Genomic DNA, 124,184 nt, shown 5'->3' with positions numbered 1-124,184 from the left:
AGGGGATCACTTCCAATTTCTGCAAGAGGAAGTTACGGCCCTCTTGGCCAAGGGGGCCATTGAGCGCGTTCCTGGGCCAGACGTAGGGTGTGGTTCTTACTCCCACTACTTTCTGGTGCCCAAGAAAGGCAAAGGGGGCCTACGCCCTATCTTGGACCTGCGGAACGTCAACGGCTTCCTCCGGAAGAAGATCAAGATGCTGACTTTGGCTCAGGTCTTAGCTGCCCTAGACCCCGGAGACTGGATGGTAGCGTCGGACTTGAAGGACGCCCCTTTCCACATTCCCGTCCTGCCGGTTCACGGTAGGCCACAAGCACTTTCAGTTTACCGTGCTCCCCTTCGGCCTTACCAGCACCCCTCAGGTGTTCACGAAACTGATGGCAGTGGTCGCAGCTCATCTGCGCAGGTTAGGGGTGTCAGTCTTCCCCCATCTCGACGACTGGTTGTTGAAGGCGGGCTCGCCCCAGACAGTCGTCAGCCACCTCCAGACTACGGCCGACCTGCACCTGCTGGGGTTCTCCATCCATGTGCCGGAGTCACACCTGTGTCACTCTCAAAAGCTCCTCTTCATCGGAGCGGTTCTAGATTCGGTACAGTTTCGGGTTTATCCTCCTGAACAGCAGGTTCAGGATATTCAGGCTCGGATTACGATCTTTCAGCCTTTATCCAGAGTCTCGGGTCAGGTTGATGCTGCGGCTTCATCTTGTGTGTTTTGCGGCTCCTGGGGCTGATGGCCTCCTGCATCCTTCTGGTGCATCCTACCAGATGGCGGATGCGGGCTCTGCAGTGGGACCCGAAGTTTCAGTGGGCCCAGCATCAGGGCAACCTGTCCGACCACGTCCTGATCTCGGAGGGCACTGCGAGACAGTTGCAGTGGTGCTGGTGGTTCACGGACCGCGATTAGGTCAGCGGCAGATCCCTCGCCCTACCCCAACCGGAGCATGTAGTAGTGACGGATGCGTCCCTCCTGGGCTGGGGAGGGATGGGGGGGTACATGGGAGAGGTGGAGATCAGAGGCCTATGGTCTCCGGCAGAGTCCTGGCTCCGTATCAACCTTCTGGAGCTGCGGGCGATCAGACTTGCACTGAAGGCATTCCTACCTTCCGTCCGGGGGAGTGTAGTGCAAGTGTTCACGGACAACACCACCGTCATGTGGTACTGCAACAAATAGGGCGGGTGGGGTCGTGGACCCTTAGCCAGGAGGCTCTGCGCCTGTGGCAGTGGCTGGAACACCACGGCGTCACCCTGGTGGCTCAACACCTAGCAGGTTCCCTGAACGCCAGGGCAGACGAACTCAGCCGCCAGTGCATGATGGATCACGAATGGCATCTGAACTCTGACGTGGCGCAAGGTCTGTTTCAGCAGTGGGGAGAGCCTTGGTTAGATCTATTCGCCACAGAAGAGAACGCCCAATGTCATCAGTTCTGCGCGTTGGAATTTCCAAGGCGGCACTCGCTCGGAGACACTTTTTGTCACGGGTGGAGCTGCGGTCTATTGTACACCTTTCCGCCTATACCACTTCCGCCCAGAGTGCTGAAGAAGATCAGGTGCGACCGGGCCCAAGTCATTCTTGTGGCTCCGGACTGGGCACAAAGATACTGGTATCCAGAGCTACTCAGCATGTGAGTTGATCCCCTGATTAGTCTGCCTCTTTAGGAGGACCTTCTGTAGGAGCAGCAGGGGACAGTCCTCTACCCGAACCTGTCCAGTCTCCACCTCCATGCGTAGAGATTGAGTGGCACAAAGAGCAAAGCAAGTTTCCCTCAATGGCCACACAACTTTTATCAGCAAATCAAAAGGGAGAGAGAGGACTAGGTAAGCTAGTCCGGGTCCCCTGATTATATGTAGAAATATCAATATAGGACTAGCTAGGTTGTGTTAGTGAGACTCAGGAGGTACATCTGTTGGCAAACCCTTAGGTTTGGTCATGAAGCCCTCACACACCAACCTAGTTGGTGTCATGCTTCATCATCGGGCCCACCACAGTGACACCCAATGTGTCCCGGGTGTGCTGCGACTCCAGATTACTGAGGAGCTGGTATGCTTGCTGAGTGTGCAGTGATAGTGAGAATGAACGTGAAAGGTTAAAAGCTATACAGGTGGTCCCAGTTCCCGAGGGTGAAAGGTAAATTTTAATATCTGGGCCCCTGTTAGCAAGATAAAAAGGCTGTGGACGATGTGGAGTGTATTAAGAGCTCCTACGTCCTTGTGGTCTACATGTTTCAGCCAGGCCTTTTGATTAAAACTGGCTTTCCTCAGGACCAATGAGTATGTGTGGGTGACAAACTATATTAAGTGACAATGTGTGGTAAAAAGTGTCGCACTCGCTAAGGTGCTGTACGTGTAAGAGGGGGATTCCCTCTACTTTACTGTACATAGAACATAGAGACAATACAGACATACATGGGAGAACCAGTGAGAATGGTATTTACCAAAACACAACATTTGGCCGACTTCTAGTGTGCGTGAGCGACCTAGAGCGGCAGATAACGTGGCCATGAGCGTTTTCCATGGCTGAAGTGAAATATGGCGGTAAAGTTTTAAACGCAGTGGCGGTGGTGGGCTACACAGCGAAACAAGCATAGCGTGAGGTACAGGTAAGTATGGTACATAATTCCTCACACTTGCTACTTGCTGTTAAAGCCTCATGGGTCACTTGGCAGGGAGGGGAAGAAGACCCTAAACGTTGTAAAAGGTCAGAGTTAGGATGGTACCTGTGGGGAGAAAATGCTGCTTACCCAGAGCGTCGTGTAGAGATCACTCGTTTACTCACGGTATTTCCGATCAGCGTGCTCCTGCGACCTATCGTCCTGCTCCAGTGTCCCGAGTGAACTTTGCATGGCTCAGGCATGGGCTTAAATAGCTGGTTCAATTGGTTGCACCTGGAAAAGGGGAAGAGGGTGCGGTCGCGCTGGCTCTAAGTGCGCGTGTGCAAGGAGACAGTGGCACTCGCGTTGCGCATGCGCGGTGATCGGTTCCAGCGCATGCGTGTACTGCAGATCTCTACATATTTGCGCATGCGCATTGGAGATGTGTAGAAGAATAGTGGCAGGTGTCATGGGACCAATGTGTAATGGCCCATTGGGGGTAAGGAGACGATAGACAACAATAGTAGCGACATCTGCACACTAGTGCATGCGCAATGGGGAAGTTGTAACCGAAGGGTAATGGCCCATTTGGGACAAGGGATGATTAAAAAGCAACAGTTAGCTAGCTCACGCACACTAGAAGTCGGCCAAATGTTGTGTTTTGGTAAATACCATTCTCACTGGTTCTCCCATGTATGTCTGTATTGTCTCTATGTTCTATGTACAGTAAAGTAGAGGGAATCCCCCTCTTACAAGCACCTTAGCGAGTGCGACACTTTTTACCACACATTGTCACTTAATATAGTTTATTGTCACCCACACATACTCATTGGTCCTGAGGAAAGCCAGTTTTAATCAAAAGGCCTGGCTGAAACATGTAGACCACAAGGACGTAGGAGCTCTTAATACACTCCACATCGTCCACAGCCTTTTTATCTTGCTAACAGGGGCCCAGATATTAAAATTTACCTTTCACCCTCGGGAACTGGGACCACCTGTATAGCTTTTAACCTTTCACGTTCATTCTCACTATCACTGCACACTCAGCAAGCATACCAGCTCCTCAGTAATCTGGAGTCGCAGCACACCCGGGACACATTCGGTGTCACTGTGGTGGGCCCGATGATGAAGCATGACACCAACTAGGTTGGTGTGTGAGGGCTTCATGACCAAACCTAAGGGTTTGCCCGCAGATGTACCTCCTGAGTCTCACTAACACACACAACTTTTATCACATTTGTATTGCTAATTAATCACATGATATTGGTGACAGAAATACTAATATTCTTTTTTATTTCATTCAAAAAATATCCTTTTTATTTCATTTTTTCTAAGTTATCATTACTCACCTGTGGTGACACGTCTTAAGGCAGTATCCACTGCATCAAGGACGCGGTGAATGCTAGCAGTAGAGATTACTTCGCTCTCCCCTACAATAACCTCTGCTCTTCTAGCAAGCAGCTCTGGGAAGCAGTTCCATCCCTCCCAAAGGCAATAGTCATACCATGCCAACACAGCCAATGAATTTGCAATGCACCACTATGGATGTGTCTAAGGCAACTCACTACCCAAGCACTGTTTTCTCGCTCTCCTGACCAGGGGGTGGTGTATTCCCCTGGACATTGCTTAAGTGTTTTCTTCCTTACTATGTGCACAACTAGGGTGTCTGTGTGCACACGTCCCAGGAAGACCAGCGGGTCTTGGGCCAGACTGGACTTCTCAACGCTTGCTGAAGCAACCCTGGTTTTCTCCGGATCTTCACAGTTCTGGGAACTTTAACGTTGCTGAAAAATTAACTGCTCGGTTTTCTTATCCTCTTGCATTGGCACATTGAGGGTATCCGCGGTCACTATTAAGTACACCATAAGAAGTTGCAGTGCCATCGGGGAAAGAAGCCTTAATAGGGTACGTTCTTGAAGAGCTTCACCCTGTTGGTCTGCCCTATAGTCGTACCTGGCATCAATCGGGGTTCTTATAGAGCGCAACTAATCGCCCATCTCAAGGTGCGGGGGTCTGCAGTGGCCTCCTCCTGCGGTCTTTGGTTCCTGCTCCAGAGGCAATGCCTGTGTGTAGAGGTCTTGGCCAGAGTCGGAACGCAGATAAACTGCAACAGTAGTGGTGGAATGGCGTCAAACCTTTTAACACAACTAGAAAAATTCTATTCTCTTCTGAAATATCTTCCTGAAAAGCGAGGCTTACTTTTGTTATGAAGAACCTGTACATTGCTTTGGGCTGTGGAACTACATGACCTTTAACTGGGTTTATGTTTATAGTAAACCATAGAATTTTAAAAAGGTGTACTTCATCACATCGGTAGTGCCATTTCAAGGCATAAAGCCACAACCTTTAAGCTCAGTTTAAAGGATTCAAAACACTTTATATAATCAGTAAACAGAAACACCATTTCACTCCAGAGCTTTCAATAGAATCAGTCAACAATTAAAAGAAGGATTAAAAGAAACATTAGAGACACAGGGAGGGTGATATATAACTTATGTAATTTCACTCTTTATTATACATCTGTTACAAAGTTCAATGACTGCAGCCAAACTGCATGTCCAATAAGACAATGTTTCTTCAGTCAATCTCGCCTTCCTTCGCAAAAGATCGGGCCTGTTCCAGACAGCGGTGAACTGCTGAACAGCTCCCACCTGGCGAGTGCACATAAATACGCAATGTCCCTGTAAAGGGAAGGTTACTTGCAATAAAATAAGAAAACAACTTTATTTCTTTATTAAGTGTAAACAAGGAAAAAGCATTTCTCTTCATTTACAAACGAAGTGATTAGTGTTAAAGAAAAAACAGAACTGGCTTCTTTCTTACCCCCTCCTCGCAACAATCCGGATTCATGTTGAGCTTGGATATGGCAACACTGAGGCCAAAGGACGCCACCGGTCCAGAATGAAAGCCGTACATACACACACGGAGGTCAGACTCTACCTAACAGAGGAGCACCTTCTTTATGTTCAATGGCCCCCTGTGAATGTGTGAAAAGTGAACAGGAGATATTTCTGCTACAAACAGAAAGACAACAAGCAGAAGGTGAGCGCAAGACTGCACAATCATTTCCATGGCAGAAGTCCTCTGCAGAGGACCAATTTCTGATCCAAGGGCTTATAAGGGCAGCAGTCCCTTATACTTTTAATTTGCCAGCTCCATGTATTTGACAACAAAAAGTACTCCATACCAGCAGAGTCTGGCAATAATCAGTGCAAGTTTCTGCAGATGGTACAACTATGTAGTTCACTGCCTTGTGTCCATATCCCTCAAATGGGCCACACATCAGACACCGTACTGCAACAAAACAGTCACAGTTGGTTTAGAGCTAAGCACTGGAGTGTGCATGATAAAATAAGTGGAGATTGTGAAAGCTCTTAGGCACAAATTAGAAAACGGCAGATGAATTAGCAATCACCACAGGCCTTCGTCCGCACTGGCAGCGCTAAGGAAGTCTTCACTCGTAAAACACATCAGCAGTGTGGTGGGGAAGTGGTGGGAGAGGTTACAAGCGTGCGTCACCTGTCAAAGTAGGTCTACACCCAACTGCTCTAAACCTAAACAGTTTTTTGGGATGCTGAAAAAAATGGTCAATTGGCACAGCTCCATAAACAGAAAAACACACAAAAAAAGGGAACAGTTTTTCTTGACCACTTCTTCAAGTCTCAACAGTCCAATGCTTCCACAACCATTTGTGGTCCCATTCCATGTACAAACCACATAATTCAAGAAACACCAGCAAAGCTTTCTCCCGTGAGGCACAAGCTTCGAACACAGCCACAGATTCAGCAAGACGCCTACGTTACACAGGCCACTCAATCACAGGCTAGATGGACAAAGGTTATGCGTCCTATTATGCCAAAGAAGTGGAGACAACTAATACATTAAAGTACCAACCCTTTGGAATACGCAGAGACATCTGTAGGCCCTCACCATCTGCTGTAGTAGGAAATTTTGAACACAAAAAAAGGGAGGGGGTGAGAATGTAGTAATGTGACTTTGTAAACCAAGTTGTAAGGAGTGCAGAGGTACCTACAGGTTCCATCAACTGATGGGCCCTGGATTCTTTGGTAGGCTTCGTGTTTACGATGCTACTATTGTTCTCTACGGACGAGGTAGGTGTGCACACCTGCATGGCTGGAGTTGGTGATCGATCTCCAGTGAACTTCAACATGTCCACTGCCTCCCTAACCTACTTTTCACAGGGCAGCTCGCACCATGTTCCAACATGAAAAACAATTATGGCAAATCTTTACACCGGATATGACCAATTGCAAAAATGCCACTTCAACGAGTCCAATAAAAGCATTACTTCTAGACATTTTACTATTAAGAGTAGTTAAGGGCTCGGACCAGCAATAAAAACTACTTCAATATTTTTAAAAGGCCGAAAAAGCACCCATGAAGTAGGCAGCGATGAAGGAGATCACGGAATCTAGTTGCACCACATGATTTATAACCATGCCCCTCAAGAGGGGTGCTAACTAATGGGCATGCCGTATTTTACATTTTGACAAATGATTAAAGGCTGCGCAATATTTTCGGCTGATGCAGTTTAACAAGCTGTTAGCAAAGATTTGAGGTATGAAGCGCCCTCAAATTCTATGCTAAGTGCTTTTAAATAAATCTAATACAATCTGAAACAAAGTGCAAAAATTCTTAACCAACTACATTTTTTTTCTAGTTCACAAGAAGACTCCAGAGCCCTGACAGCTACCAGACACTGGAACAAAATCCAGAGCACAAACCTTGTACTCAACACCGAGCTAAGAAAAGTGGGTAGAGTGCCAAAGTGGTGGTGCCAGGCATCAAAAGCCTTTAAAAGGTAGTCGAGACCCAGTGCCTTCCAAACTTTATCCAACCTTCAATAAGTCACTGCACATCAACCTCTCCACCACTGTGCCGTGTTTTCAATATCATACGTGGTTACCGTTGTAAAATCCGCGGAGCCTCCATCTTACCCCTCCACCACCTAAAGCTCCCTCCAAGTGAGGGCGGTTGCAGGACTGAGGGGTGCCACACGCTGAACAGTAACGCAGCTGCTACGTGCAGCTTCCCAAGAGTTCAAACTCAAACAAAGCCTAAGCTAGAGCTGCTCAACAAGAGGGAGACCATGACATTGGCAGCAACCCCTACCACTGCAGGAGGCCGCATGCAACAATAAAGCATCGAAGGACAAGTGCGGTCAATAAAACATAACCGTCGTCCAGAAGTATTCTGCAAACCATCTGAAAGGCATTTCAGCCAATAGGTCAACTGAAAAATCAGGAAGTTGAGGACTTTGTAAAAGTTTGATGGTCTATATGCCGCCCCAGTCTGGCCATCTTTTGTGCTCATTTAAAGACTGGGTGTGAAACCCAACGAAAAACACTAGCGTGCAGCATAATACTTTTCCAGTTAGCAGGGAACATGGAAGTAAGAGGAGTACTACTAAAAAGGGAGAGCGGGGCGAACATACTGCACCACCAAAGGTTCCCCAATATTCTCACCAGACTTCCACGTCTAATCAGACAGACTGCCTCGTGCCCATCAAGCACCAGTGCTACCATTACCATACATCCAACACTCAACACGAGACCCCTCTTCCACAAGATGCTGGGAGAAGATGCACCCTGGAGGACAAGGCTGGACTGTACCTTTAAGAAAACACCCAGCACTTCTCATCAAAAACATATAGCATTACCATGAGTCTCCGTACAGAATGAGACGCAGCTAAAGTGACAAACTCAGCATGACGACAGGAGGAGCATCTCACGATTCACCTACCGAAAATGCATATGGACATTGCCACACCAGCGGCACCTTCAATTCAAAACTCAAATATATCTCTTGAAGATTTGAAATTTGAGAGAAGAGGGCCAAAGCCAAATCTCGAAATCAAAACGTCTCTCGGTGGACAATCTGAACCACCTTGAGCTGCAACCACTCCGATATTTCAAGTCAGTAACACGCCCTTCCAGCCAATTTACAGTGAAATCTGATGAATACGGACCGAGACCTTCTCATGCCATTGCCTGGCTTGAAGTACAAGAGCACGCCCCCAAACAAAGCGCCTACAAGAGGTAAAATGCCAAGCCAAATGTTCAACTGCAAGGGGAGAGGAATATTTAAAGAAAAACAAATGTAAACATGGTATAGGAAGTGCTTCAAGAGATGCAGGAGTGCAATGGAGTGCATAATGCAGAGACAGCCTCGCACAAAGTGGGATGTAAACTTCATAAAAACCAAAAGGTGCCAGATTGCAGAACATTCTTCAAGGTCAAGGGCTTACTGGAGTGGGCAGAGCAAGCAGCATGCACCCTGGTCTGCAGCGCCTAGTGATGGGCGAGACGCTTTTGCTTCGATTCAATTCTTGGCCCCAGACTCCTAGCAAGATCAACAACTGCAGCAAACTGCACTGGACAGAAATTAACGGGTCACCATCTTGGAGCAGAGAGCAAGGTACCAGCCCAAGCCCATCTAGTCAAAACCAATCTGATGCCCCATAGAGAGCGGCGGAGCAGAGGGGAGAGTGTGGAGCGGGCAGGGGAGGTTTGTAGCGCCTCTAACCACAGAAACTAAATCCCAGATGAAAGGAAACGTGGATTTTACTTATGTGATTGAAGGGTCTACAACAAAGCACCACAGTATGAAAGGCCATGCAGCTTTAAGCACCGCCACTCCAAATGCAAAGCAATCAGTGATAACCAAGTTACCAGAATGACCTCTGCAGTCCGGCGCCCAAGTCTCTGCCACCTGCCCTCACGCATACGAAATTTAAGAAATCAGAAACATCACTTCAGAAAGACCGCTTGTTTGACTGAAGCTTTGGAGTGAATGTGACAGATCCGTACAACAAACATCATAGTGTCTAGTACAGAGAATCTACTAACGTCATATACTGATCAGCCTTCGGCAGAAAGGCTGGTGACCGGTGTCATTAAAAACCGCGCAAGTGACATCTGCAGAAGTGCAGCAGAGACGTGCATGTGCAATACAGACAGCTACGAACAACTGGTCCAGCAGAACACCACAGCACAAGTCGAGCAGTGGCTCTACCTCCGAATAAACACGACAGGGAGTTATAAGTACAAGATGACACAGAGTCCCCCCTAAGACATCGATGGACCCCCTCACTGTCAATGCACGCAGTCCAAGAGTTCACCAGGTGGCCTGATCGCAGGCAACCAGCTCGGTCGCATTTAGTGTGATGGCACAGGGAAGCCATGGCATAAGCCATGTGAAATGCTCATGTTCCAAGGGTCTCGCCTTTACTCTTTTGCGACTTGCTGGAACTCGCTGAGATGGTGGTAGCTGAAAAAGGTTAACGTTTGCCTGGTTCTTCACTCTGAAGAGGAGCAGTGTTCCACCACAGCCGAGTAAGCACGGTTTCAGAACTCCACTTTACATGCAGGGAAAACCTCATCTAACATAACCACCGTATTGTTGCTGGCCAATAGATGAATGTCAAGCTCTTTCTGCAGTTTAAGCGTTTCCAGGTACCAGGTTTGCAAAACGTCCGATTCATAGGTGGGAATCAGGTTGACCTAAAAAAATAAAAACACTGTATAAGTTCTTCATCAAAGTCAAAGCTCAGCTGTCAAACTTTCTTTATACTTCTTCCAACAGCACCTCTGCCAAGTGCATAAAATATATAACAAAAAGAAGGGCACAAGCAACCCCCCCCACCCACCTCTAAAGGCCAGTCCCTGCACCAACACACAACAAGGATTTGTCCAGACATGGACTATTAGCAGGTTGTCTGGTGATGCATAGTCAGAGGGCGGGAGAATTACTGCTCTACACTAACATACACGCCTTGGCTTAGAGCGGCAACGCTGTTCTGTGGATACACATTACATTCATGCAGCATTAACATAAGCAGAGGGAGTCTCAACACAGCAAACAACGTGCACATGCAGGCATTGAACACTAACCGGCTCTAAGGAGGCCTTGGTACAGGTAGCAGTAACAAGCTCTACGTAGATAGACCTGCATGCAGTAAAGAAGAGCTGGTGGAGTAACTTTCTTACTAGTGTCCCTGCTCTTGCATCTCCACTCACTGGAGGATTTCAGACCATGGGAGGCAGAAAGTAAGCCCCTGTGGTGCCAAGAATCAGTTGGTTACAAAGTTTACATGCCACGGATTTACCAAAACTTGGGAGAGGGGGCTTTGGTGCAGTTTGTGAAACACACATTTAGTCTTTGCTGTGAGAAGTAAAGTATTTTTTTTTTAAGTCTTCTGCCTGTTCTCCAAACACCACAAAGGTTGTGCTGGTTAGAACTCCAGAGGGACAGCACTACAGAGGATAGGAAACGATTAGGCGAAAACCCATCCAGACCCTGCAATGCTATGGCAATTGTTGGCGTTACACCATTCTTGCAAGAACACAAGAAAAGACATGGTGTAATCAGAGGTCGTATGTGCCCTCTCTGAATACACCTTATCAATGTGAGAAGTATGGGGCTGGGAGCCTTCTAGGTTGGTACGGGAGAAGCCAGCCCATTTAGTTCTCAAAGAAGAAAGTGGGGGCGGCAGCGAGGCTTTGAGCTACTGGCCTATAAAGTGGCCAAGTTGGCATTTGCGTTGCCAACCATGGCCAGGGTTTTAGAAGGGGGTTAAGCAGGGATCGGTCTGCATTTGCAAAGATGGGAGGACATGGCAGAAAATACAAATAATTGCAATTAAAGTTGGCTTCTTTCGGCTAGCGTGGAGCAACAGACCAGGATAGCCATTCTAGATTTGCATGTGCACTGCCACATTATAGCTGTAAGTAAAGACTTTGGTGCAGCCGAAACACAGCATACCGCACTATACTAAACTCCACAAAAAGTTAAGCGCTGTTAAAAATAAAATAAATAAAAATGCAGAGGGTCGCCTCAGTCTGAAACATCCCCTCAGTTAGACCCTACAATTCTTCAACCTTTAGATTGTTCGGATGCAAACTTCAATTGTTCCATTTAGATGTACAGCCCAAGTCAACCCTCAACCTCTAGGGGCAGCAGACAGTATGGTTTCAGCCCCCAAAGAACCCGAAGGGTTAAAACTGGGGTTGTCACGTCTGAAACTAGTTGAGAAGCAATGCCTGTACCATCCGTGCACCATGGCTATCACTTGCAACAGTGCATCAAAACACTGCAAAGAACACAATGTTGCAGCTCTACAAATGCTTTCCGATGGCCTTTGGAGAAGGAAAGCTTCCTTTTGAAGCACGCCTACAGCAGTCATGTAGAATTCTACGTTGGGTCTGGTTACGGCTAAAAGAATGGAGTAGCCAGCTCTACCAGTCTGCTTACTCGAAGTTACCCACTCTTAGAAGTGGTTAACCGATTGCTCTTTTGGAAGGTCCAGGACGAGTTTACCTGGTCACTAAAATTGGTCTTCAAAATCTGCCTTCGATCTAACTAAGCCCAAACCTTTTACCTGCTCATTCGCGAGAGATCGACACGGCCAGGTCTCTGCACGGTCACACAGGGTTAGTGTACGGCTAAGGAAAACTCACGTGCATCTCCAGACCCCAGAGTCCCTTGGCCGTCAGGAGCGCATCTAGGAGAGGTCGCGTAGCGCTTTCCTTCAGCTCGTCGTCTCCACTGATCACGTAGGACGAGGCCCGAACTCGCCTGAAGAACTCCTCCTGCACAGTCTGGACGCTGAATCCACTGGGGATGTAGGCCAGATCCACATACACCGGGGGTCCTGGCGGTGGGCTGGGAGGCACCACTGACTTGCTGCCAGAGGAAGCTGAAAGGAGTTACAAGCAGTTTAACAACTGAATAAAATGGCACAAGCACACAAGCACTGGAGACACCACAAGGCTTCAAGCAATTATCCGACCTTCTGGGAGAAATTTTAATGACCACTCAATCCATCACAAACTACCCACTTTCTACCTAATAAACATTCTGCTAACCCATCCCATGTGCATCTATGCTGTGCAGCACGCATGATATGGCCATATTTCTACAACTGCCAACTCCTTGGCACATCTTATTTGCTCCACAGTCTAACATTAACACTGCAACGCGTACACTCAAACTAGCATTACTAATCAGGAAACATGCGGCTACGCACTGTGGGCGGGGACAGATAACTAAACTTGCCAATTGGCTTAAAGACCTTATATCACAAAGCATACACGCAATTGCTGCCAGCCTCTTCGCGCCCCGGTAACATTTGAGGCCATTAAAAAGATCCCTACTTCAATAGATCATTAGCTCGGGGTATCCAGAGACAGGTTGTCCACTGTACTGTAGGCATGCACAGCTCATACCACCGTATGTATGTATGTAACGCAATACTTGTAGAGCGCAGAGTGTCACCCAGAGGGTATCCTGGCGCTTTGACCCTGTATATACCTGCACGAAGCGCCATTACACAGCCCTAGGGAAAAGATGGCATTTAAGTCCTTTTTTAAAGGAGGGCAGATCCTTCAAGCTCCTCAAAGAGAGTGGCAGAGAATTCCAAAGCTTGGCAGCGGTGAAGCCGAAAGAGCGGCCACCCATCCTCACCCTTTGAATTCTGGGAACGGTTACCAGAAATGCTGAAGAGGACCTCAAAGTTCTAGCTGCTGAATACCAAGAGAAGAGGTCCTGCAATAGCACAGGCCCCAATCCATGGAGGACCCTGAAAACTATGCAGGAGGCTTTAAAACCGATCCGCTGCTGAACCGGCAGCCAATGGAGGTCCTTTAGTGCCAAAGAGGAGGAGGCTGAGAGAGTTCGAGAAAGTGCCAGCTTAGCTGCCATATTCTGGACGCGTTGCAGCTTTTTAATCAGGATGTTTGGAGCACCCAGAAGCAGCGCATTACAGTAGTCAAGCCTACTGAGGATGATACTGCGCACTACTTCAGGTCTGGCAGAAAGAGGGAGCAAAGGAAGAACTTTCCGCAAAGATCGAAGCAGCATCATACATGTTGCGGTAGTCTTATTAACAAAAGCGTCAGGCTGTAGATTTGGACAAAACATAACGCCCAGATTACGGGCAGAACTGCTGCGGCAACCATGCCCGGAGTGGACGTAGGCCAGAACTCCTCAGGCAGAGGACGAGGCGTACGGTCCAGTGAGCAATTAAGCACCTCTGTTTTTGACCCATTAAATTGGAGAGAGTTTCGGCGTAGCCAGTCCGCCGTGGCTGTCATGCAGTGATGAAGTCTCCTTGGAGACCACATCACTACCTTCAAAGGAAAAAATAAGCTGTGTGTCATCGGCATAATTGATGACCGTAATGCCGAAAGACTCGATCAACCGGATCAGCGGGCGGAGGTACAAATTGAATAAAATAGGGCTGATCGCCGAGCCCTGAGGGACCCTTTGTCCCACCCTTCTAGTGCTAGATCGGAAGGGCGGCAGAGCCACCGCCTGTTGCCTATTTTGAAGGTAAGAGGCCAACCAATCTATGGCCAGGCCGGCTACCCCGATCTTCTGAAGTCTGCTAATTAACATGGCATGGTTGACCGTGTCGAACGCGGCCGACATGCCGAGCAGCACTAGAAACGCCGCTCGTCCCATGTCGACCCGCGAACGCAGATCGTCAAGAACAACCACCAGCGCAGACTCCGTGCCATGAGCCGGCCTGAAGCCAAACTGAGCCACATCCAGACAGGCATTAGTTTCAAGAAAACTAGAGAGAGATTTAGTGACCAATTTCTCCAATATCTTTACAGGGAAAGGCAGCAGCGAAAATGGCCGATAATTTGCCGGGCATATAGGGTCCAGAGTAGCTTTCTTTAGCAAAGGTACGACCACTGCAAGCTTCCAGCTATCCGGGACCGTGGCCGTACTAAGGGACCATCTGTAACCATGTACCTGTTGGAACCTGGTTCTTTGTCTTTTTGCAGGCCAGCTACTGTGCCAATCTCTTGTCACCAACATGCATGAGCAAGAGGCCGAATAATGCAATATTGGGATCATGTGCAAATGCACCATCACGTAAACTGATGCTCAGCCTACTTGTAAACGGGAAACGGCCATTACAACGAAGCCTTTACAACGAAATCGTTAACCACGCATGCAGTACAACGCATGCGTGGTTAACACGAAAGCCTTTACCACGCATACCTTTACTACGAGTTTTGTAGTAAAGGTATATGTGGTAAAGGTAAAAAGTAATAAAAAGGTGGGCTTGGGGGGGGTCTCCCCCCCCAAAAAAGAAACTCACCTGAAGTCACGTCGGGTATCAGCGTCGTTTAACCCTTTCAGTGCTGCCGTCGGCCAACGGTCGTCATGGGCACTACCTCCCCAGTGCTGCGTGCGACCGTTGGACGTCCATTGAGCACTGGATAATGGACAGCGCAGCACTGGGGAGGTATATTTACGAAGCTCCTAAGGTGTTAAGAGAAAACGGAAAATAAACTTCTGCTTTCTCTTGACGACGTATGACGTCACCACGCTAGTAATTGTGGTAAATGTTATGCGTGGTAAACGAATTCCGTTGTAACGCATGCGTGGTAAAGGCATGCGTTGCAACGGAATTCGTTGTAACGTCATATATTCCTTGTAAACACTCCTGTTCCGCTGTGTTGTATAAGACAGAAAATAAAATACATGAATATGAGAATCAATAAAGGGTGACAGCAATGGAAACACTAATGCTTCTCCGGAGGTTAGAAGGTTTATCCCCAAACTGGCCATCAGGTGGCGCTAGAGGATTACACGAGCGCTCAGGAGAGCTCTCCTCACCCAGCCTTTCGAAAAACATATACATCATACTTCACGTGTAATCATCCGAGTGAACATGCAGAGAGGTGGATCCGTGCTCGGTGTGCTCCTGCCATCTACTGGCAGCGGCAGGCGTTCGCAAACTGTTCCTCTTTAAAGAAACCTTTCGAGTCAGGAAAGGACCCCGGACTCCTCTGTTCCACAACATTCATGGGCACGGGTTGTGCTCTTGTATAGTAGGCGCCAGCGTGTGTGGAGCGCGGAGCAAGTTTAGCGCGGTGCACCACGTGTATTATGAAGTGTAAACCGCAATAAACAAGAGAAATGCGGTCATTCCAGGCTTCTGGGGAGACGGGCGAGCGCACCTGAATCCACAGCACTGCAGGCCACAAGCGGGGGCTTCTAGGGTATGCAGCAAGTTTGGAAGCTTTTGCTCTACCATACCTTGCTCCCCATGCTTTGAGACTGGATGACCCGTGTGAGGTTTCACAAAGTCAATAGCTGGTCAGACTACAAAAGGGCTTGGGCCCTGCACTGTAATACAAAGTAGCTCTTAACAGCTACACGAGTGGATCTCTTTCCGCAACAACCTGGTTGTGAAAGAAGGCGGGAGCTCCATAGTCTGATTGGGGTGAAAAGGGGAGACCATCATGGGGAGGCACTTAGGACTGGTCCTGAGAACAACCTTACCGTGGTGAAACTGAATGAATAGTTCTTGTAAGGGGAGCGCTTGCAGTTTGCTCATGCGTTTCACCCAAGTTAAGGCCCATCCTAAAGCAACCCTGTACTAAGAGGAGAAGTGTAAAGGATACGAGTGTAAAAGTTCAAAGGGTGACCCCATGAGAATCGCAAGATCTACATTCAAGTCCCACAAAGGGGCAGGTGTTCAAGAAGGCCTGACACTCTTCAGACTGCCCATGAAACCCTGGACGGCTAGGACCCTAAAGAGGTATGAATCTTCCATGTGTCACACGTAACTTGCTACAGTGGTTAGGTGTAGGAGAGGCGTGACTTCTGCAGGTGTAACATAGCAGACGAAGTCCCACCCATTAGCCTTTAGGGGGCCTTGGTTTTTGGAAATGCCGTAGAGGACAGCCTTCCCTAGTGTCCCACATTACAGGCTCGTATGAGAGACCTATGTACTTCCCACAAAAGGGTCATGAACTGCTTTGCTAGGTCGAGCGGGCCGCAGCCGGGGTGTTTCATCTGGCCTTGTCTGAGAAAGTGCTGCTTAAGTGGCAGCAATTTGTGAGAACTGATGGGATATTTTCAGGATGAATTTGAAGTACCACGGCTGCCTGGCCGAAGAGGGAGCCACCAGACTGAGCATCAGACGTCAGTCTCCTTTCCATCCCCACATACGAGAGAAGTGGATGAGGAGGCAAAATATACCGGACCAGTTCATCCACAGTGTACTGCCCACTGTCTGTAGACACGAGAGGTGAAATTTAAGCATTGTGCATTTTCAGGGTGGCCAACAGGTCAATTTGTGGAGTACCCCAATGCTAGAAGGCCTTTTGTAGGACGTGCAGGTGGAGTTCCCACTCGCGGACTGGTTGATGCATCCTTCCGAGCTTGTCTGCAAAGACGTTGACCAGGAAGCATGCGTGCTGCCCGGTTTCTGTAAATAGTGCATGGCCGTCAGGTTGTCCATCTTGCAGAGGCCTACATTCCCTCGAATGATCTCAAAGGGCGAAGCGTATAGCAAGCAAGTGAAAGTAACTGATGGGGAGGCCCTTGTGCTGCGCAGTCCACACCCCAGGCACGGTTATGGAGTTAAGATGTGCGCCCCAGCCGGTGAGAGGGGCGTCCATGGTCATTGTTGCACGTGGAATAGGGTCTGAGAAAGGACTGCTCCGCAGCAAGTTGTTGCTGTTCCACCAATGCAGATCAGCGAGTGCTGGCCTTTACTGTACACTGAACATGGCCTCATGAGACATTCTTATAAATGGGGTGAATGTGAAGCTTGGTGTGGGGTACGCCAGACCCACAAGGCCATCAGCCCTGGTGGAACAGCAGATTCTGTACGGGAGTGGACTGGGCTGGCTGAGAGGCTACTGGAACACCAATACTCATTGTTGGCTGGGTCTGGCTTTCCCTGTAGCTGGAAAGACACAGAATCCGGATAAACTTGGATCTATCCAAGTTGTAGAAGGGACTTGGGGGCATTTATGATGAATACCAAACTCTGGAGCATGAAAGCCACTGCTCCAGGGTGGGCTAGGCATGGATGCCTCCTGCCACTCGTGATCAGCCAATTGTAGGTGGGAAGTAACCGATGCTGGGTACTTGGCGAACAAACTTGAGTCGTGCTACCACGAAAGGAAGTACTTTGCATTGGTAGTGATGTCAACTTACCACAAAGCGCAGGTTCTGGTGATGGGCAGGGAGGATAGATATGTGGAAGGTGGTGTTTTTGAGGTTGAGCACGGTCAAGAAATAACTGTCGGAGCACAGGAAAGTCGTCATACAAATGTTCCAACAGCACGTATTCGTTTACGGGCTGGAGGTCCCGGATAGGCCCGCAGGGCGCAGTCCTTTTTGGAAATTATAAAGTCAATAATAATAGATGCCCTTTCCCTTGGTGTGGAGGCGCTGTTTGTCCCCTTTGCAAAATAGTGCTTCTACCGCTTCCTCAAGGCGGCGAAGGGTCCTGCTGCGGACGGGTCTGCAGAGTCCAATGATGGAATATGTTGTGAGACATTCTAGACAGTAGCCCCGGGGAACAGCTGAAACCCACAGGTTTTATGTGATGTATTTCCAGGGAGAGAGCAAATCTTGTATTCTCCCCAGGTGACGTGGTTTTGTGGGAAAGAATGTGGGACGAATCACTGCTTAGCGGTGAAAGCTTTTTTTTTTTTTCAAGTGCTACTTACCCTTCCTTTGTGATTTTCTGTGTATGGACCACAGGGAAAACCCCCTGCCAGCATGCAGGTGAAAAGTGTGCTGCGGTCTTTGGGAAGACTGTCTAATCTGGTGTGTAGCCTTGACTCCATGGGCTGTTTTTACAAAAGGGACCTCGTGTAGTTGAAGTTTGCAGAGCACCCAGACTTGGCAATCTCTGTTCCTTTTCATCTTTGACAACCTGGGGGCCAAAGAGTGGCAACTAATTGAGGAGATGCAGGTGGACTTCAGATTTGAGGCCAAAGATGCTAAATCAAGCATGTTGTCTGGGGTGGTTTCATCGGTGGGCCAGCGTCTATGGGCTGGTAGCCTATCAATGCCGTCATATTGACTGCTTGCATCAGAAACAGGTGTGCGATCATCCCTTAGTGGACTCTGCGCTGCCTGCACGCTGGATAGGCATGCATCATCACCTGCTTTGGTGCCAAAGTGGAATTCTTCAAAGATGTCCAGTGTCTCAGAGAATGACTGAAGGTACACTCAGAGGAGTCCAGTTAATTTTGGAGAGGAAGGTGAGCCAGAACGGATTGCAGGAGTCACCGGATTGAAGGAGTCACTAATAGGTGACAGGCACAGACTTCAGACATGGTGATCCAACCCCAGACACTTTAAATTGCACTGGGGCAATACTGGAGGAGTGTCCATTCCATCACTCCTTTACAACCTACATTTGCCGGCGTCTATGGTCTGATGGGCATTGGAAGGCTCCCAGTGTCCAAGGCGTTGAGCTGTATTTGCAAGTCCTCTGAAGCAGTACAGTGAAGCGGAGCAACAAAGTCATCATATGTGGACTTCCAAAAGCAGTGCTATCAAAGTTGAATCATGTTGGGTAAAAAAAAATAATAAAAAAAAATGCAAGAAGCAACTACGGAGCTCTCGCTTTGTATGTGTGAACCAGATGGTGGGGTGGAGGGGGCACAGTCTGAGATTCAGTCCGTGCCCATTCGCATTGTGGGCCGAAAGTGGGGTCACAGTGCATCTCATGACTCGAAAGACTTCCTCTGAAAAATAACTTGCAAAAGACCAAGCTCAACAATTATTGGCAGGCTTATCTATAACCTCACGTACTACACAGCGGTCTACCTGCTTTTAAAATGTGAAGTATTTGGAGTTACCAGCCCTGCAGTGGTTTCACAGAGTGTTTTTCCATTACAGTGTGCATCAGCTAAGTGATCACCACCCCACCCCTCAAATTCGGTCCATGGCACACACCTTTCAGCAATATTATACAATCAACAGTTGGTACTTTAAGAAAGAAGTCTCAATCCAGAAGTAGCAAGAACGTGGTTAAAGCGAGTACTAAAAACAGATGGTACCACCTTTAGATCTGTTTAATCACAGAATGGGTCTATCAGGAACAGTGCTCAAGTGGTTTACCTCCTTTCTTCATAACCGGACACTAAAATTCAAGATTAACAATACCCTGTCAACATCCGTTCCACAAGGATCCTCCCTATCCCCGACATTGTTCAATTTAGTATTGGAACCACTCACCGCACTGCTGCAAGCATCTAACGGGCAATTTCATGTGTACGCAGACGATACCCAACTCTACCTTAAAATACACACCCCGGAAGACATCAAACTACTCAACACAATGCTTAGGAACACACAGACATGGCTGGCAGAGAATCATCTCAATCTGAACGCTCTAAAAACCGAATTCCTCCTAATAGCACCATCCGCCAAAGTCCCCATCATACAGGATTGGCTCAAACATCTTACTGCATTCAACGTTCAACCAACCATTGTGGACTCAGTGAAATCATTAGGCATAACCCTCGACTGCAATCTCAATATGCAGAATCATATTAATAATGCAACTAAGGGAGCAAATTTCCAGATCAATACATTGAGGAAGCTGAAACCCTTCCTGCCCGCCAATGACTTCAGGACCGCAGTCCAAGCTCTAGTTATCCCTCGAGTAGATTATGGAAGTGTCGCTCTCTGTGGCCTCCCCAAATCGACAACCGCACTCCTAAGAGCCTCTATTAATGCTGCGGCGAGACCCATCACTGGCTCTAAAAGAAACTCCCACATCTCTCCAGACTTTAAATCCTTGAACTGGCTGCCATACGAAGCTAGAATACACCTGAAAATTGCGTGCATGACGCATAAGGCCATACATCACAACTCGCCCAGTTACCTCGCTCAGGAATTGACAATCTCGGGTGGCTCTAGATCCACAAGAAGCGCAGCAAATCTCCTACTAAAACCACAAACATTCAACAAGAAAAAAAACATTAACAGTCCTTCTCAGGGATGGCGCCCAGGATCTGGAAAGCACTCCATCCAGAAACCAGACTTCTCTCATCCACGGCATCCTTCAAAAAAGAAGTAAAATCGATTCTTTAGGCAAAATTCACATGAATATAGGCTAAGGAAATCTTGAGAATCACCAGTATTCCATTTATGACAATGGTCAGCTAGACCACCTGGGCACCTCTGTTGCCTTTGCCTTGACTATGGGTACACATTGTCTTACACCGTTTTGCTCATCTTTGCACAAAATGTTATGTTAAATGATTTAGGTTGTCTGTATAACCTGTGTGTAAAGCGCTCTGATATCCGCGAGGATCTGGTTCACGCTCTATAAAACATTCAAAATAAATGGCATTTACCTGCAGAAAGTGGACGTCCAGGAGTAGGGGACGATTTAGCGCCACCAGCCTTGCTTGCATTCCTAGCAATAGGCTGGGTCTTGGGATCGGCATTCAGTCGAGGAGTCTTCTCTGGGTGCTCAGCTTTACCACCAAGGGACAGCCTAGAGGACCGGTCACCCGCTTCTCGGAGTGGAGTTTGTAGAGGTTTACTTTTGTTGCCAGCTGATTGTTTGGAGTGATCAGTTTTGGGCAGAGTGGCGGATGAAGGTTTGGATGCTGGTTTTTTCCCTGCATCCGTCTTCACATTTTTTGCCTGCTCGGTTTGTAGTGCGTCAGGATCCACCATGCAGATTCCAGGCTGTGGAGGCAGCGGGAGAGGATCCTTCATGGGTGCTGGCGGTGGGTCTTGAGACCTGCCGGAGGAGGACTTGAGCAGGTTATCAGACTCCTCATCAGAGTCCAATCCTGCATCAGCTGTGATCGATGGGCAATCCTCCGTTCCAGGAGGAATATCTGAATCCGATATGGTGGGCAGAGACTCGCTCACCGAAGTTGGAGGGGTTTCATCGCCTTGCTGCCTTTTACTCACAGAAGTCTTTTGCCCCTTACTTTCTTCCAAAGGCTTGGCCAACTCCTGAGAGAGGTCACTGTCATTAGACTGATCCCGGGGACTCAAGTTCACAGAAGGAGAGATTTCAGACTTTGGGTGTTCAAACTCACAAGGCGATACTAGGCACAGGTCAACTTCATGGGGAGAGTTGGAGCGAGGCCGCACTCTGTGCAAAAGAGGCACATCCAAGCCATCGCCATCACCAGCGGCACCGTGAGAGGATCGTATTGGCAACGTCATCCCGCTCTTACTGGCCATGGCCTCCTGCTCTGGTGTGACACCATCTGAGTGAGGCCCACTTCCATCTTCTAGGGAGGATTCACTCACAGGTGGAAGGACCTGCTCAAAGGATACAGACAAAGACTCGTCCACTTCAGTAGAGTGCGGCGAGCCAACTTCTGCAGGAAGTGAAGGAGTTGTAATGGTCGGAGATATATCGGGCATGTCATCTCTGAACGGACTCAATAAGAGACATCCCGCTTGCTTACCTTGAGAAGAGACCGAGCTGTCCCGAGAAGACTTGGGGCCACCAAAGACACCACCATTCTCTGAAGTTTTACAGAGGTCCTGAGTGAGGTCATCCTTATACAATGAGCAATGTTTTTTTTCCTGTGCAAAATGGTCTGTGGGAGACTGATGAAAGGGTGTGTGTCCGGCACTCACCAAGCAAGAGCCTGTTGAGGAAACCATTTCCACAGTCTTCTCCTCTGAGCTCCCATACAAGTCATCAGCAACGTCTTGGAAAGTATTCAGCATTCCAACTTTCATGCTTTCCAGGGATCCGAGAGTGGGTGGGGTCAGATCCAAGCTCACAGCTCGATCTCTTCTAGGCGTCTTTGCTAAGGGGGAAGGGGGACAGAGGGCTTTAGGAGGACTGAGTTCCAAATGTCTAAACCGGTCTGGGCTTTCCATTTCTTCATTGCCATTCTGGACACAGATGTCACCATCAAGGGCACCATGACTACCCGAAGCCTCTTCTTTCGTATGTTCAGATTGACCATTGTCTTGGGGCGAATGCTCGGCCTCGCTTTCTGTAGTGGCGATCCCTTCATCCGGGGATTCCTCACTTGTTTTCTTTACATCAGGCGCTGCAGTTAGTGCTCCCTCCTCCTCCTCTTTCAGCATCTCCCAAGCACCAGTCATGTCCTCCGGGGATGATGTGGCAGAAGTGGCACCCTCCCCTCCCTGCTCTTTGGCATTTAAGGGTGGCAGAGGAGGATCCCCTCTCTTTTGTGGCTTGGATTTTGTTGTTCCGGCCGCCTTTGCTGCTGGTGTAACTTCTTTTTTAAGCGAGGGATAGTTTTTTAGGGCTCCAGTTTTTGCAGGTGTCAATTTTGAGTCACTTGGAGCAGCAGAGAAAGGCTTTTTCGAGTCCCTAGCAGAGGGTTTACCAACTTTCTTGGAGTCGTCTTTGGTTTTTTCCATAGTAGTATCCTTTGCCTGTGGCTTGATGTCTTTCTTTAGGTCCATCTTGGACTCCTTCTTAGTTTCTCGTTTGGCATCTAGACTGCTTTCTTTCTTTACGGGCTTCTCCTCCTTTTTCACTTCCTTCTTCTCTTCCTTCTTAGCCACTAGCTTCTCTTTGGAGAGTTTTGGGCGGACGTCCAGCCTAGACTTTTCTAGTGTAGTGTCTGGATTAAGCTTGGCATCTTTCGCCTTCTCGCTCGCCCCTGTATGAACAACATTTTCCTTCATAGTACCGTTTGTCATTCCTTTGGCCCTCTCTTTGGCTGGAGTTTTCACATCTTTCCTCTCCACTTTGGCCGGCTTCTCTTTAGACGCTGCAGTGCGGTTCTCTACGAGACTTAGTTTCGAGGCAGACTTGAGGCTCTCCTTACTGTCGGTCCTCTTCGGTTTCAGGTGCCTCTCTCCGGCCACAGATTCCAGAGCATCTAGGTCTCTTCGAGCCACCACGGGATACTTCAAGAATTCTAAATGCTTCAATTTCTCAAGGCCTTCAAGGATCTTGTTTTGGGGGGTGCACCCTGGGAACAAAACTCTGATAATTTGCTGAGTTGGGCTCGCTGGGTGCCAGACTAGGAGCACACAGGCGGAAGTCAAGCACTGTAAAGGGAGTTCCTGCCCTTCAGACACACCATTACCACTCCACTGCTGCATGAACCTTTCCAGCTCCTTGCTGCCTTGCACTGGGTTCAATACATACATTTCCAGTCTTCCAACCCCCATCTTTTGTAACAAGATCACTGGCTCCGCCACTGCACTGTGAGCCCGTATGATCGGCTCAGCCTTCATGCCCAGTTTATCAAGGTACTGTAACGTTAGGCGAACTTCATCACAACTTTTCAAAACATCTGAACTTTCTTCCACATTTTTCAAATTCTCAGGGACATTAAGGAACATGACACCAAGTTCGGGGGAGATCAAATTCTTCATCCAGTCCTCATTGCTCTGAGAGCCCCGAGAGGGATCTTCCTCGAGCTCAGCGATCTTCCTCTGGAGCAAACTGTTAACACCTCGTAAGCTGTCTGTTCCAACGTGGGTGACTAAGATCGAATCGAGCCGCTCCAAGTGTCGCACAAACTTCCAAAAGGCAGGCTTGGGACTGGACCCGCCATTGATTAAAACATTGAATCCATTTACAGCAAAGAAGGTGGAATCCCCTCGCCCACCGGGAAGGATGTAGCAGCACGGTTTGGTCATCTTCAAAAATCCCACGTTGGGAGGGGGCTCCAGCATCTCAAAGAGGGACTGGGGCTCCAGAGATTCAGACAGGTACTCCGAGAACTCCTGGAGCCCCTCCATCTCAGGCAGAACAGGAGGAGGGTTAAACTTCAGCTCAATGAAGTCCTGGAGGTTGTGCTGGTTTCGATCATAGTCCTTCCAGTCTCCAAACTCCGGGCAGGCGACGGTCAGGCTCACTTTGGCACAGGGATCCGCAGAACTCAGCAAGTCTCCAATCTTGGACCAAAAAATACAAAAGTAAAATATTAAAAACATTGCACAACATAAATACATTCCATATAACACGGTGCAGAAAGTCGATGAAGCGTATGTGGAACAAATACTTGTCCACTTTGCAAAGCAATAAAAATACATCTTCAGGGGTAACAATCTCATCTACTCGCTCGCCACTGCCAAGAAACATTCTCAATATAAAGAATAAAAACATCAAAAGTCAAACGCGTGTTTACCTGAATTAAGATTGCAAAGACTTTCAGTTCAGCATCTCACATGTGGGCTTCACAACAGGCTTACTACAAATAAACACAAACATTGTGCTATAGTTCCATTTACACAGAGCTTTAGCTGAAGCGCAGCGTGGGAGACGGCTGGATTGGAAGAGTGCGGATTTGTAGCACAGCCTCTACGGGGAGTAGTCGGGTGTTGTGCACCAGTGACCCGGTGGATTGGTACTTTTATGGGGACTTGTGATACAGATTGTGCGTATGTAGCGAAAGGAAGCATTACAAAAGATATAACGTACACTTCCCATTAATTTATAGCAGTGTCCGAGTCAAAGGTACAGCGGCCTAGGTGGGACCTGTCCTGGCATCAGGTGCGATAGGTGGTGGACTGCAGCCTTGTGTGGCTGCTGTCGCTTAACTAGGTTTCAGTGGAAAGAAGAAGAGTAGGACGCCTGCGGTCGCGGCAACCCTCCGATACTAGTCGATGGTTCTTGACTGGGACTGAGCGACAGGCTCACAAACGCAGTGGATTACCGGTAGGGCACATGACTGGAAAAGTTCCACAATTGACGGTAATCTGAGGGGTTCAATGCCCAGTGTGTAATTATAACTCCCAAATTGTTAGCACAGGTGACTGCAAAGTGCACCACAGAGCTTGAAAGCTACTAATTAGTTGCCAAATATTTTTGCATTCTGACTGAAAGATTTTTTTATTTGTAATTTAAATTGAGTCGTTGTCAAGTTATATTATACACGGATTGTTAGAAAACAGGCAAATGTTCTTTAGACTTTCACAGATTGTAAACAGCAAAGAGACAAGTGTTTAGCAAAACGTTATAATGTTCCACTTCGTCACAGCTCAATTACTTAGTGGTTTCAATTTTTCAAAGCGGTGCCTACTTCTCTAATTAAGAGATCGATATCTTGGATGGACTAGAAGACCTGTGGAGAAGTGTGGCTCACTGGTTAGAAGCGGCAGACCCTGAAGCAGAGGTCGGCCCGGGACCAGGGCTCAATTCCCGTCGCGGCAGGGTCTTGGGTCAATGTCCGTGGACTCGATAATTCCTGCCTAGGTGCCTAAGCTAACCATGGGTCCCACTCTGCAACTCTGGGCAATAGCTTGCTTAATCTCCACAACGGCCCTATCAGCGCCGGGGATGCCTGGCTTCACCTTGGGGGTGCCCAGGAGGGACCATCTCACAGGGAAAGCCAGGACGGGTTCGCCAGCGGTATACAGCGCCAGGACACTGCGTGATGGAGTAACAGTGCGCTTTACAAGTATACATTTACATTTTTTACCTCCCAATTCAAAGTCACTCAAATATCAAACGTGACACTTTACATCCATTGGATCAAAAGAGTCCCCCAAGAAATGACATAGGAGGGACACGTAGGTATTCCCTAGAAGGTGACAGCCAAGGCAGCTAACCGGCCTGGTTCATGCAAGCACAAGTGGAGTAAGCCAGAGATACACACCGGACACACACGGGCGTAGAAAGAACATTGAACTGTTTGTCTAGTTGCTAGAGAGGGTTTTTATAGTTTCTTCTGCTTTTCCTTTGACTTCCCGAGGACGACGAGGAAAGACATCATATGGTTTTTGAACAGTTATTAGTAGTGCCAAATACTGGTTTGTCCTCACAATCCTAGTGGGAATTTTTAATCCAAAGTAACTCAGACCAGCTTGCTAATAATAGCCTGTTGGAGGATGCCACACTGTACGACAGCATGACATGAAGGTGGTTCGGCTCTTACTCGGAGTCTCCAATCTCTCCTAGCGGAAAGAGTCCTGCTGGTGGTAAAGCAGCCTCCTCTCCAGCCTGGAAAGTCTGTTTCCCCTATTCTAGAATCAGTCTGCTGTGTCCTAGGATTGGCGACAGTGGCGTAACCCTTCTATCGCTCAATGACGATGGACACACCAGCAGGCTGGGTGGCAAGAGGCGGTGGGCATGGTATGAAATGGCAATGGATTACCAGACACAAGTTAACTCGTCTTCAGAACTGGAAATGAGCATCATGTGCTGAAGTTCCTCGCCCTACACCCAACAAATGAGATTTTTTTTTTTTTTTTAAACAATGCTTTTTGATAATTTCAGTGCAACGGCCTTCAGCAGGGCACTCCGGTGCCGAGCGAACATAAGGAGTCCAATGCTAACACTTACGAAACGATATGGTTTTCTGGCAGCTAATGAATGGCAAGACTGAAACTTTAGAACTCTCTTGATTCCAAAGCAAAGAGGTTGCAAACCAACTCAAAGTCCCTTCAGGAATAGTTTGTTACAAACATGGTATCCTGCATTAGCGTGCGGACCCAAACCCGCCTACACAACCTAAATATGCGCTTGCGTCGCCTCAAAAAGCTAATGAAGACCTTCCACATTCACTGTGCACCGAGGGGCCTGTTTCTTCAGCCTAGTCTTTGCCAACTATATATGCTTAAAATGTTACCAGAACAGAAGTTTCCACTTCCAGACTCCGTGGAAATACAAATCTGAGGCAAGGGAGAGGACTTGGTCTAACGGCTAGGGCGCTCTACCTCGGACTTTGGGAACCTGGTTCGAGTTTCGGTAATGTCGCTAAACCTCCTGTGATTCTGGGCAAATCACTTAATCTCCCCGTACCTAACAAAATGAATGTGTCCTTGTGTAACGTAACTGGTGCTATGTAAAGTGCTCTGATAGCCGGTTCAGTTCGGGTCTAGTTTGCGCTATATAAAACTCTGCAAAAAAAAAAAAAAAAACTGTGACCAAATGCACTCCAAGCTTCTGGGACACGCACATACACACAAGCCACGCAAGTCATGTGCAAAGTTGTAAAAAAAAATTAAAAAAAAAAAAGTATCATCCCAGGCCCAACACTACATAGTGTGCGTGGCATGTGAATTTGCAATGAGCAAGTGCTATAAACCAGCTCCACAAGCGGTGTATTCGACGAAATGTTACGCCCCCAACCCCTCAGGAGGCTGCTACAGTACAATGATACAATGCAGAAAGCCAACACACCAAGTGATTCTACAGAAAGAAAGTGCACACTAGCGGCAGCCCTAACTGAAGGTCCCCTTTGGTAACCAAATGTTGCTTGAATCAGCCACTTGCACATGTCTTCACAAAGAGGCCCACGTAGACCTCAACACGGCCAACATAGCAAGGTCTAGAGCGGGCTAGCTACAAGCATCACGCGTGCACTCCCGAGCCCCTTCACACTCCCCTCAAAGAGTACTCCAAGGCTGCTGGGCCAGCACCATTACCTCTTTCTCTGTGAAGACCTGGAAGAAGTCCCCCAGGGAGAAGTGTCCATCCTGCAGCACCAGGTCCCCGGTCCCCTCCGCGCAGGGCCCGGCCAGCAGCAGCAGCTTCTGTCTGGAGGCGCTGGTGATGAGGTTACACAGCTGCAAGAAGGTGGAGGGGCAAAGCATTAACACAAACACTTACACCATGCAACAGGTAGAAAAGCGGGGCGGTCTGGGGAACGCAAGCACGGTAAAGCAGGGGCAGGCAATGAGCAGAGCAAGAACACATCTAGCGAGGATGAGCCCTTCATGGTCTGCGGGGGGGTGGGGGGGGGGGCAGGAAGAGGCCTCAGGAGGCAGAAGTGAAGATTCCAACCAGGCCCACACACTGCTACACTGCGCGTCCCAACATAGGCATGTGCCTAATGCACATTTAAGAAAAGAAACAAAAGGCAGCTCGGAGAGCCATCTTGTAGGATCCTCAACCAGGTTGTTCGAGCGGTAGCGGACCCCCCTCCCCCAGCGCCTTGAGACCCTACGGGTGAAGTAGCGCGCTATACAAATGCTTTGATTGACAACCACATTTCAGATCCTAATAATGTCCTGAGAAAATACGGAGCCCAGAAAACACGGCGGCTTCCCTCAGCTCCTGAGCTCCAGGTCTGAGCCCCTCAGCCCCACTGCGCCCCACGAACTGAAACCAGAGGTTCAAAGGCAGCCCTGGCAAGAAGCACCACAAAGACCCCTCCCTTGAAGGCCCGGGCGTGGTCACACTCACCTCCGCGCGGACAGACTTGAGCGAAGGGTTCAGCAGCACCAGCGACTCCAGGCTGTCTCCCTGGTGATGGAGGTTCCTCTGCCCTGGAGGTGGAGGGAAGAAGACGAGGGTGAGAAGAGACGACTGGGACTTTAAACACCTCCCTGCCCCGAGAACACGCGGAGGAGACTCCGCCACTGGGTGAGACACATCTGAAACAGACTCAAGGGGGTTTGGCGGCTCCAATCCCACCCGCAAAGCTACAAAATGAGTCCATTCAGAGCACAGAACAGCCCTGGTTACTGGAACAGAAGGGACACAAGTATCGAGCAGAGCTGCAGCGTGGAGCAGCGCAAGGCCAGAGTATTGTTGCGATTCACTGCGACCTCAGCAGTTCGCTCGCAGGGCCTCGTCTCCCGGACACAGGGCGGAAGCTGCGGCCATAACCCCTGCACAGGGCCCACTCCGGAAACAGACATGTTACCAAAATCACAGCCAACACGAGTTGTAGTTTGTTGTGGTCGTTGTTGGCCGCAGTTTATTACCATTATATACAAACTCATTTCTGTCCCCTGGGCATCACTTTTTTGGCCAGGGGCATAAATTATTATTATTATGGCATATCATAACTTAAGCATCATACATCATCCGCATGTCATAAATCAATTGGTGTCATGATAAATTGGACGTCATACATGATTAGCGTCGCTGGTCATAAATCATTCTGTTGGTCATAAATCATGTGTCTATCATCACTTATTTGCACATCAAAGGGTCACACATCATGTGGCATAAATCATTTGTGTACCATAAATCATTTGTGTCCTGGACCGCCATAGCTTGAACGCTTTTGTGGTCCATCTGGTTCTGTTGGTTTCCACGCCCCTTTGCGTGTGGGGGGTAGGCCCCAACTCGCTACCTTGCTAGTCTCTTTTTGTGCCCTGCCGTCCGGCTGGGTCTGGGCTGCGAGCGCCGTCTCTGTCTGCTACCCCCTTATGTCAGGCCTACTCACCCTGCCGTTCGGCATCTCAGTGTGAGTGGCCCTCCTTCTACACACCGGCCTGTCGGTGTGCCTCCATAACCATCTGCTGTACCTCTTATCCGCCAGCACTGCGACACTGCTAGTACCTAGGTGTGGGTGGGTGGGACTCGAACATTCTTCTGCGCCGCTCCCCAGCTCCACGATGTAGTGATGGGCTGCAGTATGGGGAGCGGCGTCTTCTACTCCGCCACCATTTTCCCGCCAAGACCGGGCAGTTCTACCCTTTGGGGGAGGGAGGGTCAACATCCTTTGGCCCCCTTATTGGCCAGTTGCCCAGGCGCCATCCTGGCGCAAGTTGTTGCCGCGCTGAAGTGCCCCCTCTGGTTCAGGGCCCTTCCCGGCGGCTGGATCCGGATCCTTCCCGGGCTCTAGCGTCCGTTATGGCGCCAGCCCTCGAGCCCCCTTCAGGGGCGGCCTCTGCAATTTCCAGCCATGAATCTCTACTTTAAACCAAAAACAATTCCCTTACAGAAGCCATGTGAAGAGCCACATGCGTTCCCCGGGATAACCGTGATCAAATGCAGAAGTGTTTGAGGTAGCATAGACATAGTATCGGTTTCAAGCTTAACCTCTTCTGTGCTGCGCGAATTTCGCTGCAGTGCTGAAGGGTAATAAATCATATTGGCTCATGACGGAAATGTTCCGTCATCAGCACCGGAGCACCGACGCTGATGACGGAACCGTTCCGTCATGAGCATGGAAGGGGTTAATACTAAATGTACTGTTGTCATTCACTTAGCAACCTCAGAGCCAAACCTTTAGGGCAGCACACACTTCATGGACGGATTCTGGCACCATGAAAGCAGAACACACTTCATGGACGGATTCTGGCCGCATGAAAGCAGCACACACTTCATGGACAGATTCTGGCCGCATGAAAGCAGCACACACTTCATGGACAGATTCTGGCCGCATGAAAGCAGCACACACTTCATGGACTGATTCTGGCTGCATGAAAGCAACACACTTCATGGACCGATTCTGGCTGCATGAAAGCAACACACTTCATGGACCGATTCTGGCTGCATGAAAGCAGCACACACTTCATGGACTGATTCTGGCTGCATGAAAGCAACACACTTCATGGACCGATTCTGGCTGCATGAAAGCAACACACACTTCATGGACCGATTCTGGGGCCATGAAAGCAGCACACACTTCATGGACAGATTCTGGCACCATGAAAGCAGCACACACTTCATGGACCGATTCTGGCAGCATGAAAGCAGCACACACTTCATGGACCGATTCTGGCACCATGATAGCAGCACACACTTCATGGACAGATTCTGGCACCATGATAGCAGCACACACTTCATGGACAGATTCTGGCACCATGAAAGCAGCACACACTTCATGGACAGATTCTGGTAGCATGAAAGCAGCACACACTTCATGGACCGATTCTGGCGCCATGAAAGCAGCACACACTTCATGGACCGATTCTGGCAGCATGAAAGCAGCACACACTTCATGGACCGATTCTGGCAGCATGAAAGCAGCACACACTTCATGGACAGATTCTGGCAGCATGAAAGCAACACACACTTCATGGACAGATTCTGGCGCCATGAAAGCAGCACACACTCCATGGACCGATTCTGGCAGCATGAAAGCAGCACACACTTCATGGACCTGTTATGGCAGCATGAAAGCAGCACAAACTTCATGGACAGATTCTGGCACCATGAAAGCAGCACACACTTCATGGACAGATTCTGGCACCATGATAGCAGCACACGCCCAGTGTACGATTATCTCCAACCTGCCCAAGAAGGGGAAGCCATACTGCGCAGCGTAGGATTGCCTGCAACCTGCCCAAGAAGGGGAAGCCATACTGCGCAGCGTAGGATTGCCTGCAACCTGCCCAAGAAGGGGAAGCCATACAGCGTAGGATTGCCTGCAACCTGCCCAAGAAGGGGAAGCCATACTGCGCAGCGTAGGATTGCATGCAACCTGCCCAAGAAGGGAAAGCCATACCGCCCAGCGTAGGGTTGCCTGCAACCTGCCCAAGAAGGGAAAGCCATACCGCCCAGCGTAGGGTTGCCTGCAACCTGCCCAAGAAGGGGAAGCCATACCGCCCAGCGTAGGGTTGCCTGCAACCTGCCCAAGAAGGGGAAGCCATACCGCCCAGCGTAGGGTTGCCTGCAACCTGCCCAAGAAGGGGAAGCCATACCGCCCAGCGTAGGATTGCCTGCAACCTGCCCAAGAAGGGGAAGCCAAACTGCCCAGTGTAGGACTGCCTGCAACCTGCCCAAGAAGGGGCAGCCATACTGCGGAGCGTATGGAGGTACAGGCTAATGACTAGAAAGACAAGTAAGGCCCAGACAACAGAAGCTAGCCTGCAGCCTGCCCAGGAGCTCTGGACTATCCAGTCGTGCTTTGCAGAACCGAAACAAAGACATCAATATCATAAAGGGTGAAGGCATGCAGGGTACTCTTGCTGGAGTGTTTAAAGAGCAAGACCCGCCCAAATGTAAACTGTCCCTGGCTAGGAGGATGCCTTTTATTCCTTTCCAGTAACTCTGGAGGTGTTCGGGCGAGTAGGAAGCGTCCCCTCTGCCTCAGGTTTTAGGTTACAGGCCCACTGGCGGAAGCTGTTCAAGAGGATTTTCGAAGACTGGATACCATCATTCTAGTCCGCGGATCCAGGATCACGGTGCAAAACCACAAATGGACCCCAACCACACATTTCAGTTCAGGGTGGAAGCAAGAAGATTCGGATCAGGACCTGGTCACTACTGCACTCCCCCCAAAACAAAATCTGAATCATAAATGGACTCTTCAGACTCATGGAGCCCCCGCTTTGTGGACCAGGTCCAAGCCTAGTAGGGGCAGCCCACCCCCGACCGCACCAGACGTCGAAATTAAAGGTCGTCGGCTGATATCCCAAAAACACATCAATTATAGCACCATGCAGGACTTCTTGTTCTGCCTTTGTTTACAGTCTCCATTCACAGTGTAAAATTATCAGACCTTCCAAGGTACTTCGATAAAGCACGTCAAGTGAACATGTTCACCCCACGGGGCGAACATCAGCCGTGAGACTCCAAGTACTTTGCAGCATAGCGCCTTACTGTGCATGCAGCGCTGCATGGAGCAGTGCTGTGTTTGAGCTTCCTCCCAGAAGGTACTGGTGAGGCCTTCTAGTACAGAGGCAGCAACATGCTTCTGCCAGCAGAGCACCGGCCCTGGGGGCTGCAGCGAACCACTGACTGACCAGACACGCCTGTGCAGACAGTGTGCACACAGATCACTCAAGGTGGGTCTCTCCAGACTATAAACGGTGACTGCACCAGCAGAAAACCAAGGCAACGCCCGAACACCACCCAAGACCATCAACTGGCACTCCTGCCCCAACCCACCCCACGCACATCGAACACCACCCAAGACCATCAGCTGGCACTACTGCCCCAACTCACACCACGCACATCGAACACCACCCAAGACCATCAGCTGGCAGTACTGCCCCAACTCACCCCACGCACATCGAACACCACCCAAGAGCATCAGCTGGCACTACTGCCCCAACTCACACACGCACATCGAACACCACCCAAGACCATCAACTGGCACTACTGCCCCAACTCACCCCACGCACATCGAACACCACCCAAGACCATCAACTGGCACTACTGCCCCAACTCACACCACGCACATCGAACACCACCCAAGACCATCAGCTGCCCCTACTGCCCCAACTCACCCCACGCACATCGAACACCACCCAAGACCATCAGCTGCCCCTACTGCCCCAACTCACACCACGCACATCGAACACCACCCAAGACCATCAGCTGCCCCTACTGCCCCAACTCACCCCACGCACATCGAACACCACCCAAGAGCATCAGCTGGCACTACTGCCCCAACTCACCCCACGCACATCGAACACCGCCCAAGACCATCAGCTGGCACTACTGCCCCAACTCACCCCACGCACATCGAACACCACCCAAGACCATCAGCTGGCACTACTGCCCCAACTCACCCCACGCACACCAACCACCACCCAAGACCATCAGCTGGCACTACTGCCCCAACTCACCCCACGCACATCGAACACCACCCAAGACCATCAGCTGGCACTACTGCCCCAACTCACCCCACGCACATCGAACACCACCCAAGACCATCAGCTGGCACTACTGCCCCAACTCACCCCACGCACATCGAACACCACCCAAGACCATCAGCTGGCACTACTGCCCCAACTCACCCCACGCACATCGAACACCACCCAAGACCATCAGCTGGCACTACTGCCCCAACTCACCCCACGCACATCGAACACCACCCAAGACCATCAGCTGGCACTACTGCCCCAACTCACCCCACGCACATCGAACACCGCCCAAGACCATCAGCTGGCACTACTGCCCCAACTCACCCCACGCACATCGAACACCACCCAAGACCATCAGCTGGCACTCCTGCCCCAACCCACCCCACGCACATCGAACACCACCCAAGACCATCAGCTGGCACTACTGCCCCAACTCACCCCACGCACATCGAACACCACCCAAGACCATCAGCTGGCACTACTGCCCCAACTCACCCCACGCACATCGAACACCACCCAAGACCATCAGCTGGCACTACTGCCCCAACTCACCCCACGCACATCGAACACCACCCAAGACCATCAGCTGGCACTACTGCCCCAACTCACACCGCCAACCACCACCCAAGACCATCAGCTGCCACTACTGCCCCAACTCACATCGCCGAACACCGCCCAAGACCATCAGCTGGCACTACTGCCCCAACTCACACACGCACATCGAACACCACCCAAGACCATCAGCTGGCACTACTGCCCCAACTCACCCCACGCACATCGAACACCACCCAAGACCATCAGCTGCCCCTACTGCCCCAACTCACCCCACGCACATCGAACACCACCCAAGACCATCAGCTGCCCCTACTGCCCCAACTCACCCCAAGCACATCGAACACCACCCAAGACCATCAGCTGGCACTACTGCCCCAACTCACCCCACGCACACCAACCACCACCCAAGACCATCAACTGGCACTACTGCCCCAACTCACCCCACGCACATCGAACACCACCCAAGACCATCAGCTGGCACTACTGCCCCAACTCACCCCACGCACATCGAACACCACCCAAGACCATCAGCTGGCACTACTGCCCCAACTCACCCCACGCACATCGAACACCACCCAAGACCATCAGCTGGCACTACTGCCCCAACTCACCCCACGCACATCGAACACCACCCAAGACCATCAGCTGGCACTACTGCCCCAACTCACCCCACGCACACCAACCACCACCCAAGACCATCAACTGGCCCTACTGCCCCAACTCACCCCACGCACATCGAACACCACCCAAGACCATCAACTGGCCCTACTGCCCCAACTCACCCCACGCACATCGAACACCACCCAAGACCATCAACTGCCACTACTGCCCCAACCCACCCCACGCACATCGAACACCACCCAAGACCATCAGCTGGCACTACTGCCCCAACTCACCCCACGCACATCGAACACCACCCAAGACCATCAGCTGGCACTACTGCCCCAACTCACCCCACGCACACCAACCACCCAAGACCATCAGCTGCCCCTACTGCCCCAACTCACCCCACGCACATCGAACACCACCCAAGACCATCAGCTGGCACTACTGCCCCAACCCACCCCACGCACATCGAACACCACCCAAGACCATCAACTGGCACTACTGCCCCAACTCACCCCACGCACACCAACCACCACCCAAGACCATCAACTGGCACTACTGCCCCAACTCACCCCACGCACATCGAACACCACTCAAGACCATCAACTGGCACTACTGCCCCAACTCACCCCACGCACACCAACCACCACCCAAGACCATCAACTGGCACTACTGCCCCAACTCACCCCACGCACATCGAACACCACCCAAGACCATCAGCTGGCACTACTGCCCCAACTCACCCCACGCACATCGAACACCGCCCAAGACCATCAGCTGGCACTACTGCCCCAACTCACCCCACGCACATCGAACACCACCCAAGACCATCAGCTGGCACTACTGCCCCAACTCACCCCACGCACATCGAACACCACCCAAGACCATCAACTGGCACTACTGCCCCAACTCACCCCACGCACATCGAACACCACCCAAGACCATCAGCTGGCACTACTGCCCCAACTCACCCCACGCACATCGAACACCACCCAAGACCGTCAACTGGCACTCCTGCCCCAACCCACCCCACGCACATCGAACACCACCCAAGACCATCAGCTGGCACTACTGCCCCAACTCACCCCACGCACATCGAACACCACCCAAGACCGTCAACTGGCACTCCTGCCCCAACCCACCCCACGCACATCGAACACCACCCAAGACCATCAACTGGCACTACTGCCCCAACTCACCCCACGCACACCAACCACCACCCAAGACCATCAACTGGCACTACTGCCCCAACTCACCCCACGCACATCGAACACCACCCAAGACCATCAGCTGGCACTACTGCCCCAACTCACCCCACGCACATCGAACACCACCCAAGACCGTCAACTGGCACTCCTGCCCCAACCCACCCCACGCACATCGAACACCACCCAAGACCATCAACTGGCACTACTGCCCCAACTCACACCAAGCACATTGCCGCACTTCACCCGCCCTTCCCTGCCAAGAGAGAATACAAAGGTCATACAAACACTGAACGCTTCTTGGAAGCTACAAGCCACTCCAGGTCACCTGCTCGAGCTGCACGGTCCATATAATACAGAAAGGTCGTAGGTGCAAACAGCATCCAAAGAGGAAGGTACCAACACAAAACGTTCACATCCTTGGTTGGGAAATGCCTTGAAAGCCACTTTCTAGCGCTGGCTCCAGGGCAGGGCACTGAACAAGGTGGCAGCCATCTTTCTCCAGTGTCTGGAAAAGGCAAAAAAGAAAAAAAAAGCCGGTCCGGAAACCACATGCCCGCGCAGCACTCAGAAGGGAAGTGAGGGACAGGCAGATGAAGGAGGGGGGGGCAGGAACTGGTGCTGTGAATCAGCAAAGGCCCCCGCGTCAAAGGAAACCAAATCAGAGCAGAGAAAGCTGCAGGCGCCTAGTCTGAGGTCCCAGGTCAGCGGCCAGCAGCGGGGCCAGGGGTCTGGTGCCTCGGCCAGCAGAGCACCACTGGCTGGACACCCCCTCTCGCAGAGCCCTGCCCCAAGGAGAGGCCGGAGCGCACTCACAGGCAGCCTGTTGGCCTTCACCTCCGGAACCTCGCAGAGAAAGTCACAGCAGAAGACGAGCCACTGGACACACGGACCCACCCCGTCTGCAGGATAAAGAACCGTCGGTCACAGCGGCGGAGGGGGCACCGGGGGCACCGGGGGCGGCTCGGTGGGGATGAACCCAGGGCACAGCGGGCTGCAGGCCTCTCCCTGCGCAGCGGTCGGACGGGGAATGTGCGCAGTGACCTGCAGGACATCTGGACACGGACAGGAAGAGGAAGCACTGCCGAGGCCCCGGACACAGCCGAGGGAAGCGGAGCCTAGACACGGGATCAAAGCAGATCCCGCTCGGATCAGGGATCCCAACAGATCCCACTCGGATCAGGGATCCCAACAGATCCCGCTCGGATCAGGGATCCCAACAGATCCCGCTCGGATCAGGGATCCCACAGATCCCGCTCGGATCAGGGATCCCACAGATCCCGCTCGGATCAGGGATCCCACAGATCCCGCTCGGATCAGGGATCCCACAGATCCCGCTCGGATCAGGGATCCACAGATCCCGCTCGGATCAGGGATCCCAACAGATCCCGCTCGGATCAGGGATCCCAACAGATCCCGCTCGGATCAGGGATCCCAACAGATCCCGCTCGGATCAGGGATCCAACAGATCCCGCTCAGATCAGGGATCCAACAGATCCCACTCTGATCAGGGATCCAACAGATCCCACTCGGATCAGGGATCCCAAAAGTTCTGGGTAGTAACACATCCGATGTGATGGTGCTTCACCCATTTACGTCTCTTCTCCATGTAGTAACCCATCTGATGTGAAGGTGCTTCACCCATGTACGTCTCTGCTCTGGGTAGTAACCCATCTGATGTGCAGGTGCTTCACTCATGTACGTCTCTGCTCTGGGTAGTAACCCATCTGATGTGAAGGTGCTTCGCCCATGTACGTCTCTGTTCTGGGTAGTAACCCATCTGATGTGAAGGTGCTTGGCCCATGTACGTCTCTGCTCTGGGTAGTAACCCATCTGATGTGAAGGTGCTTGGCCCATGTACGTCTCTGCTCTGGGTAGTAACCCATCTGATGTGAAGGTGCTTCGCCCATGTACGTCTCTGTTCCGGGTAGTAACCCATCTGATGTGAAGGTGCTTGGCCCATGTACGTCTCTGCTCTGGGTAGTAACCCATCTGATGTGAAGGTGCTTCGCCCATGTACGTCTCTGTTCTGGGTAGTAACCCATCTGATGTGAAGGTGCTTGGCCCATGTAGGTCTCTGCTCTGGGTAGTAACCCATCTGATGTGAAGGTGCTTGGCCCATGTAGGTCTCTGCTCTGGGTAGTAACCCATCTGATGTGAAGGTGCTTGGCCCATGTACGTCTCTGCTCTGGGTAGTAACCCATCTGATGTGAAGGTGCTTGGCCCATGTAGGTCTCTGCTCTGGGTAGTAACCCATCTGATGTGAAGGTGCTTGGCTCATGTACGTCTCTGCTCTGGGTAGTAACCCATCTGATGTGGAGGTGCTTCGCCCATGTACGTCTCTGCTCTGGGTAGTAACCCATCTGATGTGGAGGTGCTTCGCCCATGTCCGTCTCTGCTCCGGGTAGTAACCCATCTGATGTGAAGGTGCTTGGCTCATGTACCTCTCTGCTCTGGGTAGTAACCCATCTGATGTGAAGGTGCTTGGCCCATGTACGTCTCTGTTCCGGGTAGTAACCCATCTGATGTGAAGGTGCTTCGCCCATGTACGTCTCTGCTCTGGGTAGTAACACATCTGATGTGAAGGGGCTTGGCTCATGTACCTCTGCTCTGGGTAGTAACCCATCTGATGTGAAGGTGCTTGGCCCATGTACGTCTCTGTTCCGGGTAGTAACCCATCTGATGTGAAGGTGCTTCGCCCATGTACGTCTCTGCTCTGGGTATTAACCCATCTGATGTGAAGGTGCTTCGCCCATGTACGTCTCTGCTCCGGGTAGTAACCCATCTGATGTGAAGGTGCTTGGCTCATGTACGTCTCTGCTCTGGGTAGTAACCCATCTGATGTGAAGGTGCTTGGCCCATGTAGGTCTCTGCTCTGGGTAGTAACCCATCTGATGTGAAGGTGCTTGGCCCATGTACGTCTCTGCTCTGGGTAGTAACCCATCTGATGTGAAGGTGCTTGGCCCATGTAGGTCTCTGCTCTGGGTAGTAACCCATCTGATGTGAAGGTGCTTGGCTCATGTACGTCTCTGCTCTGGGTAGTAACCCATCTGATGTGAAGGTGCTTGGCCCATGTAGGTCTCTGCTCTGGGTAGTAACCCATCTGATGTGAAGGTGCTTGGCCCATGTAGGTCTCTGCTCTGGGTAGTAACCCATCTGATGTGAAGGTGCTTCGCCCATGTACGTCTCTGCTCTGGGTAGTAACCCATCTGATGTGGAGGTGCTTCGCCCATGTACGCCTCTGCTCTGGGTAGTAACCCATCTGATGTGAAGGTGCTTCACTCATGCCCGTCTCTGCTCTGGGTAGTAACCCATCTGATGTGGAGGTGCTTCGCCCATGTACGCCTCTGCTCTGGGTAGTAACCCATCTGATGTGAAGGTGCTTCGCCCATGTACGTCTCTGCTCTGGGTAGTAACCCATCTGATGTGGAGGTGCTTCGCCCATGTACGCCTCTGCTCTGGGTAGTAACCCATCTGATGTGAAGGTGCTTCACTCATGCCCGTCTCTGCTCTGGGTAGTAACCCATCTGATGTGAAGGTGCTTCGCCTATGTACGTCTCTGCTCTGGGTAGTAACCCATTGTGGAACAGACCCCTCCCCTACCTCTTTCGGGCGGTGGCTCAGTACCGTTTCCCTGGGCTCCGATGATGGTCCCACCGCGTCCCTGGCAACCCGGCATATCCCCCTTTCTCTTTCCATGCAGGAAAGGAGTACGAGGGACGGCGAACCGGAAGTACCTGTCACCGACCCCGGAAGACCCGCCCACGATCCCGGACCGGAACACGGAAAAGGACGCCACGGAGAAGAAGCGGGGTTCTTGAAGGCGGACTCGTGGCAGGAGACAGCAAACCAAGAACTGAAGGCGGTGGACGGAGAGCGCGGAGAAGAGAAGAGCGGAGGCGAGGAGGAAGAGATCTGGAGCGAGGACTGGTGGCGTCCTGTGGAGGTGGCTGGAGAGCGGCCGCAACTCAGAGAAGAGTTGCGGCGGGGCATGTGAGTACCCTGTCTCCTGAATTGCAGGTCGACTTGTATCATAGTGTATATATTGAATCCCCTCACTGTATAGCACTCCTAGGAGCACTGTATATACGCGCACTTCCCGAGACACTGTAGATAGTGAATACCGCCACCGGACTCCTCACTGCTTGCACCCTTTCCCTTCCTGCTTGAGTTCCCTTCCATCTTCGACCCTTCCGACCCCTCCTCACTCTCTCTTCTACCCCATCACAACCAGGGTGTTGGTGTCACTGGTTAGTACTCGTGGTCAAGGACTAACTGCCCTGTCATTGTCTCTCTTTACCTCCGAGGGCCACCGGACTACCCAAGACGGAGAAGAGGAAGACCCCCACACCTGCTCACAGCGGATCCCTGCTCCTTGACGACTACCCTCCGGACTCTCTCTCCAATCTTGTGTTTCCTCTGCCCCTACGTACTCTATAACTGTCAGTGTTAATAAATAGAGCTACAGATATAGCTCACTACATACGGCCTCCAAGCCTGTTATTCCGGTCCGCCCATACACAAAGCCCACACCCATCTGATGTGAAGGTGCTTCGCCCATGTACGTCTCTGCTCTGGGTAGTAACACATCTGATGTGAAGGGGCTTGGCTCATGTACCTCTGCTCTGGGTAGTAACCCATCTGATGTGAAGGTGCTTGGCCCATGTAGGTCTCTGCTCTGGGTAGTAACCCATCTGATGTGAAGGTGCTTCACTCATCTACTTCTCTGCACTGGGTAGTAACCCATCTGATGTGAAGGTGCTTCGCCCAGGAACGCCTCTGCTCTGGGTATTAACCCATCTGATGTGAAGGTGCTTCGCCCATGTACGTCTCAGCTCTGGGTAGTAACCCATCTGATGTGAAGGTGCTTCGCCTATGTACGTCTCTGCTCTGGGTAGTAACCCATCTGATGTGCAGGTGCTTCGCCCATGTACGTCTCTGTTCCGGGTAGTAACCCATCTGATGTGCATGTGCTTCACCCATGTACGTCTCTGCTCTGGGTACTAACACCTGAGGTGAAGGTGCTTCGCCCATGTACGTCTCTGTTCTGGGTAGTAACCCATCTGATGTGAAGGTGCTTCACTCATGTACGTCTCTGCTCTGGGTAGTAACCCATCTGATGTGAAGGTGCTTTGCCCATGTACGTCTCTGCTCTGGGTAGTAACCCATCTGATGTGAAGGTGCTTCGCCCATGTACGTCTCTGCTCTGGGTAGTAACCCATCTGATGTGAAGGTGCTTCACTCATGTACGTCTCTGCTCTGGGTAGTAACACATCCGATGTGAAGGTGCTTCACCCATGTACCTCTCTGCTCTGGGTAGTAACCCATCTGATGTGAAGGTGCTTGGCCCATGTACCTCTCTGCTCTGAGTAGTAACCCATCCGATGTGAAGGTGCTTCACCCATGTACCTCTCTGCTCTGGGTAGTAACCCATCCGATGTGCAGGTGCGCCATCCATTGATCTTTCTGCTCCACATAGTAGCTTGTGCCGTATCTTTGACCGGCTTCAGTCCGGCTGACCCCACGGAGCCCCAGGCATGGCGTGCACCGCTGACCTCATTCATTGGTGCAAAGACACCCGCGTCAAGACAAACGTACACGTATGCTTCTTTGAACATTTGTAAATAGCAGAATCTACTAGGGGCCTCAAAATCCACTCAGCAGCAGTGGGATGGACTCCACAGCCAGGGACCTCTGTCCAGCACCCTCCTCACCTGGACTCGCGACGGTACCTGGGAGCGGCCAGGTGAGCGAGTCCGCACCCGAAGGCTGCTCTTCAGTGGCGGGGGTTCAAAGTGCTCCAGAGGTGAAGGGTCCAGGGTCAGGCACAGCTCAGAATAAGATTACGGGAAGATGGGGTGGACAAAGATGGCTGGTTTGGGGGAGGGGGGGTTCACACGACTGGTCGCCAGGCAGGGTCTTCCAATCAACACAGGTCCACATCCGCAGCAGTTCTATAAAAATATTTGATAAAGACCCACAGAAAAAATGCAATAACCGCTTTATCAGGCCCCCGTATTCCAGTTTCCCGCGCTGAACAGGTCACCTCGATTCATCACAAACCCCATTCATGCAAAGCGCTTTGTTTGAAGGCCGCCGAACAACTCCGTCCTTTTGCGGCCAGATTAACCGCACAACACCCACGTGCAGAGTGCGGGATACACATTCTGGAAGCTGCTGCAGGACAAGAGGATGTGCTGTGCACGGCCCGCGTGCATGACGAGCCTGGGGCGAGGGATTCAATAAGAGCGCTGGCATTTGCAACGGATCAGTGAAAAAGCTGCGCTTCGAGGCACTGTCAGCTGCAGCGCTATGCAGAGTATGTGTAAACCCAGGTGAAGGGACGGAAGAGGCGGCGGAGAGCCCAGTCCAAAGCAAGGCAGGTGAGGCTGCGCTTCGAGGCACTGCCAGCTGCAGCGCTATGCAGAGTATGTGTAACCCCAGGTGAAGGGACGGAAGAGGCGGCGGAGAGCCCAGTCCAAAGCAAGGCAGGTGAAGCTGCGCTTCGAGGCACTGCCAGCTGCAGCGCTATGCAGACTATGTGTAAACCCAGGTGAAGGGACGGAAGAGGCGGCGGAGAGCCCAGTCCAAAGCAAGGCAGGTGAGGCTGCGCTTCGAGACACTGTCAGCTGCAGCGCTATGCAGACTATGTGTAAACCCAGGTGAAGGGACGGAAGAGGCGGCGGAGAGCCCAGTCCAAAGCAAGGCAGGTGAAGCTGCGCTTCGAGGCACTGTCAGCTGCAGCGCTATGCAGAGTATGTGTAAACCCAGGTGAAGGGACGGAAGAGGCGGCGGAGAGCCCAGTCCAAAGCAAGGCAGGTGAAGCTGCGCTTCGAGGCACTGTCAGCTGCAGCGCTATGCAGACTATGTGTAAACCCAGGTGAAGGGACGGAAGAGGCGGCGGAGAGCCCAGTCCAAAGCAAGGCAGGTGAAGCTGCGCTTCGAGGCACTGTCAGCTGCAGCGCTATGCAGAGTATGTGTAAACCCAGGTGAAGGGACAGAACGGCGGAGAGCCCAGTCCAAAGCAAGGCAGGTGAAGCTGCGCTTCGAGGCACTGTCAGCTGCAGCGCTATGCAGACTATGTCTAAACCCAGGTGAAGGGACGGAAGAGGCGGCGGAGAGCCCAGTCCAAAGCAAGGCAGGTGAAGCTGCGCTTCGAGGCACTGTCAGCTGCAGCGCTATGCAGAGTATGTGTAAACCCAGGTGAAGGGACGGAAGAGGCGGCGGAGAGCCCAGTCCAAAGCAAGGCAGGTGAAGCTGCGCTTCGAGGCACTGTCAGCTGCAGCGCTATGCAGAGTATGTGTAAACCCAGGTGAAGGGACGGAAGAGGCGGCGGAGAGCCCAGTCCAAAGCAAGGCAGGTGAAGCTGCGCTTCGAGGCACTGTCAGCTGCAGCGCTATGCAGACTATGTGTAAACCCAGGTGAAGGGACGGAAGAGGCGGCGGAGAGCCCAGTCCAAAGCAAGGCAGGTGAAGCTGCGCTTCGAGGCACTGCCAGCTGCAGCGCTATGCAGAGTATGTGTAACCCCAGGTGAAGGGACGGAAGAGGCGGCGGAGAGCCCAGTCCAAAGCAAGGCAGGTGAGGCTGCGCTTCGAGGCACTGCCAGCTGCAGCGCTATGCAGAGTATGTGTAAACCCAGGTGAAGGGACGGAAGAGGCGGCGGAGAGCCCAGTCCAAAGCAAGGCAGGTGAGGCTGCGCTTCGAGGCACTGCCAGCTGCAGCGCTATGCAGAGTATGTGTAACCCCAGGTGAAGGGACGGAAGAGGCGGCGGAGAGCCCAGTCCAAAGCAAGGCAGGTGAAGCTGCGCTTCGAGGCACTGCCAGCTGCAGCGCTATGCAGACTATGTGTAAACCCAGGTGAAGGGACGGAAGAGGCGGCGGAGAGCCCAGTCCAAAGCAAGGCAGGTGAGGCTGCGCTTCGAGACACTGTCAGCTGCAGCGCTATGCAGACTATGTGTAAACCCAGGTGAAGGGACGGAAGAGGCGGCGGAGAGCCCAGTCCAAAGCAAGGCAGGTGAAGCTGCGCTTCGAGGCACTGTCAGCTGCAGCGCTATGCAGAGTATGTGTAAACCCAGGTGAAGGGACGGAAGAGGCGGCGGAGAGCCCAGTCCAAAGCAAGGCAGGTGAAGCTGCGCTTCGAGGCACTGTCAGCTGCAGCGCTATGCAGACTATGTGTAAACCCAGGTGAAGGGACGGAAGAGGCGGCGGAGAGCCCAGTCCAAAGCAAGGCAGGTGAAGCTGCGCTTCGAGGCACTGTCAGCTGCAGCGCTATGCAGAGTATGTGTAAACCCAGGTGAAGGGACGGAAGAGGCGGCGGAGAGCCCAGTCCAAAGCAAGGCAGGTGAAGCTGCGCTTCGAGGCACTGTCAGCTGCAGCGCTATGCAGACTATGTGTAAACCCAGGTGAAGGGACGGAAGAGGCGGCGGAGAGCCCAGTCCAAAGCAAGGCAGGTGAAGCTGCGCTTCGAGGCACTGTCAGCTGCAGCGCTATGCAGAGTATGTGTAAACCCAGGTGAAGGGACGGAAGAGGCGGCGGAGAGCCCAGTCCAAAGCAAGGCAGGTGAAGCTGCGCTTCGAGGCACTGTCAGCTGCAGCGCTATGCAGAGTATGTGTAAACCCAGGTGAAGGGACGGAAGAGGCGGCGGAGAGCCCAGTCCAAAGCAAGGCAGGTGAAGCTGCGCTTCGAGGCACTGTCAGCTGCAGCGCTATGCAGAGTATGTGTAAACCCAGGTGAAGGGACGGAAGAGGCGGCGGAGAGCCCAGTCCAAAGCAAGGCAGGTGAGGCTGCGCTTCGAGGCACTGTCAGCTGCAGCGCTATGCAGAGTATGTGTAAACCCAGGTGAAGGGACGGAAGAGGCGGAGAGCCCAGTCCAAAGCAAGGCAGGTGAGGCTGCGCTTCGAGGCACTGCCAGCTGCAGCGCTATGCAGAGTATGTGTAACCCCAGGTGAAGGGACGGAAGAGGCGGCGGAGAGCCCAGTCCAAAGCAAGGCAGGTGAAGCTGCGCTTCGAGGCACTGCCAGCTGCAGCGCTATGCAGACTATGTGTAAACCCAGGTGAAGGGACGGAAGAGGCGGCGGAGAGCCCAGTCCAAAGCAAGGCAGGTGAAGCTGCGCTTCGAGGCACTGCCAGCTGCAGCGCTATGCAGACTATGTGTAAACCCAGGTGAAGGGACGGAAGAGGCGGCGGAGAGCCCAGTCCAAAGCAAGGCAGGTGAAGCTGCGCTTCGAGGCACTGCCAGCTGCAGCGCTATGCAGAGTATGTGTAAACCCAGGTGAAGGGACGGAAGAGGCGGCGGAGAGCCCAGTCCAAAGCAAGGCAGGTGAAGCTGCGCTTCGAGGCACTGTCAGCTGCAGCGCTATGCAGAGTATGTGTAAACCCAGGTGAAGGGACGGAAGAGGCGGCGGAGAGCCCAGTCCAAAGCAAGGCAGGTGAAGCTGCGCTTCGAGGCACTGTCAGCTGCAGCGCTATGCAGAGTATGTGTAAACCCAGGTGAAGGGACGGAAGAGGCGGCGGAGAGCCCAGTCCAAAGCAAGGCAGGTGAAGCTGCGCTTCGAGGCACTGTCAGCTGCAGCGCTATGCAGACTATGTGTAAACCCAGGTGAAGGGACGGAAGAGGCGGCGGAGAGCCCAGTCCAAAGCAAGGCAGGTGAGGCTGCGCTTCGAGGCACTGTCAGCTGCAGCGCTATGCAGAGTATGTGTAACCCCAGGTGAAGGGACGGAAGAGGCGGCGGAGAGCCCAGTCCAAAGCAAGGCAGGTGAGGCTGCGCTTCGAGGCACTGTCAGCTGCAGCGCTATGCAGAGTATGTGTAAACCCAGGTGAAGGGACGGAAGAGGCGGCGGAGAGCCCAGTCCAAAGCAAGGCAGGTGAGGCTGCGCTTCGAGGCACTGTCAGCTGCAGCGCTATGCAGAGTATGTGTAACCCCAGGTGAAGGGACGGAAGAGGCGGCGGAGAGCCCAGTCCAAAGCAAGGCAGGTGAAGCTGCGCTTCGAGGCACTGTCAGCTGCAGCGCTATGCAGAGTATGTGTAAACCCAGGTGAAGGGACGGAAGAGGCGGCGGAGAGCCCAGTCCAAAGCAAGGCAGGTGAAGCTGCGCTTCGAGGCACTGTCAGCTGCAGCGCTATGCAGAGTATGTGTAACCCCAGGTGAAGGGACGGAAGAGGCGGCGGAGAGCCCAGTCCAAAGCAAGGCAGGTGAGGCTGCGCTTCGAGGCACTGTCAGCTGCAGCGCTATGCAGAGTATGTGTAAACCCAGGTGAAGGGACGGAAGAGGCGGCGGAGAGCCCAGTCCAAAGCAAGGCAGGTGAGGCTGCGCTTCGAGGCACTGTCAGCTGCAGCGCTATGCAGAGTATGTGTAACCCCAGGTGAAGGGACGGAAGAGGCGGCGGAGAGCCCAGTCCAAAGCAAGGCAGGTGAAGCTGCGCTTCGAGGCACTGTCAGCTGCAGCGCTATGCAGAGTATGTGTAACCCCAGGTGAAGGGACGGAAGAGGCGGCGGAGAGCCCAGTCCAAAGCAAGGCAGGTGAAGCTGCGCTTCGAGGCACTGTCAGCTGCAGCGCTATGCAGAGTATGTGTAAACCCAGGTGAAGGGACGGAAGAGGCGGCGGAGAGCCCAGTCCAAAGCAAGGCAGGTGAGGCTGCGCTTCGAGGCACTGTCAGCTGCAGCGCTATGCAGAGTATGTGTAACCCCAGGTGAAGGGACGGAAGAGGCGGCGGAGAGCCCAGTCCAAAGCAAGGCAGGTGAAGCTGCGCTTCGAGGCACTGTCAGCTGCAGCGCTATGCAGAGTATGTGTAAACCCAGGTGAAGGGACGGAAGAGGCGGCGGAGAGCCCAGTCCAAAGCAAGGCAGGTGAAGCTGCGCTTCGAGGCACTGTCAGCTGCAGCGCTATGCAGAGTATGTGTAAACCCAGGTGAAGGGACGGAAGAGGCGGCGGAGAGCCCAGTCCAAAGCAAGGCAGGTGAAGCTGCGCTTCGAGGCACTGTCAGCTGCAGCGCTATGCAGAGTATGTGTAAACCCAGGTGAAGGGACGGAAGAGGCGGCGGAGAGCCCAGTCCAAAGCAAGGCAGGTGAAGCTGCGCTTCGAGGCACTGTCAGCTGCAGCGCTATGCAGAGTATGTGTAACCCCAGGTGAAGGGACGGAAGAGGCGGCGGAGAGCCCAGTCCAAAGCAAGGCAGGTGAAGCTGCGCTTCGAGGCACTGTCAGCTGCAGCGCTATGCAGAGTATGTGTAAACCCAGGTGAAGGGACGGAAGAGGCGGCGGAGAGCCCAGTCCAAAGCAAGGCAGGTGAAGCTGCGCTTCGAGGCACTGTCAGCTGCAGCGCTATGCAGAGTATGTGTAAACCCAGGTGAAGGGACGGAAGAGGCGGCGGAGAGCCCAGTCCAAAGCAAGGCAGGTGAAGCTGCGCTTCGAGGCACTGTCAGCTGCAGCGCTATGCAGAGTATGTGTAAACCCAGGTGAAGGGACGGAAGAGGCGGCGGAGAGCCCAGTCCAAAGCAAGGCAGGTGAAGCTGCGCTTCGAGGCACTGTCAGCTGCAGCGCTATGCAGAGTATGTGTAACCCCAGGTGAAGGGACGGAAGAGGCGGCGGAGAGCCCAGTCCAAAGCAAGGCAGGTGAAGCTGCGCTTCGAGGCACTGTCAGCTGCAGCGCTATGCAGAGTATGTGTAACCCCAGGTGAAGGGACGGAAGAGGCGGCGGAGAGCCCAGTCCAAAGCAAGGCAGGTGAAGCTGCGCTTCGAGGCACTGTCAGCTGCAGCGCTATGCAGAGTATGTGTAAACCCAGGTGAAGGGACGGAAGAGGCGGCGGAGAGCCCAGTCCAAAGCAAGGCAGGTGAAGCTGCGCTTCGAGGCACTGTCAGCTGCAGCGCTATGCAGAGTATGTGTAAACCCAGGTGAAGGGACGGAAGAGGCGGCGGAGAGCCCAGTCCAAAGCAAGGCAGGTGAAGCTGCGCTTCGAGGCACTGTCAGCTGCAGCGCTATGCAGACTATGTGTAAACCCAGGTGAAGGGACGGAAGAGGCGGCGGAGAGCCCAGTCCAAAGCAAGGCAGGTGAAGCTGCGCTTCGAGGCACTGTCAGCTGCAGCGCTATGCAGACTATGTGTAAACCCAGGTGAAGGGACGGAAGAGGCGGCGGAGAGCCCAGTCCAAAGCAAGGCAGGTGAAGCTGCGCTTCGAGGCACTGTCAGCTGCAGCGCTATGCAGACTATGTGTAAACCCAGGTGAAGGGACGGAAGAGGCGGCGGAGAGCCCAGTCCAAAGCAAGGCAGGTGAAGCTGCGCTTCGAGGCACTGTCAGCTGCAGCGCTATGCAGAGTATGTGTAAACCCAGGTGAAGGGACGGAAGAGGCGGCGGAGAGCCCAGTCCAAAGCAAGGCAGGTGAAGCTGCGCTTCGAGGCACTGTCAGCTGCAGCGCTATGCAGAGTATGTGTAAACCCAGGTGAAGGGACGGAAGAGGCGGCGGAGAGCCCAGTCCAAAGCAAGGCAGGTGAAGCTGCGCTTCGAGGCACTGTCAGCTGCAGCGCTATGCAGAGTATGTGTAAACCCAGGTGAAGGGACGGAAGAGGCGGCGGAGAGCCCAGTCCAAAGCAAGGCAGGTGAGGCTGCGCTTCGAGGCACTGCCAGCTGCAGCGCTATGCAGAGTATGTGTAAACCCAGGTGAAGGGACGGAAGAGGCGGCGGAGAGCCCAGTCCAAAGCAAGGCAGGTGAAGCTGCGCTTCGAGGCACTGTCAGCTGCAGCGCTATGCAGAGTATGTGTAAACCCAGGTGAAGGGACGGAAGAGGCGGCGGAGAGCCCAGTCCAAAGCAAGGCAGGTGAGGCTGCGCTTCGAGGCACTGCCAGCTGCAGCGCTATGCAGAGTATGTGTAAACCCAGGTGAAGGGACGGAAGAGGCGGCGGAGAGCCCAGTCCAAAGCAAGGCAGGTGAAGCTGCGCTTCGAGGCACTGTCAGCTGCAGCGCTATGCAGAGTATGTGTAAACCCAGGTGAAGGGACGGAAGAGGCGGCGGAGAGCCCAGTCCAAAGCAAGGCAGGTGAAGCTGCGCTTCGAGGCACTGTCAGCTGCAGCGCTATGCAGAGTATGTGTAAACCCAGGTGAAGGGACGGAAGAGGCGGCGGAGAGCCCAGTCCAAAGCAAGGCAGGTGAGGCTGCGCTTCGAGGCACTGTCAGCTGCAGCGCTATGCAGAGTATGTGTAAACCCAGGTGAAGGGACGGAAGAGGCGGCGGAGAGCCCAGTCCAAAGCAAGGCAGGTGAGGCTGCGCTTCGAGGCACTGTCAGCTGCAGCGCTATGCAGAGTATGTGTAAACCCAGGTGAAGGGACGGAAGAGGCGGCGGAGAGCCCAGTCCAAAGCAAGGCAGGTGAGGCTGCGCCGCGCATCACTGTGGGTGCAGGGGCTCTTCAAAGGGGTCAGCAGCAGGACGAGCTCACACGGGCTACAGGCTTCAGTGGGTAATACATGACCTCTGACCCACGGCCTCCTGGCGTGAGGTCATTAGGGTCCATAAACCGCGCGTCTGCGGCTACAAAGGGCGGAGCCAGGTTTATCTTCGGTCCATTCAAGGAGGCGACAGACCGGGCACAGGTCGGATCCGAGCGTCTCCGGCGGGGGACTCTCGCATCGGACCTCAAGAGACCCCGCTCTGCCCCTCAAACATCTGGAGAGCCCGCTGCCAGGGCAGGCTGCCAGCCGTGTCCACCGTAGGCGCAGGAGGGCCGTACCTGTCTGCCAGAGGCTCCGCGTGTCCACCTACGTACCACGAATCAGCCTGGACGTTATTTACGTACTCATTGGTTAGCAGTGGAGAATGCGGAACGGGTCTGCCCCCTTGGACCTACGCTGGACACCCACGGTCTAAGGATTGCGTGAAGGCTCATGACAGAAGATTCAAGGAGCGAGCTCCCCCCACTCTGAAGCGGGAACAGGCGCCGGCACCCAGCAGGAGACGGTGACCACCGAACAGACCGAGCACAAGGCCGCGCCGGGCAGCGATCCATCACTGCACCCCAGCAGAGACCCCCGGAACCTGGTTAAAAGGTGCTCACCCCACCCGCCCCTTCCGAGCCCCGGACTCTCCGGGACCAGCCCCTCCCGCTCCGTCACTCCCTGCCCAGGCACTGCAGGAGGGGCGAGGGGCGATGAATCAAGAGGGCTTCTCTCCAAGATGAGGGACAGCTCATTCAATCAATCAATCAATCAATCAATCAATCAGGTCATTTGTAGAGCGCACTACTCACCCGTAGGGTCTCAAGGCGCTGGGAGGGGGGGGGGGTGCCGCTACTGCTCGAACAGCCAGGTCTTGAGCTGCTTCCTGAAGGAGAGGTGGTCTTGGGTCAGGCGCAGATTGGTCGGAAGTGAGTTCCAGGTCTTGGCGGCCAGGTAGGAGAAGGATCTTCCTCCTGTTGTCGCTCTTCGGATGCGGGGGACGGCGGCGAGGGCGTGGTTGGTTGATCTGAGGAGGCGCTTGGGAGTGTAGAAGCTGATCCGGTTGTTGAGGTAGCTCGGGCCTTGGTCGTGTAGGGCTTTGTGCGCGTGGGTGAGGAGCCGGAAGGTGATTCTCTTGTTGACCGGGAGCCAGTGCAGATCTCTCAGGTGTCCGGTGATGTGGCTGCGTCGGGGGATGTCGAGGATGAGTCTCGCCGAGGCGTTCTGGATCCGCTGGAGTCTCTTCTGGAGTTTCGCCGTGGTTCCGGCGTAGAGGGCGTTGCCGTAGTCCAGTCGGCTGGTGACGAGGGCTTGGGTGACCGTCTTCCTCGTCTCGGTGGGGATCCACCGGAAGATCTTACGTAGCATGCGCAGGATGTTGAAGCATGACGAGGAGACGGCGTTGACTTGTCTGGTCATGGAGAGGGAGGAGTCCAGGATGAAGCCCAGGTTGCGTGCGTGGTCCGTCGGTTTGGGTGCGGTGCCCAGGGCGGGGGGCCACCAGGAGTCGTCCCAGGCGGAGGGCGTGGCGCCCAGGATGAGGACCTCCGTCTTGTCTGAGTTCAGTTTCAGGCGGCTGGTCGTCATCCATTCGGCTACGTCCCTCATCCCTTCGTGCAGGTTGGCTCTGGCGGTGGCGGGGTCGTTGGTCAGGGAGAGGATCAGCTGGGTGTCGTCGGCGTAGGAGATGATGTTCAGGTTGTGTTGGCGTGCGATGGCCGCGAGGGGGCTCATGTAGACGTTGAAGAGGGTTGGGCTCAGCGAGGATCCTTGGGGTACGCCGCAGATGACTTTGGTGGCCTCTGACTTGTACGGTGGTAGGCGGACTCTTTGTGTTCTTCCGTCGAGGAAGGAGGTGATCCATTCCAGTGCCTTCTCCTGGATTCCGATGTTGCTGAGGCGCTGTACTAGGGTGCGGTGGCAGACAGTGTCGAAAGCCGCGGAGAGGTCCAGGAGGATGAGGGCCGCTGTTTCTCCGTTGTCCATCAGAGTTCGAAGGTCGTCGGTGGCGGCGATGAGGGCGGTCTCCGTGCTGTGGTTCGCTCGGAAGCCGGACTGTGAGGGGTCGAGGGATCCATTCGTCTCGAGGAAGGCGGCCAGCTGTTTGTTGACGGTCTTCTCGATGACTTTGGCCGGGAACGGGAGGAGCGAGATGGGACGGTAGTTCTTGAGGTCGGTGGGGTCTGCTGTGGGTTTCTTGAGGAGAGCGCTGATTTCGGCGTGCTTCCAGCTCTCAGGGAAGGTGGCGGAGTCGAAGGAGGTGTTGATGATGTCCCGCAGGTGGGGTGCGAGGACAGCGTCGGCTTTGTTGAAGACGTGGTGAGGGCAGGGGTCAGTCGGAGATCCGGAATGGATGGAGTTCATGGTGCGGATGGTGTCTTCGGTGCTGATCGGGGTCCAGGTGCGGAGGGTGGTGGATGGTGGCGTCGTTGCGGTTGTGGCTTGCGTTGGTTGGTTGCTGAAGCTGTTGTGTATGTCCGTGATTTTGTTGTGGAAGTAGGACGCGAGGGAGTTGCAGAGGTCTTGCGACGGGGTGATGTCGTTGTTTCCGGCGTTGGGGTTGGAGAGCTCTTTCACGATGTTGAAGAGTTCCTTGCAGTTGTGTGCGTTGTTGTCCAGCCGGTCCTTGTATGCATTTTTCTTGGTGGCGCGGATCAGTTGATGGTGTTTCCGGGTGGCGAGCTTGAGGGTGGCCATGTTGTCCGTCGTTGGTTCCCTTCTCCAGGCTTTCTCGAGGGCTCGACAGTTCTTCTTGGAGCACTTGAGTTCGTCGGTGAACCATGGTGTTTTTCTGCTGCAGGATCTGCTGGGCGGGGTCCTCAGGGGGGCGAGTTCGTCCGCGCAGTTGCTGATCCACTTCGTGAGGTTGTCGGCGGCCTGGCTGGGGTTCGCTGAGTTGGCGGGAGGGTGCTGGCTCAGGGAGGCGGTGAGCTGGTTGGCTGTGATCTTGTTCCAGCTTCTTCGAGCAGCCTGTTGCTGGAGGTGGTGGATCGTCGTTCTTCTGAAGGTGAAGTGGACGCAGCTGTGGTCCGTCCAGTGGAGTCCTGTTGCGTGGCTGAAGGTGACGTCTTTGCTGGAAGAGAAGACGGCGTCGAGTGTGTGTCCGGCGAGGTGGGTGGGGGTGGTCACCAGTTGCTTGAGTCCGAGGTTGTCGAGGTTGTCGAGCAGGGTGGTGGTGTTGCGGTCGTTGTTGTTCTCCAGGTGGAAGTTGAGGTCCCCCAGGAGGATGTAGTCGGCGGAGGGGAGAGCGTGCGGGCTGACGAAGTCGGCGATGTCCTCGCTGAATCGTGTGCGTGGTCCCGGGGGTCGGTAGATCAGGGTGCCTCTGAGGGTGGTCTTCGGGTTGGTGTGGATCTGGAAGTGCAGGTGTTCAGCGGTGGTGAGGGTGTCGTCGGTGTTGGTCGTGATGCGGATGGTGTCTCTCATTAGCTTTGGCACGGAAGGGCACGGGATGCCCCAGATCAGAGGGTTCAACACATGATACCAGCCTCTCTCCATCAGCAGCACCAGCATAAAGCCGGGGGGGGGGGGGGGGGATACTGATCGGACGTGGGTATGCAGGCGGCCCCCAGCAGGTGCAGGACCCGTGCGAACGCGCCCTGTGCGGGCGAGGCCGAGTGGGAGGACAGAGACAGGGCAGCTGCGGCCAGACAGCAGCTGCAGGGCTGGGCTAGGAAGAGAGCGCCCGAGGACAGCAGCGCAGAGGCCTCTCGGTGGAGTGCACGGGGAGGGACAGACACTGGACACCGCCCCCTGCCCCAGAGCGAAGGATCGGGGGTTCAGCAACCCTGCGAGGCCTTCACAGCCACCTACAACCCCCAGCCCGACACTCGAGGCCAAGCGAAGGCCGCTCCCACCTACCACTGAAGGAGGCCAGCCACTGAACCCACTGGGCACGAGGTGGACACCCCTGCACCCCACGAGGGAGGGAGGTGGACACCCCTGCACCCCACAAGCAAGGCCAACGACCCCCGACCAATACAAGGTGGGGGGGGGGGGGGGTGAAGGAGGCGGTCGGTGAACCACTCTCCCGTGCTCCATGGCCATGGGTGCTGTCTATTCATAATATTTGTGTCCCCTACACATATACATACACATATACATACACACTAATATACCATTGAAGGAAGAATCTACAGCAGCCTTCAATGAACTGGAAACCTCATAAAGACAACCTATTCAGAACGAATTGTTTTTTTAAAAACACATTTTATTAGCATTTTGAAACCCACATTTGGCCCGAGGGCCCATATACAACTACATAACAGTACACAATAAAAAACCCCAACACGTCACGACCAATAAAAGGGACCCCTACTCGGCCACCGTAGCTCATCTACCAAAAGCTCCCTGAAATGCAGTGAGCAGCACTAAACGGGCACTTTTCAGCAGATGTTTTACTAGACTGAAGGAATCACAGGAAAATAACTTGAGCAACAGGGTTCAGATATTTAAAGCTGTCCCACTTCATTAATAACAAAATAATTCTATCCAGATATAGGCTTTGCAAAAGCAGCAAGCAAGGAACCAATTTAACTCAATCCGAATACTGTAGGGGAGGCACGACTTCTAAACCTTGAGACAAGTCACAAAGTGGGAGTCACAGCCTTATCGAAGAAGCGGGCGCAATCGAAGAGAGAAGGCCTGAGAGGCCAAGCCCTACCCACCCATCCATCGGGGCCCAAATCCACCCCGTGGCCTGGTTATGGAGCCCAAACCCAGAGGAGGCGTGCACTGGGTACCAGGAGAAGAACTGCTCTACCCTTGAAGAAAACTTTACACCTCCCAAAGTATTGTTTCGGCTCAAACCAAACTGAAGTAATATCCACCCACGCGGCAGAGCCTCGCGGCTCGGGGCTTACCTTTCTCAGCCATGGAGAAGGTCGCAGAATGTCTCGACACAAACAACTTGAGCTGCTCGTCCAGGCCGCAGGTCACGTGGTCCACATCCCAAGACTGGATCCCTGAGTTTAGAGAGGGAGGCAATAAAAAGCAAAGTTAAACCAGGGCTGAGAAGCAGCTCGTTTCACATTTCATTCTCGCCACCTAGTAAACTAACTGCAGAATACTCCAGGCCGCAGCATCAGCTGTTGATGGTCCCCTGCTGGAATCACAGGGCCAAGTGACAACCATAAGGTCTGCCAAAGGGCCGAGTCACAATCAGGAGTCAGAAGAAGCGCCTAGAGGATATCCTGGAAAATGTGTGACAGACAGGAGCCTCCTGCAGCTCCAGGCGCCAGCACTCAGCATGCAACTGCTGCAGTTTATATGCTCCTAAGAAGATTGTGGCCGTCTTAAGCCTGGGAGTGGTGCAGACAACCATCACACCGGCCAAGATCTGGGCTGCGCCCGCTTGAGCAGTTAAAAGGAGGAACACTTCCATAAGCAAGCGGTAGACCCCATAAGGCACAGGACTGCATTTAGGCCCAGATCTCTGTACTGGGGTGAATGTATGACATTGTTCTGCATTCTGTCCATCAACTGTTGTTTTTGCATTTGTCACCCCGAGTGGTACGGGTATGCTCAGACGTGAGTCCCATGCTCTCCACGCCACTGGAGTCAAGCTATCCTGGCTGAAGACGGCTGATAGCCAGAAACCGGTCCTAGGATGCTTGATTCCGGTCTGGGAAAGACATGGCTTGGCAGTTCGGGCTGGACGGTTCCCTTGAGGCACATGGTCAAGGCTGATTTGCATATGGCCATGTCTGAACTGGGGTGGTGTGGAGTGCCTGTACATGCAACAACAAGGCGTTAGTATGGGAGCTTCGTGCGCCCCAACAATCGCCAATATATACATGGCAAGGTTTGAAGAACAATTTGTATTCAATGAAGCAGCGCCATTCTATGAATCCGTGATCTTATGGTCACGGTACATAGACGTCTTCTTCATTTGGATAGACAATGAAGACAACCTAGAACAGTTCTTTCAATGGATAAACCTCTGTGATCAGAATATTAGATTTACCCATCATGTGGACAATTCCCAAGTGGAATATTTAGACGTTTTGATCAAACATCGTGATGGAACCCTGATCGTGGATTTATTTGTTAAACCCACGGCTAGGAACACATTATTACATTACGATAGTTATCACCCTGCAATCCAAAAGAACAGCGTCCCATTTGGGGAATTTTTACGTCTAAGACGCAATTGCACCAGTATCTTGGACTATGACAACAACTCATCCATGATGAAAGCTAAATTCTTATCCCGAGGTTACCCCAAAAAAATCATCCGGGACTCATAAGCGGGCTCGCTTTTATGATAGACAGCACCTTTTGAAACCAAAGATGAAGAAAGACACTCCTAGCCTAGTGTTCATAACCAAACATTCAATGCTCAACGAAAGAATACGACAAACTATATGTGCCAATTGGCATATTTTGAATGTGAATGTGGAAAAAGCAGATCAATTGCCAAAACCCATGTTCGCATACAAAAGAAACAAGTCTTTGAAAGATCACATTCTGAGATCCCGCATGACAGATACAACATCATGTAATCAGCAATCGTTGGTAGATCTACAACCAGTTCAAGGCACATACAGCTGTCTGAACTGCAAGTCTTGTGCCACAGTGATTCAAGGCCCTAGTTTGAAATTCAATAGCCACTTGATTAGGCCAGCAGATCTTAATAATTGCAGAAGCACCCACGTAATTTACTTAATAATCTGCCCCTGTCAGAAGGGATACGTGGGACAAACAGGCCGAGCATTGAATGTCAGATTAACAGAACACAGGTCAGCGATCCGAACCAAAAAATTGACATCTCCAATGGTATCTCACTATGTAGAGAATAACCATACCCCAGAGAGCATGTCCTGGTACATTTTAGAAAGAATACACCACAAGACAGGTCTGGATATAGACAAAATCAGAAAAATGAGAGAGGTCTATTGGATTTTCATTTTGGGGACAGCCACTAATGGATTGAATATAGACCTTCCGTGGGAACAAGCAATAATATAATTAGCTCCAGTAGGTCCAGGCGATGTATAACAGCTGCCATACCAATTACTCTGTACAGTTATTCTAATATGGGATTATTACGTTTCTGCATATATCCAATTTTATTAGGTGTCCCTATATACGTGATTAGATCTCAATGGATTGGCCTCTCCAGTGAACTATAGACTGGCGTAGTTCATTGAACCAGATTCCATAAGCTCAGCAGTCCTTAGACATATATCTCATTTAAACCACGGTTGCAAATGGCGCCTGCATTTGCGACGTTTTGTGCATCGAACCCATTTTCAGGGTCCCTAGACCCTGGTAAAAGTACTGATATGTAGCACCCTTACAGATATAGACACGCACATGAAACACAGTAATTAGCCCCGTTTAGTGGAGGTACTTGGCAACTTGGTGTCGAGCACAAAGTGTAGCGTCCACTGAAATACCTACTCACCTAGGACATGCAGAGGCACTATTTTATAAGTGGAGGCAATTTATTTTCGGTAAATAGAGGCGATGTATCGATCCCTCCGTTTGCAGTCTAGCCCCCACATTTAATTCTTGCCGTCACGTAAGTTCAACCAGTGAATCGTCAGGTCACAGGTAAATATCTAATGGCCCCTTGACCGTTTTAAGATGGCGCCCACATTAGTGCAGAATCATCGCTCCATCCCGCTAGGATCCCAGTTTTACCGCATATCGCGAGATCATTAGTGAGGCTTGTCATGCCGGGTCTTACTTAAGGAGTACTTTCACCTAAGACTTGGCTACAATTTCTCTGGTGCCGGCCGCGCGGAAGGGTGCTACCAAGTCCCGAAAAGTAAGTACAAGCGCCACTTATGCACACATTTTGTCTGTCTGAGTGTGGATGTCAGCGCATTGCAGGCGTTCGCAACACGGCTTAGAACTTAACCGGAACCGCGAGCATTCCGAGCCAGATTGCACCTAATGACTATGTACACTGTTTTGCTCACCAGCATGTCACGTTCGCAACGCGACCCTGTCTTTTTAACTTTATCCGTTGAAATACGGACGTGAGCGTTCAGTAGGCTCCCACTACACGGTTAAAAGCTTAACTAACCGTGAGTCATGCGAGCCAGAGTCCACCGATGCACTTTGTCGGCTGCTCTGTGTACCAGTACTCCACGTTCGCACTATGTTCCCCGTAGATTCCAGTGTATCCGTTAGAGTGCGGACGCTCAGCACACAGCAGGCTTATACAACACGGTTTAGAGCTTAACTCTAACCACGAGTAATACCAGCAAGAGTTCACTGACTGAATTTGTCAACCGATTTGTTGACCAACGTTCGCATCACTTTCCCTGTTGTCTTCACTGTTTAGCCGGCGATATTTGTACGTGACAGTACAGGCATGGCATTAATTCAAACCACAGCCTTCACTTGGTCACAAGTATGTTGCCTTTTTCTAATCAACACCACAATGCTTTAGAACACCATACTAGCATGCCGACCCTGAATTTGCCTCAATATAACAACCTTGAAGGGTGCATTAATTCCAGAAGTGCTTAGCACTGCATATTATGATATTTCTGCGCCACACATAAACTATGAATAGATGGTGCGTCCTAGGTCAGGACTAATTACTGGCACTTTCTGGGTTTACAGATAATTGCAGTCCCGCTCTTCAAGATGGGATGTTACACCCTTATTGAGATGCATCAATTTGTGGCGTGCACCTTATAATATTAATTGGGGATCAACAACCTTTCATCCTCCATTTCGGCGCACTTGCAGGAGGCCCGAGGTAAGATCAGACCATATATATCGCTGCATGTATAGGACATGCCATCCATTCGTCTGGAAATAGTTGGCATACACATCTCTCTGTTTCTCTTTTTTACCATCTAGAAATTACCAGAGAAACCCTAACCAGACAGATTCCAACTGAGAGATTGCAGAAAAAGATATTATTCAAGGCCCTCGCCAGCCTTGCTAAAAAGGTACTGAGCTATGTGGAGAGATACAATCATGTTATCAGTGCACACTCTGCAGACATAAAATGAGTTATTTAGTCATTCGGACTTGGGTGGTATACACAACTTTCCGTCTCTTTTATTGGTCAGAAATTATTACAGAATCGCCAACCAGTCAGAATCCGACTGAGAGTTTCAGGACCAAGAAATTACCCAAGGCTATATTTAGCCTTGTTAAAAGGTAAATAGTCATGTTGATAGATATTTTCATGCTGCCAGTACATATTTTCAATTCACAATTAGATAAGTGCCAATCCATGGGCCCAGTATGTGGGAGTTCCCTAGTCAGCTCCCTACATTTTTCAGATCAGTTCAATAGGGGTTCCCCCTCTTTACTATTTTCCCATACAGTTTTGTCATTTGCAGAAACGTAATGCGTGATCTCACTTAGAATCACTATATTCACATCTCTGTATTATTTGTGACTGTTTTAATCATTGTATATATTGTATAGTTGTATAAAATGTTTGTGGGAGAAGAAATGTACATATATGTATAGAAAGGTTGCACACAGAAAGCATTAAATATCAAAAGAACTGTCAGACTGAGCAAGGACCTAACGGTGACAGAGCAGTCCCTTTAGACTAAATCTGTATGATAGACTCACTGTCATTTTTGATAAACATAATTGCATGAACGCTGAGATTTTAAAAGTCAAATGGTCATAGACTAATTGTAAATATGATTCTCTTTTTGTAGTATCAACTTGCACATACAGAATTCCTGAGGAAAGCTAACCGCCGAAACGCGTTGAAGGGGAATTAATTCTGTATTATTTGGAACAATTTATCTTGTTTTTGTATTGTAAAGCACTTATTTGTATTATACACATGTAAAAAATATATAGTTATTCATCAATTGCTTCAAATATCTGATAAAAGTTTATAAATACAATAAAATAAAAGAAAAATATTTTCATATAATATCTAATCAGGCATTGGCTTTATTATTTTTAGCGTTCACTAGTGTTATGTAAATATATGCACATAACCCGGTGCCAATTCCTTTCTTTCCAAACAAGCAGACAACCATCACACCGGCCAAGATCTGGGCTGCGCCCGCTTGAGCAGTTAAAAGGAGGAACACTTCCATAAGCAAGCGGTAGACCCCATAAGGTACAGGACTGCATTTAGGCCCAGATCTCTGTACTGGGGTGAATGTATGACATTGTTCTGCATTCTGTCCATCAACTGTTGTTTTTGCATTTGTCACCCCGAGTGGTACGGGTATGCTCAGACGTGAGTCCCATGCTCTCCACGCCACTGGAGTCAAGCTATCCTGGCTGAAGACGGCTGATAGCCAGAAACCGGTCCTAGGATGCTTGATTCCGGTCTGGGAAAGACATGGCTTGGCAGTTCGGGCTGGACGGTTCCCTTGAGGCACAGGGTCAAGGCTGATTTGCATATGGCCATGTCTGAACTGGGGTGGTGTGGAGTGCAAAAAAACAATTGATTTAGGCCCAGATCTCTCTACTAGGGTGAATGTATGACATTGTTCTGCATTCTGTCCATCAACTGTTGTTTTGCACAGGACAGCATGAGCCCCAGGCAAGAACTAAAAGAAAAGACGAGACGAAACTGAATGTAAAGTGGCATAAGTTCCAAACGGATACACGTGCCTCTCACACCAAACAGATGTGCCCAATAAAACATTTTATGTGGAACAAACATAGTAATAAACTTACGTGGACACTTTGTTTTAAGTAATGTAATGTAAAACTTGTGGGAAAACATTGCTTACTATCCCGGATGGCATGCACGGAGGACTTCCCAGAGAAAAATTTGGCAAAAACTCAAAGCCCACTCAAAGAATGTTCATTTAACATTGGGGGGGCGAATATATCAGTCACCCTTTCCACTGAAAAAATGTATTTTCCCCATTTTCTTAGAACTTCTGGCTTCATGGGTGGATCTGCGACACCTTTGCCACTCACCTGGCACATACACAAAACATACATGCAAGGAAAAAACCTCCCTCTTTTAGCTCTTCTAGGAAATTTTGTTCGCACTTTCAGGAAAAATGCTGCCAAATGAGCTGATGACAAAGTGTCCATGAGAGTAGAACTTTATTCAGAGAGCGCGCTTTTCTTGCTTCGGTGTAATTCCGTTCAATCGACTGAGATACTAACATTCGGAAAAGTTCTGGGGGCGTTTGAATGAGTTACGACTTTAATTGTCTTAACAGTTGAAATTTAATTTTTGGGCTTATACATTTAGCACCATTTGGAAAACATCACACGCAGATCCACGAATGGAGGCACAATAAAAGAACACCAACAAACACAAACACCTTTTGCTACCTTTGGCACTCTGCGACAGATGTGCACACATGTTGGCATACGTTTAGAAGAACTGGATTTCTGTCGGAATATCAAGTTTTGTGTCGATCCATGAAGGGCACAGATTCAAAGGAGGAGGGTCAAGTGTGCTCTGAGTGACAGGCATATCCGGTTCATCGCCTGTTGGGATGCCCCCCAAAATGCAGTCAGACTTGCTCTCCTTCAGCACAGCTCTTGAAACTCGACCTTTTAATTGAGCTTTTGTGGAGATGGGCTGCTTGTTCTACTTGGGTCCCTCTTTGCTCTGAGCCTCAGCGCCTAGACACCCTTGGGTTTTACTGCGCTCTATAACATGTATTTTTCCTTTCATTTGAAGGCGGCGTAGGATCTAAGGCACGGTGGAGCTGGGGTTTACGGTAGATGGTCTTCAAGCTTGAAGGTGGAACGCGACTGCATCATTACTTTGGGTCTTCAGCCCCTTCCTAAACGGGTTCAGTCCTAATGAACACAGGGTTATCCTTTCCAGATGCCAGGTCCATGGACAGAGAGGGCTCTTTGCCTTGTTTTTTAGGTCGAAGGCCTAAAGGCTGAGCTTGCGCAGTCTTAGGCCGGAGATTTAATGATTCTTGTTAGCGCTGTAGGTCCCGCCTTCCTGCCCCGTCTCTCCTCCATTGGCTGGCTTCCTAAACAGAGGCCAGCCATTGGAGGAGAGATGCGTCACTCCAAACAAGCCCAGTCTTTTTCGGATTCGGGGGCGTAATTTTTGCTGTTCTTTAGACAGTGACGTCATGCGTCACTCAAAACAGCAAAACCACGCCCCCGATTCCGAAAAATTCGGAACCCTGTGGCAGCCATTTTCCTTTCCCCGCAGTGAGGGTGAGACTCGAGCCTCTGCCCCCGTTTGTGCGGTGCATTTGCCCCGCTCCTTGGCGATTTTCGGGTCCCCTGGCAGGTGCCCACCCTGCCAGGGACATCGCCGTTTAATTTAAGGCCGGTGCCCACCCGGCATTGCCAAAGACTTCACCGCCGGGCCCGGGATTCCCACACGCTGCAACCGCCTTCCTGCCCGCCTTCCTGCTCGGGGCCGCGCTGCTATTGGCGGACCCCTGAGGCAGGAAGACAGGCAAACGGAGAGAGGACGGAGGCCGGCCTACAAGCAAGCCGGAAGTCCCGCCGCGGAAGAGAAGGAGCCAGCCGCCGTCCCATCTGTGAGCAAAGGGCTGGTCTGTGAAGAAAAGCTGCACTTCACTCAGAGGCGGCAGTGTGCGCAGCACTGTCTCTGTGGGAGAGCTGTGTTGTGTCCCAAGCTGAGGCGTGCACTGGACCTCTCCTTCTCCAGGCGGGTACAGCAGATACTGTGCACGGGACCTGTCCCCCCCGGCCGGCCGGAGAGCTGTGCAGCAGAGTGCACGGAAGCAGTCCCGGCGCAGACCTGTGCAGCAGAGAGCAGAGTGCACGGAAGCAGTCCCGGCGGAGAGCTGTGCAGCAAAGCAGCGGCATGCCCCTCTCAGCCTCCTGCTGACCATGGACAGGGCTGCGCCGCCGAGGTTCGACTGACGGTAAGGGTAACGCTCTGAAAGTTGTCTCCGTCCTGGCCATCCAACTCTCACGGCTCCCTCTCCCACTACCCTGACCTGCTCGACACTCTCTGATTTTGTTTTTTTATTTTTTTCCCCCCATCGCTGAAACCCCCATTTTGATCTCGGTGCAGCTCTATTCCTGCCCTTCGGCATCTCCGGTTGCAGTTCTGGGAGATGTACACTGCTCTGCCTGTGCATTCGTCCCTGCCCTTGTGCTCCTCGCCCTTGTGCTCCTCACCCTTGCCCTTCAGCTTCTCAAGCTGTTTGTGGTGGGAGCCATGCCCTGCTGTGCCAGTGTACCTCATTCCTTGCCTGCCCTCTCACCTTTGGCCTTCCGCACCTCTGTAAGCGCGCTGCTGCCTTGGAGCGCTGCTTTTTAGTTTTCGCCTGCAGATTGCTTGCAAAATCTCTTGTAATTAAAAAGAAAAATATGAAAACAGGTTTACAGCCCACCCATTAGTTACAATTGGTTATCTGTGCAGTCACTCCCATACAGTTTGCGGTTGGTGTCAAGTGTCCTCCCACTAGCCACATGATTCTTGAGGTACATTGATTTAGTTGGGTTCTAACACTCCATAAGAGTGCATGTGTTTCCCGACTGTCTTCCCTCTACCAGCTCACCCTTTCCATGACACTTCCTGCACCCAGAGCATCTTTCCCCCGCGTCATTGCTTACACCAGCCTCCACGCACACTCTTAAACACCAAGTAAACCTTGGTAAACCCGTAGACCACGTGGCACCCACAAGTAAGTAGCAGGCAGGAAAGGGATCGCCTTGGTAAGTCCTAAAATCTTTAATCTGCAGCCCGCCCCGGTTTGTAAGAAAGCATGCTCCCTTTCCTTGCATACTCTATGCTAGCGATAAATGTGCCATCTGTTGCACTGCACAGGTATGCGCTAGATCCATGCTGTGAGGAGAACCGCACACAATACGGTATTAATTCTAGTTATGGTATTTCGTGGAATTGAAAAATGAAACACTCTTATTGGAGTATCAGAATGTTGGCAAGCATGAGGTGGAACACTCTTGATGTCATTGGACACTGAACAGATTATTCTGTGGCTTTTTTTTTTTAGGACTTTTGCCTCATTTTGCTTACTCTGTCCTCCGAAGTTTCCCAACGCCCCCATTGAGAGTAACGCCAGACACCATGAAGTATCTTGACAGTTTATATGCAATTTAGACACCCCCACAACTAGGAGTGTCAGGCAGTTGCTGGACATGTGTTGAAGATGCCGAACATTGTTGTGAACCACGCAGGCATCAATCCACTACCGAACATGGGACTATCATTACACAACACAGCATCGGTGTGCTTTAGAGTCGCATGAGGATGCTCAATACTCCCAACATTTCCCTCTTTTTTTTTTCTCCTTCAAACTATTTTGCAGTAACAAAGGCACCTGTTATTGTCTTAATTTTTTACAAGTACATGAATAGGCAGTACATTTCACCCCCCTTACCCCACTCTTCTGTCTATTCACACTCACGCCATGTGCCCAGTGGGTCCAGAGAACCGCACGTTTCTGGGGCTCGCTCCACAGCAGACACGCAAAGTAATCTGTTTTTTTTTAAGCAGGTCCGTCATATGGCCCGTTACTTGGCATATCCTCTTAGGTGTTGAGAGGGAGTGACTTTGCTAAGATGGGGAGCTAGTGGTGTTTTCCAACGTAAGGAGTTCTTCTCGCAATGGCTGCCATGTGTCACAAGGTCTACATGCTATTGGTTGCCAGTTAGCGTATAGCTCACAGTTAGTGTTACAGTGGATTAAGCTGTTAAGCCTTGCTTTTTGTGTAGGAGAGTGCTTGCTGCCTCAAAGCGGCGTGAGGTTTTAGGGATGTCATGTACATAACCTAAGAGCGCTCGTTCTGGTGAGGGTGTGATTATGATGTGAGTCATGTGTGACAGCTCTGCAAATATGACCATCCAATATTGTTCATCCTATCTCGGCTCCACGTCATACGTGCAAAGTCCACAAGCGGTGTGTAGCATTTGGTGCATGTGTCTCACTACCTCACTCTCTAGCTCACAACCTCACAACTTCACTCTCTCTCTAACTCACTACCTCACTCTTTCTATCTCACTAACTCACTCTCTTTCACTACCTCTCTCTCTCACTACATCACAACATCACTCTATGCTTATATCTCACTACCTCACAACATCCCTCTCCCTCACTACCTCACTCTTTCACTACCTCACTCTCTCTTATCTCACTACCTCACTCTCTATCTACCTCACTCTCTATCTACCTCACTCTCTATCTACCTCACTCTCTATCTACCTCACTCTCTATCTACCTCACTCTCTATCTACCTCACTCTCTCACTACCTCACTCTCTCACTACCTCACTCTCTCACTACCTCACTCTCTCACTACCTCACTCTCTCACTACCTCACTCTCTCACTACCTCACTCTCTCACTACCTCACTCTCTCACTACCTCACTCTCTCACTACCTCACTCTCTCACTACCTCACTCTCTCACTACCTCACTCTCTCACTACCTCACTCTCTCACTACCTCACTCTCTCACTACCTCACTCTCTCACTACCTCACTCTCTCACTACCTCACTCTCTCACTACCTCACTCTCTCACTACCTCACTCTCTCACTACCTCACTCTCTCACTACCTCACTCTCTCACTACCTCACTCTCTCACTACCTCACTCTCTCACTACCTCACTCTCTCACTACCTCACTCTCTCACTACCTCACTCTCTCACTACCTCACTCTCTCACTACCTCACTCTCTCACTACCTCACTCTCTCACTACCTCACTCTCCCACTATTTCAATACCTCACTCTCTCTCTGCTAATGCAATAGGTATCACATATGCAAAAAAAAAAAGCTAACGCCAATAGAAATGACAATGCCATTTATTTAGGGATACAAAAAAGATAAAAAAAATAATGAGCAATACCAATAGCTCTACCTATAGTATTGCCGAGACCATTGCATTGTAAATGCTTGTTCTTTTTCTACTTCTCTATCCCCAGTCTTCCAGTGCCCGGCTGTGGGTGTGCAGAGCGCCCGGAAGGGTGGGTACAGGGAGTGGTTCACAGCCACAGCTAAGGCGCCGCACTCACTGGTGTGAAGCACTAGGACTGTGTCTTAAAGCATCTTTTAAAATACACAAACAGGTCAGAGAGTTCAGGTCCACTCCCAACATCTTCACCGAGCCGACACGCCCTACGTTGGACCCCAGAAGGGCGCCCCCCTCCTTCAGAGCGCAGTTAACGGGGTGCTATTAAAATACATAACACTTGAATACCGCTCCAACTGTACGAGTTCAGTACAAGGGGTTACAGAAAAAACTGGTGTTTACCAGCACATTGTGCGCTCTAACGCCTTCCACTCACACACACTTCTTCGTAGGACAGATCGCAGCCACCACCGAAGATCTCACCGTTTAGAAACGCAAACTGGCCACAGACGAGAACTGACAAACTCTGCCTGCTGGAGACAGAAGCTGCAGTCTACTGCACTCGAAGCGCCCCAGCAGGATTCTCAAGCCTTACTCGGACCACCCAAGGCTATTTTACAGAAGACCACCTCACTACACCTACGGGGCTGTGGCCTGGTCAGAGCTTTCTCTTACCCACGACCTCCAAGGCAAGTAGGGATGTTGCCGATGAAAACATACACAAGAGCTCAATCCTTACTCGTGCACTTTGAAAAGCAAGCCAGCGGCGAGGAGCCAGCGACAGACAGGGAAGGGGGACAGGCTGTGCAGGACAAGGACGACAGTGTCTGGGGTAACGTGCACGACTGATAATGGGAATTGTACAAAAATATGCGAAGAACCTGGAGTGGAGATGGTTTTTAGCACACAAGCGGCCCACCACTAGAGCCATTTGGGTAATGTAGCGGAAGACTGGCAGCAAGTCACCTACCCTCAACTAGTATGCCATCTACAGGGACCATTCTCTGCAGATAAAGGCCAACGGAACCACCCAAGAGCGGGCAGGGCGTAACGAGGCCACCTACAGACGGGCAGGGCGTACCAAGGCCACCTACAGGCGGGCAGGGCGTACCAAGGCCACCTACAGACGGGCAGGGCGTAACGAGGCCACCTACAGGCGGGCAGGGCGTAACAAGGCCACCTACAGACGGGCAGGGCGTACCGAGGCCACCTACAGACGGGCAGGGCGTAACGAGGCCACCTACAGACGGGCAGGGCGTAACGAGGCCACCTACAGACGGGCAGGGCGTACCAAGGCCACCTACAGACGGGCAGGGCGTAACGAGGCCACCTACAGGCGGGCAGGGCGTAACAAGGCCACCTACAGACGGGCAGGGCGTAACAAGGCCACCTACAGACGGGCAGGGCGTAACAAGGCCACCTACAGACGGGCAGGGCGTAACAAGGCCACCTACAGACGGGCAGGGCGTAACAAGGCCACCTACAGACGGGCAGGGCGTAACAAGGCCACCTACAGACGGGCAGGGCGTAACAAGGCCACCTACAGACGGGCAGGGCGTAACAAGGCCACCTACAGACGGGCAGGGCGTAACATGGCAACCTACAGACAGGCAGGGCGTAACAAGGCCACCTACAGACGGGCAGGGCGTAACAAGGCCACCTACAGACGGGCAGGGCGTAACAAGGCCACCTACAGACGGGCAGGGCGTAACGGCCACCTACAGACGGGCAGGGCGTAACGAGGCCACCTACAGACGGGCAGGGCGTAACGAGGCCACCTACAGACGGGCAGGGCGTAACGAGGCCACCACAGAGATGTACATGGCATCATTAGTGAAGGCCGACAATAAGGAAGTGTATAGAGAGCAGATGAAGCCGGAGATCTCGGAGGATTAGCAGACAGGTCACATATATAAAGGTAGAGCAAGTGGACCAGTAAAAGTGACAATGTTGAGGCAGACATGCCTAAGACAAGCAGTAAAAGCTAAACCTGCAGCGATGTACAGATCTGAGGCGATGTACAGGCTGATGAAAGCAAAGGCTACAAGGGTTGGAAACCGGACAGGTACTACAGGGTGTAAGCAAGCTGAAGACCGCGGTGAAGGAGGGTGCTGGCAGTTTCTTAAGAAAGGAACCAAAACACCTCAGTTTCATGTTTATTACGGCATCCGCAATCGTGTAGCGACAAGCACCACTGTTCTAGCATCGTGGTGCCTGCTCTGCCGTGGCATTTGTTGGACACGTCCACATTTCTTGCAGCAGAAGAGTCATTCGCGCTTTAGTAAAACTGAAGCGCCAGCTTGTCAGAGCGAGCTTTGGAAAAACACAGTGTTTAACCTTCCTTACAACTGTCTAAGAGGAGTGACAAGTTTTACAAAAAGCCCCCCCGGCTGCTGGAGCCGAGGGAACACTCATCGTATTTCCTATTAAGGTAAGATACAGGGGTGCCAATAACCACTTCATAAAGCAGAGGGGGAGCCAGTGCCAAAGGCAGCATTAGAAGCGCATCGCAGCATCTCCCCTCGCCATCACCCCTCAGCAGCTGAGCCAACCCTTGGCACAGGCGCCCGGGTCCCCGTGCCCATCAAGCAGGGCACAGCCAAGAGCATACTCGCAGCACCTGGGTGGGAAACACATTCTGACAGTCCTGGAGTCTGTCTGGAAAAGACCAGGCAGGTTGTGGCGCAGCTACAGCAAGGGCGAAGGGTTCTGCCCCTTCATTACAACCGGAAGGAGAGGGGAAAAAAAAAACAAAAAAAAAAAAGAGTGTCCGATGGCAAACGTAGAAAAGAGTAAAAGAAAGACTGGCGTGAAAAGAGCCAGTGTATGCAAAAAACAGACACGTCATATGACTTATGGAGCTCTTCTAATAAATAAAAGGCATTCATCAGAACAGAAGGGGGTGTGGGGGGAGGGGGCAGATGAAGAATCATTAAACACCCAGGGCCGCATACTGTGAACTACAGGCGGGGGCGCGCTCTTAACGCGGGAGCGCGGTCTCACTGGACCTTCAAGGTGCCCAGAGGTTTCCAAACATCACCCTTCAAGGGCCCAGAGCCTCCACCCTCATTCCTGGCAGCCCCTGGCCTGGGGAGCTCTGCTGAGGCAGTCAGGGGCCCAGAGCCTCCACCCTCATTCCTGGCCTGGGGAGCGCTGCTGAGGCAGTCAAGGGCCCAGAGCCTCCACCCTCATTCCTGGCCTGGGGAGCTCTGCTGAGGCAGTCAAGGGCCCAGAGCCTCCACCCTCATTCCTGGCCTGGGGAGCTCTGCTGAGGCAGTCAAGGGCCCAGAGCCTCCACCCTCATTCCTGGCCTGGGGAGCTCTGCTGAGGCAGTTAAGGGCCCAGAGCCTCCACCCTCATTCCTGGCCTGGAGAGCTCTGCTGAGGCAGTCAAGGGCCCAGAGCCTCCACCCTCATTCCTGGCCTGGAGAGCTCTGCTGAGGCAGTCAAGGGCCCAGAGCCTCCACCCTCATTCCTGGCAGCCCCTGGCCTGGACAGCTCTGCTGAGGCAGTCAATGGGCCCAGAGCCTCCACCCTCATTCCTGGCCTGGGGAGCTCTGCTGAGGCAGTCAATGGGCCCAGAGCCTCCACCCTCATTCCTGGCAGCCCCTGGCCTGGACAGCTCTGCTGAGGCAGTCAATGGGCCCAGAGCCTCCACCCTCATTCCTGGCCTGGGGAGCTCTGCTGAGGCAGTCAATGGGCTCAGAGCCTCCACCCTCATTCCTGGCCTGGAGAGCTCTGCTGAGGCAGTGAAGGGCTCAGAGCCTCCACCCTCATTCCTGGCCTGGAGAGCTCTGCTGAGGCAGTGAAGGGCCCAGAGCCTCCACCCTCATTCCTGGCAGCCCCTGGCCTGGAGAGCTCTGCTGAGGCAGTGAAGGGCTCAGAGCCTCCACCCTCATTCCTGGCCTGGGGAGCTCTGCTGAGGCAGTCAAGGGCCCAGCGCCTCCACCCTCATTCTTGGCAGCCCCTGGCTGGAGAGCTCTGCTGAGGCAGTCAATGGGCCCAGAGCCTCCACCCTCATTCCTGGCCTGGGGAGCTCTGCTGAGGCAGTCAATGGGCCCAGCGCCTCCACCCTCATTCCTGGCAGCCCCTGCCTGGACAGCTCTGCTGAGGCAGTCAAGGGCCCAGAGCCTCCACCCTCATTCCTGGCAGCCCCTGGCCTGGAGAGCTCTGCTGAGGCAGTCAAGGGCCCAGAGCCTCCACCCTCATTCCTGGCAGCCCCTGGCCTGGAGAGCTCTGCTGAGGCAGTCAATGGGCCCAGAGCCTCCACCCTCATTCCTGGCCTGGGGAGCTCTGCTGAGGCAGTCAAGGGCTCAGAGCCTCCACCCTCATTCCTGGCCTGGAGAGCTCTGCTGAGGCAGTCAAGGGCCCAGAGCCTCCACCCTCATTCCTGGCAGCCCCTGCCTGGACAGCTCTGCTGAGGCAGTCAAGGGCCCAGAGCCTCCACCCTCATTCCTGGCAGCCCCTGGCCTGGAGAGCTCTGCTGAGGCAGTCAAGGGCCCAGAGCCTCCACCCTCATTCCTGGCCTGGGGAGCTCTGCTGAGGCAGTCAAGGGCCCAGAGCCTCCACCCTCATTCCTGGCCTGGGGAGCTCTGCTGAGGCAGTCAATGGGCCCAGAGCCTCCACCCTCATTCCTGGCCTGGAGAGCTCTGCTGAGGCAGTGAAGGGCTCAGAGCCTCCACCCTCATTCCTGGCCTGGAGAGCTCTGCTGAAGCAGTCAAGGACCCAGAGCCTCCACCCTCATTCCTGGCAGCCCCTGGCCTGGAGAGCTCTGCTGAGGCAGTCAATGGGCCCAGAGCCTCCACCCTCATTCCTGGCCTGGAGATCTCTGCTGTGGCAGTCAAGGGCCCGGAGCCTCCACCCTCATTCCTGGCAGCCCCTGGCTGGACAGCTCTGCTGAGGCAGTCAAGGGCCCAGAGCCTCCACCCTCATTCCTGGCAGCCCCTGGCTGGACAGCTCTGCTGAGGCAGTCAAGGGCCCAGAGCCCCAACCCTCATTCCTGGCAGCCCCTGGCTGGACAGCTCTGCTGAGGCAGTCAAGGGCCCAGAGCCTCCACCCTCATTCCTGGCAGCCCCTGGCACGGAGAGCTCTGCTGGGGCAGTCAAGGGCCCAGAGCCTCCACCCTCATTCCTGGCAGCCCCCGGGATGGACAGCTCTGCTGAGGCAGTCAAGGGCCCAGAGCCTCCACCCTCATTCCTGGCAGCCCCTGGCTGGAGAGCTCTGCTGGGGCAGTCAAGGGCTCAGGGACTCCACCCTCATTCCTGGCAGCCCCTGGGATGGAGAGCTCTGCTTGGGCAGTCAAGGGCCCAGAGCCTCCACCCTCATTCCTGGCAGCCCCTGGCATGGACAGCTCTGCTGGGGCAGTCAAGGGCCCAGAGCCTCCACCCTCATTCCTGGCAGCCCCTGGGATGGAGAGCTCTGCTGGGGCAGTCAATGGCCCAGAGCCTCCACCCTCATTCCTGGCAGCCCCTGGCAGGACAGCTCTGCTGAGGCAGTCAAGGGCCCAGAGCCTCCACCCTCATTCCTGGCAGCCCCTGGCTGGAGAGCTCTGCTGAGGCAGTCAAGGGCTCAGAGCCTCCACCCTCATTCCTGGCAGCCCCTGCCTGGACAGCTCTGCTGGGGCAGTCAAGGGCCCAGAGCCTCCACCCTCATTCCTGGCAGCCCCTGGCCTGGACAGCTCTGCTGGGGCAGTCAAGGGCCCAGCGCCTCCACCCTCATTCCTGGCAGCCCCTGGCATGGAGAGCTCTGCTGAGGCAGTCAAGGGCCCGGAGCCTCCAACCTCATTCCTGGCAGCCCCTGCCTGGACAGCTCTGCTGGGGCAGTCAAGGGCCCGGAGCCTCCACCCTCATTCCTGGCAGCCCCTGGCCTGGAGAGCTCTGCTGTGGCAGTCATGGGCCCAGAGCCTCCACCCTCATTCCTGGCAGCCCCTGGCCTGGAGAGCTCTGCTGTGGCAGTCATGGGCCCGGCCTTCAGACCTCTGCTGGGGCCTCAGTGACCATGACGGCCTGTGCAGTGGGAAGAAGTCCAGCAGCTGAAGAAGATACTTTTGCACGAAGAAAAAAATATGAGAGCTGGTGCCCTGCTTCAGTCATGAGAACTCGTGATACAGAGGAACAGGCAAAGTGGAGAACAACTTTGCCAATGGTTGTTTTGTACAACTGTTTGTGGGAGATCAGTGAGCCCATCGCCAACGTAAAAAAAATAAACATTGGGTGAAGAAAACAATATTACTGGTCTCAAATAGCGCAGATGGTCAGTAGTGCCTGGCACTGATGGGAGTGACTGTGTGAGGATGCGCTCCTTCTGCAAGGGCAGAGCGGCAGTGACATCACTCAGAGTGAGGTCAGCCATTGGCGGAAGTCGACAGCTCCATGCAGCATGCTGAGGTGCACCGAAACAATACATGACGGACACAAAGACGGACCAATGGATACAGAGTTATTACATATGAACCCAGGGAGCAGGGGATGGGGGGCACTGGGGAACGGTCACCCTGTGCTGCCCTAGCCAAGGAGCCCTGGGCTTGAACAGCGACTCCAGGAAGAAAATACCACAACCCCCGCGAGCACGGCTGAGGCAGCTGACGTTGACCTTTAAATACACTCATTTCTACAGTGTATGGACACACGTGGCCCATTACTCACTGCTTTCTATAAAGGATGAACTGAGGCGGAGTCCAGGCGTGTGCGCGCCCGATCAGGCGTTCACTTGTGGCGAGTGCTTTTAGTAATTGCCGGCGCGTGTGGTTTGTGGGACTGGTTGTAATGCCGCTCCAACAATAACACAGGAGCTAATTGGAAGAGAAGGATGTGCCCCGAGGCGGCCCGGGCAGGGCGTCACGGCACCACGCGGCGGCGGCTGAAAACGAAAGCGGGGAGGGATGCCAGAGGGCAGCCCCAGACACCCTGATCCCAGTGACGGGGCAGGGGGGGGGGGAGGGGGGAGACTCATCCGCGTACAGGAGGCGTCCTAGAGTCACCCAGGGACAGAACAGGGCCGAGTATATATGGCGGCTCCCCCCGCCTGCAGCTCTCACTGCCTGGCAGCTCAGTCGACTCATGCACCCATTGCGGCTCAACCCAGGGGTACATGTGAACATCCCGGCGCAGCCACCGCGCCTTTTACTCTTCTACGGGAGCCGACGTGGACAGCAGTAAACATGTCATTAGCCAACACATCAGCTCAAACTGAACCTGCAACACATACACCAGGTATGCGTTTGTCCCACCCATCCGCATGTGCGAACCTCGAAATGCTCCTAAGGGGGGCAGGGTTTAACACAAGTCTACCACGCCCACATAACTGTCCATGCCTTAACTAACTTTAACTGGCACATAGTTGGAAGGTTGCCCAGTTAACAAGACGTGGATCCAGTCCTCCTGGGCCTACGCTGGACCCCTATACTTCATGTCCCCATATGCAAGGTCCCAAGCACACAACAGCATTCCTGCAACACCCTCCCTAAAAACAGCTTTATTACATGACCCCAAATCGCTTTCCAATTATCTTTTCAAATGCCCCTTGTCTTACAACCCCTTCACCCCTCAGATTCCACCCTGATCCATTTACTCTGCCTCCAAACACAGCACACTTGCCTTTTGCACAGACCCTGCCCCTAACGTCACAACACTCTTTAAATTCCCCCTAATCTTATGGCCACCTCATCTCCACTGCAATATTCCACCGCCTGGCCCTCATAACCAATTCTTCTTACCACGCTTGCTCTCTACCACTGTACTTCCAGAATACGACAGCTCCTAAAGGCCTTCATTCTTTTAAGCTCAGCAGACTCTTCTAAGCCCAGCCAACTCTTGCCATCTATCAGTGTACCTCTAACACACTCTTACCCCGAGGGTCTTTGCCCTTCTGTGCCAGACTCCTGCCCCCGGGCTCTTCCTGAAGACCTCACTGAGTGTACCTCCTGCACACTCCCACCCCAGGGCACTTCCTGTCCTATAACCACTCTACCGCCAGACCACTCCTGCCCTGTAATCAAGGCTCTCCAGCACAATCCTGCCCCTAAGAAGCTCCTGCCCTGTATCACTGCACCTCCAAGCACACTCCCGCTCATGGGCTCCTCCTCCTGCCTTACTGCAGCTCCAGCATACCCCTGCCCTAGACTCTTCCTCCTGCCATGTTTCACTACACCTCCAGCACACTCCTGCCCCAGAGCTCCTCCTCTTACTCTGCATCACTGCCCCCCAGCACGCAACTAAACTGCATCACTGCACCTCCAGCATTTTCATGCCCTGTAGGGCCTCCTCCTGCCCTGTATCATTGAACCTCCATCGCACTCCTGCCCTGTACCACTGCACCTCCATCGCACTCCTGCCCTGTACCACTGCACCTCCATCGCACTCCTGCCCTGTACCACTGCACCTCCATCGCACTCCTGCCCTGTACCACTGCACCTCCATCGCACTCCTGCCCTGTACCACTGCACCTCCATCGCACTCCTGCCCTGTACCACTGCACCTCCATCGCACTCCTGCCCTGTACCACTGCACCTCCATCGCACTCCTGCCCTGTACCACTGCACCTCCATCACTCTCCTGCCCTGTACCACTGCACCTCCATCACTCTCCTGCCCTGTACCACTGCACCTCCATCACACTCCTGCACCTCCATCACACTCCTGCACCTCCATCACACTCCTGCACCTCCATCACACTCCTGTACAACTGCACCTCCATCACTCTCCTGCCCCGTGCCACTGCACCTCCATCACACTCCTGCCCTGTGCCACTGCACCTCAATCACACTCCTGCCCTGTGCCACTGCACCTCAATCACACTCCTGCCCTGTGCCACTGCACCTCAATCACACTCCTGCCCTGTGCCACTGCACCTCAATCACACTCCTGCCCTGTGCCACTGCACCTCAATCACACTCCTGCCCTGTGCCACTGCACCTCAATCACACTCCTGCCCTGTGCCACTGCACCTCCATCACACTCCTGCCCTGTGCCACTGCACCTCCATCACACTCCTGCCCTGTGCCACTGCACCTCCATCGCACTCCTGCCCTGTACCACTGCACCTCCATCGCACTCCTGCCCTGTACCACTGCACCTCCATCGCACTCCTGCCCTGTACCACTGCCCCTCCATCACACTCCTGCCCTGTACCACTGCACCTCCATCACACTCCTGCCCTGTACCACTGCACCTCCATCACACTCCTGCCCTGTACCACTGCACCTCCATCACTCTCCTGCCCTGTACCACTGCACCGCCATCACACTCCTGCCCTGTACCACTGCACCTCCATCACTCTCCTGCCCTGTACCACTGCACCTCCATCACACTCCTGCCCTGTACCACTGCACCTCCATCACACTCCTGCCCTGTACCACTGCACCTCCATCACTCCTGCCCCAGACTCCTCCTCCTGCTCTGTATCACTGCACCCCCAGCACGACCCTGTCCCCGGGGAGCTCCCGCCCCCGAGTTGCTCTTGCCCCTGGGTGCCCTGCCCTTGTGTTGCTCTTGCCCCTGGGTGCCCTGCCCTCTCCTGCCCCTGTGTTGCTCTTGCCCCTGGGTGCCCTGCCTACTCCTGCCCGAGTTGCTCTTGCCCTTGGGTGCCTTGCTCACTCCTGCCCCTGCCCTCTCCTGCCCCTGCCTTGCTCTTGCCCCTGGGTGCCCTGCCCTCTCCTGCCCCTGCCTTGCTCTTGCCCCTGGGTGCCCTGCCCTCTCCTGCCCCGCTCTTGCCCCTGGGTGCCCTGCCCTCTCCTGCCCCCTGCCTTGCTCTTGCCCCTGGGTGCCCTGCTCACTCCTGCCCCCGAGTTGCTCTTGCCCCTGGGTGCCCTGCCCTCTCCTGACCCTGTGTTGCTCTTGCCCCTGGGTGCCCTGCCCTCTCCTGCCCCTGTGTTGCTCTTGCCCCTGGGTGCCCTGCCTACTCCTGCCCGAGTTGCTCTTGCCCCTGGGTGCCCTGCCTACTCCTGCCCCTGTGTTGCTCTTGCCCCTGGGTGCCCTGCCCTCTCCTGCCCGAGTTGCTCTTACCCCTGGGTGCCCTGCCCTCTCCTGCCCCTGCCTTGCTCTTGCCCCTGGGTGCCCTGCCCTCTCCTGCCCCTGCCTTGCTCTTGCCCCTGGGTGCCCTACCTTCTCCTGCCCCTGCCTTGCTCTTGCCCCTGGGTGCCCTGCCCTCTCCTGCCCCTGCCTTGCCCCTGGGTGCCCTGCCCTCTCCTGCCCCTGGGTTGCTCCTGCCCTGCTCACTCCTGCCCCTGGGTTGCTCCTGCCCCCTCCTGCCCCGGTGTTGCTCTTCCCCTGGGTGCCCTGCCCTCTCCTGCCCCTGTGTTGCTCCTGCCCCCTCCTGCCCCGGTGTTGCTCTTCCCCTGGGTGCCCTGCCCCCTCCTGCCCCGGTGTTGCTCTTCCCCTGGGTGCCCTGCCCTCTCCTGCCCCTGTGTTGCTCCTGCCCCCTCCTGCCCCGGTGTTGCTCTTCCCCTGGGTGCCCTGCCCCCTCCTGCCCCGGTGTTGCTCTTCCCCTGGGTGCCTAGCCACGCCCCTCCGGTTCGGCCACGCCCCCTTACCTCTCCGCAGCTTCTGCACGGCGGCGTCTCTCAGCCGGTCCGCCCCGTTCAGCTCCCCGAAGACGGCGAGCAGCGAGAGGCCGGTGCCGCCGGGCCCGGCCGCGGCGCCCTGCTCCCCGTCGCCGCCCGCTCCCGCCTCTGCCACCGCCATCTTCCCGCCGCTCGCAGAGGGACGTCACGCGCCCACCACGCCCACTCCTTTACCTCATCGCGGCCGCGCGCGGTGACGTAAACGACAACCAATCAGAGGAGACCCGGAAGTCTCTTGGCTCCGCCCATTGAGAAAGAAGCTTGCTCAGAGGTCAAGTTTAGGCCTATGAATGAGGACTAGAGAGAAGGGCACGAGTGACGCACAATGCAAACAAGAGTAAACGCAGTGACGTCATAAAAACGTAGGCCCAGCCCACAAACATAGCCCAATGAGCAATAGGACCAGGACCTAGTGCCTAGAGGACCGCAGTTTGCAACAAGCGCATTATACAAGCGCTATATAAATGCAATACAATATACGTGGCAATCTTTGGAAACAAATCGAAATGAAGTATTTTCTCCACTCATATCGAAGTCGAAGTGTGTGTGGGGGGGGGGGGGGAGTTTTAAGCCCATATTCAATATACGTTCTAAAATAATTCAAAATGTAACATAAAAATCGTGGGTCCCACGTACATTGGTTGGGTTAATGTGTGGCCTTCAGTATATGCTTACTGTCAGCTCACCCACGTTTGCTCAGTGTCACCTTCTTTTTACTTACATTCACCTGCTTGGCAAACTAAACGCCCCATAGATTTAAAAGGGGATGAGGTCACCCACTTTGCAATCCTATTTCGTTCTCCATAAAAGTGATGATTCTCCATTCACCTTTGTGGGACCACCCTCTTAAATGCACACATTTAGGAAGGTTTATGAGGCAAGAGGTTGAATTTATAACAAGAACTGAATTTAAGCACACCTGTCAACCCACTTACTTCAGAAATGTGGGTGAAGTCAGCAGCTTGACAGTGTGATCCCATTAATATAAATAGGGAATAAAAACTTATTTGGAGCTAATAAAGGTTTTAAGACTGATTGACTCAGTTAAAGTCTATGGAAGCGTTTTGCTTGTCAGGCGAGTGAATAGAAGTTAAAAAAAAAGCAGGCGAATTGACAGATCTTTATAAACTCAACCTAGACCAGAACTCAGAACAGCCCAAATAATTGATTGAGGCTTTGGTGCTTGACAATACTTTACCTAGAACAACAGTGCACCCTTGAGGCAGTAAATGTATTGTAATAACTCAATTTGCAGCACAGGCCTAAAGTCAAAATACTTGGCTCAGACCTAAGGTAGGGCGGCCACTTTACACCACATAATCATGGACATTTTTATTGGTCTAGAGCTTTTGTGTGGCAACCTAAGGGATTCTGGTGTTGCTGTCTAGGTTTTCTTCCAGTGACCTAACTAGACTAAGACACCAGACAGCAGTTACTTGTATGTGAAAAGTCCAGGACTGGACACAGTGTATGGGACGGAATGGAATGAGTTTACTTAACTTACTCCCAACCTCAATATGTTATGTTAAGAATGTGCCATACATATTTAACAATTCCAACTTCATACATGTTTGACAATACCAACTTAAGGAGAGAGAGGGAGACAATTTTTAAAGGCAAAATAGTCTTATTTCAGCTTTCTCCTGCTCAGAAATTATGGCGTGGATGGTATATACTTTAAAGAAGGATTGCAGTATCAACCCTGTGCACTCCATTGTTTATCACACAAAACTTTAGAATTAAATGTTTTTATCAATACTCTTGCAATGTACTTCTGAATACCTTGGAATCTACCATAGTCTATTCTTATAGGGCCATCACTGCACTGGCCAGAGCGCACTGTGCAGCTCAGGCCTCTGGACTTCAAAACGAAGACCAAGTCAGGCCCCAATATACAGTCTAGGCATGAAATGCACAGCCAATATCTGGGACCCCATCACTCCAGTCAGGTTTAAGACCTTGGTACACAGCTAGTCATCAATACATGACCAAGGCTTAGGACACTAATGCCTAACTGAAGCCAATGCCTCAAAACAGCCATTAACACCAGAGTACATCTCACTCTGGAACCTCACATCTAGTGCAGGACTTGTGATTCAATACGCTATCCCCACAGCCAGAGAAGCCTCATGATTCTGCAGCTACGCAGTCAGAGTTGGTTCATGATTCCCTGCAGTGCAAATTGGCACACGTCTCCCAGTTCTAGCAGCCACAGGAGCCCTACGATTCCCTGGAGCTACAGTTTACTGGCGATTCATGGCCCTGCTGCCAGAGGTGGTTCAAGAGCCCCTTTTCCTACATACAAAAGTGTCTGGTGATTCCACGCAGCCAGAGCTAGCTTATGATTCCTTGTTTTTTTAAATTATATTTTTTATTGATTGTTCAACAAAAGAAACACACAGGTATTCTTGCAGTGGTCAGGTTACATAGGTATCACCGAGTATTACAGTGACAACAGTGTATTAGCGAACCCACGGCCCATCACAACGTACAACCCACTAACAAAAAGATGCCCAACAAAAAAGGTCAGATTCAAAGCTCCACCCTAGCTTTTAACACCACTTAATATTAGAAAGATTGGAATTCCAGTTCCATCACTAGACTGCTCATAGGCGTTTGACACTCCTGTCAAAGCTGAACTCTTACTTGGTTCATGGGCTTTCTATTATACAGTGTCAATCTGGTTCAGGTAGAAATGCTTAGTTACAGTTACCCATTGTGTCTCTCCAGGCACTGGGCTCCTTTTTGGCCCTTCATAGGGGTCTGATCCTCGGCGGGTCAGGGATGGCTTGCATCCAGTGGTAGAAGTGGGCGGGGACGGAAGGGCACGGCGTGCCCCTACTTCTAAAAATTATTCCAGTCCGTTCCCCTACTTCTTACTCTCAAAAAAGCATCCCGGGACGGCAAGAATAGTCCTCCTTAAAAACTATCACTTTTTTTTTCATTCGATTCCAGGGGCTCCTCGCACTTCTCTGTGAACTCCAAAGGCTGCAGCAGCCCCCCCTGAGCTCTCACAGACTGCGGGCAGGCCCATTGTCATTCCGATCGAGGCCGATTAGCCCCTTTCGAATGACAATGCTCCAGCAGTGCTCACTTAAACTTGGCTATTCAGTAAAGTGTTTGGCTCTGACACATAATGTCTGCTCTCCCCTGAGTATTAGCGCCATCATACCTTCGGGTGAAAGTGCACTCTATAAATTTCATCTTGTATCTTTATTGGTGGTTGGCCTGAAGTTTGCAAATTAACTGTTTTTAATGGAAAACATTTGCAATATTTTATTGTGGAGGCCTGGAGTTAAATATACCTTTTCTCCATTTTCTTGTGTGTTTTTTTGTGAATGATATATGTATTTTTTCATTGTCATGTTGTTTTAACCTTTGGGGCCTGGTGTGCACTGCACTAGGCCATGAGTGTATTTTTTTTTATAGTTTCATATTATCACTAATCATTTAGTGGGTTATGGAAAGATTAAATTCAAAATGTATGTTCTTTTTTCTCTAAATGTACCTGGTGGTGGCTAGGTTTGGGGTTGCTATCAGAGTTCTGGCCCATGTAGCCAGGCATCTTCTTCTGTTCTCAGCTAACTTCTTCTTCCCCATTTGCTTGTGTACCATTTTTTTTGTGAGATTGTTTGTGTGACATTGTTGATACTGTGTTTGAGGTATTCTTAAACCTAATTTAGTTTCCGTTTTTGGCTTTGCTGATTTAATGGTGGTGGGTAAAGGGCAGGTGCATGTATGTGGGCCCAGTCACATTGGGTAAATAAATAATATCCTTGCCATCCTTTTCCTGCAATGCTACATGAGGCTTTTCAGAGGTGGGGAGGCAGGGCGCGGCAACTGTGTTCTTTGTTGTGTATACCTCCTTCATTGCCATCCATGCAGTGATAGCTATTTTTGTTTAGCCAGTGTGTATGTTTACCATAGGGAAAAAACAAAAGAAGGAGTATTTCCCGACGTATAGGCTGGAGGTTTTTCAAGACTGGAATGATTGTTCCTTTTCTAAAAAAACCCTCACTCACCACCTGGTGGTGACATGCTTCATCATCGGGGTCCACCCTGGTGGCCTAGCGTCACCAGGGTGTGCTTCAACACCTGTAATACAGTGGAGCGGGTTGTGAGATGTAAGTGCACCTTTTTTGCACTTACATCTCACAACCCGCTCCACTGTATTACAGGTATTGAAGCACACTCTGGTGACGCTAGGCCACCAGGGTGGACCCCGATGATGAAGCATGTCACCACCAGGTGGTGAGTGAGGTTTTTTTTAGAAAAGGAACAATCATTCCAGTCTTGAAAAACCTCCAGCCTATACGTCGGGAAATACTCCTTCTTTTGTTTTTTCCATATCCTTGTCCAGGGGAACAGGAGTATTCCTCGTCCACCTGCAGTGGACACAATCCCTTACTCTCTCCTTTGTTTTCCCAGTATGTTTACCATAGGCCACCATTTTGTTTTTGCGCGCTAGGTCTTCATATGGGCTAGCAATGCAGCAGTGGTGTGAGAAGTTGGCCTGGTATATGATGTCCACTAATTAAAGTGGTACAGAAGGGGGTGGTGATGGACGGAGCATCTGAACCAATCAAACTCTCACACCCAGTCAACAGATCTGGGTTTAATCCATCGCCGTTCTTTAGCCCACTCTGCCACCCCAGTTCAGACATGGCCATATGCGAATCTGTCTGACCCTGTGCCTCATGGGAACAGTCCAGCCCGAACGGCCAAGCCATGCCTTCCCTGGACCATGAACAAGTTTCCTCGGACCAGTTTCTGGCATTCCAGCCGTCTTCAATGGGAGAATACGTGACTACTTCCACTCTTGTTAAAGCAAGGTATGTTTTTCCCACAATTACTTGGCACCTTTGTGAGTTTAAAGTCCCCTTTCAAACTCCCCCAAGAAGATCCAGTAGCGAAGCGAGCATCTGCTTCTGTTAGTCACTACAAGACTTGTGAACCTGAAAATTGTGGTGGTAGAGTTACAGGACCCCCTTTTACCCTCCATGGCTGTCCAGGAAAGCATCATTTCTGCAACAGCAGGAATGAGTGGCAGCAGGTTATAATTCCTGTTCACTCTTTGACTCCGGGCAGAGAGCTCTTGCCAATGGCACCTTTTGGCACCTGTTACACAATCACAAAAGCGTGAGGTTCTGGGGCACTTTGATAAGAAGAAAGCCTACTTGTACTACACAAAAACATAGAATTATTGCAGAAACAGCCTGGAGTGGCGGGATGATAGAAAAGCAAAGGGGAAGCATCCCTGATATGCCTTTCAGTAGATACTGTGAGGAGCAGTGACGGGACAGAAGAGGCAACAGGAAAGGAGAAGTAATAGGGCAGGAGAGGTGACAGAAGCAGGAGAAGTGACGGGCAGGATAAGTAACGGGCAGGAGAGGTGACAGGAAAGGAGAGGTGACGGGAGAGGAGAGGTGACGGGAAAGAAGAAGTGATGGGGCAGGAGAAGTGAAGGGGCAGGAGCGGTGATTAGGCATGGGCAGGAGCGGTAACCGGGCAGGAGCAGTGAATGGACAGGAGCAGTGAATGGGGCAGGAGCAGTGAGCGGGGCAGGAGCAGTGAACGGGGCAGGAGCAGTGAACAGGGCAGAAGTGACGGGACAGGAGAAGTGACGGGACAGGAGAAGTGACAGGGCAGGAGAGGTGACAGGGCAGGAAAGGTGACAAGGCAGGAGAGGTGACAGGAAAGGAGAGGTGACGGGGCAGGATAAGAGATGGGGCAGGAGAAGTGAAGGGTACAGGAGCGGTGAATTTTAGGCATGGGCAGGAGCGGTAACCGGGCAGGAGCAGTGAACGGATAGGGGCAGTGAATGGATAAGAGAAGTGAACGGGGCAGGAGAAGTGATGGGACAGGAGAAGTGATGGGGCTGGAGCGGTGATCGGGCAGGAGTGCTGACCGGGCAGGAGCAGTGAACGGGCAGGAGCAGTGAACTGGCAGGAGCGGTGACGGGCAGGAAAAGTGACAGGGCAGGAAAAGTGACGGGTCAGGAAATGTGATGAGGCAGGAAAAGTGACAGGCCAGGAGCAGTGACGGGGCAGGAGAGGCAACAGGAAAGGAGAGGTGACTGGGCAGGAGAGGTGACTGGGCAGGAGAAGTGACGGACAGGAGAAGTGACGGAGCAGGAGAAGTGATGGGGCAGGAGAGGTGATGGGATAGGAGAAGTGATGGGACAGGAGAAGTGATGGGACAGGAGAAGTGATGGGGCAGGAGAAGTGATGGGGCAGGAGAAGTAAAGGGGCAGGAGAGGTGACGGGACAGGAGAAGTGACGGGACAGGAGAAGTGATGGGACAGGAGAAGTGACCGTGCAGGAGAAGTGACCGGGCAGGAGAAGTGACCCGGGCAGGAGAAGTGACCTGGGCAGGAGAAGTGACGTGCAGGAAAGTGACCGGGCAGGAGAAGTGACCGGCAGGTGACGTGATGGACACGTGACATGACGGGCAGGTGACATGAAAGGGCAGGAGAGGTGACCAGGCAGGAGAAGTGACTGGGCAGGAGAAGTGACGGGCAGGTGACGTGACAGGGCAGGAGAGTTGACAGGGCAGGAGAGGTGATGGGACAGGAGAGGTGATGTGGCAGGAGAGGTGACGGGGCAGGAGAAGTGGCGAAGCAGATAAGTGATGGGGCAGGGGCGGTCATTAGGCATGAGCAAGAGCTGTAACCGGGCAGGAGCGGTGAACGGACAGGAGCAGTGAACGGGGCAGGAGCAGTGAACAGGGCAGGAGAAGTGACGGGCAGGAGAAGTGAAGCGCCAGGAGAAGTGACGGGGCAGGAAAAGGGAGGGGGCCAGGGAATTGACGAACCAGGAGTGTTGATCGAGCATGAGCAGGAGTACTGACTGGACAGGAGCAGTGAAAGGGCAGGAGCAGGCATTTCCCAGGGCGACTGGAAGGGTAGGGGGCTAGTTTAGTTTGGGGGGACTGGTTTTGTACAAGTGCAGGAGTTTTAAAACCACTGCAAAGTTCTTCGTATATTCAGCAGGTTTCGGTCAACAATACATGTGCCAAGATAACTTTGGTGATCAATGTACCTGCTGGAGAGAGATGGGAGCATGTTTTGTCTAGTGGCTGTTTTACTCATCTAAGGTAGCGGAGAGGGGTAATATGCCTGCTGCAAAGAACATGTACCATGCATATCAAAGAGCAATATTTTATGTGCATAGTTTAGTGGGTACTGCTTTGTGTTCACTTCCCGAATGAAAGGACACTTGAATACATATGGCCTGGCAGTTCGGGCTGGACTGTTCACATTGGGTGCAGGATCAAGACTGATTTGCATATGGCTGGGTCCAAACTGGAATGGCATGGTGGGCAAACAACGATGGATTTAAGCCCAGATCTCTGAACTGGGGTGAATGTATGACATTTTTCTGCATTCTGTCCATCAATTGTTCTTTTTGCATTTGTCACCCCGAGTGGGACGGGTATGCTCAGACGTGAGTCTTGTGCTCTCCATGCCACTGGAATCAAGCTATCCTGGCTGATGAGGGCTGAAAGCCCGAAACCGGTCCTAGGATGCTTGTTTCCAATACAGGGAGGACCTGGCCTGGCAGTTCGGGCTGGACTGTTCCCATTGGGTGCAGGATCAAGACTGATTTGCATATGGCTGGGTCCAAACTGTAATGGCATGGTGTGCAAAAAACGATGGATTTAGGCCCAGATCTTTGTACTGGGGTGAATGTATGACATTGTTCTGAATTCTGTCCACTAGTTATTCTTTTTGCTTTTGTCACCTAGAGTGGGCCGGGTATGCCCAGACGTGGGTCCCGTGCTCTCCATGCCACTGGAATAAAGCTATCCTGGCTGATGAGGGCTGAAAGCCCGAAACCGGTCCCAGGATGCTTGTTTCCAGTACAGGGAGGACCTGGCCTGGCAGTTCGGGCTGGACTGTTCCCATTGGGCATAGGATCAAGACTGATTTGCATATGGCTGGGGCCAGACTGGAATGGCGAGCAAAAAAACGATGGATTTAGGCCCAGATCTCTGTACTGGGATGAATGTATGACATTGTTCTGGATTCTGTCTACTAGTTATTCTTTTTGCTATATTATGATTGAGCTGCTACTTGGCTGACATGAATGTGAAGGAGCCTTTGTGGGTTTCCGTGAGTCTAGATTCTCCTGAAGAGTCCCTTTCTCTTCTGAGCCCTGCTTAACACATGTTTTCAAGAGGAGCCCTGTATTCATGACCTTAATGTTTGAGACAAAAAATAATCATGGATTTCTGAACAATGAGAGTAAAAGCATTAAGGTAACATGTTGTTCCTGCTTATATTTCGCACGCTTTACATAAACCTGTATTCCCTAAGAGTGTTTACTTTTTCCTGAATTAAACCTCAAATAAACATGTTTATCCATTGTTTGAATTAAATAACGTTATAAGCTGTAACTGGTCAGTGAAATGCTAAACGTACTAAAAATTGGCATGTTTTGCTACTTCTAGCCACACCCCTGACTCCGCCCACTAATTCAATCTTCAGTTATTCCCGCCCCCTGATTCTCCACCCACAGTTCCTCTACTCTTTTTTTTCCCACTTCGACCACTGCTTGCATCATCTCAGCCTCAACCACCAATCCATCTGATAACCTTTCATCATGCCACACCTGTTTCATATGTGACTCTTCTGCAGCAGCCCTTTCTAGCATGTCACAGATTCAGGCTTCCCTGGGGTCACTCTAGGGCCTCTTCCCTACCCCTTGGAAAGATGTCCAATATGTAGAAATCATGATTCCTTAGTTCTGCAGTGAGATATGGCTCGTGATTTGTTTCTCCTGTAGCCAGCGATGGCTAATGACTCCTTACTTACTAATCCAGTGATGTCACATGACTCCTTTCCTTAGAGGGATAGAGGGCACATGATTTCTAATCCTCCATCCAAAGGTGGTTCATTATCTGCTATCCCCCAGTAACATGCGACTCAAGATGCTCAAACCTGTAAATAGAAGTAGCTCATAGCTAGTTAGTCCTGTATAGAAGCAACACAGCTTCTTGTTCATGAGACCCGCAGTCATGTTTTCTCCGTAATTTTATATTGACCCATATACGGGTGGCTTATTATTCCCTATTCTTCAGTTCAGCACAGGGTGGCTCATGACTTCCATTTACTAATAATGGGGGATGTTTCCCACTGCTAATTAGAGAGATGGCCCACAATTCCCCGAAGTTGCACATGATATTCTTTGCGTACGGATAAACGTATATTAGAATACATTACACCAGCAGCCAGATGTGGACAACCATCAGAACCGCCCGCCCTCCTTCAGTTCAGAAGAGAGCTATACAGCCACTTCTTCTAAGTACACCACATCTCGATGCCTCTGAAGTCTCCCTTCCCTCTGTGAATCAGCGGACCCCATACTCCACCTTGACATGACATCTCAAATGACATCATTGATGACATCATCCAACAAGTGATCTAGGTTTTTCAATAGTTTACACAGAGGCAGGTAGATACCATATCACTTTTCTACCTAATTGTTTACAGCCTGTGTCCAACTAATGGGTATGTGCTTACAAAACGCACATGCTCCTAAAGCATCATAGGTGTGTAGAGGTATTAAACACCTTATAAATCTTTGTACTGAAGACTAACTCTATTTGCAAATGACAGTTGACAACTTGTTATCAGCATATTCCACACAAGTTTTTTGGATCTTCAGAAAAAGTTTCCAACAGGGCAAAGATTGTATGTAAAACATATTAAGTGTTGTAAGCAGCCATGAGTTATTATACAGAATTGTCTCAGCATGACAATTTCACAGAACATAGAAGACTGTATGCACCAAGTACTAACCTATGAACATGTGTTTGTTGTGCTTCAGAAGATAGGTTATCTGTAACGTTTTCACCACACTATGAAGGCTGCAGGTAGTATGATCTTTAGCACCTTCAGACATTGGTATTTCAAGTGAAGAGTCGTAGTTTGGACACGTTTTTCATAGAGTAAACTGTTTTTAGTGGATGCTTTTTTAAAACACTGTGGTATATTTCTCATGAGAGTTTCACTGTCTGCAAACAGTGTGGTACAGAGTAAACTGTCACCATAGAGCAGGGATACTCAAAGTACGGTCCGGGGGCCGCAAGCAGCCCTCCTCATCTTTAATTGCGGCCCCCTCGTGAAGAGCAGCACTGGGCTGTTGTTCACGTGACAGAGCAGAAACATTCATTCCAATTGGACTTTCTTTTGTATTCAAGCTCCCTTGAGCTGGTGGGGCTGACGAGCCCGGGTTACGCACCTGCGTGCCACGAGAGGTACCGGACCTGAGGATATTTTTTGGCAGCCTACGCAGCACCCCCACATATATGCCTATTCCCTGCTGATGAGAGGTAACAACCTCGAAACACGTGTCCAGGGATGGCCAACGCGACAGTGATTTTTTGCTCAAGACCCTGGCAGAGGCGCACCCGCTGATGCTTACTTCATGGACCACAATGCTTTGGGGAAACACGCTGATAGGACAAGCAGTGTGCGACCAATTGGACTTTCTTTTGTATTCAAGCTCCCTTGAGCTGGTGGGGCTGACGAGCCCGGGTTACGCACCTGTGTGCCACGAGTGGTACCGGACCTGAGGATATTTTTTGGCAGCCTACGCAGCACCCCCACATATATGCCTATTCCCTGCTGACGAGAGGTAACAACCTCGAAACACGTGTCCAGGGATGGCCAACGCGACAGTGATTTTTTGCTCAAGACCCTGGCAGAGGCGCACCCGCTGATGCTTACTTCATGGACCACAATGCTTTTGGGCAACACGCTGATAGGAAAAGCAGTGTGCGACCAATTGGACTTTCTTTTGTATTCAAGCTCCCTTGAGCTGGTGGGGCTGACGAGCCCGGGTTACGCACCTGCGTGCCACGAGTGGTACCGGACCTGAGGATATTTTTTGGCAGCCTACGCAGCACCCCCACATATATGCCTATTCCCTGCTGACGAGCGGTAACAACCTCGAAACACGTGTCCTGGGATGGCCAACGCGACAGTGATTTTTTGCTCAAGACCCTGGCAGAGGCGCACCCGCTGATGCTTACTTCATGGACCACAATGCTTTGGGGCAACACGCTGATAGGACAAGCAGTGTGCGACCAATTGGACTTTCTTTTGTATTCAAGCTCCCTTGAGCTGGTGGGGCTGACGAGCCCGGGTTACGCACCTGCGTGCCATGAGTGGTACCGGACCTGAGGATATTTTTTGGCAGCCTACGCAGCACCCCCACATATATGCCTATTCCCTGCGGATGTATGACTTTACAACGCATACTTTTACAACGCATACCGTTACAATGAATTTTTTACAACGCAAAAACTTTTACAACGCATACCATTACAACGCATGTTTTTACAACGCAAGTACCTTTACAACGCATACCATTACAACGTAAGTATTGGTAAGTATATAATATTTTTTTATTTTAAATTAATTGTAATTAATATAATTTAATTTAATTTAATTAAATTAATTTAATTTTTTTACCCTGTACCCCTGTACCCCAAAAACCCCAAAATAACCCTGAACCCTAAAAATACCCCTGTACCCCAAAAACCCAAAACTGACCCTGAACCCTAAAAATACCCCTGTACCCCAAAAACCCAAAACTGACCCTGAACCCTAAAAATACCCCTGTACCCCAAAAACTGAAAACTGACCCTGAACCCTAAAAATACCCCTTTACCCAAAAACTGAAAACTGACCCTGAACCCTAAAAATACCCCTTTACCCAAAAACTGAAAACTGACCCTGAACCCTAAAAATACCCCTTTACCCAAAAACTGAAAACTGACCCTAACCCCTAAAAATACCCCTTTACCCAAAAACTGAAAACTGACCCTGAACCCTAAAAATACCCCTTTACCCAAAAACTGAAAACTGACCCTGAACCCTAAAAATACCCCTTTACCCAAAAACTGAAAACTGACCCTGATCCCTAAAAATACCCCATAAAAAAACCCAAACAAAATATAAATTTAAATATAATTATATACTTACCAATACTTACGTTGTAATGGTATGCGTTGTAAAAGTACTTGCGTTGTAAAAACATGCGTTGTAATGGTATGCGTTGTAAAAGTTTTTGCGTTGTAAAAGTTTCGTTGTAATGGTAGTGCGTTGTAAAAGTTGCGTTGTAAAGGTTGTTTCCCATTCCCTGCTGACGAGAGGTAACAACCTCGAAACACGTGTCCAGGAATGGCCAACGCGACAGTGATTTTTTGCTCAAGACCCTGGCAGAGGCGCACCCGCTGATGCTTACTTCATGGACCACAATGCTTTGGGGCAACACGCTGATAGGACAAGCAGTGTGCGACCAATTGGACTTTCTTTTGTATTCAAGCTCCCTTGAGCTGGTGGGGCTGACGAGCCCGGGTTACGCACCTGCGTGCCACGAGTGGTACCGGACCTGAGGATATTTTTTGGCAGCCTACGCAGCACCCCAACATATATGCCTATTCCCTGCTGACGAGAGGTAACAACCTCGAAACACGTGTCCAGGGATGGCCAACGCGACAGTGATTTTTTACTCAAGACCCTGGCAGAGGCGCACCCGCTGATGCTTACTTCATGGACCACAATGCTTTGGGGCAACACGCTGATAGGACAAGCAGTGTGCGACCAATTGGACTTTCTTTTGTATTCAAGCTCCCTTGAGCTGGTGGGGCTGACGAGCCAGGGTTACGCACCTGCGTGCCACGAGTGGTACCGGACCTGAGGATATTTTTTGGCAGCCTACGCAGCACCCCCACATATATGCCTATTCCCTGCTGACAAGAGGTAACAACCTTGAAACACGTGTCCAGGGATGGCCAACGCGACAGTGATTTTTTGCTCAAGACCCTGGCAGAGGCGCACCCGCTGATGCTTACTTCATGGACCACAATGCTTTGGGGCAACACGCTGATAGGACAAGCAGTGTGCGACCAATTGGACTTTCCCTTTTTTGTTTTTAGAGCAGGAACATTCAGCAAGCTCTGAAACTGGCATACTTTATTTGTAGGTTAACTAAACGCAAGGTAAAGAAGCAAAGAAGGTTTTCTAGACAACTTATCTTTATCATGCATCTGCTTTGCGCCCCCCCCCCTACGCCCACTTTTCAACACCCAACCTTCTCCTGCAGGCACCAGTGCGGCCCTTGGGATACCACAGACTGTCACGGTTTGCCAGGATGCGCCTACGGACTACAACTCCCAGGAGGCTGTGGAGTAGGAGGAGTCATCGGTATATAGGCGTCTGGGATGCAGACGTTAGTTGTACGTGATTCCCTTAGGATCAGTTCCTGATTGCCTTGTTGTTTCGTTGTTCTCCTTGGATTCTCCCTGGTTGGCGTCCTCGGCTGAGGCGCTGTACGTTTATGCTCGGAGAGGGCGGCTGCTCTCTCTCTGTTTCTGAACATTTCCGGAGCTCCTTTCCGTCAGCGGCTGCGGCGGACATCGCCTGTGAGCGTCCTCGGCTGAGGCGCTGGAGGTGTGTGCTCGGAGAGGGCGGCTGCTCTCTCTCGGGTTCTGCTTTACTCCGGAGTTATTGTCCGTCTGCGGCTGCGGCGGACATTGCCAGTGAGCGTTCTCGGCTGAGACACTCAGTTTCTTTACACGGAAGAAGGGCGGCTGCCTTTCTTCAAGAAGGATCCCTGCTTTGGAATCTCCGTCAGCGGATGCGGCGGCCCATGCCTGCACACGTTCTCGGCTGAGACGTTGCCTCTTCTTCTCTGAAGCGGGCGGCTTCTTTTTCCTTTCCAAGTCTCCCGGTGAAAGAGATAAGTAACACTGTATACAGTACATTTGCTGATCTGCTTCTAATCAGTATTCTGGAACTATTGCTGGGAACATTTGCTTGTACTGGTTACGGGCATTCTGACTTTGTTTGTTTTGGGACATTGGTACATTGGAACTTTCTGTGTTGTCAGTCACCCTTGGGTTCCTTACTGACAGCGGAACTCTCTTGTTTTATACTTTTTTCCTTCAATAATCGGTTACTGGAGAAGGGATTACTTTTGGTTGTTAAAAGGAAGAGGGAATGGTACGTATGGTGCGTTTGTGGTGATTTACTGGATTCCATATGCATCGACCAGGAATAATATTGTTTGTGTGTTTCTGATCATTAGGTATAAGGATAAAGACGTATCTATCTTTCCTTTCAAGAGAGGGGGTTGCATCCAGTGGAGTAACTGGGGTAGGTGTTCCACTAGCGAGAATTATATGAGAGTAGCCAGTGATTTGTGCTATAACGTTGTGTCTTTCTTTCTTCTCGTTTCAGTGGTCCCTTCCGTTCCAGCCCCTTCCCTTACCTTTCCCTCGCCTGATTTCCTAGAGGCTCTGTGTACTTGGTTGTCAGAGTTTCGGGCAGTCAGGAGGTGGACCCCCTTGAGCATCGCCCTGATCCTGTGGAGACAGATCGTGACAGAATCACGTACCCACGTAGTGGACTCCACCCGGTCAGGGGTTGCTGAAGGGATGGCCACTTTAGATGATGTATTGCAGGCCCTGGTTTTGGTCCAACAGGAATTGGCCACATCTAAAGCAGAAACAGCTGCACTAAAAGACAGGTTGGATAGACAAGGCAGAAACCCTTTTGATGCCTCAGCAGGAGTACCTCAAATACAGGTGTCAGTTCCTCCTCCTATACCCTTGGCCAGTCCTGAGAGGTATTCAGGCGACCCCTTGAAAATCCAGACCTTCCTGACACAGATCACCCTGCATTTCTCTTGTAGACCGGCCTCCTTTCCTACTAATCTGTCGAGAGTGGCATTCGCTATCTCGTACCTTACGGGGGATGCCGCCAATTGGGCGGTTCCTTTAGTAAAAAACGATGACCCATTGTTGGCAGATTGGGATGATTTTCGAAAGGAATTCGAGAGAGTGTTTGACAGACGTGCAACCACTTTAAGCGCTGACCGTGAATTACTGAGATTGAGGCAGGGAAAGAGCGACCTAGTAACGTATATGACCACCTTTAATAGGCTTGTTGTAGAAACCGCCTGGCCAGAGGAGAAAAGGATGGCGCTCTATTACCAGGGATTGAACGAGGACATAAAGGACGTCCTTGCTCAAATAGATCCACAACCTACGACCTGCACGGATCTCATTAACCTTACGTTGCGCTTAGATCATCGCATGTCTGAAAGAGGTGGGGAAAGGAAGAGACATGATAGAGCAGGGGGAGGGATGGCACAAGTGGGTCAAGACAAACCCAAAGACAGTGTGGCAGAACCAATGGATATAGGGGCCATGCGTCCTCCTCTGTCTAAAGCAGAACGGGAGGTACGACGAGCGCAGGGTCTCTGCATGTACTGCGGAAAGAAGGGACATTATGTGAAGGATTGCACCGTCAAACCAAAGAAAAGGCCTTCTTTCTATGCAGGGAAACAGGTGGCGGTTCTGTCTCCGGCCTTACCTCCTGAAGTACAGGTGGACCCCAAGACAAGGGAAAAGACTGGCATCGCTCAACAAGAGTGGAAAATCCCATCCTTAGAGGTAGCAGTATGTAACAACACAGAATCGCATGTGGTAATTTCCATGTTCTTGGGTAAAGGGCCTCAGCAAAGCCAGGCTTTGTGCATGATTGATTCAGGGGCAACTGGCAATTTTATCGACAGTGGGTTGGTGGATAGGTTGGGATTGAGGAAGGTGCCAACTCTTCAGCCTGAAACTGTTCTGGCCGTGGATGGCACTCCTCTCAAATCAGGGCCGGTAGTGGAACATACTGAGGCTTTGGAGTTGACGGTGCCGGGTTATCCGCTGAAACATGTGGAGGACATCGTGCTGAACATTATCGAGGCTCCTCAATATGAGGTGATTTTGGGGATGCCGTGGTTATGGCATCATAATCCAACAATGGATTGGAAGACAAAAACTATGTTGTTTACTTCAGATTACTGTACTGCTCATTGCATGAAAACGCACCTCTCACATACGGTATCCTTGGCCCAGGCCTATCGAGTCGCTACTGCGGCGGAAAAGGAGGTGGTCTTGCCGGGAGAATATGCAGGGTATGAGGACGTGTTCAGTGAAGTGATGGCAGAGGTTCTTCCGCCTCATCGTGAATACGACTGTCGGATCGACCTGATAGAGGGGGCAGTGGTGCCCTCGTGTAGAGTGTATGCCTTGTCTGAGTCCGAGACCACTCATTTGAAGACCTATTTGGATCATTTTTGTTCTATTGGTTTCATACGTCCATCACGGTCGCCAGCAGCTTCTCCTTTGTTTTTTATTTCCAAAGCAAATGGAGAATTGCGGCCCTGCATAGATTACAGACAGCTGAACAAAGTCACAGTAAGAAACAGATACCCACTTCCGCTCATCCCCGTCCTGTTGGATCAGGTGAGAGAGGCAACCATTTACACTAGGTTAGATCTCCGGGGGGCCTATCATCTGGTGAGGATTCGGGCTGGGGATGAGTGGAAAACGGCTTTTAAAACACGTTTTGGGTTATTCGAGTATTTGGTGATGCCGTTCGGGTTGTGCAACGCCCCGGCGGCATTCCAATACTTCCTCAACGACATCATGAAGGAGTATATAGATCAATTTGTTGTAATATACATCGACGATATATTGATCTATTCCAAAACGGTTGCCCAGCATGTCAGTCAGGTGTTGTTGATCCTCAAAAGACTCCAGGACAACAGATTGTACTGTAAGCTCAGCAAGTGCGAGTTCAGTGTTACTGAAGTGGAGTTTTTGGGGGTTATTTTGACGCCTAGCGGGTTTCGAATGGCAGAGCGAAAGGTGACAGCTGTGAGTGAGTGGCCGACTCCAAAGAATGTGAGAGACGTGCAGTGCTTCCTTGGCTTCTCCAATTACTATCGGAGGTTCATTGCTCACTTCTCTCAGATGATCTCTCCAGTAACCCGGTTATTGAGGAAGGGGGCGTCTTTTTGTTGGACAACAGAGGCTATGGAAGCTTTCAACCAGTTGAAGGAAGCTTTCTGTTCTGCACCCATCCTCCGACATCCTCAGATGGATGTGCCGTTTGTTGTGGAAGCGGATGCATCGGACATCGCAATAGGGGCAGTGTTGTCACAAAGGGACAAGCAAACAGGACAGCTCCATCCCGTGGCTTTCTTGTCCAAAAAACTCACTGCCTCCGAGGTCAACTACACTATCGCCGAAAAGGAACTTTTGGCCGTGAAGAAAGCCTTTCAAGAATGGAGGCATTACTTGTGGGGGGGTCAACATCCGGTGACAGTGTATTCAGACCACAGGAACCTGCAGTTCTTGAAAACCGCCCGGCATTTGTCCCAGAGGCAAATGCGCTGGATGTTATTCTTCTCGGAATATGAATTTACAATCACTTTTCGTCCTGGTGCAGAGAATAGAAAGGCTGATTCTCTGTCTAGACAGACAGACATGGCTACCCCGTTGTTGGCTGAACCTAGATCCATACTGCCTCCTGAGAAGGTCGTGTGTGCCAGTACTGTTGATACGTTTTTGGAGGAAGTGTCCAAGAATCGGTCTCCGTTGCAATGGGAGGAGTGGGCTAAGGCGGATTCGCACCGATCCTTGCAACATGGCATTCCGCTTTATCAGAACCGGTTGTTTCTCCCCACCCTTGCCTTGAGGTTGTTGGCGTTCAACTGGTGTCACAGTGCAATGGTGGCTGGTCATCCAGGGCAGCAAAAGACTATCTACGCCCTGCAACGACAGTTCTGGTGGGAAGGCATGAATAAGGATGTGAGGAACTGGGTGGACCGATGTGAAACGTGTGCCCGGGCGAAGAATGAACAGGCCAAGAGCAAGGGGTTGCTGATGCCTCTTCCTACGCCTTCACGCCCTTGGCAGGTCATAAGCATGGATTTTGTTGTTGGGTTACCTATGGACAAGGGCAGCAACGCGATATTGGTGGTGATAGACAGTTTCACGAAGATGGGACACTTTATTCCATGTAGGAATCTGCCTACGGCTGCTCAAACAGCGCAACTCATCTTGACGCAGGTCGTGAGGTTACACGGCATTCCGAAGATCATAGTGTCAGATAGGGGTCCGCAGTTTGTGGCCCGGTTTTGGCACATGTGGTGCAAGGCGTTACATATCAAGGAAGCGTTGTCAACAAGTTTTCATCCACAGTCTGATGGTCAGACGGAGAGACTAAATCAGACTCTGAAGAAGTACCTTCGCTGCTATGCGGAGGAAGCTGCTGACTCGTGGGTGTCGTTGTTATGGTTGGCAGAACTGTCGTATAACAACACTTGGCACAGTTCGACAGGAGTTTCGCCATTTCAGGCCAATACCGGTTACCATGCTGACACCCTGCCATTGACTATTCCTAGTGAGGTGGCGAATCATCCTACGGTATTGGGTCAGGTGAAGGCTCTTCTGCTGATGCATCGAAAGGTCCATGCTCAACTGGAGAAGGCCAAGTCTACCTATAAGAGATGGGAGGATAAACATCGGCGAGTGGGACCACTGTATCGAGTAGGCGACAGAGTCTGGCTGTCCACCAAGAACATTCGTTTCCGTTTCCACAGCATCTTCCATCCGCGGTTCATCGGTCCTTATGAAGTGGTGCGCCAGGTCAATCCCGTGGCCTACAGGTTGAAGCTTCCAGCCTCGTTGCGTATACACCCGGTGTTCCACTGCAGCCTTCTGAAGCCAGCGCTGTCTGCGCGTCGTAAGGTGGTGCCTCCGGTGCGGCGGGATGGGCAGTTGGAGTACGAAGTGCGTAAGATCCTCGATTCCCGCTATCGGCGGGGGAAGCTCTGGTACCTGGTGTCGTGGAAGGGCTACACGGCGGAGGACGATTCGTGGGAACCGAGCTCGGGTGTCCATGCCCCGCGTGCTGTGCGCTGTTTCCATGCCCGGTGTCCGGGCAAGCCTGGTGCTGGGAGGCGCTTGGGAGGTGGGCATACTGTCATGGTTTGCCAGGATGCGCCTACGGACTACAACTCCCAGGAGGCTGTGGAGTAGGAGGAGTCATCGGTATATAGGCGTCTGGGATGCAGACGTTAGTTGTACGTGATTCCCTTAGGATCAGTTCCTGATTGCCTTGTTGTTTCGTTGTTCTCCTTGGATTCTCCCTGGTTGGCGTCCTCGGCTGAGGCGCTGTACGTTTATGCTCGGAGAGGGCGGCTGCTCTCTCTCTGTTTCTGAACATTTCCGGAGCTCCTTTCCGTCAGCGGCTGCGGCGGACATCGCCTGTGAGCGTCCTCGGCTGAGGCGCTGGAGGTGTGTGCTCGGAGAGGGCGGCTGCTCTCTCTCGGGTTCTGCTTTACTCCGGAGTTATTGTCCGTCTGCGGCTGCGGCGGACATTGCCAGTGAGCGTTCTCGGCTGAGACGCTCAGTTTCTTTACACGGAAGAAGGGCGGCTGCCTTTCTTCAAGAAGGATCCCTGCTTTGGAATCTCCGTCAGCGGATGCGGCGGCCCATGCCTGCACACGTTCTCGGCTGAGACGTTGCCTCTTCTTCTCTGAAGCGGGCGGCTTCTTTTTCCTTTCCAAGTCTCCCGGTGAAAGAGATAAGTAACACTGTATACAGTACATTTGCTGATCTGCTTCTAATCAGTATTCTGGAACTATTGCTGGGAACATTTGCTTGTACTGGTTACGGGCATTCTGACTTTGTTTGTTTTGGGACATTGGTACATTGGAACTTTCTGTGTTGTCAGTCACCCTTGGGTTCCTTACTGACAGCGGAACTCTCTTGTTTTATACTTTTTTCCTTCAATAATCGGTTACTGGAGAAGGGATTACTTTTGGTTGTTAAAAGGAAGAGGGAATGGTACGTATGGTGCGTTTGTGGTGATTTACTGGATTCCATATGCATCGACCAGGAATAATATTGTTTGTGTGTTTCTGATCATTAGGTATAAGGATAGAGACGTATCTATCTTTCCTTTCAAGAGAGGGGGTTGCATCCAGTGAAGTAACTGGGGTAGGTGTTCCACTAGCGAGAATTATATGAGAGTAGCCAGTGATTTGTGCTATAACGTTGTGTCTTTCTTTCTTCTCGTTTCAGTGGTCCCTTCCGTTCCAGCCCCTTCCCTTACCTTTCCCTCGCCTGATTTCCTAGAGGCTCTGTGTACTTGGTTGTCAGAGTTTCGGGCAGTCAGGAGGTGGACCCCCTTGAGCATCGCCCTGATCCTGTGGAGACAGATCGTGACAGAGACAGTACTTTGTGGCCCCCGGGGGAAACGTTGGCGAGTACCCATGCCGTAGAGTAAACAGTGTCAACAGTACCCACTTTTCAGCTCACATCCACTTAATTTCTCAGTGAAGGTTCAGTGACTGTCAGGGGTTTAATACAGGTAAAGCCTGTCTGTAGTAGAGCATTAGTTATATAAAAGGGCTTAAGAATCTGGAGGAACTGGATGTATGACGTTACAACGCATACTTTTACAATGCCTACCTTTACATCGCAAGTTTTACAACGCATACCATTACAACGCATAGTGCTTTTAGGTGCTGGATAGTGAATAGTTTAATTTACTATTCCAACTCCAGTCCCTGTGGATAGTAGGGAAGGTGTTGGATAGTACATTAAACCTATTCCCTATCCTAGAGCGCCCCCCAGCGCAATGCGTTGTAATGGTTTGCGTTGTAAAAGTTGCGTCATAAAGGCACTGCGTGGTAAAAGTTGCGTTGTAAAGGATGTTTACCGTAGGAACTTGGTTTTCCCTGCACAGTTGTATACAGACTGAACACCATGTGCAGAATATGTTTTCCTTTCATCTGTGATTCATAGTCAACATGTACTTAGCTACCCGTGAAGTGTATGGTAAAAGGTCATTGTTCCAGATAACAAAAGCTTGCTTTACCTATGGGGGATGTATGTATGAAAGCAGTAATGAAGCATCATATTATTCTGAGCTACTTTACACTTACTTCCATAGCTCTAATGTTGTACCTTTTTTTATAGAGAAATGTGTACAAGAGAAGCTTGGATGAAGTCATCAGTGAGGTCATAAATGATGCCATACAACATGTAATGAGTGATGTAATATGTCAGGTCATAAGCAGGGTATGGCGGGGGCACAAGTTATAGTTAGCTCTGTTATCTATAACTGGTGAATTTCTGTGGCTTTTTTAGTTCAAAACGTTAATGTTGTCACATACATATTCACCTAACTATAACATTACTTTACCCTTTGTTTTTGTCAGTGAATTTCAAAGGGTTTTCTTTTAAACAAAAGCAGATCTTTTTATCACACCTAACTAAAATGTTACTTTAACCTTGTTTTTTTCAGTGCATTTCTAGGGACTTCTAACATAACAGTTTACTACCATACGTAAAGCCTACCCCGCCCAGACCCTGCAGCAAACTTCCTACAGGGTCTTATGTGTTTTTTAAAAAGGAGAAGAGTCACATGGCTCCCTCCCCGAGCCTCATTAGGCATCATTAGGCATTCGGGACCCCATGCCCCAGAGCCTTATGTTTTTTAAAGGGGAGGGGGACCAAGTGGCCCCTCTCCTCAAGTTTATTAGGCTCTGGGGATCCCATCCCTCAGAACTGTTTTTTTTTTTAAGGGGGAGGGGGGATGTGGCCTCCCTCCCAAAACCTCATTATGCCCCGGGAACCCCATCTCCCAGGGCCCTATGTATTTTCAAGGGTAGAGAGGCCACTGCCCCCTTCCTTGAGCCTCATTAGGCCCTGGGTATCCCATTCCCCAGGCTCCCGGAGCCTATTTTGGCCTCAGTTTCCCCACATGCCATGACCCAATGAGATAATTAAGGGGAGGGGACATGTGCCCTCCCTCTCCAAGTCTTAAAAGATCCCTTGGGACCCCTTACCTCAGGGCCGTGTTTGTTTTTTAAAGGGGAGGGCAGATGTGCAGCCCCTGAACATGTTTTGGCCGGGGGACCCCAACCCCAGGGCCCACCATACACTCCTTAGGGGCCCCATGGAGAGCTCCTGGGCTCCGGCAGCCCCAGCCTGTTTCCCACATGCTGCAGAAGCTGGCATTGCTCCCGCTCGCAGGGAGCAGCGATTTAAGCTGCTCCTTTCTGTTGGGAGCAATCTCTTGATCTGTTTCCCTGCCCACATCAGTGCGAGTAGAAAAGCAGATCACAAGTCTGCTCTCAGCTGGCTCGAGTAATTTTAAAGCTCCTGCCCGCTGGGAGCAGACTGTATGTTTTCTATACGATTTGAATTTTGAAAATTCTTTTGCCAGGCGGGAGCAAACACAAGTTGGTGCGGGCAAAGGAAACAGCTGTGTCCTTTGGGTGGGCTTCCCAAGACACAAGTAAGTTGGCCCCAGGGATGGGCCCCCAGGACCAAAGAATGCTCAGGAACGTGGCCACGCAGCCCCTCCCCTTAACATGTTAATAGCGGCTCTGGGGGCAGGGGTCCCCATGGCCTTTTGAAGACTTGGGGTGGGGAGCCGCATGCCCACCTCCCCTTTTTGAAATATTTTAGCCTCTGGGTGGGTTCCCTGGGGTCATTAATAGATCTGGGAGGGGGGCCATGTCCCCCTTCCCTTAAATAAACAATGCAGACTCACGGGTGAACTCCCAGGGGGCTTTAATTGAAGATTATGGCCCCACCTGCCATTTTTTTTTCTTGAACATGCAGGAGCTCGCTACCACAGGAGTCTGGATCCTGTGGGAGCTAGATGCCCCAAAGGAAAAAAAAGCTCCCTGGGCCAATCAGAATGCTATTTTTTTTTAATTGGGTTTGAGGGACCCTCGCAACAGTCCATCGAACCCAACCGTCCAGATAGAGAAATATTTTTAACCTTCATTTTCTAGAATTACTGAGCGGATTTACACCAAATCACAAAAAGCACAACCTGCGGCCCAAGATCTACCTTCCTGACAATTTTGGAGTCATTCCGTTCAGCAGTTTTTGCTGGAGCCCTGCCTAAAGAAGTCTATGCAAAATGCATGGTGATTTTGCGTTTTGGGGTACCCCTTTTTCTCTGCCCCCAGTTGACGGATCACCCCATAACTTTCCATGCGCAAACTACCTAAAAGTAACACCTTTCTGGGAAGTTTTGTGGATATTTGTCCCAAAAATGCATTTCCTATGAAAACATTGACCGAACTATATCTGTCTAGTGGGGACTGCCACTGTGATATATATATATATATATATATATATATCTATACTACTATTATAAAGAGAGAACAGAAACCTTTTGGCAAGGTAAACTCGGGAACCACAGCGCCAATCCACACACCCAATACATTGTTGAAATCCTCAGGGTGTGTAGATGGACATAGGCTGCATAAAATAAAATAAAAAACGTAAATTAAAAAATTAAACTTTAAAAACAAAGTAGTCCCCTAAAAGTAGCGCCGGCCGCGACCTAGCGCTGGCCGCGACCTAGCGATGTCCGCAACGTGCATGATGACGACAGGCGGGGAGGAGCGGTGACAAACAGCGAGGAGTGGCGGTGAAGTCCGGAGCGTAGGGAAGAGCGGCGGCTCAGGTAAGGCAAAGGCGAGGCGGGAGGCAGGAGGCGAGAGGCGGGAGGCGGGAGGCGGTCTGGGCAATGTCGGGGGGGGCGGGGGCCGGGGCGGGAGTGCACCCAAGCCTGAAATGTTGCCTCCAGCCCCCTTCTGCCCCGGGCAACGCTGCCGCAATCTGGAAATGCTGCCCCCAGCCCCCTTCTGCCCCAGGCAACGCTGGGGCGGGCTGCTAGTATATATGATGAGCACATGTTTTCAAGATAAAAGATAACTTTTAAGGAAAGGGAAAACACAGTAGCTCTGGCATCGGGCTCCATGCATTTGTTTGATAGTGTCACATCCATCGTAATTAATAAAGAGGGCAGGTTTGCAGCACAGGTAGAGGGCCTTGAATAAGAAATACTGCTGTCTCAGCTCCCAGCACTACGCTAGCCCCGCCCTTGCACAGCATTCAGTTGCCCCTAGATAGGTCAGAGTTACATAAATACCCTTATATACATGCATACATACAGTCCAGTCTTATTTTTATTATTAGTATGAAAATAATTCATTTAATTGATGGCAAAAACCTTAATTCCAAAATTTACTAAATCATAAACACAACATTTTATTATAACATTTCAATGTATGAAAAATTGAAAATAGGGAAAGCAACATTCTTTATACAAAGCTTGTTTAAATTAACCTTCACCAGAAGTTCTGTATTAAACTGTATTTGTCTGTTACAAAATCTAGGATGTACAATTATTCACCTATATATTATAATCAGCATTTGCACTTTGGTATCTAGGTAGGAAAAACATTCATACATCAAAAATAAAATTGCATTTGAGCATAATTTAATCAACTCCCTATACAACATGAAAATACTAATCAAGATAAAAACGTAAATCAAGAGGCAAAATATCAAATACAATCCACCCCTTGAAAACTACGCTGATCAGCTGTGTTTTTTTATTTTTACAAAGAGTTGCCATTGCTATTACTTCTCATAATTATAAAAATCAATTGTGCAGAAACGCAATTGATTACGTAATACTTACATAATTGTCATTGTAATTTATTTAGCAAAAAATCTTTTTTTTATAAATGGTTTACCTCAGACAGTACTTCAAATGTTATAAGAGATTATGGCCATTTTCATTCTGTGAGACAATACTGGACATCAGATGGAAAAGAGATCACGCTCGCTATAGGAATTTTGGAAGATAATTTTGCTGTTCCGCGGCTTCATTGGAAGAGAAGACATGGGACAGCAATTCATCATTGTCAGGTCCTTCCAATCAAAGCAGGGATCGGTTTCTAACTGGATTGCGCCCAAGGGATCTGCTTTGCACCCATGATTCAAATGGATGCGCACTTTTGTTTTTTTTAATAGTGGCCGGTTAGTCGTTATAAGTTGATTTAAGATCCCAAATGATTGTATCTTTAATGCCGATTGTTTCCTGCATTGTGAGGAGTGAGGATTCTAGTGGATAAATTTACCGATGAATGAGTGACTCGTTCACTGGCAAATGCTTGGACTCAATGACCAGATCTCTGGAAACGATGGAGTTTATGCAAGCACAAGCACTTCTAGAACAATTCCAAATAAGTGGGAACATTTTCCAGAAAATAAAAACAGTAATGGCGAATAAAAAGAAACATGTTATCATATTTCCTCAGACTCTAGTATAGGAATAAGGGTTTAGGAACCGGACAGACGCAGGTGAAACTTTGTGAAGCTTTCAATGACAATGATCTCTTGATTCTTTTAATGATTTGGAACAGACGGTCCTAAACCTAAAACAAAATTGTATTTGCATTGCACAAGTAGACTTACAGAAAAGTATTTTCCCTACTGTTGTATCCGGATCCTTCCTTCACTGCTGCTGTGTCGGGCCGAGAGTGCTACTGTTCAGAGTGAAAGAAGTGTTGGGCTACATTGTGTTCAACACTACTTGTGTGTGACACAGATTCAGCCAGTAACCTCTCCCCGCCTTCTTTTAGTTGTCCTCTCCTACTAGTCTGTGTTCCCACCTTTGGATTTTCCATTAAGTGTCTGACGCGATCATGGTCCTTCAACCGACTGGTTGTGTTACAAGACTGGATGTGGTATCCCCATCTGAGACCCCAGAGGCAACCAATGGAGTAGGTAAGGATGTAGCCACCTCGGTGAAGGGTGCTCACAGGTGGAGCACAGTTCCAGGATCGAGTGTGAACGAAACCCAACTTGGGCCACTTGAACTCAACTTAGAAATATTGGTTTATTCCTCATTCATATGTCCCACACCTAAAGATAATTCATTTCAGCTTGGTTTTCCAACACCATACTAATTGTTGCACAGCTTTTAAAAGTTTTTCAAAATTGTTGCACTGCACCATTCGCTCCGGTGGGATCTGTCCACATACTCCCTGCAAAAAAGCTTATAGCTTGTTCAAACAGAAGCAAAAAAGGTTTTGTGTGTGATCATAAATAAAAGCTTTGTGTGACTGGTAATTTATTTGTAATAATAAAAGAGACTTATTTTTTGACCTGAACTAAACATTCATTGCTTATTGGAACAAATGTAATATAACTCCCTAGGATGTCGGCACATTGATCCAGTATAGATCTATGGGACGCTCAATGAATCCCAGAAGAAGCCTAGTGTATTCATTTTCGATACACATCGAGATCCCCGCTTTGGGAATGCCGATTAGCCCTACATTGCAAACTACTATCTTCTATGAGGCACCTAATGGCTTTCGGGCAGGATACAACAACTTGTGAACATGGCGGACACATCCAAATAAAATCTCTAGGCGGTTGGATTAAACATAAAAGGAATTCCTCTATAAAATACAAATGTGGGATTAAGCCAGAATCAAACAAATGTCGTTATTGTACTGCTTTGTTCCTGGACTTTCACATTTGCAGGGTTCACGCCTGGTTTGCAGCATCTGCGGGTCTAGGTTCAGGCGAGAGACGTATCAACGACATCTGTACATATTCCATCCGGTTGCCCAAGAGAAATAAGCCCGCTATCATGATACCGAAGGCCACTTGATCTAGCGGACAGAGGGAGTTCTGTTTCTTTGGGAGTGCCTACTGTATCAGCCAATGTTCCATCTGACGTCACTTGCACCTCCTCAGTATTCTTTCTGTCTCTGATGCTCTGGGTGTTTCGCTGGTGCACCATATAGTCGTAGGTGCTCAACCCCTTCCACAGGAGGTAAAGATGGAATACCAGCAAATGTCCAAGCAGCAAAATAGGCGCAATGTCCAATATCACAGTGATGACTGCTATGGCCAAAATTCCTGCTGCAGTCGTCTCAACAGGAGCAGCCGGAAGAAAGACCAACCAAGTAGTGTTTGAGGTCACTCTCTCAAACTGCGGATCTGTGCGGAGGTCCACCGGGTTCACGAAGTACTGGATGAAGACGTAGAGGACGACCATCGTCAAGAGAACGACGCCAAGGACAGCAGACCCCACCGAGCTGAAGAAAAACCAGTAGTTCTTTCCTCCCACGCAATTGTTCAGCCACTTGCAGTGGTGGTCGAAGTTGGCGATGCACTTGTTGCAGGCGCTGCAGTGCTTGGCCCGAGGCCCTACGTCGACTTCGCACAGGTAGCAGTGAAGGTTTTGAATCACGTGCCGGTGCTTGGTCCTGTCCAACACCGGCATGGGGCGGCTGTAACTTTTCTTGGCCAGGACATTGGGGTCCGCGGGGTCCACCGTGATGGCGACAAGATGTGTGACCAAGTTTCCAGCAAAGAGTATCCCAATGACCACATAGGCTGCACACTTCCACCCTTGGGGCAGCAGAGGTATGTAGATCCCAAAGCCAACCACTGCCAGGTAGGAGTAAAAGAGCCAGGCGATGAACTGGAAGGGGTGGAGAGGGAAGGACCACCCATTCACCCTGGAATGGGTGGGGACGTGGCTGGGGCCACTCCCGCCATTTTGCTGCTCCGGCTCGGTTTGCCTCAGCCGCCTGTTGTAACAACTCATCTTCACAACTTCCGAAATCATTTCCCGAAGAAGCAGGGGGGCCTGTGCGCCTCTTCCGGGACGGGGGTGGCTGCTCGGCGCCGGGGCGCCCCTCCAGAGCCCCCACTAGTGCCTTGAGCGCTGCGGATTCAGCAGGGAGACGTGAGTGCCCCCAGCTGCGGCGTCAGGTGCACGCAGCACACATTCGGCTTCCTCTGGCTCGTTGTGTTTTTCTGCTGTATACATACTAAGTCAGGCGCATTCGTCTTCCCTGTGTTCTTTGCAGAGTTCGTAATTCCTAAGCACTACTTTTGCAACTATGGAAACAGCTTCTGACTTTATTTTTTCCGGTCGCTTACAACCCCCCTCGGTCCTAGCGCGCGCAATGTTCACAGCACGTGACTGCCCAGGCCTCGCCTTAGTATAAGGTTACCCGAGGTCCCCATGGCACCGGGGACATTGTTCTCCTCGCTTGGATGTAGTTCAGCAACCTAATGCATTCTGGGACGTGCAGTCCTCGTTCACGCCAGTGGAACTAACGCACCAGAACGCAGAAAAGCCCAGGCCTGGAGCACCGTTTTTTTGGTGACCTGGGTCCATCTGCAAAACGCACTTTTATCATCCCCACGGTCAAGTGTAGGCGAGCGAGGGAATTCTCGAGCGGAGCACAAGCAAAGGCAGAGTTGTCACGGGACTCCTCCAGCTAAAAATATTTGAAAATCACGAAGCGAATTGTACTACTTAAAACAGCATTTTTGAATATCTGTATAATTTATTTATGCGCCAATTAAATAGGAACACACGTTTTATGTGGCCAGGACGTTGGAGCCTGTATTTCTAATCGAAGACAGATGATGCTAAAATGAAACTACAAGTCCCAGAATGCTATCCGCTGTTTATTAAAAACCAGCACTGTCTATTATATTGGAAACTGGATTTTACGGTCAGCGGTGCCTGAACAGCTGAAACACAACAACATTGTTTTACATATATTTGAATCACTCCTTCAGACGTGAATAATGCAGTGCTGTACGTTACTAGCAGTAGTTGTATTTACATTGTCTGCCTTTCAAAGGAGTGCACACCACCTACAGGGCTGCTCAGAAGTGTCTTTCTCCTTCAACTTTGAGGCACACATTTAAAAACACAGTATTAATTTTCCAGTGTTACGGCAAGCCAGTCTTTCTTTTCAGAGCAGGCTCTGACATTTTAAACATGATGAAATTTCCTAGTAAATTTCAAACAAGATGTGTGTAAACTTCAACTCCTAATACTTTGTGCTCCATCTTAGGCAAGGTGGAAGCAACCAGAATTTAAAATGGCGTCCTCGTGGGTCGTGCGATAGGGAAGACCTCAAGGAGGTCTGGTGATGGGGCTGGTCACCAGGTGTGGGGAGCTGGCAATGGGTGTAAATTGGGCATGAGACCTGCAGACTTCATCAGAGATGCCACCATCAGTGTCCAAAAATGCCCCAGGGTTCACTCCTGCTCCCTGAAGCCCAACACGCAGTGCTCGTCCACCTTGTCAATCAGGCCACCTTAATTCACCTGAAACTCACTTCTTTCTAAACCCTTTGACTTAGCTAAGTGCTCTTTAGGCCGAGCCTGGGCAGCACATGATCAGGGAGAAAGGTAGAAAGTAGATGAGCCTCAGAGGAGAAGTCTTTATGGAAGTTATGAACAACGGATGTATGACGTTACAACGCATGCTTTTACCACGCATGCTGTTACAACGCAGTTTTTACAATGCAAACCTTTACAACACATAGCGTTTTGGGGTGCTGGATAGTGAATAGTTTAATTTACTATTCCAACTCCAGGCCCCGTGGACACTAGGGAAGGTGTTGGATAGTAAATTAAATCTATTCCCTATCCTAGAGCGCCCCCCAGCGCAATGTGTTGTAATGGTTTTCGTTGTAAAACCTGCGTTGTAAAAGCACTGCGTTGTAAAAGTTTTGTTGTAAAGGATGTTTCCCATGAACAACATATGATTGAATCCAGGCCTTGCTGATATGGAGAGGTATATCCCCCTCCCCCCCCCCGTGAGACAAGAATCTTGTCAGAATGTAGGACCTGGCGCGCCTGCCTGAACTACAGTATCCATGAGAATTAGGGTTTGAACTACATTTCCCAGGATGCCTGGCGGTTCTACAGGATATCATTGGGAGGAGCCGGGTGATCGGTGCTAGTGATTCCTTGCTTGCCGAGGGAACGGCTGTTCCCTAGTTTGTTCCGGTGTTCCTGTTCCGTTTCCAGAAGGTTTTCTGGAAACCGCCTCCGTCCTCGGAGTAGGCGGCAGTTCCGGTATTTCTGTTTTCGCGCTGGCTAGCGCGTCTTGTTTTCCTTGCTCGTAGTGTGCTCAGAACGCTATTCTGAGTACGTTCTTCAGTGCCTTGCGGCTGTGAGGACAAAGACTCGCACTATACTGGGTGTTTCGCTCAGTGTTGGAGCCCCGCTGTGGTGTCTCGATAATTTGGGTAATTGCATTCTCTCAAGTGGCAGAGTGCAGGGGGGTAGGACCTCCGCACTGCCGTCACGAATACATGACGTGGAAAGCATTTACTCTGTGGAATACAAATGCCTAAGCGGATGACTGTAGTGATGGAACTACGTCAGCCCGTGTTAGGTCTGATTTAATTTACTTTTGGTACTTTGGAGATAAACTTGGCATATTCCTTGTACTGGAGGATACAGCTGGTTATAGCTGGAACTCTTTGTTTCTTCTTCCTTGCACAGGGGATTGTGGCACATGCATTGTGCAATTTCCTTTCTTGGAGTGACATTCGATTTGGAACTTGTTAAAGGATTACTTTTAGAGCTTCCTGCATAAGGCTATGGGGTATGTGTCTAGTGAGAACGAGTTATTTAGGCAGGAGTAGTTCATCACCTATATTCATATGATTTATATGTTTGTGCAGGAAGAAAGGAAGGCAGAAGAGACAGCGGTACGAAGATGTATACACAAGGGTTTCTACAGGTGAATCATAACGGTCATTTGCTAGTGAGATTGTAATGAGAGTAGATTGTATTAACCATTGTATGTTTGTCTTGCAGCTTCTTATCCCCTGCTGTCCCTTCCTTCTTCTCTTTATTCTTTTGTGTTTTTCCCCTTAATGGGGTTTTTTCCCTCACCGTATCGTCTGAACACCCTGTGATATATTATTCGGGGTTTCGGAAGGTCCGGAGGTGGAGCATTGTTTCGGCATACGGATCCTGCGGAGTGCAACTCTGACAAATCTCTTCAGCTCCAGGGGCAGCGGATGTCTCCGGTACACATCAGCCAGTCGCTTGCACCACATTGCCCATCACTAAGGCCTTCATTCTATAGGCTGAACCTCAAAGACTGGCGGGACCACGTGCGTAGCGTAAATGGTACGCTATAAAGCGCTTTGAGGCTACCTCTCCTAAGCCTCTCAATGTGTACTCTTTAGGGGATATTTACAAGCCCCTATCGGAACCACAACGTCACTTTTAACAAAGTTCCTGTGGCGATAGGGGCTTCACCTTATTTACAAGGCAACGTTAAGCCACTTAACGTGGCTTAACGCCGCCTTGTACATAAGGCCGCTTTTCACGTTAAACTTATCGTGAAAGGGGTGGGCAATACTAATAGGTGTTGCAGTGGGCGTTCTCCCCCAACACCCATTGATGTTGGCACTTCGCCATATTTACAAGGGTGGCGTAAATATGAGGCGGCGCCAAAATTAGGACCAGGGAAAACCTGGTCTTAACATGACAAAAAAAAAGAGGAAATGCTTTATTTCTCCTCGTTTTTGCTGTTTCTATGTGTGCTGCATTGTGCAGGACACATAGAAACAGCAAAATGCTACAGTTTGTTTATGTGTAGGAAGGTGTCCCTTCCTGCACAGAAACAAGCATTGGCATAACCAACAGGTCTCACCTTTAGGACATTATAAGTGTTAAGCCATGCAACAGTTGCTGCTGTTGTACCAATGGTATTGTGCTGCATAACTAAATACTTATAAGGTCCCAAAGGCGAGACCTATTGGCTATGCCAATGCTTGTTATGTACTTCAACCACTGCGACAACGTTGTCAAGTTAAATATAGGGGGCAGACATTTCTGGTCTGAAAGAAAAACATCTTTAAACTGTCACTAAGGCAGTGGGGGTGAGCGATATGTGAAACGAGGAACACTATAATGCATATTGTAAGTCTTAAACATGAGGACATGCACGCTCTCAAAAGGGAAGACTTGTGACCTGTGAGCTACAGGCGCTGCCATTCTTTTTTCTTGTGAGTTTAAAACTATGAATAGTTTTGGCACACGAGTCAGGTGTTAATAGCACGGCAGCTTTCATACCTTACACGGGCCAACAATCCTGTTACTCTGGCAACCGTGAGCTGCTGCAATGTCACTTCCTCCGTTGTAGCTCTGCCTGGGTTCGCGTGCTGTCTCTACTGCTCCGCACGGGGCGGTCGTGCACAATCCCAACTGAAGAGGAGGCTGCGACGCAGGAGGGCTCGTGGAGGGGAGTGCGGAGGATGGCTGCTGCCACAGAGTGCCAGTGCGGCACCTCTGGCCGCCACAAGAAGAGCCTGGGTTTGCTCACTACCAAGTTCGTCAAACTGTTGCAGGAAGCTCAGGACGGTGTGCTGGATCTTAAAGTGGTCAGTGCGACTTCTGTACTCATTGGATAGGCGTCCTACATGTTCAGGGGTCTAAAAGCGCTGCATTCCCCATTCGTATGTTTTTGGTGGTGGGGTGCAGTCTTAGAGAGGCAAACTTTTTTCCACATGTGGCACGGTTTGGAGAGAGTGGCAGAGAATGAGACATGTCAGTCATTCGTGGATCTGAACCTTTGCTCTCTTTACGAGGTGCCCTTCTCAAGCTATTGAGGCCCCAAGTAGGGAGAATGTTTTTGTAGGGTTCCCATAAGAGCCACGTCCTTAAAATATAATCAGTTATATGGAGGCGAGATGTCGAGCTTGTAGCAAGCACAGCATGCCTTTACTCAAATGAGCAGTGAGTGGTCCATGGAAAATATCAGGAGTGAAAGAACTCACCATAACTCAAGACAAACCCGGGAGTTGTGTGCGCGCGCTAAAAGAAAATTCAAAACAAGCATTGGCCGCGCGCCCGTGAAAGTGACACAGCCGCGCGGCTCGTGAAAGTGATCGCGATCAAGCGAGGCGTGCGAAGCGATATGTGGTGGGGGAGGGGGAGAAGCGGGAGTTGTGTGATGGATTAAACACAGATGGCGGCTGGGCGCATGCACGCTCACGTGCACGCAAGCTTGAGGCCACCAAAAGCCTGTGGCAGCACTTTGAAAACTCACACACTAAATGTCTCGCAGGGCAGCGCATATGCGGGCTCAGCGAGACCTAAAAATGACAATTTGCATCTTCTATGTGTGCTGAACAATGCAGCACACATAGAAGTTACAAATCGCCATTTCATTGTTTATGTGCAGGAAGCGACACATTCCTGCACATAAAGAATCATTCCCCCCTACGAAGGCACCATTGCACTATGGTGCAAGGGTGCCTGCGTTGACACTAGGCAGCTTAATTCAGCGCACACGCAAGGGAAACGCAGGGCTGGGCGGTATCTTTGCAAATACGATCCCTGTCTTTTCGAACTAGCGGAGCACGGCGTTAGCAAGTTTTGCTTAAGGCAATGCTCCGTCATTCTGTTGTACATATGCCCCTTTGTTGCTGAGTCTAGCAGGGTGAATGCATATTGCTTGCTAGGATAACACTCGCAGAGACCCCCACAGATGAAGTTAAGGTGGATCCGGAATTGAAAAGAGTTGCTTCAGTGTTCTCCCTGTGTTCTCAGCGCTGTGTGGCTTATTCAGCCCAGTCACTGATTTGTGACTTTCAATTCTTGAGTGGAGCCCTTGAACCCAGTGACGACTATGGGCCTATCCCACAAGTCACTGAAAAGCAGTTACAGTTTTCTGATATTGTTGCGGAGGGTCTTAAGACAGCAACTCTTGTGACCACGTATGCTGTCCCTGAGCGTCATCAACATTGGTAGCGTTCCTGGAGAGGGGAGGCAGCTAGGCAGAATGTGCTGCTGAGATTGAACTCTTTAGGTCTGAAGCAGTTCAGCCTGGAGTTGGCTGACTTAATGAAAGAAGCATCTGTCAATTGAAAGTGACAGTGGCCTTTCGACCAAAGCCTCAAGTGCCAGCCTGAAGGCATCCACCCCAAAGGTACCAGTCTTGACCCAATCTGTCCCCCACTAGGTTGTTCTCTTCTGCCTCTGGTGGGTAAGGGAACTATTCCGACAACTCATCAAGAGGACGTTCTTCTTCCACATAGGGACGTCGCCCTCCTGACCCTGAAAGTGTTCCTTAAGATGTTGCCTCCACCAGTGGGCTTCTTACACTCTTGGTGGTTCCTGGTTTTCCCTTATCTGGATGACTGGCTGACCCATGCCTCTACTCCACAGTCAGACAAGAATTGAAGAGTCCTGGGTGTGCAGTGATGCCAGTTTGTGGGTGGATCATAAATCTAAAGAGGTCTCATCTGGTGCCCATGCACAGAAGGAGTTCTCGGGCACTTCAAGACACTTGTGCAGGGCGTGCATTTCTCCCTCTGCCAGGGCTCCGAAGGTCAGGCCTCCTCTTCAGGATGCGTTAGCTCAAAAGCTTCTCCTGTTCATATGTGGCTGGGGTCTCGGGGAGACATGGCGGCTTGTCTCTTAGAAGGTGAATGGGCAAGGCCACACTTCAAGCCTCTGGGGGAGGATGTGCTCTCTTGTTGGTATCCAGCTTCAAGGGATGATAAAGCTGGGGTTCCAGTCCCACAAGCCCTGCCAGACAGTCTCCCTTGGTGGTTTGTGACCAATCGCCTCTCACAAGAGAAGGAGAAGTGGAGAAGTGTGGCTCAATGGTTAGAGCGGCAGACCCTGATGCAGAGGTCTAGCCCGAGACCAGGGTTCAATACCCGCCTCGGTGGGTCCTGGGCTCAATTTCCCCCGGACCTGTTAATTCTCGCCTCGGTGCCTATTCCAATCATAGGTCCCACTCTGCGACTCTGGGCAATAGCTTGCTTAATCTCCACAATGGCCCCAACGCTAGGATGCCTGGCTTCACCTTGGGGGTGCCCAGGAGTGGACACTTCACAGGGAAAGGCCAGGAAGGGTTCCACAGCGGTATGCGTACAAGCGCCGAGATACCCTCATGGGTGATTTGTGCGCTATACAAGTACTACTACATTTACATTTACAAGGAACTGAGATTTGCCCTCCGTAACCAATCATGTTAACCGCAGATGCCAGTTGAGGGGGGAGGTGGGGGCCACTCGGGGTCTGGAGTCCACTCAATGGCTCTGGTCAGGCCAAGAAACAGCAATGTCTTCCAACTGGAGGGGGCTGGAATGGGGTGGGCTCCATTTTGCTACCCATCAAGGGGAAAGCTCTGCTAATCATCACCGACAATCAGACACATGTCTACAGACAGGGAGCATCAATACCCCTCCATTGCCATGGCCCAGGGGGCTTTTATCTGTATTTCCCTCTTTCCATCGGATCCCCAGGGTGCTGAGCAAGAAGAGAAGGGAGGGTTCACCTGTCATTCCAGTCGATTTAAGTTGGCTCCGGAGGTCATGGTTTCACCGCCTGAAACTCAATCAATCAGTAGATCTGTAGAGCGTTACTTGTCACCTGTGAGGGTATCCAGGCGCAGAACTCTTAGCTGTACGTCCAGAGTGGGAGGTCCCACTGTCACAGTCTCTCCTGAGACGGCCAGTGCTTTCCCCTTCCTTCTTGCTCGACTGAAGTTGGTGGCTTGGAGGCCGAATTGTTAGGTTTGATCCATTAGGGAAAGTGTGTTGATGTAACAGGTTCATTGCAGCTTCCCAGATCCCTTTCCACCCTTAAATCTTATTTTTAAATCTGATGTTGGTCTCCTTGAAGATAATGACTGGGCGGAAGCCTTACAGAGCCCCAGAGAGATAGCGGTCAGGGCACGGTTTCACCTGGTTCAGCTTCGGGTTCTCCATCATTCCTATGTCCCTAGAACCGTGCAGCATTGAATTGGGTATATCGGGTCAGACAAGTGCATGAGGGGTTGCAGTGAGACAGCGACGTTCTTTAACATCCTGTGGGCATGCCCATTGATACAGAGGTATTGGGAAGCCATTGCGCTGGTTATGTCTGAGGTGGTGGGATCCAAGGTCCCGTTAGACGCTAGATGGTTTATCCTGGGAGTGACCGGGGAGGTAGTGTGGCCCAAATGGACTACAATTTGGCTGGCGTTGGCCGGGGTGGTGGCCAAACAAAATATAGCTAGACTGTGGGGGGCCGCCGAGGTTCCGTCAATAGAAGTATAGAAATAGAAAGGGACCTTGATTGGTGTAAGCGAGCTGAACATGTGGTGTACCAGAGTAGGGGGTGCCCGCATAAATGGGAAAAGGTCTGGGGGGCATGGATGGCTTTTAGAGGGGATTTATTAATTGATTGAGGGGTAGGGTTGTGCGGGTACCGGGTGGGGGTTGAGGGTCCTCTGGCAGCACCTCGGACTATTACTGGCCTCAGGGTATGACATTTGTAGTATACTGGTCTATCACTACCCGGCTGACCCACTGCTATTTGTTTTGTCTCATTACATGGAAAGCTATATTTTGTTTATAAAAAGATGTTTTAAAAAAATCTTATTTTTAAAGACGCGAGAAACATGTTTGTACCTGGTGGGAATCCCAAACGGTTGCCCTCTTTATTGTGATTAATTACCTACGTTAGATTTTTAAATCAAGGGTATGGATTGGGTTTCGCCCCTTCCTCTTTAAGTGTCCAGCTGGCCACAACGTGGGTATTTACAGTGCCGTGGGGTGTCTTTCCTTTATAGAAGTACGTACTCGCTTTTTCAGGGTTTTGATTTAGCAACAACGATCTGTGGTCCCTTCTTGGGAACTTCCCTTGGTTCTTCAAAGCTTGGAAGGGGCTACTTGTGAACCTTTATAAAAAGGTATCGCTGAAGTGTTTGGCATCTAAAGTTGCCTTTTTGTTCGTAATTATTTATACAATGTGTGTGGGTGAATCTGGGGCTCTCATTGGCAGGGCTTGGTGTTAAGACTGGCCCCGTCATTTTGGAATGCAAGTCTTTCCAAAGTTCCTCTATCCTTAACCCTAGATTTTGCGTGAGTGCTGAATGGTTGTATTTCCCATATTGAATACCGCAGTGTGAGAAAGTGGCTCTATATACACTGGACTAGAATGAAGTACATTGTGTATAGAGTCCACCAGCCCCAGAGGTATAACAGAGGTAAAAGTCAGAACTGACCTTACTCTCCAAAGTGGTAGCTTGGTCGAGCAGTAAGGCAGTACCAGAGGACAGTGTAAAGCATTTGTTGTACACACTCAGCCAGCAAAAGGTTTCACGCACTCAAGGACTGAACTCCAGGCCAATTGTTTTTATATCCACAGATATAGTTGTTTTATTTTTAGAACCAACAGTTATAAAAATATACTTTTCTCGTTATGAGTACTCTCATGTAATTACTTTGCAAAGGAGCAATAAAGTTTGTGCACACAATTAATACACAATCCTAAAACACACGATAGCATTGAGCTCAATGAGTTTTCCACATGTAAGTACAGTTGATTGCTATACAGATTACTTTGGTAGTCCCTGGAACAGATCCTAGATTCAGTCCTGGGGTCTAAGCTGAAACCAGATTAGCAAATACGTTTTAGTTACTGTAGTGAATTTTCATGAATATAAAGCTGTTTTAAAAGTTCACACTTTGAAACTTTTCAAGGCAAATCTGACAATGTTATTGAATGGGAGAAAATTCAGGTTGCAGGTAAAGTACGATCGCATTACTTTTGTAGCCCAGCACTGGTCTGCTGGGGCCAGCACTGGGGTCTTAACTTAAAACAGGTAGGTAATTGCGTTTCAGTATTTCGTATGATTTTTAAAGAATTTTCAAGTTTTCAAAAGTAGACACTTAGAAGGAATTTCATAGAAAAGCAGACAATGGGTTCCTATGGAGAAAATACAGATTACTAGTAAACTTGGTATGGATTACTTTTACGGTTCAGTACTGGGCTGAAAGGTACAGTACTGACTTCTCCCCTGATCACAGGTGAGTATTTCTGAATTCGGAATTCGTCTGTTTTGATATTAATATTTTCAGTTTTCAAAACTTCACACTTAGAATACCAGCAGACACGGTATGGATTACTTTCGCGGTGCAGTACTGGGCTACAAGGTACAGTACTGGCTTCTCTCCTGATCACAGGTGAGTAATTCGAAATTCGTTATTCGGTTGATTTTAGATGACTAATTAAAAGTTTCAAAACTTCACACTTGGAAGATTTTTCGAGTCAAACCAGTCAATATTATCCTATGGCAGGAAAGTGAGTCATCGGTTTCCAGGGGAGTACTCGACTGGTGAAGTTGAGGTACTGGGCATAGACTCAGGGGTCCCCCAGGGTCAGGTAGGTACAGTTAGTACACCCTCAGCGGCACAGGGGCGTCCGGGTGCAGAGGTAGTTAGGCCCAATGTTATCCAAGGAGAGGCAGGGGGCCTTCGGTTGGTGGCTGCTGGCTAGCAGGTCACGCGGCTGTGGGAGCTGGGCTCCTGGTCACTTGCTCAGGCCAAATGGGGAAGTAGAATAGGGTACAGGTTGTACTGCCGGAGGCACTCGGGCGGCTGGGTGCAAGGTGCTTTTGAGCCGTCGGGCACTCAATGTTATCCAATGAGGATCTTGAAAAGGGAACAAAGGCTGCAGGCTCGAGGACGGTGGATCTTCAGGAGCGACCAACACATCGAGGGGTAAGTTGGGATCTTGGAGGATAGGTAGGCACCCAGGAGTTGGGCACAGGGGGCTGTGGGGCACCGGGTGCAGGGGTGTCTTTTGAGGTCGGGAAATCTTACCCCCTGCTGGTCGCGGTCGGAGGGGTCCTTTGTCCTGAGGCTGCAGGCGTCGTCGGGGTCGTCGAGGAGGGTCCTTGGGCACTGGATTCCGAGTCAGAATCGCCGGGAGGATGTCCTCAGGGTCTTGGTTCACTCCAGCACAGGCCAGGCTTGGCAGGTGCAGAGTGTGCAGGGTTCGCGGTTCCGGGCTGATGCCAGGGCTTGTTACTTGCTTTGAGCAGTACCACTGCTTGTGGGAGACCATGTAGTCAGAGTCACAAGGCAGTCAGGTCCTCCGGGGTTTTTGAGGTTGCTGACCACTGGAGACGCCGGGGTTTAGCAGGAGCAGGTTTGAGGGTCGATTCTTAGCAGCTGCACAGCAGGTCTTCCTGTTTCTTGTTCTTCTTTCTTTTTTTGGTATCTGGATCTGAGGAAGGAAGGGTCAGGGATCCCCTAAATACTAAATTTAGGGGCGTTACAGGTAGGGCAAGGGCAGGGACCAATGGGTCCCTGTCCTGGGGTGAGTACACCCCGTAGCCTGCTCCTCTCCTGTGGGAGGGGGGCAGGAGCCTAGCTGGGATTGGGCAGGGCTCCCCATCTACAAGATGGCCGGAGCCCGGGGTCGAGCTTCACCTCTCCTTCTCCATCTGAGGGGTGGAGTTGGAAAAGGTTGGCACACCCCCCTTCCTGACGTAGTTTTTCCGCCAGTCTTCCCGCCAGAGTGGGGGTAGAGCGGGTGGGGGGCCAGTTGCTGGGTACAGCAAATGGTCGGGAGAAGCTCTCAGAGGCGGTATGCCTTTGAAGCTTCCCCCTATCCATCCTGGGGGAGCAGACATAGCACCTCGCCCAGGATGTGCATTGTTGCAGGCCCAGGAGAGCGGGGGCTCTCCACCCAGGGGTCCAGCAACATGTCTGCTGTGTGGCAGCCTCTGCAGCCACTCAGCCCAGACGTGGATTGTAGGTTAGGTTTCAGGGGGCATCTCTAAGATGCCCTCTGTAGTGCATTTTACATTAAACCCCACACTGGCATCAGTGTGGGTTTAATGTGCTGAGAAGTTTGATATCAAACTTGTCAGTCTTCAGTGTAGCCATTATGGTGCTGTGGAGTTCGTAATGACAACCTCCCAGCACCATATACTCTTAATGGCATCACTGTACTTACAATGCCCAGGAATGGCCCTGGGTACTGTAGGGGCACTGGGCTCATGCACCCGTGCCCACACCACTGGCATAGGGCACCCAGCTAGAGGGGTGGCTGATGTATGCCAGGGCAGTGGGGTTGTGGGCATGGCACACAGGGATGTGTGCCATGTCGACTCTGGTTTTAGTTCTGTACTTATGCACTCACCCTGCAAAGACAGTGTGTGGGTGTCAATGTACATGGGTCCTAAGGGTGGTAAAGGGTGCTGAAACCCTTAGGGGTCTTCTCTGGTCACAATGCCCTGGGTACCTAGGGTACCATTTACTAGGGGCCGATATGTGGCCAGAGCGGCCAATTGGGTTTAGGCTTTAGTATAGTTTTTAGGGAAGAAACACAGGCCCTGGGTACCTGATTGGCAGGGACCCAGGGCACACCTAGGAAAAGTGCATCAGGTATCGGGGAAAAAGTGGGGGGTACTGCAACAGGAACTCACTTTCTCACACGCAGAAAGACCAAATTCTGCAGTCTTTTCGTCAAGATCATTTAGATGAGAAAACTTCAATGTTGTCCCTGAGAGTGTGGTTCCGGCCAGCTATCGTACTGTCCTGTTCTGTGGCTGGAGCTCGGCTTCCCTCTCCTGTCCAGCTGCCTTGAGTCTGAGGAATGGATGCCACTGGAGCAGACTGTAAAAGGTTCTCACAAGGAGACGTTATCACGGCTGCCACATGGCCTACTCATAATACTTTCATTTCAGCTTATCGTATGATAGCTCCTGCTGGGAAGGGAGTGCTGAGTCTTGCAGCATCTCTTAACCCCTCTCTTTAGTGACAGATGCTCGTATGCTTTGGCGGATGGGATACACCATCACAAACATGGCGACTGTCCCCTTCACCATATTACAAGTGCATTAATCAGTATCCTACTCTTCCTCATCACACTCCTGCGGCCCACAACCACCGAGGATGCCCTGAGTGTACCCACCGAGGACGCCCTGAGTGTAACATCGAGGCTGCCCTGAGTGTAACATCGAGGCTGCCCTGAGTGTAACATCGAGGCTGCCCTGAGTGTAACCACCGAAGACGCCCTGAGTGTAACCACCGAGGACACCCTGAGTGTAACCACCGAGGATGCCCTGAGTGTACCCACCGAGGACGCCCTGAGTGTAACCACCGAGGACGCCCTGAGTGTAACCACCGAGGACGCCCTGAGTGTATCCACCGAGGACGCCCTGAGTGTATCCACCGAGGACGCCTTGAGTGAACACACCGAGGACGCCTTGAGTGTGATACCGTGGATGCCCTGAGTGTAACACCGAGGATGCCCTAAATGTAACATCGAGGATGCCCTGAGTGTATCCACCGAGGATGCCCTGAGTGTACCCACCGGGGACGCCCTGAGTGTAACCACCGAGGACGCCCTGAGTGTAACCACCGAGGACGCCCTGAGTGTAACCACCGAGGACGCCCTGAGTGTAACCACCGAGGACGCCCTGAGTGTATCCACCGAGGACGCCTTGAGTGAACACACCGAGGACGCCTTGAGTGTGATACCGTGGATGCCCTGAGTGTAACACCGAGGATGCCCTAAATGTAACATCGAGGATGCCCTGAGTGTACCCACTGAGGATGCACTGAGTGTACCCACTGAGGATGCACTGAGTGTACCCACCGAGGATGCCCTGAGTGTACCCACCGAGGATGCCCTGAGTGTACCCACCGAGGAGCCCTGAGTGTGACCACCGAGGACGCCCTGAGTGTGACCACCGAGGGCGCCCTTAGTGTAACATCGAGGCTGCCCGAGTGTAACCACCGAGGACGCCCCGAGTGTAACCACCGAGGACGCCCCGAGTGTAACCACCGAGGACGCCCTGAGAGTACCCACCGAGGACGCCCTGAGTGTGACCACTGAGGACGCCCTGAGTGTGACCACCGAGGACGCCCTGAGAGTACCCACCGAGGACGCCCTGAGTGTGACCACTGGTGACGCCCTGAGTGTGACCACCGAGGGCGCCCTTAGTGTAACATCGAGGCTGCCCCGAGTGTAACCACGAGGCTGCCCCGAGTGTAACCACGAGGCTGCCCTGAGTGTAACCACCGAGGACGCCCTGAGAGTACCCACCGAGGACGCCCTGAGAGTACCCACCGAGGACGCCCTGAGTGTACCCACCGAGGACGCCCTGAGTGTACCCACCGAGGACGCCCTGAGTGTAACCACCGAGGACGCCCTGAGTGTAACCACCGAGGACGCCCTGAGTGTAACCACCGAGGACGCCCTGAGTGTAACCACCGAGGACGCCCTGAGTGTAACCACCGAGGACGCCCAGAGTGTAACCACCGAGGACGCCCAGAGTGTAACCACCGAGGACGCCCTGAGTGTACGCACCGAGGACGCCCTGAGTGTAACCACCGAGGACGCCTTGAGTGTATCCACCGAGGACGCCTTGAGTGTATCCACCGAGGACGCCCTGAGTGTAACCACCGAGGACGCCCTGAGTGTAACCACCGAGGACGCCCTGAGTGTAACCACCGAGGACGCCCTGAGTGTAACCACCGAGGATGCCCTGAGTGTACCCACCGAGTATGCCCTGAGTGTACCCACCGAGGATGCCCTGAGTGTAACCACCGAGGATGCCCTGAGTGTACCCACCGAGGATGCCATGAGTGTAACCACCGAGGACGCCCTGAGTGTACCCACCGGGGACGCCCTGAGTGTACCCACCGGGGACGCCCTGAGTGTACCCACCGAGGACGCCCTGAGTGTACCCACCGAGGACGCCCTGAGTGTAACCACCGAGGACGCCCTGAGTGTAACCACCGAGGACGCCCTGAGTGTAACCACCGAGGACGCCCTGAGTGTAACCACCGAGGACGGCCTGAGTGTAACCACCGAGGACCGCCTGAGTGTAACCACCGAGGACCGCCTGAGTGTAACCACCGAGGACGGCCTGAGTGTAACCACCGAGGACGCCCTGAGTGACACCACCGAGGGCGCCCTGAGTGTAACAGCTTTTAACTCTTGTTCTGGGGGTGGGCCTTGTGTTACAGCAAACAGATGATGGACGGAATGCTGACAATGCAAACATTCTCCCCCAGTCACAGATCTGGGTTGATTCCATCATCGTTCTTTAGGTCACTTCACCACCCCAGATCGGACCCAGCCATATGCAAATCAGTCTTGACCCTGACCCTAATGGGAACAGTCCAGGCCGAACTGTCAAGCCATGTCTTCCCTGGACTGGAAACAAGCATCCTGGGCCCGGGTTCTGGGCATGTCACCCTTCTTCAGCCAGGCGAGCTTGAATCCGTGTCCACCCTCAGGCTCGGATTTGTTTCCAGACTCCTGTATGGCTGACGATAAACCCTCTATTCTGGGGCAGTGACGTCAGAGTGGGTCAGGAGGGATGCGGTATGCCTGGGGGCGAGGGATGGAGAGAGACAGACAGACAGACACAGTGAACGAGCCTTGGCGCGAGGCCTCCCCCCATGAGTAAACACCCTGAACCTGCAGTCATTAAACCTGGCGGCGCTTCGAGGCTCCGGCGCTAATTCCACTGCAAACATCCATCGGGGATTACACGGCGGGGTCGCGGAGGGGCGGCTGCTGTGAGCGCGCGCCCAAAACATGGGGCCACGTGGGCCCAGTGACCCCAATTTCCGCCCAGGGACGGGCAGCTTTGGAGAGTCAATATCGGAGGCGGGGATGAGCGGCTCAGAGCGGCTGTCTCCATTAGCCCCGGCGCCCTGGGCCTCGGCCCGGGGCGCAGGGCCCCGCGGAGCCGGCGCAGCCCGTGCGTCAGCCAGCGCGGCTCCGCGACCCCCACCACCGGCGGCGCCCCCTGCAGAGGTGTTACAGAGACTTCAAGGCGCCAGATCTGAGGGGGGGCACACTTGTACCAAAAGTAAGATTTAAACAAAAACATCAGAAGGTGCGGGAGCCAGAACACGGCAGTAACGCATCGAGGGAAATGGGCCCTCGATACACAGGTTGGTAGTTAGAAACGGACATATTTGGGGTCTACAGGGTCCTTACACCTCTGGGCCATGGTGCTACTGCACCTGATGCACCTACTGATACCTACATCTGTAGTAGGCTGGACACCGGAGACCAGGCGTGACTATGACTGTGCTGCAAAACTTGAAACTCACACCGAACAAGTAAAGCTTACTTAAAACTGTCATACAGTGTGAGACTGCTCTAGATTGTGAGACTCACTCCCACGAGACTGCCAGCCAGCGAGTGACTCTCTTCTTGAAGGAGAGGAACCACCGCCAAAGGAGTGACTCCGTGTTAAAAGTACCGGACTCACAGCCACTGACGGTCTGTCAAACTATCACCCGACGCCCTCCCAGGAGTGACCCTGGGCCGAAGGGTGTGAACGGCTCACTCAACCCGCGTGAGGCTGCACGCCTGCTGGTGAGACTCTCGCCTACAGGCCAATATCCTTGCTCCCTTTTCTTGGGAAAGTTACAAAGACTTTGGTAAACCAACACTTGTTTCTTTTTTCGAAACCCATTTCCTTCTAGACCCCTCCCAGTCATGTGTCTGTGGGTCTCAGAGCACAGAGACTGCCCTGGTGGAGGCCACTGACGCTATCAGGCTCGCCTTAGAGCAGGGGAACTCTGCCATGCTGGTTCCCCTTGATCTATCTCCGGCTTTTGATGCCTTCTCACATTCTATCCTAGTCCAGAGATTAGGGGAGACGGGTGTCAGGGGCAAAGCTTTGGGCTGCCTGACAAACTTTCTGTAGGAACAAACCCACACAGTACAAGTAGAGTTATTTAATTCCAGAACTTCGGTCCTGGATAAAGGGGTCCCACAGGGATACATTTTGAGCCCCACTCTTTTTAACATATATATGGCTCCCCCGGATAAGGTTATTAGGTCATGTGGCTTTGATACCATTTTATATGCTGATGATACCCAACTTGTCCTCACTATGGACTCTAATCCGGAAGTGACCAAACAGAAATTTAGGGACCATATGTTAAAAATTTCCCCCCGGATAACAGTTAATTTTCTTCAGCTTAACTCCAGTAAGATGTCAACTCTGCTCTTTGGGAAGGCACACGCAGTCCGGTCAATGGATTGGTGGCCATCGGAATTGGGGCCATCCCCCACCCCCAAAAAAATGGTAAAAAATCTGGCTGTTCCCATTGGTGAGAACCTTTCCATGACTGAGCATGTCAATTCAATCTCTGGGACATGATTTGGTGTTATGCGCATGCTTAGGAAAGCCTTTCACTGGGTTCAGATCAGAAAAACCCTAGTTCAGGCTCTAATAGTGAGCCGCATGGATTATGGGAACTCTCTCCTGATCGCAATGAATGAAGGCCTGTTTTTCAGACTTTAGGTGGTGCAAATACGGCGGCCGGACTTGTCATCAACCTTCCTCCTCGCTCGCCTTCTGAACCTCTGCTAAGTTCTCTTCACTGGCTTCCTATCAAAAAGCGCTCTCTTTTTAAACTTCTTTCTCTGTTTTTTAAATCTTTGCATGGAAATGGTCCATGGTATCTCAGAAATAAGTTGCAGCCATACATTCCGGCTCGCACACAACGATATAGCAAGCTACTACTTTTACGCCCTAAGCGCAGTGCTTAATTTGGGCTGGTGGTTTCCGGTAATCGGCACCTGCACTTACTTGTTAACACCAGCACGTATGACAGCTGCCACAGGGAGGCGCTGTTTGTGTAATTTATAGATGAGCAGAACAACCGTTGTTTATTAATTCAATATACATTAAAAACAACTAACTCCTGCCTCCCAAACCATTCTTATTGCTGTGGGGGCCTCAAATAGTCTCAATTGTCACACTTGTAGCGGTGTGATGGTTCGAACTTGTGCAGGTACTGTCATTGGCAGCGCTGGCACGGCCAATGGGTAGCAAAAGGTGCAGTGGCCTCCCGACGAGGGTCCTTTTTTTACAAATTAAGCTCTGCCTAAACATATTCGTACAGTTAGGTACGGGGCTGCTCTTTTTTGGCCTCCGATATCAGAATCAACTACCCATTCAGTTACGTTCCTGTTCATACCTACCTCTTTTAAGAAATGACTGAAAACCTGGCTATTTGATCTCTAACACCTCCATTGAAGTGCGACCTGTGTGGGCTGGTCACGCGCCAATAGATCCCCTCAGGGATGAATCGTGCGCTTAATAAATAAAAATAAGTAGTGAGACTTTCAAAGTGTGAGACTCACACCCAATTTATTTATTTATTTTCAAGGTTTTATATAGCGCGAACAAGATCCCTACAGATATCAGAGCGCTTTACATATAATGAGTAGACAAAAACAATGTAATACAGGGGAAAGAGAAACAGATAAATAGTATTTACACAGTTTTTAAGTTCAAGTGAATTTAGCCACGAGGATCATTTTAACTTCCTTTTTGAAAGATGCAGTGGATGAGATAGGTCTTATTTCTGGAGGGAGGGCATTCCAAATCCTGGGGGCCATCCCTGAGAAGGAGCGTTTGTATGTTTTTGTCTTGTGGAATTTTTGCGGTTTCAGGAGGAGAGTTTGTGCGCTTCTTGTTGTTCTTAAACCACCTGAGATTGTCAATTTCTGTGCGATGTAACTAGGCGAATTGTGGTGTAAGGCCTTATGAGTCATGCACGCAATTTTCAGGTGTATTCTGGCTTCAAAGGGTAACCAGTTCAGAGATTTTAAGTCGGGGGAGATGTGTGAGCGTTTTTTTGATGCAGTGATGAGTCTTGCTGCAGCATTGATAGAAGCTCTTAGTAGTGTGGCTGTAGATAGGGGGAGGCCGCAGAGTGTGGTGCTTCCATAATCGATCCGAGGGATAACTAGCGCTTGGACCGCAGTTCGGAAATCGTTGGCTGGGAGGAAGGGTTTCAGCTTCCTCAAGGTGTTGATTTGAAAATTAGCTCCCTTCGTTGCATTGCTGATATGTCGTTGCATATTGAGATTGGAGTCCAGGGTTATACCTAAAGATTTTGCTGAGTCTACAATGATAGGCTGGACGTTGAATGCATTGAGGTGTTTAAGCCAATCCCGTGCGATGTGGATTTTGGCGGGGAGAGCTATTAGTAAGACTCAGTTTTTAGAGCATTAAGTTTGAGATGGTTCTCTGCCAACCATGTCTGTGTTGAGTTGAGAAGTTTGATGTCTTCAGGTGATTGAAGTTTGAGGTAGAGTTGGGTGTCATCAGCATACATGTGGAATTGCACATGAGAGGCATGAAGCAGTACAGTGAGTGGATCCATGACTAGATTGAAAAGTGTAGGGGATAAGGCTGATCCTTGCGGGACACCTAGTGTTACGGGGGCAGGGCTGGAAAAAGGGTTGTTAATTTTGAATTTCTGAGTCCGATTGTGGAGAAAGGAGGTGAACCATTTGAGTACTGTTCCCGAAAGACCCATTCTGGTGTTCAGTAGATCGAGTAAGTTCTCGTGTTTGACCGTGTCGAAAGCTGAAGACAGGTCGAGAAGGATGAGGAGGCAGGTGCCATTTTGGTCAAGAATTTGAAGTGCATCATCAATAATGTGAGTCATGGCTGTTTCTGTGCTGTGGCCTGCGTGGAAGCCGGATTGGTGTCGGTTGAGGAGGTCAAAGTGATCGATGTGTTTTGTCAGTTGGAGGTGAACACATTTTTCTAACAGTTTGGCTAAGGTAGAGATGTTGGAGATAGGGCGATAGTTTTTAAGGTCAGTAGGGTCAGCTGTGGGTTTCTTGAGTATGGGCGATACTTGTCTCACTTTGAGGGAGTCTGGGATGCATCCTTGTTGGAGAGAGCTGTTAATGATTTTGGTCCAGAGCGGTAGAAGCCAAGGGATAAGATCCTTTACAGCGTTAGCACCGAGAGGTGATTGGAGGGCTTTAGGGTGCCCAGGATCTTGCCTATGGAATCTTCTGTGTAGGTGTCAAAGGATGACCAGGACGCATTGTTTTTTAGTTTGACGGGGGTTTGCTGAGGGGGCTAGAGTATAGGTTTAGATCAATGAGGAGATCATTCTTGATGTTGGTTGTCTTTAGATTGAAGAAAGTAGAGAATTCTTCACAGGAAGGTAGGGTGTTGGATGTGTTCAGTAATCGTTGTGGTTCGTCCTTGGATTGCGATTTGATTAGTTCAAAGATTTCTTTTGGTCGGTTTTTTGCTTGGTCAAGTTGAAGGGTAAAGAAGTCGGCCTTTGATCGTTTGATTTTCCTGAAGTAAGCGTTTCTCTTTTTCTTTAGTGCATTGAGGTGAAACGCTGAGGGTGTAGATCTCCAATTACGTTCAGCTAATCTCATAGCGCGTCTGTCATCGTTGAGCAGACCATCGTACCATGGTTTAGAGATTTTGGAAGAGACTCTCTTTAACTGAAGGGGTGCAACTTCGTTGACTATCGTGGTCCTTGATTTGAGGTAATGATCGGTGAGCGCCTGAACATCGTTGATTCCGGTGGGGGGAAGGAGAAGGTTATAGCTGGGTGATGGTAATGAGTTGGGATTGAGTTTCTTCAGGTCTCTTTTCCAGGTCTTGGGTTTGGTGGATTGGGCTGGACAAAGTTTCACATATTCATTGATGAAGAATGTGATAATGTGGTGGTCAGACCAGTCACAGGGTTGGATTGAGTCTAGTTGGGTGCCATCACCTTTGGAGATGATGAGGTCCAGGATAGAGCCTTTATCGTGAGTGGGACTGTTGCAGATTTGGGTGAGGTCTAGGGTGTTGAGGAAGTTTTTGAGACTGTTAACGACTGAGTCATTGTGATCATTCCAGTGAAGATTGAAATCACCAAGGAATATTTGTGTAATTTGTCGACCCGAGTTCGTTGTGATCATGTCCATGAGGTGTTCAGTGAAGGTGAGGTTGTCTCCTCGTGGGTGGTAAATGATATGTAGAGAGCAAACTGGATTGCCTTCACTGTAGACGTCGAGGCATATGTGTTCACAAGAGGAGAAAGTAGGGGAGATGGCTCTAGTTACTCCTGTGAATACATGCTATACCACCTCCTGTCCTGCAGGCCCTGTCTAATCTGATGATGTGGTAGTTAGGGGGAACTAAAATGTCAATGAGGGGGGAGGAGGATTCTGTTAACCAGGCTTCGGTGAGTATGATAAGGTCTAGATCAAGTGCGATTATGAGGTCGGCTATGTCCGATGCGTGTCTGGGGGCAGATCTACAGTTAAGTAGCGTGTATTTGAGCCGTGGGGTGATGATGGAGGCGGAGGGGTCCAGAGGGAGGGTGACTTTTGTGAGATTATTAAAGATGGAGCCTCTATTATTTTGAGTAGGGGGCCTGTGCGGGTTGGAATGGATAGTAGG

The 124,184-nt window shown here is 51.2% G+C and overlaps 2 protein-coding genes across 2 annotated transcripts; both read right to left on the bottom strand.

Annotated features, from left to right (window-relative positions):
* Positions 1-5,069: 5,069 nt before the first annotated feature.
* Positions 5,070-75,820, bottom strand: MAP1S (microtubule associated protein 1S). The gene is made up of 7 exons (XM_078669293.1): positions 75,626-75,820; positions 54,224-54,325; positions 28,492-28,574; positions 27,732-27,872; positions 20,747-24,257; positions 12,068-12,306; positions 5,070-10,111 (listed from the first exon to the last, which is right to left on the bottom strand). The coding sequence occupies exons 1-7, from the start codon at positions 75,774-75,776 to the stop codon at positions 9,956-9,958; spliced, it is 4,383 nt and encodes a 1,460-aa protein (XP_078525419.1). The 5' UTR covers positions 75,777-75,820; the 3' UTR covers positions 5,070-9,955.
* A 23,740-nt stretch (positions 75,821-99,560) lies between these two features.
* Positions 99,561-103,392, bottom strand: LOC144798504 (palmitoyltransferase ZDHHC11-like). Its single transcript, XM_078669422.1, has one exon. The coding sequence runs from the start codon at positions 102,984-102,986 to the stop codon at positions 101,928-101,930; it is 1,059 nt and encodes a 352-aa protein (XP_078525548.1). The 5' UTR covers positions 102,987-103,392; the 3' UTR covers positions 99,561-101,927.
* Between the last annotated feature and the right edge of the window lie 20,792 nt (positions 103,393-124,184).

Source organism: Lissotriton helveticus, chromosome 12, assembly GCF_964261635.1.
Source record: "Lissotriton helveticus chromosome 12, aLisHel1.1, whole genome shotgun sequence".
Classification (NCBI taxonomy): Eukaryota; Metazoa; Chordata; class Amphibia; order Caudata; family Salamandridae; genus Lissotriton; species Lissotriton helveticus.
The sequence above is the reverse complement of the archived record's forward strand: the minus strand, read 5'-3'. Positions and strand labels throughout refer to the sequence as shown.

Excerpts from the sequence above, each read along its gene's own strand:
- MAP1S (XM_078669293.1), bottom strand. The coding sequence starts at position 75,776 with ATGGCGGTGGCAGAGGCGGGAGCGGGCGGCGACGGGGAGCAGGGCGCC. Across the intron at positions 27,873-28,491 it reads TCAAGTCTGTCCGCGCGGAG|CTGTGTAACCTCATCACCAG; the intron begins GTGAGTGTGACC and ends ACCTTCTTGCAG. Across the intron at positions 24,258-27,731 it reads AGGTCTTCACAGAGAAAGAG|ATTGGAGACTTGCTGAGTTC; the intron begins GTAATGGTGCTG and ends TTTTGGTCCAAG.
- LOC144798504 (XM_078669422.1), bottom strand. The coding sequence starts at position 102,986 with ATGATTTCGGAAGTTGTGAAGATGAGTTGTTACAACAGGCGGCTGAGG.